We start from the raw sequence: 144,179 nt of genomic DNA, 5'->3' as shown, positions 1-144,179 counted from the left end.
TTCAGTCAACATCCTTAATAATAAAATATTTTTAGCTGAAGAGATAAAATAGAAAAATCTTTATTAGTCATGCCTGAAATAGTGACTGATTTTAAAATAAATGACAGTCTACATTTTCTTTCTGCTATTTTCCATGTTCTGTATATCAAAATCACAAACATGTTTAACGAAACAGCTTCCTTCATGTTATTGCAAAAGTAAATTTTTCATTTGTAAGAAAATTCTTCAGATCCTGTTATACTATGTTGGTGAAAATACCTTGATACACTTGATACACTGAAATGGTTATATTTAAATTTAAATGTACTTCTCTGTGACAATCGACAAGAAGAGAGGAAATCATTTGTCACAAAATATGTTTGTTGTATGAGAAAAATTCTTTCCAAATATAAATTACAACCACACCGGTGTGAGAACTGCTCTCCCACTACGTCTGTACATCTTTATTCCACTGGTAGACTCCGCTCCTTAACGAAGGCAGAACCTCCCACCGCCTTCTTTAATACCGACTTTCCCAGAACCGATTTGCTGCCGGCAGCGCTGAGTGCTCACACCTACTTTATGATAGCTTCGTGGGAGCGGTAGTTCTCGCACAGGAGGATGCGACAGGGAAATTCGGGGGGGTAGTGCTCGTACAGTCGGTCCAGCAGTGACACGTGCAGGTTGCGCTCCCGCGCAAACTCGCTGTACACAAACGGACTGAGCTGCAAGGTAACAGAGAAAAAGGGAAATTTGGTTCATTTCAAAGTGTCACCCAAGGACTTTGATTTCATTAAAGCAAAAATGAAGTCCATCATGTTTTCCGTTTCACCGAAACGTTGAAGCTAAACTGATTTCTTTTACAAGCTCAGCAGCAGAACTGCTGAATAATACTTGCACACCAGACGATTGGTAGCATTTGATTCCTTTCATCTTAAAAGCAATACTAAAAGGGAAAAGATTTGAAAAACAAAGCAAAAATATCACCTGAACCTCAAATTCTATTTCGACTTGGGGTTAAGTATAAAAAATGTTTGACCTTTTCTACTTTGACCACTTTTTAAACAAATCAGATAGGTATTAGATTTGATCTTTATTTAACATATTGGGTTTGATTAAATCATTAAAGGCCACAGTCTTCTATGAATATTAAATTAGCTCATACACTGCAGAATGCAAAACTACTAAATAGACAAAGTAAAATAAAAGGAAACCACTTTTCTTCCACTAGAAATGCAAAGAACCTGTTTTCCAGGTTAGAAAAGCAAATGGAAGGCAGAGATGTAACAAAGTGAATCCTGCGTTTGCATCCCGTTTCTCTGTGTTGACTGAAACGGAATAAAGACGGAGTTTGTAAAAAGTAATTATTTCACGCCAGACTCTCACGGTGTCTTTATCCCGCGCTCCCAGATAATACTGCACACTCCCTGGAAATCACAGGATGAGAAAAGTTAGGTTTTTAATTTCTTTTGCTGGCGCAGGAAGCTTGACTGACAACAGTCTTTGTTTCTGTTATCTGTGGCCCGGAAAACTCAAAGGAGGCAACAAATGTCCCAAATTCTTTTTTTATATACATATATATCAAATTATTAACTTAAAATAAAAACATACAAGCCTTTCATAGTGAGTAATATGTACTTCAAATTGAGTTTGTAAGTAAAACCGAGCATCAAGTCAAACATTTTTTTTATTTTCAGCAATACAAATCCTCCGGTCTCACCTGCATATGGTCCCCAGCCAGCACGATGCGGGTGGTCTTGCTGGCAAGAGGAAAAGGCATGATGGTTTCACACTCCATGGCCTGAGCTGCTTCATCCAACAGGATATGGGAGAACAACCCTTTTGGGGGAGAGAGAAAAAAACACACAAACTATTAGTTTACTCTCTGTTCCTCAAAGTGTTGCATACTAAAAATGGAGACAAATTCTGCAGAGTCAATAGGGTAGAAAGGTTTTTCTCAGCCAAAGTTTACCAAACAGAGACATATAAAGAGTCTAGAGTCAAATGAATCCATTGTGGGTTTAAATTTAAAGCCTAACACCAAAGGACGCAACGCATTCTTTGCAAAGTATTCCTAATTTTTTATTTTTAAAAGGGGCTGTTTTGCTTATTTAAAAATCAAACCTTACGATTAAACAGCTGAAGCTTTTCTTTTATTTATCTAAAGAAAAACTATTGAGAAATAATTTCCGTGGATGTATGTCAATAATGTCTCGACCACCATTTTCAATCAGCGATGAGACCGCAGTAGCTGGCGAGAAGGCGATGATTCCATGGTCAAACTTTGATGTCCAAACCATTTTTATCAATTGTGGCATATAGTGTCAACTGGATAGGGGAATCCGCAACAAACAAATATGCTGACAGATTCCAGAGAAATTGGCCGCCCAAAGGTAAAAATTCAAAATGACTACAACTCTTGAACACTTACGACCCGCCCATAATCCGACATCCTGCCCACGTTCACACAAACCAGTGAGGCACACACCGCCAATGGACCTTACCACAGGGGCCGCGTTTCATTGGCTGATGCCCATTCTACCTGGTCACGTGCGCGTCCGTCTCACAAACACACTTAGCTTCCCGTTAGCTAAGAACAGCATAATGGCAGAACTGATACAACTTCTACACCTTGAAGCCTGTCTGCTACACAGTCTTACTAAAGACTAAACAGATCAATATGCAATGTGTCTGTATCTGACATACACTAAAGATTTTATTTTAGCAGAAAAGGCTTTGGACTGAACTGTTACTCCTGTTAGCCACGTTAGCACCAAGTACAGCTAGTCAATCAACCATCGCTGTGTTCAGGGAAGCGCTGATTAATAATCGAGAAATAAATATGAAGCCTGGAGACTTGATATCCTAACAGACTGAATGTTATGTTTTTAACGTAATCTTTGCTCGTCTTGCGGGGCGCAGGCGGTTGCCACGGTAACAGGTGTGCTTAAACTACAAAGAGAGAGAGAGTAAAAAGGTAGGAGTGGTTCTGAGTTGATCACCTGTTCGGGTTATTTTACCTTTGTTTACCTTTGCTGTGGCGCATTACAGCCACTGTAGTTTCTAAACTAATTACCTCGTTCGTTTGTCTTTCACAACAAACATCAAATAGAACAAATATATTTCATAAAATTTTAACAAATGGCTTCTACCGCGATAATTATGTGAAATTAAATTAATTATATCCCAACTTCAGAAGATTTGCCTTTACCTTTACAGAGCTCTTTGGTTCCTCCTATCAGTCTGTAGCTTCACATACTGACGTCATCAAACTAAATTTCAGATCTACCATAACTGACTGACACCTGCTGGCCTCAGGTTTGCAACCAGCTTGTGACTGAGAAACCAGTAACCTCCTCCCAGATGATGACATGAACTTGTTAGTTCCTCTGTCCATTTAGTAGCTGATATACTGTGAAAATCCGGTAGAAATGACTAATCGAGTCATGTTTACATAGAAACAACGCGCCGCGAGGCTTTGTTTGTGAGACCTGCGGTCACGGGGGTCGGTTGTGGGCGGAGCTTGGTAAGGTCCATGGAAGCACACCCAACTAGGCCAAAACTGAACCAAACAATTACCGGCTAGACAGAGATTTGACAATTGAGAAGAAGCTTAATTAAGATGTCAATTAGTGCAAACACATACATTAGCATTTAAATCTTCACCTTCTGTTTTCGTTGAGGGCTCTAAAATGGTTCTACACCCTCATTTAACCGGTCCTGCAAACCTAAGGCAGGGGTTTTATAGAGAGAAGGGTGGAACCCCGATTTCAAAAGCTCAACTGGTGCTCGGCAGCATGAGTGGGGGAGATAAAACAGCATGGCAAATGAGTGCTGGAACAGGGAGTGGAGGGGCGGAAAAAAAACAAAAAACGAGCGGCTGAATAACAACCAGCGAACAGCCTCTAAAGCTGAACCGGTTTCACAGAGAGGTGCATGCAGACATAAAATGTGACAGCTAAAAAAGTAAAATAAAATTTCTGGGTTGTCAGAAACGTAAACAAGTACCACAAACACGTCTACAATAAAATTTTAAAAAAGAGGGGTGATCTGATATGGAAAGGAGTTTCAGTCTTTAGCAGAACCCTTCGAACAAACGAATGCATGCAAACATGCTTCTGAGCATTCTCAGCTCCACTGTTAAATCTGACAAAACAGTGCCAGTCTGAAGAATCTTTTATCATAGACAAAAAAGCAAACATCTGTGTTTTTGCGCACAAATTTATCGAGCAAAACTGCGGCGACATCTGCCGAGTCTGTCACACGTCTTATTAGTGTTACACGTGGGGACCGTCATCTCCAAACAATTCCTGCCAGAGCTCGCTGTGAGCGCAATTGTTCTAGAACTTGTTTAACTTTCCAATCAAACTCACAGTGCGGAAAAGCTATGCTGTGATTACAGAGTCCAACCGATTTTTGTTAACCCCCGGATCCAAACTGCATTGAACAGGAAGCCCCAATCCACATGAACACAATGCAGTCCAATAAAAGCTTACAAATAATGTAGAGGAGACGTTAGGGATGGGAATGTTTCCCCCCCAGGGAAGGAATGGGAGATCAATCGGAAGACAGGAGGGGAAAAAATATGGTCCTTACGATCAACATGTTGGCAGACAGGCAGCAAAGAAGGAACACGGCGCTTGATGTTTCACCTTGGAAACGGCTACCGGTGTCGGGGGAATGGATCTCTCTATTAGAGGTACAAATTACATTTTCTATACATAGAAATAATACAGCTAATAATGAAATTTGCTTTTGGAGAAAACAATAGCATGACATTGGGGGCGGAGGAGTGAGTTCATAAGCAGATGTGAATAAAATCAGAAAGAAAAGAAAGCTCTCTCAAATTAAATGGCAGCTGCTTCAATCGCACGCCGCCTTGATGCACCTTAAAACCCTTTAACAGCACAGGGGAGGGTTGGAAAGTCTGGGCAGAGATCTGTGAATGAAGCCACACGAGGTCTTGTAAATCCACGCTTGTAAAAAGTTTGTCAGATTGGTCATAAATTATTCTGTATGTGTAAAATTACAGACCCCGTTTGATGTATTGTGGTTTCCGCTGCACGGTCTGACACCCTTTAGGGCCCGACTTAATATCAGATCAGGGAAATACTTTCTATTTTTTGACACAAGCCTACAGCCTCCAACTACAGACCAAGCTGTAAAATCCCAAAGTCTCACATCCTATAAATATATACATGAACTATAGATGTTCTGTACCAGGCTTGTTTACAACCTGAATCATTTATATTATTTATCTTATACTACATGAGTTTGATAAATATGTAGATATACAGTAGACGTAATCTGACAGGAGGAGTTTATATGTTATACCTGTTTCAGAAATAATAGCCTGATTATGAACTGTTTTAGCTGAACTGAAAGGATTCAGCAAGTTTCAGTCTAAATGTAAGACTTTGACGCCCGTATAAGGCCGTTAAGATTTTAACTTTAAACCTACAAAAAAAACAAATAGATTAAAATAACTTTTTTACTCAATAATTTATGCTTAAGTTATACACACCAGGGTTTCTGTCGGTTTCACCAACTAAAATTTAAGGCTTTTAAAATCTTTTTGAAAGACCATTATGAATGAAATTTAAGACCTGTAACATGACATTATTTTAAAGAAAATTGAATATTTTTGCGATGTCTACAGCATAGTGCTGAGTTTTTCTGCACAGAAAGGCACTAGCCTCGGACTGGTTGGCAGCAGAAAATAAGCCAATGGCAAAGAAGAAATGTCGTCCAGGCAACCAGCGATAAATTTACACTTTAGATGATAAGATGCAAAAAAAGCTAGCAAGCTAACTAACGAGAGTATATTAGCATCTAGTCAGCAGTAGCCTCAACCACCTGATAAATGAAGATGTCTGCACCTTTCTTGATGTTTTGTCAGACAGAAACGTAAAAAAAAAAAACTACATAGATCTACAATATATAGCTCTGCCTTACATTTCACAAAAATCTAAGGACAACTTACATTTTCATGAATTTAAGACAATTTATTTTTAGTCTATTTTGTTAGCATAAGTTACTGGTAGCAGGTTATAGCTAACTATTGAAATCTGCCGTGTTAAGCTGTTCAGGATATGGATTATGTCAGCAAGTTTTTTAAAGAATAAAAATGTTGGTGTTCAACCTGTCAGCTCGTCTTTTTAAGTCTTTTTTTTATCTTCTATACATATATTTTGGAAGGGGTTTAATGAAGAAGAAATATCACAAAATTCCTTGCGAACATTTCTGAAGTCGCACCACAAAATCAGAGAGTTTGATTGCAAAACAATTACAAAATCCTTGCTGTCGCCTAATGAAACAAAAGTTGGTGAGTATGACCTGCCAGCTGATTGATGCATATTTCCCACATATCAATAATCATCTTGAAGGCAGACAGAAACAAGAAATTCTCAGTCCTTGAAACAGAAGTTTCTGTATGGCTTTTCTTTTCTTCGTATGAGGTAATTAAACAAGGCGACTCAATTAGAATTGGGCGATATTCCCTGTGCTGCATCCATCATGTCTAGTTAATGACGCCTATAAATTACTGATACCAGTTTATGCACACATTAACTTTTTGTTCGATGCAAATGATACTCGGCTGGCCACAGTCTGAAGACAGCTTGCAAATTACGCAACACGTTCAAAAGTCTGCGCTACAGCCAGAACTTAAATAATTTAAAAGAAAATGCAGGGCAGTACTTCAAAAGGGGGAAAAAAAGCTGCTACAAAGTGGAATATGAATATAAAAAAAAATTAATTAAATATTTGGCCTGAATTCTTGATCACTTCATTTCCAACAAGACAAATCCTGGTGAAACCATGAGGGACACGATTAAAGTCTGTTGTGAAAATGATGAAATGAGAATTCTGGTAGCAACTTTAGGACTTTTTTTTTTTTTTTGCTTTATTAAATGAAACATGGGGGCAATTGGGATTTAAAAACATGAATTAAACACTAAACTGAACAAAGTTTAAGTTGTCTATTGTCACAACCAGAGTGGTTGGCTTCTATCAGGAGGCCTGTGACTAATATACGAGTGACTGTTAACTTGTTTAGACTTAACACAACCACAAGAAAGATTATTTTCAGTTAATTTGAATGAAAAACGGTTGAAAAACAGCGTCTATACTCCAAAAGTACAAGCAGATTTAAATGAAATAGAATAATCAATCTGGACTTCCTGTAAACCAGCAACAGGTCGAGCGTTTCAGTTGAATCGTTACACGGACTAAACAGATTGTGGCCATTCTGCAAATTAAGAAAAGCCAAAAACAGAATAGTCTATTAAAGCTGCTACTTGATTCCAGGAACACGGTGCTGCTTTTACTAAATGGTTTTAACTCACTTTACATCTGCAGGAAAGAAACAAAACTGAATTATTTTTTTTGCCTCACTTTAAGATAATGAGCCAATTGGAACAGTGCAAATTGTTCTATGCATGTCTGACATCCTGCTTAAGAACTGGCATTTAGAAGAACAAGCGTAAATGTCAGCTTATGGCTAAAATATACTGAATTTGGAGTCAAATAGTTCGAAGTAAATTATCCTTCATTTGGATCTGTTTGAAAAAATCTTGATATTATCAACCAAGTCAAGTTTTAAATTAAGACTAGAGTCTACAAATTTAGGTTAAGTTTTTCCAGCTAACATGATGCAAACTTTGAAAAAAAGTCAGTTTTGGTCCTCAATATCCATATGATGCATATTTTCAGTAGCTAAGATTCTAACTAACGCTCATAAAAAAAATGTGAAAACATAGTAATGAACGAAAAGAAACACAAACAGTCAAGAAAAAGCAAGTCAATCACAACTGATATCAGCATCACACCTTTAAGAGGAATGGCATGCTTTCTGATATCCTGCAGCCGTTCTTGAAATGTATTAAACCCCAATCAAATGCCTTATCAAAGATTGAAGAAAAGTAAGAACCGAGTTTCCATTAGAAGATCCGTTATTGCTACTTAGAAGGCTCGCCGTCCCTCCATTGCCTTGTTTCCTGTCGATTTTCATCACCAAACGCTAGCAGAGCAGGAGAGATGCAACATGGGGTGGGAGGCCTAATGATGTGCAATACATTAGAAACAAGCAGATGGCGTACCCAGGCAAGAGACAAAGCCCCCTCCCCTGACACATTAGTGCCAGTTATTAGCTTGCGCCGACAAATCGGTTTGTTTTCCACAACTTTGGCACAACTTAAATGAATTCCACTCCGATCTCCCAATGCCGACTGTCGAAGTGACAAGAATAACCAATAATGCAGGTCTAATGCACAGAGCAGCTTTTTTGCTGATATCGCCAATTAAGACCTTTTAAGACATTTTTCTGAATAAAAATTAAGACCTATATCATGACAGAGATGTCCAAAAGAAATGAGGTGAACCAAAACTGTGAAAGTTCTGGGATCTTTGTGCTTCTCACATGGAATACGGGTCGATAGCTGGGGAGCCTTATGTTAGCTACTAGCTAGCACGCAAGTATAAGCAGCTTGTTACTGGTAGCATTAACTGGCTTGAGCCACAGAAAGCAATGAGTGATTATGTTTGTGCATGGCTCAAACTTCTGCCTAATAAAAAAAGTCCCATGAGAAAAAACCTACCTATACTATTTGACATTAAATAGTTCAGCCATGACAAAATCAAGATCTGCGATTAACGTATTTAAGGCCAACTTACATTTACTTTAATGAATTTAAGACACTTTAAGGCCTTCATTTTAGATGCACGAATTAAAGAATGCGTGAACACCCTCATAAAGGTGTGTTTGAAAATAGCTGCCGGTTTATTAACAAAATGTATGTCTACTAGCTTATAAATAGAAAAACAAGATACATTGCAAAATATGGCGTAGTTTCATGCAGAGTAGGGAATAAAAACCCCAACAAGTTTTATTATTTCTAAGATGAATGACTGAAGGCTGATGGAATGTCACATAAAACCCCCCCAAACATAACCAACTCCTTCAATTCAAAATTATTCTGGACTCACCAGGCTCCAAATCCAGCTGGCAGAGGTACTGGGAGGTGCTGAGGGTGACCACGACAACACGGTGCCTGAGGATGTCCTCCCTTGTCGGCATCTGGAAAGTGACCTGTGTGCTGGAGATGAGACAGTACTGCTGGACCACCGGGTGGACGGTCTTCACCCAGCGGTTCCTGAAATATACCCTGGAAGGACAAAAGAAGGCGGAAAGATGAGGATAATGAGATGCAAAGTTCTAAGCTATGTTCTCTACAAGAGACTCCACGAGAAAAAGTGCATATTTTAACCTGTATAAACTTTAATTTCAGTGTTGTGCAGAATTAAAAAATAAAAATGGTGCTTTTATGCAACGACAGACAAGAAAAAAACCCAACATTTTTCATGGAAAATATGGGCATGTCAAGACAACCAGGGCTTCTCTACCTCTGGAGTTGCAGAAATATTTTGAAGAAGGGTAAGAAATTGTGTTAGTCGCCTTAAGGTGGTTCAAAAAAAGAAATCTTGTGTTCACGTCCCCATGGTCTGAAAATATCTGCCGTAAGGTGAAAACAACAAAGGTACGCAACAATTTGTGTTAATGCTGATGTATTGGTCTGCCTGCAACATTCAATAACTGTAATTCAGATAAAATGGATTGATGGAGTGCCACACTGATTCACTCCATCCGGGGAAGTCTGACAAAGAGGCCACAGCAGAAATAACTTTACTGGATGTCGACATCAAAATGGCAGACAGCGGAAAAGCAAAAACTACATCTTCCCAGCAACTGATCTAAAATCTGTTTATTTTACACTTATTGTTTAAAGTTTACAGCAATATAATCAGACTGTAGATTTTAGCTTCTTCGGTATTGCTAACACAGTTTCCCCTGTGCATTAATTCAAGGTATATTTGCTGTTTGAACTATTAAAATAATTATAAGTTTTTCAGAGGTCTCAAATATTAGTTGCTTTTAGCTGAAAAAAAGGTCTTTAGAGTTGTTGATATGTAAAGTATTTCAAGATTTGAGAGGAACCACCTCTTTGGCGAATTTGCTGGAGAATTACAGAGCTGCTTCACGTTGTTATGTTATGTTTGAATCCCGCTTTGTACAACCTTGTTTGGACCCAACATTTTTCTTTCCAATAACGAAGTAAAGCTTGGAATGCATTATTTGCTCATTTAATTTTTTATTTATTTAATTTTTTGTTTTTAACAAAGTCTACTAAGACTTGCCAAGATGGTTTGACACTCATGCATACCTTGTGATTTTTGTCTGTCCTTGATCCAACTGTGGCTTTTTGTTTTTGAAGTTGGTACATTTGAATCTTCTGTTAGAAAATAATTTTCCAAATGACAGATTTTTCTGTTTTAACTTGATACACCCTTCCAATTAATATCTCAGAAATGTAGTTTAATATTCTTGTTAATAGAAAATTCCTATCATGAAATAGGAATTCCTATTCCATGAATGGAATAGGATGCATTTGGGGCAGAATGAAAAAATTAGCTGGTAGCTCCACTTTCAGACAGTCTTAGCAATGCTAGTTGTATTAGTCACACCAAACAGCCGATAGAAGTTAAAAAATGTCATCTTGGGAAACTGCAGAAAGCACTTCTTTCACAAGAAGAAATATCTTTGGGTTCTGGAGAATGTTTTGCACAGTGGTTGGACTCTCCCATCATCAATACAGGATCTTGGTGAAAAATTAATGCAACACTAGGTGGAAATAAATCTGTATCTTCCTTAAACTAAAATAAGCTTTATATACCTCAAATTAAACAACACATGTCTGAAATAAATGCAAAATTACAACCAAGGTTGTTCAGATTGCATTAGTTGCGACAGTGCAGGCTGGAGAACAAAGTAGAGGGTGATTGGAGATGCTGCTGCAGTACCTGAGAGGTCTGGCGTGCTCGTTGCCTGCTTCGACATATGGATGAAGATAGTCTTTAATGTAAAGGTCAGCTGCGCTGTTGGAATGAGTGCAGATCAGGACCCTGTAGATACAAAAGAGAAACATCAGCAATAATAAACTACAGTGCAGGAGGATATAAGGTATAAAGTGCCATTTGCTTTAATACACTCAAAACTTATTTCTTCAGTTTTAGAAACTTAAAACTAAAGAAAAAAAGACTGGGGAAGACACGTTTCTCATTTAAAGATGGGGGAAAAAAACACAAGCCAAGCAGTACAAGAGCATTCTTGAGATCTTCAAAGCCAGAATTGGTACAAAAGTAAAGACAACAAAGACTTGGGAAAAGTTCTGTGTCAGAAGTTTATGACTGCATCCACCAATACAGGAAAAACAAACTGCACAGCAAACGGGAAAGAAAATCACGGATAAGGAACATAAAAACACAGTTTCTCCAGGTTAAAGTTGATGAAATATTGACCATCAACACCCTGAACCCAAGACAATACACAAGCTTAAAAAATTTGAAGTAACAAATTCCCAAAGAGAATACGCAAGAGGTAAATCTGATTTAATGAGAAAAATTCCCAACCAGTTTCTGCACATCTAAAGAAACGAACTTTACAAGAGAAATGGGACATTATGTCCTTTACAGTTAAGTTATTTTCTGTTTGTCATCATATTAAGTTGGACAGAATTATTTATCGCAGTGATGACACGTTCTACATGTTTACATACCTCATGAAGTAAGAGAGCTGCAACAAAAATTTTAACAAAAAGCTAGCTAGCTACCAAGCTAGCGAGGTATGTTAACAGCTAGTTAGCCGCAACATTCAACATTTTGAGTAACAGAAAGCAACAATATCTGAATGCGACTCAATTCTTGGCCAACAAAAGTGTCCTGTGATTAAAAAAAATACATATAATGTACAGGATTAAATAGCCATGACACGACAAAATTTAAGGCCTGTGATGAATGTATTGAAGACCAACGTAAACCCTCCATACCCAAGTAATGACTATTATATTACTAAACTTTTTAAGGCCATTTTTCTTTTGTACACCCTGCTCTCTTATTAAAAAACAAAGCGTAAGCCACTGTTATGGGGGCGACTGACATATTGCATTCATTTTTCATAAAGACTAGCAAACCATTTACCTGATGGTGCTACATCGGTTTCTTTCCAGCTCAAGAAACTCTAGAATGTCCTGCGGGCAGAGTCACACGGAGAGCCGGCTCCGTAATGAAGAAAAATGCCAGTGAAGAAGCTACATTGTTGTACATCACTGTGGGGCCTGCAGACGTGGCGTAACTTCACTGACTGGCTCACGCTGCACATCAACTTCCATTCAAGGCCAGGGAGCGAACCGTAATAAAAGCCAATCATGTGCATCGAGGACAAATGACACATATTCGGCCAAATGACCAGTGTGCTTTTCTTTAAAGTGACAGAACACGCAACAATGGAAAACAAAGCGAATCACTCAGCACAAACAGGACCTTCGAGACACATATACATACAGCTGAGTGAACAACGCCACATCTCATTTCTTAATTGACCTCACTTAAAATTTGACACATTCATGTGCCAAGTCCCTAATGCTCCAACTGTTGGAAAGCCCAGTAATACAGAAAGACTTTTCAAACTCCTTCTAATAATTTGGTAATATTATAAGGTCTTTGGTATTTTAGCTACCCAGTCAATACGTCGTACAACCATATTTTCTTGTAGTACCAGTAGGGTTATCCATTTAGACACTGAGGTTTTGATCTATTCTCTATAAAACACCCCAAGCTCAGTGAGACTGAATACAATGTCTCTAAATATAAACCTTTCAAGCTGCCATAGATTCTTAATTGGATTTAAGGCTTTCTCATGCAAGGAGTCTTAAAATACAACTTTTACACTTCTGATATCGATATTGCAGCTTTGAGCATTGGCCGATGTCTATATCGACCCAATACGATTTCAATGAGAGTTGATTTTGACACTTCAGATGAAGTATGGGAGAGCCTTAACACTAAACCAATTCTATTGTAGTTCTGGCTGAATGTTTTGGCTCCTGATGGAAGGTGAGTCTAGAACCAGTCTCAAGTATTGAATAGTCTCAGGTTTTCTACTGTAAACAGCTCCATCCTAAAGAAAAACAATGTCGCCATTTGAGCACCTTACGTACGGCAAACCCCAAATAGAACTGTTTTCTTATTAGTTCTATAATACATTGCTTTCAGCAGCAGGTTTTGTTCTGCCACTTTTGCATAAAAGCCAGAATTGTGGAGTGCACAGATTCTCCTATCTTGCTCGGCAACATCTTGATGCTCTTTCCACAGACTGAACAGCGTCTCAGTGGGATTTGCTAATTAATAATGCATGAGAATCTAGATTTTTCTGTGAAATATCAACACTGGTCAAAAGTTTTACATATAAGTGAAGGGATCCCAATGCAAGCCAAAAAGAAAAGAGGCGAGATCTGTACCTGCTGGTGTCCTGGCGAAGAATGTGTTTGACAGCCTGTGCCAGGGTGAAGGTCTTGCCGGTACCATAGGGCCCAATGATGAGGATTGGGGGAAGAGAGATGGAGATGGGTGTGGTAATGGCCAGGATGGCCTCTTTCTGCTTGGCATTCAGACGGGGGTCCAGCTGTTCATCCCACTGCCTGAAATAAGAGACAAACAGAAACTCATTTTAACATTTTGTCTCAAACTAATTGTCCTAAAATATTCAAACAAATTGCAACAAAGAGCAACTTTAAACCCTCGAGGCAGACCTTATTCACCTTTTGACCAAAGGAAAACATATTATTGTTCTGTTTCTACGCTATGTCTGCACCAACAGACATTTAATTTAAGTTGAAAATGGAGCTGCGTTCGATCCACTGATCAACTTATACCAGAATAAAACCAGTTTCAGATTTATGCGTCAGTAGTCAAACATCCCACACTAATTAGCTGCTAATATATCTGCAATCATTATTATCTTCACATCAAACAAAAAGGAGGCGGTCGAAAAACACTGAAGAGAAGCACCACACATTAACAGATAAATAGAGGTATGTGTGTCCGAAACAGCTGTGCGTGCGACAGCAGACAAACTTGTGAGTGATGGGAGTCGCTGTGGATGTAGAGTGTGTGTTTGTGTGTGCCTGTCTCTACACATTAGTGTCCTCATTATGAAGGCTGCATCCTCTGAAGCTGTGAATCCACCAACATCAATTGATTGAACTCCAACTGAGACATAAATGAGGGTCTCTGTGTGTGTTTATACAAGATCAAGGTATAATGTTTGGAGTGGAAAAAGGCCTAACCTTTATTAACATAAACAACTTACTTATTATGGGTTTGATCAATTCTCTTCTGAAATAAAAATGACTCATTTTACAGTAAAATTGTAATAAGATTATATAATTAAAATGGCATGGTGCGCATGGGTTAAGCACAACCCACATAAGGGAGGTCTTAGTTCTCGATGTGGCTGTCACAGGTTCTATTTCCGGCCTGGTGACCTTTGCCGCATGTCTTTCCCCCCTTCTCTCATTACCCAATTTCCTGTCAATTGACTATCAAATAAAGGTCTTTTAAAAAAAGCTTTTAAAAATAAAAAAAATGGCATGACAAAAATGTATACCCCATCTACAAAATCAACCAGAACCTTCTTGCAGTTCCTGAATTCCTTTTTACATGTTTTGATTTGGTGATGAGATCCAAGTCTTACAGGTTACAAGCTCCTCTTGGCATCACACTGACCTCTAGCTTCCTCCAAAAGCTTTAAATCTGATTCTCAATCAGAGAATCAGATTCCTTCTGTGTTGTTCCAACCCATTACTACTTCCAGTAATAGCAGAAAATTGTTGCCAAAATTAAAACCTCTTATGCAAAAGTGATATTTGTAACTACTTGGCTGTAGTCACAGGTTTCATAAAGACTACAGCCAAGGGGAGGCAATGAGTTTGATACATATGCCTCTCACGCTATGGATGCTACTAGAAGTGCTTTCATTCCATCTAGTGGTCAGAGTGTGAACTACATGTGGATTATGAAAATGGAAGTGGGATTGTCTGATAAACTAAACAAATAATCTTAACTTTGTGATAGATTGTGCAATAATATATATAGGCCTACTAAACTCTTCTATAACTGATGCATTGTAATGGACTAGATGTGGCCAAAATTCTAAAGTTTCTAACTTGGGTTTGATGCATTTCAACGATATTAGGCAACAAAGGAGTGCAAATGGGCAATACTAGTATTAATAAGCAATATGCAAAATGTAGGTATAATTGTAGAAATGTTATGTCATGTTAAGTTCTGTGCATGTATTTCAGTGATGCACCTTTAAATCAAAGGATTACATTAAACTACAGGAAGAATTAGGGACAACACAATAGTCTGTATTAGAAGGGTCAAATCATTGGCATGCATCAAGAACAACCAGGTTATTCTATCAATGGTGATTTTTTTTCCCACTTTCCCATTGGTATAGAAATTTTCTAAGATGAGAAGGCCAAATTTTATCACAGGGTGAAAATTCATTTTGTGATATTGCAATTGAAGGGTAATTTTATACTTATGATTTCAGTTGTCTTTGGCTTTTTGTTTGTTTGTTTGAATTTTGGATATTTATAATATCTTCCAGTTTCAGTGTTATTTGTTCATTTAGAAGCATACATTTATTCATCTTTGAGAGAACATACTTGCATTACTTAAAAACTGTCTCAAATTGACAACACTATGGTTTATCGCAATAACTTTTGGGAGAATTTATCATCCAGAAAAGTATGCAATTGTGATGGGTGATGACTTTTTTTTTTTGGCCAGACAGTGTGTATATACTGTATTAATTCACTGTTTCCAGTACACATACGTCTAAAGACTTTATATATGTAACTGGCAGTAACTACAGATAACAACCAAACTGTAAAGTAGGACAGATGAAAGAAAGGAATGAGAGACGGACAGATGGTGGGTGAACAAACAAAAGATGCGATGGACGGATGAACAGAAGAAAAAAACTGTCTAAGTTGCTTAAAGAGAATCATTAAAGACCTGATGTGGTAGAGAAAGAGGAAAGGGTGACATCCTGCTGTGAATTTCTTTGTTTTCATACAAACAAAATAAAACTGCTGTGATTGGAGCAACACATATAGGCCGGAATAATTTAGGTTTGGAAACTTTTAAGAGTGTTTCAGAACTCTGATCATGAAAAAACAACAAACTTGTTTTTAGTGAGGTGAATAATTCATAGACAACAAAAACCCTTCAGGCTTTAAAAAGACAACAACAAAAAATTGAACCACAGCTGACAAAACCAAGTCTGTAGTGTAAAATCTTTATCTACATTTAGTGAAATATTCTCAGATCTACAGTGGAATCAACTCAACATGAAAAACCTCTGCAGTGGATAGTGCTAAACATCTTCCAAGTTACAAGGACTAAAAAAAAAAAAACATGATTAATGGACAAAACATTCATTTTAAGCATTCTTACTTTAACTTCTTCTTTATTATTGTGATTGAGGAGATAATCTATGACAAACTGTGCTAAAGTCCAAATTATCCAAAGATTCTTGGATATAACATTATAAAAAGATGAGATTTTTAAAGTGTAATTCAGAGAAGCTTGTGAAGCTACTCTGAATTACTGAATTTTAGTGGCTCTGAATTACAGAGCAGCTTCACAAATTATTATTAAATAATAATTATTTAATAATCCCTTTTTTGTCATTTTAAAAGGCTAACAACCCAGATGTGTGCAAACAATCAAACAAACTGCTTGTATTCAGCCGAAGTTCCTTCAAATCAAGTTCACTCCTCCTTGCTTTAATCAGAATTTCATTTCTAACTCTGACATAAATCCTATTCTAGAGTCCTGAGAAGAAAGGCTGCTGCCAAGAAAAACTCACAGGGATTATATTTGACTTTGTCTCTTGTCAATAAAGATTACTGCGTCTTTTCCCCTCACCTGTCCGACATCAGAGGAAGAAAAACCGTAGAAGGGAGCTGAAAGCTTTTCCGTACGGCCGGCGAGTCAGCAAGGTGACGGATAAGCTCTTATCTCTCAAATTGAGGTGACGTCCCCTCAGTGGAAGTATTTGTCAAAACTTAAATGACGTGACGGTATTACCAGAGTTTCTTTATAATAAGCACTTTTTATGATTGGGTTCATTTACCAAGATAAAAACAGACATTTTCTGAGAGCACATCGTTCTTTCCTGCCGTTTATAATAACATAAATGGCAGATGTTGCGTTTTCAATACAACCGGAATCCTCCTATCAGCTGAACTACAACGTAAAATATTTTTCAGCTTCATCGCTGAACCAATCAGCTGTGCATGTTGACTTTTAGATTCAATATTCTGTTAGCATCAGCAAGAATGCTTTAACATAGAGCACGAAAGCTGTAGTAGTGAAAATTACCAAGTTCTTTTTAACGACAAAAATAAAAACTTGACAGATTTTCATATTTTTTGATACAAAAAAATACTTAATAAGCTTAATTTATAAACTGCAGAGGACCAACTGAATGTACAGCAAACTGAGAAAGGGGGGTAACGACACACAGGGTAATAGTAGTGGCTCTTTGCGCTTTGAACAAATGCTGATATTTTTTTTAAACATTTTACCTTGTCGTTAGGTTGGAAACAATGTGCTTTTTTAAAAAACAATTTTCTACGAATATCAACATCTAATAGAAGAAAATGTATCCCTTTTTTTCAAAAGTTTTATGCTTTTCTTGTTTTAAAGTTTAGAAATAAAAAAATAAAACAACGGTCTTTAAAAACTAACAAACGTCTTATAGCAGATACTTCACAGATCTTTTTTTCCCCCAAGGGGTCATGTAACATTAGTGGCTCTAAATAACTTTATTGCTATGATTTTTCTTAGGCTTATAAAGGTTGCAGACTCCTGAAAAAAGAAGCAGTGGTTTTGGAAAGGGCGTTAATTAAAAACCCAAATTATTTTGTATCTATGTGCTAACAGCTTTGCACTGACCACCCTCTTTGGTGAGGAAGTGGCAACTGAGGTGAAATCATTTAAAATGAACTCAGTTAAATAATTCAGAGAAAGCACAAAGAGAAAAGAAGATATTTAGAAAGTGTTTAAAGAGATTTGGGATTTCTCCACGCATGTGTGACTGTCCACATGTTGGATACGTACCTGTTTGGGCTCCAGGGGATTGTGGGCACAAGGCCAACATCAGGGAAAAGGATGGTGTTGTCTTTGATGCGATCCAGGGCGTAGTGCATCTCACACAGTGGCTGTCTGTTGAGCTGAAACTGGAGCTCCACCTGACACACACACACACACAGGAGAGTGAGGGTTTATTGTCAGGATGTAACTGGATGCCACAAATAAGTTCAAACAATTAAACCTCTGATAATTCAGTGCGACGCAAAAAAGTATTTTGTGTGTCAGGTATGTTGGAGAAGCTCTACTAGAGAAGCTTTTTCCTTTCCATTTTTTATGTTGTCATGGAAAACACTTTGATATTTTAATAAAACTATAGTACAAAAAAAGAGAAAAAAAATTGGAAGTGTTTCACCAAAAAAAACGCCATCAAGCTAAAACTGGCAAAAATATTCCAAGCATCAGCCTGTAATAAAGTGAAACCGTTTTCTGTCATTTTTAAACTCTTACCTGTATTTCTCTGTCAGGCTGCAGCATCAGCTCCTCGCAGCAGCTCTTGCAAATCCTCAGGAAGATGTAATCCTTGGTCTTCTCCTCTATCACAGCCTCATAAACGCGCTCTTTGACCCCAGAAGGAGCGTGACCGCCGAACCCTTCCCTCCCCAACGGCAGCAGCAGAACTGAATTTACCTTGGTCATTACTAGTCTCCCAGCCAGAGTGTCCTGACAAAATGAAAAAAAAAAAAAAAATATATATATATATATACACACACACACACATGAAGTTTGGGGTAGGTGGTGAGCAGATGCTTTTAGGTGACATATATTTTCAAGAAAGCTACATTTGCTATATTTAAGGTGAAAAAACACATTTAATCACCAAAACAAGCTGTGTTTACCTCGGAAAGTGTTTCAGTAAGTTTGAAGCGTGCAAAGAGCTGTCCGTTCTGAGCGTACTTGGCTCCAACAGAAATCCCAGTTAGCATGAAGCTGGTTACCAGCTGGAGGTTGGCCTTGATGTTGAACCTGGTGGACAGCAATGAGCGCCATTAGTTTTATGAGGTTAACCTTTATGTCTATTTCCATGAAAACACATCTGCAAAACAAACATAAAAGGAGAGTAAACAGTGGTCGAATCGTTTTCTATAAGGTGTGTGGTCTCGAATTATGGCAGAAAAAGTCCCCCATAAAACCATAAATATATATTATTTTCATGTAAAGTTTGAAAAAGTGGCCGACAGAATGCAACATCCAGATCTAAAGAAAGTCTCTTTTTGTGAAAATCCATTAAAAGCAATGAAAATAGAGACGATATAAATACAGAACAGAAACACCCTTTTCAGATGCTCATATTTCAGCTCTTACTGTCCTGAATGATTGAACCAGTTACTATGAGCCAAGTTGAAAACATTAACAATGAACAAACCGATACAGAGTTGAAATGAACCAACCTCTGTTAAATCAAAGTGCCTTGTAAGAAGCTGCTGAGACATTAAAACACTAAAAATTTATGAGGGTCAAGCCTGACACCTGCTGGTGGTTTAGCATTTCATCACTTAAGAGGCTGTTGCACAGAAACAAACCCAGAGTTCTATAAACCGAACTCACTTGCTGACTTCCTTGTACTGAGCAATCTCCTCTATGTAGAGCAGGTCGTGTAGCCGCGCCTGGTAGTTGTCTTTCGTCAGCGTCTTGTCCAGGACGGACTGGGTGAAGAGCTGGTCAGCCGACAGAGGGATCTGGTAGCGGGCCAGCAGGCTCCTCTCCAGGTCGGCCACCGTCTCGTTGGGAGTGAATTCCACGATGGTTTTACAGGACGAGTCCCAGCGCTTGGCGGTTATCAGCAGCTGCTGCCTGGCTGCCAGCAGGTGCTCCAAGTCTGAAGAAAGGCAAACGACAGACAGGCGAAACGAGGCAAATCAAGACCAGCTCTTTTTGGGGTGTCTGTGGGTAATCCTGCCGTTGTGATCGTACCTTCGATCGAGGCGGCGTCCACCATGATCCTCTGCATCAGCACCGGCTCGGAGCCGAAGTCGAACACGATGGTCTGTCTGAAGGTGCCAAAGATCTCGGTGCTGAAGCCCACCGCCACTTTGTAGACGCAGTGGTCGAGGCCGTTGTTGGCCGCTGCTGGCAAAAACACGGGTTTTTCTAAGTGGGCTTCAACTCACAGTCCATTAAAGAAAGAAACGGTCATTAGAGAACACAGGCTGTGAAAATAAAGGTTTACATACAGATTTTTTCCCCTCGTTGCCTGAAATTAAATTGCACCAAGCATCTCTTGTTTTATGTCAATTAGGATTACCAAAAGTATTCCTATTTGCTAAATGTCAAAATAATACAAGTACATCTCAGGGATTTATTTATCAATGTGTGATGGAGACCAGGGGTTCCATCCCTAATGAATGATTATTGATATTATTTTGTTTAATTTATTTCCAGATCAAATGCTTTTTGTTTCAGTTCTTTATTTCAGTTACACTGTGACATTTAGTTAAACATCCTTTCAGGCAGAGGGACTGGAAATCCTTCCTGGACAGGGGGAATTTGGGGGAATGTAGATGTCAAACTAAATATCAACAGTTCATCACATTTTTATACAAAGAAAAAAAAAGCTGCATGTCATTTAAATGTTAATTAAAAGTACAAAGATGGACAAAGACGAATTTGACATATTAAGATCATAAAATCCAAAATCCTTTATGCGCAAATGGATACAATTCTTTAAGAGCTTTTCTGTTCTGCAGCTATTAACAAGGATTTGCATCAGAATTTCCTTAAAAGACCCATTTAGGATGTTGATCACTGTAATTGTGACTCTGATTTGCGCTGTGCCGGCCGTCGGACACAGTCACTTGAACTATCAGTATATTTTCACGAAACTGTCAATGAATCAGAATGTCTGTAATAACCGGTTAATATAGCAACACGGCACAGATGGTGGTGATGTGATTTCATCTGTCAGAAGGCGGAGAGGGTCAGTTCTCATTTCCTGAGAAGCAACAAAGAAAAAGTGAAGTTTCTGCTTCTTCATGTGAGGAAGAAGAGGGTAATGGCAAAAAAAAAAAAAGAGAGATTGTCAAACTACAAGATTGTATGCTCACACTTGCATACCGTGTTAACATATCAGCTAATGCCGTAGCTGACGTGCATATTTTTTAAATGCAAAAAATGACAAAAATCTTTTACTTTTTTGTCATCAAGTCACAAACTACATGTTTTTCATAATTTTCCATAAACTTGGGGATTAAGAAAATATTTCTGACTTGTTGGAAAAAGTTTTTTGTTTTTTTCTAAAACCTAGTTTACATTTGATTCTTTAATTAACTGTTAAGCAAATGCAGTTTTTAGGTCAGTCTTTGTAAAATCAATTAGCTTGTTATTTTCAAAGGGTGGTTTAAGTTTTGTGGCTCTAAACTATTGATATTTAGCAGGACTGAAATAAAGAAAGGGCCCTGTGGGCTGAAAAGGTCGCTGACCCCTGGTCTAACAACATGAAGGACAAAGTTGGCTATTTGTTTGTGAAGCTGAAAGAATAAGACTTTAAAATACTGTTGTTAGTTTATAAATCACTAAATGGCTTAGCACCACAATACATTAAAGATCTGCTTTTATTGTATCAACCTTCCAGACCTCTCAGGTCTTCTGGTTCTGGTTCTGCATCCCCAGAACCAGAACCGAACGAGGAGAAGCAGCTTTCAGCATCTATGCACCACAAATTTGGAACAAACTTCCAGAAAACTGTAAAACAGCTGAAACACTGAGTTCTTTTAAATCTCGACTAAAAACCCACCTGTTTAGGATTGTATTTGAAATGTAATCAATTACAAATTTACTGATGGAACTTGACTTAATGCCGTGTTTTGATTATTGATTCTATGTTGCATTGTGTTTCTGTGTTTGTAATGATGTAAAGCACTTTGAAATGCCTTGCTGCTGAAATGTGCTATACAAATAAAATTTGATTGATTGATTGAAGAAAAAAGTGTAAATAGTTTGTTATGCCACATAGCTTTCTTTTTAGGTGTAACATAGGCAAGTTCTCAGGCAGGAAACGTCGTTGTTTACATTTCATCATCAGATTAAAATTCTAGAAGCACAATCCTCATTATGGTGAAAGAACAGACGAACCCGCCGAGTCGTCTCCGGGCGTCCACTCTTGGCATCCTTTGGGAACCGACTGCAGGCGATCCCCGGCTGACACGCCGGTGATGAAGAAGTGTGGTCGATGGGCGTCGTAGAGCAAGGCAATGCGGAACAGCTTTCTGGCCGGCTAGTCCAGAAACAACAATGGGGCATGATAACATTTTTTAAAAAAGGAAATTGACTTTTCGTACAATTTTTAAAAAGCCACGTAAATAAAACCAGTGACTGTGTCATCCTACCTTGCACAACAAGGAAAAGATCCAGGAGTTGGAGGATTTTTTCGAGGTGACCGTAACAGAAAGGCCGGAGCTGGTCTCAACTGTCACGCCTTCTAGACTGTCACTTAACTAGAAAACACAAAGAAACAGGTGATTGGGTTAAAAAAATATATCAGTTTTAATTAAAGATGACCCAAAATTTCAAGAAAATTGAAGAACGCATGTCAACAATTAAAAGTGTCGTCAGCATAGTGTAGACAGTGAAAAATAGAGACTGAAAAGGGTTTTTAAAAAAACAATTAAATAAATAAAAATTCTATTAAAGTTGTACTAAAGTTCCTCTCCATTATTGCTTGACAAAATAGTTGAGGCCATTTATTCGAATCAGTTCACAAACTATCTGAAGACAAGTTTAGAGGTTATTTTTTCCCCTTCCAATACTGGACTTAAATCTTGGGAAAAGTTTGAGGTCTTATGAAAACATGATGAGAAAGTGTCTGGTTAAAAAAAAACAAAAAAAACAGCTGGGTCCACTTTCTATTTGACCGTCACAGACTGCTGACCAGTGTTTTTCCAAATACTGAAAGCAATACACCATTTTTAGCATTAGGAAGTCAAACTGAGAGCTACACTCTTCAGTGTTGACGGTGTTACTGAGGAGGGAGGGTGTAATGTCAGCAACTTTCAGTATCAGTAAAGTCAGAAAAGAAAAAAAGCTGAATGAGAAAAGATTCAAAAAGAGCAAGCACAGCTTTCAGTAGATAAAAGAGTTGATGAACTATAGCAAAGTTTCTCTGTTTTATCAGCCTCTGCTCACTATAACACACTGGATTTGGAAATGTTGATAGTCTTTTAGAAAACTCAGAAGAATCTACAGTTCACATACAACATTAACATCCACCCTAAATATTGCACGCATTTCTTTCATGGTGAGAAAAAAAAAGTTTTCGGTTGCTACGCTGGTATTTTCACAAGCAGAAAAACAAATTCAAACGAAGAAGCAACTTCACTTCCGAAACACCGGAGGCGTTCAGCCACCTTAACTTTTGTCTCACTCACCACTTTCTCCGGGGAAAGGGAGTTCATCCACTTTTCGATTAGAGTTTCCATGTAGTTCTCAGTGAAGTGTTTGCTTTCCTGCTGCTGTTTGAGGCGAATGAGTCGGGAGGCGTAACGTTTCTGCCACTCCATCAGCTCCTCTTGCGAGTGGGCCGACGTACACTGCGCCCCGTACCGACACAGGCCTTGCTCCAAGTACCTACGGCGACATTAAGCAGCTCCATCAGACGATTCTGGAGAAATCTGGCTGGTCGTTTCAGATCATTTATTTGCAAAGTCGGGACATGCATCAAGATATAGGATGTATCACATGAAATTCTGGATGTAGATAAATACACCCTTTATATAAAGTGGGGGTGTCTAAATGAACTGACAGAAAAAGTTGCATGAGTTTGTTTTTCAAGTTGCTGATAAAAAGTTGGACAGATTGTCTGGCTGACACATTTTTCTCTGAACAAAAAAAAACTATTATAAATATTTCAACTAGAATCTGTATCGTAAACCCAGTTGATGAACACTAGGGGATATTTATATTTCAAGCATTCAGTTTGCTTTCATTTTCAATCAATATTATTTTTATGTTTTATTTATATAAAAAAATAAAAACTGTTGAAAACATTCGTTTTGTTTTTTTCTATTTGTTTTGTTTTTAAATCCATGACAAAAATAAAACAAGTTTAAAAAGCATTCAGTTCGTTTTATTTTACTCCATTTTACTTTACTGTTTAAATATTGTTACAAAAAGAACTAATAAAAAATAATTTTCAAAAAATGCGTTAATTGTTCTTTAAGTTTAAAGCACCTTATACCTGATGGACAGTGCCATTATCTTAATAAATAACATTTAAACCAGCCAAAAACTAAAATACAACTGATGTGTGTGTAATGTGGAAATGGCACGATCAATACTGTTTCATTGTAGTAATTTTTTTTAATGACTTCATAAAACCCATTGTACTTATGACTGAAATGTGGTTTATTTTTGTTCATTTCCTGTTCAGAACATCGTCATATTTCATATTCTTAACATAATAAAGGTCCAGAATAGCCAATAAATACATAAGAGCTAGGCTTTTTATTCCTAAAAAGATATATGGATATATTTTTGTCGTTCTATAGCTTGTGTGTTAATTGTTGAAATTTTAAAGATTTATATTTAGCATTAGATGCTAAATATAAAAAGAAAACAATAACCCCCTAAAAAATAAAAATAAAAACATTTGATATTTGGAGGAAAATAAATCTGATTATTTTGGGGGAAGGAAACATTTTTCATTCATTGCTCACAACTAAAACATACATTTATTTGAAATTATGAGAAGAAATCTGCTGATTACCTTTTGCAGAGTGTGTACTCCTCGCTGCTAGTGACCCCTCTGGGAGGAGGCCGGAACTGCCAGCCATCTTGGACTTCTGTCGATATAAAAGCTACATGAACACTAAAGCTCAGAGCACAATGAGCAGACAATTCACTGGACAATAACCTGGTAGAAAAAGACTCAAAGTGACAACTGACTGCCTGCAGAAAAGACACCAAACGGAAAGAAAATGTACAGAAGCTGTTGATACAACAAAGCAAAAGGTTGAAATAAACTCATGATGCGGATGTGCTCACCTTCATCCTGGTCATCTGTGTATTCAGGGGCCATCTCTCTTTTTGTTGCCTAAATGAAACGGAGCAAAACAATTATTTTTAACTCTATTAAACTAAACGTCCACGACCAAAAAGCAAATGCAGTTACCTCAATTTCGGAGAAGAGCATTTTTAATCTGGTCAGGTCTTTTGTAACGATGCCATTCTGGACCGAGAAGGAAATTATTATATTCGTTAAAACATTACTGGAAATAGTATTTATATTCATCACAGTTATACTATTGACTCCTTGCATGTAGGTTTGTTTAACACAGTAAATATTAACATTTAAATCATCTTTGATGGCATATTACACAGTTTCTAACCATTTTACATTTCAAAATTTCACTATATTTCAGACCAAATGTCTGGATTTAAACACATTTAAATTCAAAATGTGTCAAAAGTACAATATAAATTTACTGGTCTGTATTTCTGATGAGTTCAGGCCTTAACAATATGAAATAAAATAGCAACCAACTGACTATGAGCAAATAAAATAAGAATGTATTAAATGAATCCAAACCTACTTTGGGTTTATAAACACATCAACCAACAGCAAGTACGTTGATGCCATTTTTCTTATTTACTGTTGTACTTTTAGTCAAATTTAAAGAACGCAATATATTCATTCCATTGATTCACTGGGAATGATTTGTTATCTTATAATTTTTTTCTGCAGGAAACCAAACACCATATTTTGATATAGACTGTGGAATGGTGAAACATAATTTTCCTGTATATAAATAGTTTGGCTTTCTCCTGTAGCTGATGGACCAACACTTCAAAGTTTTGGTTTTTTAAGATGCAATATTGCTGCTTTGACAGTTAAACTTCTGTTTTAAAATAATCAACCTATTAAGATGGATATTAAAATGAAAAGAGGCTTAAAAATACCTTCCAAACTGATAAACAAATCAGCATGTACAGAGCATAAACAATTCCACCTTTACAACTAGATCAAATCCATCTTACCACTGGCTCTCCATACAGGGCTTTAGATAGGATGCTGACCACCTCTTGCAGGCTGCCATCCAAAAGCATGGAGCGCAAACTAGCCTGTAGAGAGCCGTCACCCCGGGCAACCTCATCTGCCAATACTGCAACACAGTGAAAGCAAACGGGTTAAAGCGCCACAAACAAGGCTGTGTTGTAAAGAGAGAGTAACGATGGAGTAGGTCGAGTGGTTTTAAATGTTATTTGGCCTGCTAAACGTCCTACTTCAACCATTAATGTAAATCCACTCATCATTCACAAATTTCGCAACGAAACATGCTTTGAATTTTCATTTGCAACTTTTACGTAAATGTGACAAGTCACCTTTACGTTTTCTGCAATTCGCTTACAATGTAGGTCTGATCAATCACTGCAACTCGGCTGAATTTTCACCAAACTCCTTCTAATTTAACTTCCCTGTTTCACGTCTTGTCTTTTTCGGGGGTGAAAACCATTTTAAAATATTTTGTAGGATTTGCTTATACTGGTTCTAACAGGAATGGTGCCTTTCTTTATCCCACCCCACAACCAATTAAAATACAGGCAATCTATGGAAATCTCTATATTCCCATCAGAAAATTTTATGTGTCTTATTTTTTAATTCTTGGACGACCCATCCTTTGATGCTGCCCTGAGTAACTGCCCATATCTTCCATGTGGAAAACCACCACTGTAAAAAGTTCATATTAACTTGAATGACCAATATGGAATCCTTGTTTTGCACTTTGACCCCTTCCCAAGACATAATTTTTTATTTGTATTAATGTTGCTAATTCCAGAAGGCCTTTAAAAGTGTTATTTGTAATTTAAATACTGACCATGTTCAAATCCTGTCATTTTTGGGAGGGGAATGTTATGTTTAGGAATTTAAACTTGTTGTAAGACAATGTTATGGCAAAAAATACAACTTTGAATGTTTGACTGCAAATTTTTGAAAAGGGTGCCAAAAAAAAACAAAACTGAAATTTTAGTTTGTTACTAAAAAAAAAAAAAAACATCGCAATATCTTGGAGGAGCTAATTCATGTCCTAATTATTGTCAGAAAAACATAAATGTTCATTATAGTTTGCGTTATGTTCTGTCAATGCACTTGTCATTGATTGTGTCTATCAAAATGTGTACTTGGTCGTCAAGACTCTTTTCTATTTACCCCTGATGCGCTACAAACTAGCATATAGCAACTAACAATAATATACATTAATATAATTTGAGCCAATTTCCAAACAGTGGTCTTCAAATACCTCCTCCACCACAGTAAACAAAAGAAAAACAGGCCATTTTACGCCAGAGTTTCAGAGTGTTTACAAAAGCAGCTGCTGAGAAATCCCAGATCAAACTGAGAAACAAAAACCCCAAGAAAGAAAATAAAACTCTAGCAACGTTTTATAGAACAACAAAACAATTTCTGGTTTGTTTGCGGCATTTAAACAAATATCTGAATCCGCAGCTTCAAACGGAACCAAAGAGTAATTTCACAGTTAGAAGTGCGACCCACCATGTTTGCAGTCTTCATCTGCTCCGTCGTAGTTTTTCTGTTGGTGGAAAGAGAAAAATAAGCCCAGACGTTACAGTTGAAAACGAGTCTTTAAACGACCACAGAGTCGTTTACGCTATAATTAAGGATACGGGAAAGTTTCCATAACTTCAGGGCTCAAGCAAACAACTAGACTCTTAATGCATTGATCAAAGATATTTCTACATTTTTTGTCAGTTAAAATAATAATAATAAAAAAAAAAAGATCAATCAACCAACAACCCGTTGCTCACCAGCTGAAGGAAGGCAGCAATTCGGTAGATAAGGGCGCGGCTGCGGAGGGGTCCGGCGGCGACCGCCGAGGGAGGGCTGGGCAGTACGGGGACGCCGGGCGACGAGGCTTGGGGCGCGAGGACCACCAGGGCGTCCGTGCTGTGGGTGACCGCCGCCTCGTACTCCCGCCTTGCTAACGATTTGCTGGCTTCTTCACATGACTTCTCCGCTCTCCTGTCTGCCATGACTCAGGGACAGAACATCTGCAGGTGAACAAAGACGAACACAGTTACTATTTCCAAAGTTTATCGGATCTACGAACTGAGATGAAACAGCAGAAATTGGAGCCCAGATGAACCGATTGGCCAATAATCGGGCCCCGATTTCCTCAATTTTAGGAGATCGGATATCAGTACTACATCTGCATGTGTCCGGTTAACAATAGTCAATTTAGTAAGTTTTTAGAAAAAAAAAAAAAAAAAGAAATTTGGTATCAGCCAAGAAATCAAAAATCTGATATTTCTAAAGAGTGGCAATCAGCCAGAAAACTGCCATCAGTGCACTACTTCTAGAAAAGCACTTTCCATTCCGTTTTCTTCCAAGTTTTCACTTTGACCTTGAAAATACTTTCATTTAATCTATTTTAGTCATACTCCACATCAATACCAATGGTCATTTTACAAATCCTAAAACAGAGTTGTTTCTTTTCCTGATGTTGGAAAAGAGAACGTTTTTCACAAAAAAGGGGGCTGGGAAATACTGAAAATTATTGCAAAGCACACCCTTTTTATTAGTAGGGTTTTGCTAATCAGAACACAACGAAAATGATATAATCCATATGTTTGTTTTTTTTTTTATTAATTTAATCTAACCTCAGGCAAAAACACTCAGACACTACTGAGTGTCTCAGCTGTGGGGAGCTGAAATCATATCAGCTCCCCACAGCCTGAAGGGGGAGCTAGAGATGCGTCCCTGGAGGGTCACTGAGGTTCATCCTGGAGTTTACAAAGGCAGCCCAAAAGCAGAGCTGCTGTAAGGAGACGAGGCCGAGCCATGTGGAGACGCTTTGTTCATTTTTGCAGCAGGACCAGGCACCCGCCCACATCGCTAAAAGAACCCACACCTGGTTTACTGTCAAAAATAAGAACAAGATGCAGCTGAGTAGAGTAACCTCCTCCTTCTCGGTGAGCACAGCGGCAGCTAACATGTTGTCAGTTTGCTTTCAGCAGCTTCCAGTTCAAACACAAACTCCAGCTCCTTAGTGCTGCGAGGTTTCAGATTTCACTGCTGGTTTCATTGCCCGGCAGCGGTTAGGATTTTAACTGGTGACACAGCAAACTTGGACAATAAAGGGTGTCAAAAAGTAACGAACGCACGGTTTAACGCGTTGGCTTCAAACTCAGCACATTACTAAAAACTAGGGCTGTGACTCACAATTAATTTAGTAATTATTTTTGCTGATTAATCGGATAGATTGGCACATTCTGCAGATTTTTCATTTAACCACACTAGCATTTTTATATACAATATTAGAAATACATAGAAAAACCACAAAATAATTCACTATATTTTTTTAATATGAAAATAAACATTTTATTGCCTAAAATGCAACACCAATTCTTTCGTTTAGTGTACAATGGATCATTTGTAGCAAAGAATGTTACAAATACAGTGTAGGGCTAATCTGTTCATTATTATTTGGATTAGCTGATTAGATATCAAAAGGTGCTTTACAGGAGGTTTTCTTTTTACCCAAATGTAAAACTACATATACACACACACACACACACTTTGTGCACTTTTGGCTTAATTACTGCTAATTGTTCTTTCAGCAAATGCCTTTTTAAAAAAAAATCTGTACTCCAGTGGACCAATCTGTTCAGTAATCAATTAAACCAGTTAGCGATTAATTGATTACTACATTAGCTGACGATTAATTCTATAATCAATTAATCCGATTAATCAATTTCAATAATAATTTATCATTGAAATAATAACAAATTTGAATTACCAAAAAATATTCTGAAATAGATGACTCTCTATGAAATGAATCTAAATGGTATACAGGGTTTCCCCCAGTGTATTGTAGGCCTGGCGGCCCGCCATGCTTTACTAGCCCCACCGCCAGGCTAAGCCATTCTTGTTTATGTTTTTAGGAAAATAATAATAATAAAAATATTTTTTTAAATTACTTTAAAAAAAATGTAAAAAAATAAAATAAATTTTTTTTAAACAGATTGAAGGCATCTCTGTTGCTTTGAGCATTTCACTGGCGGAGCAAATTTATTCCTAAAAGCTAAAAGATATGTTTATAGAAGATGGGTTTATTGTTTATGCATTTAAAGTCGGACCAATCACACCGCTGGCGCCTCTGCGCAGCACTGACTATCTCAATAAACAAATGTTACATTTATGTATCTGTGTTCTGTGTTAAAATATTAGCATTTAATGGGCCACTGAAGCCCTGGGGTCCTTATGGAGCCGCTGACTTAATTTGGATTAAACAAAAGTGCAAATAATTTATATTCATTAATTGTATTTTTTGATTTGTTGTTTTTAAGACCAGTTCAGAGTTTAGATAGCATTTCACTGGCAATGTCTTCCCGTAACATATAATTACCCAGCAATATTTTTTATATTTCCTTTCTACTTAACATCTTTTAATACAAAAACACGATGGACCGCCGGTGGTCCGCCTCGGCACCCCGACCACCGGGCTTAGCAGGTTTTCTGGGGGAAACCCTGGTATATGAATTTAACTTTTTTAAACTGATCTACAGAAATAAATTTAAATTTCTGTAACATCCCAATTTGATTAATGAGTTGAGTGGATTAATCGTGATTAATCTATTAGTGAAAAAATGTATTAATCCAATTAATCATTTCAGCCCTACTGAAGAATAAATAAAAAATTATTAAAACTTATGAAAAAAAGACACCACGCATGTGGCTCTTGGCTTAACTGATGAGGAGCTACTTCACATCAGAACGTAAATAGGCAAAGTTTGGAATTTAATTTAAACTTCTTTTAGAAGTATTTGTTAATGTTTGCCAATAGAAATTGCAGAAAAACTGTTAATTAAAAAAAAACAACCCAGAATGTTAAACTTTACTTTGTTTTTAATTGTTGCACGGTTGGAGATTGAAAGAAAAAAAAAATTTGCCAAATGATAACAGATGCCACTTCTTCTGCAAAGCATTTTGGAATTGGTACATCACTTCCAACCTCTGTTTTGTCTCATCAATATCCAAAAGCACAGGCTTGCAGCCCAAACACAAACCCGAAAAAAAGGAGCACTATTTTATTATTTTTTGGCTTTGTTGTTGGAGCAAGTAGCTAGTCACATCAGGGGCTGAGATGATGAGTTGATGGTGACTCATTAGACCAAACTAGAATGTCGCAACCGCTCTGCTGCATGAAAACAGAACGTTCAAGAAATGCAAGTCGAAGCCACAGAGAGGAATCTAGTGTACGAGGCAACCAAACGGTACGGTTCAGTGAAAAATTGAGTCCTGCAGTAAAATCTCAAAAGACTTTAATAGTAAAGCTCGTTCATCCTGGCACCCACAGTAATGGACGTGCTCCTTTTCCACGGATTGCAACAGATTTCCACAAGAGCGGAACAAAAACAATCATCTCTGGGTGCAACTCACGATGAAGACACCGTCTCTCTGGAGACCTGAGGGTCGCTCAGAGAAGACGAACGGCGGTGTGTGTCATGACTTTTTTTTTTTTTTTTTTTTAAATGGGAACGTGGAGACAGTCGGTAATTAGCTGGCATTTTGGACCTGAACTTCCGCAGTTAAAAAACTGAAACAAGCTGCGACAAATGACTGAGTCTGACTGAACCAGTTGCAAGTCACAACTTTTTGATAGTTACACAGATGATTTTAAGAAGAAAGCCGCAGCCGTTGATTCTATTAGCAACTTTGAAATCTCTCGCCGGTTGAATCCTTGCAAGAAACGGTCAGTCAGACCAACGGGAAAAACTGAGAACAACAAACAGGATTAAGCAAGGGAAGAATTTAGCAAAGCAAACACACGCTAGAGGTTAACATTGTGCTTTTTGATCTGGTTCACTTAAAGCAGGGGTCTCAAACTCCAGTCCTCGAGGGCCGCAGTCCTGCAACTTTTAGATGTGCCTCTGCTGCACCACCTGAACAGAATAATTAGGTCATTAAGGCTCTGGAAAACTGATCTACACAAGGAGGAGGTAATTATGCCATTTCATTCCAGTGTTTTGTACCTGTGGCACATCTAAAAACTGCAGGACTGCGGCCCTCGAGGACTGGAGTTTGAGGCCCCTGACTTAAAGCCACAGACAGACATTCAAACAGTTTGAGATTTTATTTTAAAAATAAATAAAAATCTGTAGTTGATGCAAAAATACATTTCACACCATAAATGGCAGATTATAAGCCCCTCTTATGTCTGGTGGGTTCATCATTTGTCAGGTTCTGAGCTGATGTAGAGCACAAAAGCATTCTGAAAGTAAGAATATGTCAAAAACAACAATGGAGGAATAACTGGGAGATTCACTGTATCAGAAAAAAAAAGAGAGCTGTTAATGGCCAAAACAAGAAAAAGAAAATAAAGTGCGGATGGGAACGGGTTACATAAAGCTGCTACGCATCAGAATATGGAGGGTACACTGTGACCTCCTGGGGAACACCTTATCCTTGGCTGGTAGCCTAATATCTGTCGGCCCCAATGCAAACTTACCGCTTTAAACAACTGGCCCTGCGGCTCACAGGGCGTACAAACTGAACAGCTTTTATCCTAAAAGTGCGGATCAAAAACACTGATGCCACATTTCAAATACCTCAAAGTCAGCACAGTTTATTAATCTATAAAATATGACTTCCTAAAAAGAAAGGGATAAGAAAATTTGGCCATTTTTCAAATATTTTTAGCTCCAAAGCTGAAAAGTAGTCAGTCTTTGAAATTGAATGATTAAAGTGTGTATTTGCCAACAAGGCATCCATGGTAAAAATGTTTTTATTACCACAAAACAAAACCACAAATTTGATATTTCAGGCTTTGAATGAGTAATAAAAATATTGCATGCTTTCCATGCAATAACATGACGAAGAGATGCTGAAAAGCCAGTAACGGGCAACTATTCAGACACGATCAACGATTTGGCTAGTATTTCTTTTTCCACTTCTAATAAAATACTGACACCTGAGGTTTAGTACCGGCAGATACCGATCCGATACACCGCGGAATTGATTTAAAATGTTTCTTTTATTTATCATAAATGTAATGTAATAATTTATTTGATAACTGCACCAGTACGTAACACTTAAATACACCAATAGTTTCACAAACGTGGTCCAACATGTAAAAACAATGCAACTTTAATTTGTTCACTCAGTGCAATTAGGAGTAGAACAGCCAATGTGAAAATATAATAAAGAAATCAAAACTGACAAAAACAACAGGTTGACTACCTTGATCAAATGTGTACAAAATAAACTGCAACAAACCTTCTTTCAGATGAATATTGTTGCTGACCATGTTCACACAACACTGTTGAAAGTATATGGCATATTGGTAAATATTTTTTGAGTCATAAAATAGGGCAACAAAAAAATAGGTTTGTTCCCCACTTGTCAAAATGGAGTAGTTTCTTCACCTACGATTCTTTCCATAAGCACATCACTCTTTAAAGGGACAGTGGTATTTTCCAGGCACATAGTGCCATCTCATAGCCCAGTCAAGTAAGTTGTTGCCATCAGTTGTTATAAAAATGCCGTATGCAAATGTGACTTAAAATCTCCTGCTGTTTCTGAAACTCCGCCCTCAGGAAGTCATCACAACATGGCTCCTCTATTAACACTTTAACGTTTTTACCGGCGTTTCAGGGAGAAGCTGCTCCTATAATGAGCTCAGCAAACGCACAGCTCAATCAGGTGTTTGCTAATTCCTGCTGGCTAGTCTGGAGGAGGCAAGAGGGGGCTTCCAGTTCGGTTTGGAAACTACAATTTAAAAGGAGGAGCTGCGCCTCGAAGGCGGAGCTAGTTTCACCCTGGCACCTTTTAAGTTTACATTAAATGCACGAGGCTTTTATTTATGTACTACATTGTCTTTAATTGTTACTAGTTCACCAAAAAAAAAAAAAAAAAAAACTTCCGGTTTCACTTTGTCTCAGGCCAGCAATTTGTCGTTTTTCCAGATGTGACGGAACAAACTCCTAAAATCCACAAGTTCTTGAACATTTAATTTTAATTACAGGCACATTTTGGACTTTAAAATGCACATCAAGTTCACAAGAACGCTTGGTTGTGTTCCACAAAATAGCTGCGAAACAGAGAAGCCCAAAATATTGATATGCAAAAGAGACTTCAGCGGACACTTTCAGAAACCATTTCCTCCTGTTTGATGCTGCGGAAACAGTGGACTTGCTGCAACTATTATGGCAACTAACAAGCAAAGCTGAGGTGAAGGAGGATTCTTTACTCCAAGTGATATTAATCCACGCCTCGCCTTTAATGCCGACTCGTGTCGCGTTCAAAGGAATATCAACACTTCAGCGGATTCGCAGTAACACCGACGGCTGTAGTCATCCCTCATTTTGCTTCAACCTACAGCTACATGACTGGAATACAGATGGAAAAGTAGCTTATTTTTCCCCCCTTAAAAAAAAATAGGCATTAAAAATATGAAACGGAAATCTCTTGAGAGACAACAGGAAGGAAACACATCTGCCAATCACAGCAGAGTCAGTCTATGAATGAAAGGGATTTACCAGGTGTTAAATCAAAGCAGCTATTGGTCTACTTGACTTGTGATTCTGTTTATTTCTATAACTTGTATTAGAATCAATCATCAGTGACTTCATTTACCGATTTATTTAAATAACAGCGGCAACTGTGCGTTTTGTACATTAATGTAATGCGACCCCTGGCTAGAGTTACAGGTCGTTCTTTAAAACGCATAAGGCCCGCAGCCAGAACTCCATCCTATTCACATCACACTCAGAGTGTGTGTGTGTGTGTGTGTGTGTGTGTGTATTGTTGTTCAGAAGTCTTGATTGAGTAAATGGAAGGAGATATTTTTGTATGCACTTAGTTTACCCAAGTGGTTACTGCATTATAATGTGTCAATGGGAGTAGGCCATTTCACTGCTTCACCGTTTCATTCTTGTGTGGTTGTGATCGTTTTCATACTCGAGGTTTTTGGAGTGTGAACTGCAGATGTCGTGCATCTGTTCTAACCGCCCCCGGCAATGTTTCATTCCATTTTAAAAACCTATGTTTAAACATAATTTTCCATAATTTACAGTTTGCTGTAGTGAAATATGATGATGTGATTACAATGAATAATACCTGCTTGGCAGTGGCTGCTGATAACTACTTTGTTTTGATCAGGGGTCAGAATCGCTCGTGTTTCATAAGAGTCGACTTGTCCGAGTTCGGGATGCACAGATATGAAAATGTCTATTTTCCCTACAATTTGAACACTGTGAAAATTACCACACCACCTACATTTCATCACTTTCACAACAACCAAACTAACTCAACATGGCCAGCCCTTTCCCCACCACATCAGGAAACTGTGGCTTCCTGATGTGGACGTATCGGTACAAACATGGGTATCAGCCGATATTTGTAATTTTTTTTACATATTTGTATCGGCCCAATAATTGAAACTGGGGCGATATTAACTACCAATTTTATTTCCATCTTATTGCCGTTTGTTTCTGGAGGGGGAGCAGAGGAGATTGGTTATGTGGCATTTGTTTGGTCATGTGATGTAGTGTTTGTAATTTCACAGTTAAAGTATGGGTCTACTACCTCAACAGGGAATGCACACTTAAAAGTACGAAAACATATTAGTGCTATTCCTTCAAACGAGATGCTAAGGACACTTTAAAATGACAAATCCAATCATTTATCCTTGCTTTGAGAAAATTGGAAAATATTGAAATGTACAGCTGTGTAACTCGCATCGTGTGGAATAAGCTATCCTGCTGTAATTCGGAGATCTTAAAGAGAACAAGGCATTAGTTGAAATCCGTGTCACATTATTTTTCATTCCTTGCTGATTAAAGTTAGTTTTGCAAGCAGCAGTTTGTTGATGGTATGAAAGTCAAACAGATATGCAATTGTACCAAACGGCAATAAGAAGTTTAGATTAGACAATATTTCAGCTGCTTTAAAATGTACAATGCAAATAAATTATAACAGAACAAAAAAATAAATGGCATAAACTGACTTTTGTTAATGAAGCTCCATGTAACATAGTGTGTCTTAACTACGGTCTCAGGAAAATTTGGTCCAGGAAAAATCCAGAGGCGTATACACAATACCTCAATAGTGTTTGTGACTAAATTGAATTTTTGGGGTAAAGTTGACGTGCCAATAGTGGTTTTAACCAATTCCGAATTGTTTGTAGCTTTCCTGTTGTGACTGATATTGCTTTGACCAGGACTGGACGTGAAGCCTCACAAGACAACAGTCACTATAAAAAAGGGTATTAGACATTTGAGCCAATGACTTCATGGGGTTAGGAGTTTCCAACTCTAGCAAATGTCGCAGTTAGCATCACTAAAAGTAAACATCAATCTGTGTGTATTCTCAAGGGAATACAGGGCTCTGTATAAAATTGTCAAAAGTCTACCAATCTGGCATTAAAGGTCAAACACTGAGACTTCCTCTTAACTGCTGAAATCGGCTCCAGGTACAATTTGCAGAAATGTTCCCAATGGAGCTACCAATTGATGTCTCCTGGCACACAGCTGTATTTTGTACTCATAACAGACAAAACAACAAAATCAGCAAAATTACATCAGCAGCACCTGAAATAGTCTGGCTATCTGCTGTAGGAGTCTGAATGAACAGCCTACATTGCCTCGGAAGGAAATGCAGTTTTGTTTTAGACGGCTTTTCTGTGCTTCCTTTTATTTTAAAACACCTTAATGATACTAAAAATAACCAACTTCAAGTCTTCTTCAGTGCTGCCATCAGTGTGACGCATTAGCTGCTACAAACTATGCAGGTATTCATCAGAAAAAGATCCAGTTTATGAATATATGAATCCGGCCAACTGGTCACCGATCAAGGACGGTAAAATTGAACATTGACCAAATCTGGTCACCAAGAGGAGGCTTTTGTTCTCCATAAATAGACTAATAAGTACAAGGAAATTAAATGATTTGTTAAGGTGTAATGTAGGCAAGTAGATTGGGATGAAATTGTTTTTACACGTACTGTATAACGCAAAATGTGTAAAAGTGAGTTTCCCCCGGAAAACAAGCTAAGCCTGGTGGTAGTGGCGCTAAGGCAGTCCATCAGTTGTCTCACTGTATTTTTGTACTAAAAAATTTTTTTCAAGTTAACCGGAAATTTTGGGAATAAAACATCAACAACAAAGAAAATACAGCAGTGGTCTAAAACATTAGTCTTTCTGTACGTTGTGCATGTCTAGCAGACAAAATAATTGTCTGATAAAGATTTCTGATGTTTTATTCTCCAAAAACAACAGATAGGGTTAGCTGAATGTCATACCAAATTTTATTGTTAAACTGGGTGTGATTATCTCTGCAATACTGGTTTAAAAAAAAATAAAAAATTGTACACACAGTAACCGTTTCAGAAAACTTTTCATTCACATGAACCCGTACAAGTATGCCCTGGAGCGTCATCTTAAACATTCCAAACCATTAGGGGGCAGTGTAGCGCAACGCTAAACTCTATATCAGCCAATCAGATTGCTTCAAAACAACCACAACTTCCTGTTAGGGATTAAACATGGTGCTACGGGATGCATTTGTGTGGACAGATGGGTTGAACTACTCTTAAGCAGAATATAAAGTTGACAAAACACAGGACAATGTCAATTGGGAATTGTGTCAAAGCAAGTATCTGGATCGATTTGTCGCAGACTGCAATGTGCTGGAAACCCAAATCTATTTTGCCATACACACATGCAAACAAAAGTTTTTTGAAATCTCCACATTAGTCTTGAGTCTTTCGAAATAATAACTTCTGGTAATATTTAACCAAGTTTTTGTGTGGATAAAAGGCCAAAACGCATAAAAACAAATTCGTTTCCAGCTTCTTGTGGGCTAGTTCTTGGCTTCAGAAAGGTTTCAGACCTTCACAGTCTTTCCTTGTAGATGCAGTCAATGCTTTCTATAATGTCCAGCACCTATTGACACATTGTACATGTCAAGGTCATGATGCTGATGAGTGTATTTTCATGTGCTGGAAGCATAAAACTAATTTAAATACATGACTCACACAGAGAGTCACAAAGAATCATTATGGCAACATCCTGCTGACATTTTAACAGCAATATGTGCGAGGTGCTGTCAATAAGAGCAAAGCATATCAAAGGTGCTTGAATTACAGCAAAGAATGTTGACGAGATAGAAAATTGTTACAATATATTAAGTTAATATTCGCTCACACTTGAGAGAACTATATAAAAAATCTCGAGAAAAGAAAAAGAAAAAAACTCGCTACCTAAATGTAGCAAAATTTCCCTCACTTCTTAACCACAAGTAGTTTTGTGGGTATCATACTCATTTAATGTAATAAAGTCAAACTAATATATCTGTGTACGGCTCGGTTAGCTTACGAGCTGCCTTATAAAAATCGTGCTTAAGCCCAAACATAGTTATTTAGGCTGACACTACCGTTAGCAACTATGTGCGAGGTAGAAAAAAAAAATACACAAAAATAAAACATGCAAATTCATCAGAAACTATGATGCTTTTACTTAAAAACGGACAACAACGATGAATTATTTCGTTTTCCAGAGGGGAGTTGTAGCTGTTGTTTGTCTGGAAAACTTATCTTGACTGCTGCAAATCTGAACGATGACGGCAGCGTCAAAAAAAAAAAAAAAAAATCGCTTAAAATATGCTCAACAAATCCGCTGTCTGCTTGCGTCGCTTGTAACAGTTTTGCTCCTAAACTGAGGACGTGCAGCTAACATTTAGCACGGCGGCCAAAAAGCACCGTCTTTTCTTGGCAGCAAACTGATGAGCTCCCAGCGAGAATAGCTGGGCTGGCTTGTTAATGGTAGCAGGCTAGCTGGCTCGGCTAGGTTCGCCGAAACAAAACGGACTCGGGCCTGAATTTTTTTTTTTTTTTTTTTTTTTCCTGCCACCGTGTTTAGGCGCATATAATTCATATGACATCTTGTTCCTACCGGTGCACGGAGTCCAAACAATCGTCACCGTGCTACTGATTTGTGGAGGGGATTCGTGTCGGTGGCTTTGCGACGAAAAAGACAAGTAAAGGAGCTAAAAATGGGAAGTCAACACTTACCTAGCTTTACTTTCTACGCCATCTTGGATCCACTTGTCAGACCATCGCAAAGCATATTGGGATGTAGTGATCTGAAGGTTGAGGAGGACTTGCCGTGGAAGTGCCAATGTTTTTCCTCTTTTACGGGTCAAAGTTTTGCTTTGAAAAAAAAAAGACAACACTCATAAGTGTTAGCGCCAGCCTCCCCCAAAATTAATTAATTTAAAGCTGCTTCAGTGTCCTCTGTGTCTCTCCTCATTAAATCATTGATAACCCACCATTAGTATTTTTTTATTCACTGCATATTTGCTTTGGCACTGAGACCAAATTAGTTTAGTTATTTGAAGCACACACACAAAGTCACAAAAAAAATATATCAATAACATTTGCTCCCGTGCAAATGATTCTGTAAGTATTTGAGTATATTTTCTTTTCTCTTTTTTTTTTAAATGTATTTTTAAGTGATTTTTTTTTTTCATTTGAAGTATTGTGGTGTTAGGACAGTTTATGTAATGAAATAAAAAATACCTTAATCTGTTAGACATTATCGTTTTTTACACATATTGCTTATATTATCCATACCAAAGTTGATATATGTAATTTAACCAATACGTTTTCATGGGGGAAAAAAGGTAAGAAAGGTATGTAGCTTATGTTTTCCAACTACTGTCAAATTTTAATAACTCCTCAATAGAGTACATAGAAGAGTTTCAAACAAATTGACCGTTTTGTCTTCATACTTTCTTTATATTTCAAATGACAGAACCACCCGAGTGGGCGTTCCAGTAACTTAGACTGTGGTTCAAATCAGAAAGTGAAAATTGTAAATTTAAAGTGATTTTTTTTCTTTGAATGACAACAACAAAGGCTTACAGCTACAAACAATTCAAATGATCAGAAACAAAATATACCGAAACGTGTTACGCTTACTTGAAAGTCGTCCAGCAGTCATTGACCTCATATAGGAGTGTAAATCACAAAACATAATTACAAACTATGCATAGTCGTACTTACTTTTTTCTAAGCATTTCATAGAAATTTAGGTGGGAGGAAAATGTCAAATATGACCACAATTGGATTATAAACTAGCTGTTTTAGAGGATTTTGACCTCTTTGCCCAGTTGTCGTTAAGCCTGATCTGATGATTCATCGTTGATTCAAAGCTTCGACTTCCTGACTCGCGTGTTGAGTTGCAGCTTCAATGTGACCACATGTTGCACTTTAATACTGCCTCCATCTTCTTTTTTTTTAATGAAGTGCACCAGTCCCTCCTACAGCTAAACACCTACTCAACATAATGCTGCCACCTCTGTGCTTTACAACTGAGGTACTATCCTCAGTTTTCCAAGCGTAAGCCTTTTTCTTCCCAATTTTAGATTAGTCAGTGTAGCCAAAGTTTATTAATTACACCAGGCTGAAGAACATGTTCCCCAAAATTAAGATTATTATCCGCAAGTGTAATCTGGCTCTTTATGTTGCTTTTGCTTATTTCACTGTGGATACTGACACTATCGTACCAGCTTCAGCCAGCATTTTCATAAGGCTGTTTTGCCTTATTTTTGGGGTTAATGCACACATTTCCCACCAATTCAACTTTTTTTTCATAATGTTACATTATGAAGTATTTTTGACATTTTGTCGTAAAAAGCATTCATAGGTTTGGCTCCTTTTAACTTGGATGTTGGGAATTAAACATTTCAGAAGACTATAAAAGTCAGGAAATCATCATCTGGGCTTTCCAAAACGATTTAAATGCAAAGTAATCTTAGTACATGTACTGTAAACTTCTGAAAAGTTCAAACGAAAAACATCTCCATAAATGTTCCTCTCATTTTTCTGGCATTTAGCTGAAAGAATCAAATTTTGGCTTACCTAACTTAAAAAAGATTAGGGGAGAAAACAACAACAACAAAAAAACAGTGGTTATGAGTCATTTTATCTTGTTTGCAAATATTTGGTTGCATTTGAATTTCGGTAATGTTTCCATAAAAAATAAAATGTGAAACTATAATAAAACCACATTAAACAGAGAGGAGGAAATGCAAAGACTGGAGGTACAATATGTTTATTGTCAATGTTTTACTAGACAATAAAAAAAAAAAGAAAAAAGGAACAACTCATAGAGGGCGTGTGTGTCTTGCGGTTGCTTTTTCCAAATCTTACGATACTGCAATCGGGCGCCGCGGCGGTACTCCACTAACGTACTGTACAAACGTTCCCCCTGAACATAAACACAAGTGAACATGAAACAAAAACGTGAAAGTAGAAACTGTTCTCGTGTCACTGCAGGTTGTGGATCATCTCCTCCTTGGCAATAAGGTGCGTGGTCTTGTTGACCAGCGACATGAGGGAGTTGAGTTTCTGCGACCAATCGTTGAGCAGGTCGTTGGGGTCTTTGGGCCGCTGAAAGTTGATGATGCCAGCGAGCCGGTCGACCTTGGCGTAGATGGTCTTGTTTACGACGAGGCTGGAGAGGAACTCCTCCGATTCCTGGCGTAGGATTTCAACAGGTGGATTAGTAACGTGGTTTTTTTGGTGGTACTGTCAGCTTCAGATAGAACGAGCTGCTAAAAGGTTTGCTTACGTCAACAGAGAGGTCCAGCAGGCCAGCCATCCTTTTCATTGTGATTCTGGTGTAATATTTGGCCATTATTCTGATGTTCTGAGAGAAAGAAAAAACAAAAATCTTCAATATAATTACAATCAATAATGGAGACTAACATCCAGAGACATAAAGCTTACTAGAGTGAGGATAAGGAGACTATAAAATACCTCTTCTCATTATTCTCTCTGTCTCACTTCTAATTTAAGATCAATAGATGCATTTATATTGTTTCAGTAAATTATCACATCGTAATTTGTGACTTCAAACAATAAATAAACAAATTGACCCAACATAAATTGTTTTCCAGTGCCTGGCCATGACTTGGCTACATTAACACAGCAGGTGAATGCGACCCAAATCAGATGTTTTTTCCGACTTTTATACGGCGGTCTGAACGGCCCGCTTCCGATCTTTTCACCCAAAAACAAAAATCCGATTGGAGCGACTTCCACTAATTTGGAGACGCATCAGATTGTTTTCAAAGAATCCAGTCAAAACAGTCATCATGTCGCATTTCATCCGACTTCTACGTCCTTCATCTGTGACGCAGGTCATAGGAGAAGCCAGACCGGATGTAAACAACATTTTGTTACAATCTGTAGCCTAGAACTGTCCTATACCAAGAAACACCCATCTGTGCAGCTTCTCAATGACTGCTTTGATTTCCATGTAATATAGTACAAAATTACCATCATATAAAATATAGTATTGCATAACATTATATAAAACATAACAAAGCCAAGGTTTCTGCAGGTTTCATCAACTCAAAGTTAAGACTTTTTAAGACGGTTATGAATGAAGTTTAAGACCTGAATCGCATCAATAATTTAAAAGACAAAGATCGTATATTTTGCGATGCTCTTTATAGCCTTAACTCCCGCAGTGCCAAGCTATTATGCAGATTGCACAAGTTTGCCATAGGTGTGAGCCGATGGCGAAGACGAACATCATCTATCCAACTGGCAATAAATTTGCTCTGATGATGGATGCAAAATAAATAAAAAGCTAGCTAGCTAGCATGGGCATATTAGCATCTAACTAGCGGTAGCCTCAACCGCCTCGAGTCACAGAATGCAACGAAGAAGTCTGTGAGACTCAAGAAGAAAAAAAGACAGAGAAAATACAAGTTAAATATTCCCGCTACGACAACATTTAAGACCTTGTACTTATGTGTATTTAAGGCCCAATTACATTTTTTAATGAACTTAAGACATTTTGAGGCCTTAATTTTAGATACATAAATATAAGACTTTTTAAGGATGCACAGAGAACCGGATAACAAAGCTAGTAAAAGTAATGGTTGGTGCTTCAACGCAAAGGGAATACGTACAGATGGACACTCTGTTAAGGGGGAGGGGAGAGACAAAAAAAACAAACTCAAACTTGTATAGCAACAAAACAAGACAATCTAATTTACATTTGGTGCGACTCCGATCGTTTTGGCCTGCCCTTCCATGAGTGACTTACATGCTCCACCACCCTGTTCTTAAGGTCCTTCCACCTTTTCTCTGCCTCCTCTGAATATGAGAAGACGTCTGTCGCCGGGCTCTCAGACGAGCCTTCTCTCAGCTCCTTCCCATAATCCTCCACCAGCGAGGCCCAGCGCATTAGCTCCATAGTGGTAAACTGCTTCAGAAGGTCCCTGGGAAAAGAGGAAGAACGTCACCCTCGGCATGTCGTAATCGATGTATCAACGGCGGAGTCGAAGCAAATTGAGGCACGGGCGGTCTTACTTGTACTTGGGGATTTCTTCCAATTTCTTGTCGGCGCTGATTCTGTGCACGAGGTCTGACTGTTCGTTGTCGTAAGGAGACAGGATCACGTATAGCACCACACTCTTCAGGGCCTGTAGGGCGAAATGGGCAGAAAATGCTTGTTAGCTGATTGCAGCGCTTTGGTCCTTGCGTTGAATAAAACCGACATGTGCAACCAGGTTTCAGTCAGTGAGAACTACATTTGATGTTTGACAAGAACTTTGCAAGCGCCAGTTTCAGGAAACCTCTTCTAAAACCTTACTAGAAAACAGTCACGCTTGATAAAGGAGTGAAACACTAAACCATTTCTCCTACGCAGCAAAACTCTGCCCAAAACATGTCGACTCTCTACCTGCTGCCACTTGCTGCTGTCCTCCAAGATGCTGGGCGTGTCGTAAATCGCCTTGTAGTGCTTGCATATCGACAGGTAGGAGCCCTCGTGCTGGTCCACCTGAATCATCAGGTTGTAATACTTTAACTTCAGCTCCTGTGTTGGTAAAAGGACAAAATAATAATTAAAACGTTTAAGTACGCAGTTTGGATGAGCAGTAGAAGATGCAACAGCTTCTGAGAGAAGACATGCTAACGAGGACCGCTACCGTCTCTTACCTCGGCCCCTTCCTCCTGAAAGAACTTGGTGTTTATCTTCTTGCTGATGATCTGGGTGCGAATATAATCTTTGACAGCAATGCAGAGCCTCATCTGTTCCAAGATAAACTCCACCTTCTCCTTCTTTTCCATGGAGCCGTACGTCTCCACCTGAGCAACAAAAAAACAACCGGTAAATGAGACGGGTCTTAGCAGCTCGCATATTACTTGCGCATAAAAAGGTTTGGATCTCACCTGTAGCTCCTGCAGGATGGCGGCAGCCTCTTTGACGTCACCGCTCTGCTCCTTGATGTTAGCCAGCGTCTTTGTCAGCCTTGCACGCTCGATCTCTACATAGATCTGTCAGAGAGAACCATTTAGTGCATTGTGGCACGCAGCTAGCGTACCGGCCAGTAAAGGATTTAAAGGGCAAAATCAGAGTGGACATGGGCCAGCACTTCTCTCACTAGTCAGTTGCGTGACTGAAAAATGCAACAATGCTTTTCCCTTTGTTGCAAAAACAAGAAAATTTGGCAGTTTGGAAACCACTATAACTGATCACACTATTAGGGGATTAGCAGAAGTGCTAAAATTCCAATAACACCCTTTGCTAACTTTGAAAACATTTACCGCACTTAGTTCCCCTAAATTTATGCTTGGGGGAATTAATCCGTTAATGGCAGAGCTAATTTTCCACTTAGTGCTTTAGCCGAGTTTGAAAACGTTTAGTGCACTTAGCGTCCTGTAAATTCCACTGAATACATTTTTTCTGATAAATTATTCCACTAATAGCAGAGCATTTTTTTTCCATTTAGTGCTTTAGCATTATTGCTAACTTTGAAAACGTTTAGTGTACTTAACTTTACCTAAACACATTTTTCCAGATGAATTCTAAAGCACTAGTTTACATGGCTGTTTTGAAAGCTTTCAGTTGAATAAAGTTCAACATCTGCATCGACTTCTCCAAGTAGTCAGTCATTTATATTCATGCTTTTATTTTGAAGCGCATTCTTTTTTTTCCGTTTTTAAAGAAACTTTATTGAGCAAGGGGCAAATGTGTCATGGATACTGACTACCTGAGCAGCTAACCTGACTAACTAGCTAACATCAGGTTGTCATACTGCCAGCGTTTCGCTACATAAAGGAATACACACAAAAAACAGCAATAAATGCTTAGTCAGGGAGTTTTAGGGTTAAATCTATGCCTCAAAATCAAAAATATCTGTATTAATACGTTGAATGGTTTTGGCAGAGTAAGGAACAGTTGTTGCTTTTCTGTCTAAAATAAAAACAATAAAGTCTTTTTTTTTTTTGCTTTTCCTTTTAGTATCTATAATGCAGTTATACTGGGTTTACTCAAGGTTACAAATCTGTGAGAATCAAATACAGGCCCCCTCCCCTTTACATCGAAGCCTGTTTCTTAGATTACCGTATTTTCCGCACTATAAGGCGCACCTAAAAACCTTCAATTTTCTCAAAAGCTGAGAGTGCGCCTTATAATCACGGTGCGCCTTATATATGGACCAATATTGAGCCACAGCAGGTCTCGCAACTACGGTAAGCAGCCGCCAACTTCATTTTCCCCCGTAGAAGAAGAAGCGCGCGGTGCACGCTGGGTTTTGTGTAAAAACCCCAAAATGGCTCCTATTAAGAGACACGCTTACGACACAAAGTTTAAACTCAAGGCGATCAGTCACGCAGTAGAACACGGGACTAGAGCAGCAGCAAGAGAATTTAACATGAACGAATCAATGGTGCGGAAGTGGATATATATTGTGATTGCACTAACGTTTGATTTACCGTAACAGCATCAGACTGTTTTTTACGTGTTTATTGAATCCAGGAAAAGTTCCCCTCCACTATATGTTATACCTAGCTGTTGTTAAAAGATAAACTGTGTCACGAAAATAACACGTCACTTACTTTACCTCGGGGAAAATAATAAAACAGCTGTTTATTCATTTTGGGAATGAACGGAGTTTTCAGGACGGTGGTTTGTAATCTATTAATAAAGTTTGACTGACCTATCTGACTGTTTTGTTGACATTCTCTTTAGCGCAGTTCCATCTAATGGATGCATAACGTAACCCCAGCCTCTACTGTAGCGTCTGTTCTATGCGCCTTATAATGCGGTGCACCTTATATATGAAAAAAGTTCTAAAATAGGCCATTCATTGAAGGTGTGCCTTATAATGCAGTGCGCCTTATAGTGCGGAAAATAGGGTAATTTGAATGACAACACAATCAGTACAAGGACATACAAGAACAGGGTGGAAATTGTTTTTACCTTTTTGTTCATCGTTTGTGCATTTATGCTAATGTCTGTTAATATATCTATTTCCCCTAAATAAAAATACAGCTGTTTCACAGATAATGTTATTATGACTAGCGGTGCACCGATTGCAGTTTTCTGGCTGGTCACCGATCTTTAAAAAGCCCAATCTGCCGATTCCATTTTTGGCCCAAAAAAGAAAATAATAAAAATTTTTTTAGCATTTTATTACTCCGAACTGTCCAGTGTTATAACGTCACAATGACTACAGTTAACTGCACCGTTTGGTTCATCCCTAATTATGGCATCAAGGGATTTTATACCTTGCCGGCAGTCACAGTGCGAAGTGTGTCTATAAGCCTCAGCTTGATGTTCAGGTCAGTTACAGCATCCACGTATTTGTAGCATTCCTGCACCATTTTGGCAACAGCCTGAGATGAAGAGCAAAACAAATCACATATTTAGGCCACAGTAAATACAAATGTACCCAAGGAAAGTTACATTTTATATGAGCATATTTCAAAACTCATTGAAATATGAGTTTTCATATTTCAACGAGTTTGAAATATGAAAACTTATATTTTTCATACGAGTTTGAAAAAAACACTCATATGTTCATGAACATATGAGTGCGTTTGCAGATATTGGAATTTCTGCTAATTTTGCAGAAATTACAACATTTGCAGTATATTAATAATTTATATTGCAGTAGAGTAACTCAATTTGATGACCGACAATCTCACAAAATTACTTTAAATAATTTCTATTTAACACTTTAATATATTAAGGACTTCTAATTAAAATATGTTCCTTTTTTTGATTCGACGTCTTAATTGAGGAGGCCACAGGTAAGAGATTGGCAGAGTTATGAAGAAAGCAGCGATCACAGTAAACAGAGCACTGACCTGTTTGAGTTGACTCCTCCTTTTGGTGAGTAACATGATGTTTTCATTCAGAGCATCCCAATCCTTTGCTTCATAACACATCTGGACCACAGCCACCAGGATCCTGGAGGTGGACACCATATCTGATGCCTGTGACAAATTCAAACAGAATCTATTCATTAAATACACGTACGCAGATTAGTAAACTGAAATTTGTAAGTGAAGTGGGTTTTTTTTTTGTTGTTTTAAGAAATAATTTTGGTTAAAGTTTTCTGAGCTATATTCAAGATAAATGCACCAAATTCAACTTTTTCCAGGTAATGTGTTACTTTTTGTTAACTTGTGTAGCTCTGAACACAATTCATGTTCAAGACTTGCTAAGACAACGTTTATTTTTTTTTCCGATTTGTTTTTTTCTTTTAAGGCTTTTAGCTTTTCCCTTGCTAAAGCTGAAAATTTGGCTGGCCGGAAATATTTCTGATTAGTCATAATGTGGGGAACAGAAGGGCGTCACTGCTTGCCACAAGCACGAGACATACTACAGCAGGGGTCTCAAACTCCAGTCCTCAAGGGCCGCTGTCCTGCAACTTTTAGATGTGCCTCTGCTGCACCACCTGAATAGAATAATTAGGTCATTAGCAAGGCTGGGAGAACTGATCTACACAAGGAGGAGGTAATTAAGCCATTTCATTCCAGAGTTTTGTACCTGTGGCACATTTAAAAACTGCAGGACAGCGGCTCTTGAGGACTGGAGTTTGAGACCCCTGTACTAGAGCATCATTTTTGTCATCGCACAAGCATGGCGCCGCATTAGGCGTTTGGGTTTAACGTTGCCTGCCCATTGAGGCTCCAGCTGCAGGTGGAAACGCTCTCCCACACCGGAGCTCCAGTGATGCTAAGCTAATGGGACCAGGGGTGGACTTGGAACCCGTAATAACTGCTTGCAATTCTAGCCAATATTTTGAAACTACAGTTTGCAAGCCACAAACAGAATGTGTTTCAGCGAGTTGACCGCTCCAAATCTGAAAGTTGCGTGTTTGAATCCGACCTCCCCATTTATCTTGGGCAAAGCACTGAAGCCCAATATGCATATCAGTCATAAGTTTGTGTGAAAGTCACTGCTGAGTGAATGAGACTAATAACGGAAAAGCACTTTGAGTGGTTGGCAAGACTACACAAGTTTCATCATTGATCCTGAATCGATGTTAAATCAAGATGAAAAGAAGTTCTGTCTCCCATTATTTTTTCTGAATTTCATTTCATATACGTTTCAGAAAATAATTAAGTAGAACTTAAAACTAAAAGGGAAAAAAATATCAAATGAACTTCATAGTCAAACAGTAAATGACTCATATCATCAGGAGCTGTCAAAAACACAACGCTACCCAACACTATACATGTTCAGTTGTTATATTAACAAGAATTAAAAGCTCTCACATCATTTCTTGGACACAAGGAATTATTTTGTAGTTCTTATGAATGTAGTTCTTTCTTATTTGTAATGTAAATGTATAATGTAAACAATTTGTAGTGCTGCATCAGGTGGGAGGTTCTGGCTTACCGTTCTGGTCTGTTTCTCCAGTGACAACAAACTCTCAATAGCCTCTTGTAACTTCCCCTCCTGTAGAAGAGAACACAAAAACATTAACTTTAACACCTTTTTTAAAAAATTACAAACGTCAGGCTTTTTTTGTCTCTTCTTGCAGAATGCTAACGAGACCGGTTAGCAGGTTGGCTACTTCTCAAGAAGCTAACCTCAGTGCTAAACATAGCTAGCATCTCTTTAACAACAAACTCTGGAGTTTTAGAAAAAACAAAAAACAAAGTGGTATTAAGCGTAGGTTAAAAAAACATATTCGAACTTATAAGTAATATGTGCTCATTATATGTGGTCATGTTAGGATAAAACTGAAGACACCATAGTTGTATGATAGCTTAAGAGCTAGCGCACCGATCGGGATGCACCATGACTCAGCCAGCGCTGGCCTTCTTGTAAAAGCTCACTTACTTTGGCCATTTTTTCGCACTCCGGAAGCCTCTCATCTACAGTGGAACTGTAATCAACCTCCATCTTCACGATCCTTCCATCGGACCTCTCAGATCGTTCCTCAGACATTGTTGCGATTGGAAAAAAGGGACAAACCACGACTCCTTTCCTTCTTTGCGACAAGGCTCAGCCTGACGCTGTTCGTCTTGTCAAATGAACGACGCTAGGAAGTGACCAATCAGAACAGAGAATCGAATGGCTGGTCAGGTGCCTGAAAGACCCCAGGGGGACGGCTCTGAAAAAATGTTTTTTTTTTTGTAATTTCTGTCAGGCGCAACAAAGGCAGCTTTAGTTTTACAGTTAACTGTACTTTCAGAGTCGTAAAACTTCAAACAGTATGAACAGAGTCCGGCCAATAAATGCACAAATAAGACCAAGATATATAAACATATACTGTATATAATTGTATAAAATATGCAAAAACAAGAAATGTTTAATTAAAATATAAAATACTGCGTATCAATAAAAATATATAATTTTTAATGCAGAACCCATGAGGAAAGAGTATTTACGGCTGGTTAAAATACATGAACATTTTATATAATATGTTAAAATCCACAATTTTAAGATTCTATTCAACGTCAATATCAGTTATAATTCTCTGAAATTTAATGAAACACAATTAACTTGAGTACAAGCAAATGAGAAACCCATACTTATATATATATAAAAAAATGGTTTTGTTGTCACCCAGACTAGAGATCATTTTAAAATTCAGACTTTGAATTTTACACTTGTAAAAGTATAGATTTACTAATGTGTTAAACAGAAATAAAACCAGATCAGTGATTACTTTATTTGCAATGACTGATGGAGTGCCAGAAATTTTAGGCCCCCCTTTTAGGCCCTGTTAGTTTCACAGTGAATGCTTTATTAGTTGAGAATAAAATGAATGCAAAATGTTGAACATTTAGCTTCTTAAAGTACATGCAGCATTGAGAAAGAAAGCCTTCTCGTACCCTTCACCACTAACCTAGCATAATCTCCAAAAGAAGCTTAAACATTGGGAAAATGGCAGTAGGTTCATGTTTTTGTTCTTAGCCATAGCTTTAATTAATTATTAACTTGCCCATTTTGACACTGTACCTTAATAGGAACTTGCACTCTTGTTTCATATGGAGCATTTATGGTTTTATGTAATTCTGAGACATGTCTCTCTTGAGAATAGGAATTTATTTTCTAAATGAGATTTAAACTATATAAATAAAGGTCAAACAAAATCGATTTCTGTTCCAGTCGCGTTCCCGTTCCTTCCAAAGCCTCAATTAGTTAAATCACAATGAAAGCAGTTAGGATTAATGGGATTAATTTCCCTCTGGGATTATTAAAGTATTTTTAACTGAACTGAATTGAACTGAAGCAACAACAAAACGCAAGCACAGCTTTGCAATCAACTTGTGAAAGGATGCGAGCACATGAAGTAAAGCACAGTGCCGTGGCAACAGTCCACCAGCAGGTGTCCTTACATTATCTGAATCTTGTCTGTCTTTGCTCAGCAGCACACTGCAGTGAAATGTTTCCTGCTTGTTGGTGAGAAACTGTCCCACACCAGAGCTACAAACCATTTACTCCCCAAAACACATGCAGAAATCATGCCTGATATGCAGAGTGTGACTCAGTTTCAATGAAAGAATGATGAAATATTTAATTTGGCTATTATTTCAAATTACTTAAGCAAGCTTTTTAGTCAAGAAATGCTAAGGGCGCCAGCCATCCAGGGGCGCCATAAAAGGGGAAAGAAAAAAAAGAAACTTTAACTATTCTTTTTAAAACTTATAGGTAATAATATAATTTCCTAATATGAAAGATTCTACAATCATTTTTCTGCATGGCAAAGATGGCTAAATACTACATGATACTGTGCTTAGCTTCACAGTTCCTGCATACGTTGGACTGATCAAATCTGAGTATTTTCAATATTTTCAGTGTATTTATAACTTATGTTTTGGTGAAGACTTTCTTCTAAGCTAAAAAGAAAATAATAAAAGGCTGTATTTAGTGTAGCCATATATAAATTGGTGAAACAATTGGGGGTGAGGGGCAGATAAAATCTCACCTGGGGTGCCAAAGTGTCTAGGGCCGGCCCTGAACAGAATGATCACAAACTCCATCACTTTTAAAGCCAGCAATTTGAGAAAACATATTTTTTAAAACAACAACAACAACAACAACAAAAACACCAATTTCAAAGAGTTTGCTTGCAGAATCAAGAAGCCGCAGCAAACCCTAGAGAAGCAGCGAGTAAAGGGGTGGGGACCAGAACAACATCTATGTTTATTTTTCTGATTTAATCTGTAAAATTAGACTAAAGCACCCTCAGGAATTTTGTAATACTCCAACACAGCAACAGTTTTTTTTTTAACAGCAATTTTGCCTGAGAAGTTAATTAACCTTTCATTTAAGCTTGAGGCACTTATTTATAGCTTAGCATCATTTCATTAAATGCAACTGCAATCCATTGTATCATTACTGTGTAAAGGTAAATGCGTATACAGGTTGACACTGCAGCATCATATAAAGTAATTACAATGTTTTTTTAATTGCGTTGCCTTCATTTACGATGAACTCTCTGAGGATAAGTTGTGTGTAACAGCATTACATTGGGCAGAAATAGCTCGTACATTCGCCTGTTTACTGAAGATGAGAGTTCAAATTGAAATGCCGGTTCAGAGAGTTTGCCATCCAAGGCAGGAATATATTGTGGAGGGAAAATGCGTGCTGACCAGGCAAAAAGGCAGTTTGTCAGCGTCATTACTGCACAGATTTTGCTGAGTGGATCCAAAAATGTCATTTGTGTCGATAAAATCAGCAGCCCAACCTCTCCTTTAATTAAAACAAACTGTGTCATAACGTGGCAACATCGTTTTCTGTTGTTCTCACGGCAAAGCAGGGCTCTGGGCAAGTAAGCGTGACTTACCGCTGAAATTATAGCGTCGTCCCGAACGCTGGGCCGTTGAGCTCAGCTTTCACGAGTTTTTTCACTGTGAAGCACAGACCAAATTCCTTGTTAACTCCAAGGGTAACGAACAATACAATCGGTGTTACTTTAGAGGCCCCAACATGGCAACATTTTCAAAAACAGGTCAGCAGAATTATGTTGGCTTGTACTAAATCTTCTAAAGTGATGCGACATCAGATGTTTGTTCAGAAACGAAAGAGTGAAGGAGTAGCTTTAGGAAATCTGGCTACAATATTTCACAAATGCACATTCAGTGAAGATAAAACAAAGATAAATCTTTTCTGTGTGTGTAAATCTACTGCTGTAGAGGGAATCCTTTGTGAGTGTATGCACGCGCACGCGTGTGTGTGTGTGTGTGTAGTCAATGGTCCTATGGGACAGGTTTTAGTGATTAATAAGCTACAAATTTAACTAACATCTTCAGTCTTACATGTGATTTTGTTTCCATTTCTGTCAGAGTTTGGGGTTGGTGTTGTTGTGTGCTTTTGTGACTGTTGCTGAGCAGCAGGTTTCCACCAGGGGGCGGAGCTGAGTCTGGAGCAGCAGGTTCATACCCGGGAGGGAAGCTCTCGGCAGGACGCTCCTGCACTTTTACTTGTGTCCCCTGGGTCGGAAGCTTAAACCAAAACATGACAGTTTCTGAGTTGGACCACTGATTTAGTTAAATCACAAAATATATCAGTGTATGTAAACCAGGAGCTTACGTTCACCAAAATCGCATACAGAATGATTATTGGGAACTTCGGATTGGTTAATTCACAGATTTGAGTTCACTGGAGGCACACCTGGAACTAGTTTCTGATATGGGCAACCGCCCATGGCGGCATCTCGCCGGGGGCGCCCGGTCTGCCGCTGCCATCCTCCTTGGATAAGAGCCATGACATGTTTACGTTATAGAAAAAATAAGCAAATGCTTTGTGCATTGGCAGTATAGGCCAATGTTAACGCATTTTAAAAAGCAGATCTACTCCAATCAACAAACAGAAATCTCATTAAATTGTCATGTGATATGTTTGCCTAAATATTCAAAGCAGAGAAGCATCTGTTCCACAGCGTATGGAACAATAGACTGTTTGTGGCTTATGCGTATTATAAAGCACCAAAGCAGAGCCTCAGGGTCATAACTGTCAGTGGTTTCTCATTGTAGCAAATTATGTTTCTTTTGCAAAAGGGTTGATATAATATTTAGAGAGGAGACGGTTTCTGCTGTTGCTGCAGCTGGAAGTCGACATTAAAAACTCACTTCTGTATTTCATTGACACACCGTTCACACATATTATTATATATAAACATAACAGGAAACCCAGTTTTAATGTATTAATTAAAGCAGCAAGCTGTAAGATTAAATCCTTTAGACTGAGTAACTTTGGAGGCAAAATAAAACACAAAAATCACATAAGGTAAAGATTACAGAACAAACGGGACGTCAACGGGACAGGTAAGGAACTGTTTCAGGCACATGAAGCAGAAATGACACAGGTAGCCCAAGCCACAGAAAAAGAACATTACGAACGTACGCAAATCATTCTGCTAATGTCGAAAAAACACAATTTTGTGTTTCCTTTGAATAAGAAATAGAAATAAAATACCATGCTAAGCATGTCTAGATGGTAAATCATCAAAAAATAATGGCAGCAAAGGATGTAAACAGTTACTATGGTCATAATTCAGCCATGGCGTTTGCGCTCATCATCTGTCGGCCATCTTATTCAGGCATTGGTGGAACAAACCCATTATGCTGGGGAGTTGCTACATATCCTGCGTTTTAGGGAAATTGCAGTGTGAGATTTTACAGAAGAGTTACAGATTCAACACGTTCGAATGACACGGCAGTTTATGAATTGTGAGAGGCTGTGAGATCTCTGGAACCAACTGCTCTTTATTGTCTGAAAAAACAACAACAAAACAACAACAAACCATCGTCTTCTTTCTACTTCCTGTCCTCTTTGTCGTTTTTTCTCCAGTAGCAACATCCGGCTGTTGATCACGTGACTCGTGTGATGGGGGAAAAACCTGTTCTGCTGCAGATCTATTTCGATATGTCTGAAAAGCCACCTCAGCACTGTTGCCTTGCAGCAAGAAGGTCCTGGGTTCGATTCCCAGCCCGGGGTCTTTCTGCATGGAGTTTGCATGTTCTCCCTGTGCATGGTGGGTTCTCTCCGGGTACTCTGGCTTCCTCCCACAGTCCAAAAACATGACAGTCAGGTTAATTGGTCTCTCTAAATTCTCCCTAGGTGTGAGTGTGTGTGAATGGTTGTCCTGTATGTCTCTGTTGCCCTGTCCAGGGTGACCCCCGCCTCTCGCCCGGAACGTCAGCTGGAGAGGGACCAGCACCTCCAGACTCCACTAGGGACAAGGGTGTTAGAAAATGGATGGATGGATGGATGAAAAGCCACCTCATCCTAGCTGGAAAACTTTTTACCCCAAAAACATAGTTTTGTTTTGTTTTTTTTTCCCGAAAATTGCAAGGTTTCTAATTAGCAAATTTATTTGCTGAATTTCAATTTGCGCATTTCTATGGCCAATAGAAACGCAGCTACAGTGTTTATTGGAACAGTTTTTTTTTTTTTAAATGCAAATAAATTCTGTGCATTTTTCTTCCCTGACACTACTAACCCGCATATTTATTTTTAAACTGAGCAAACTATTATAACTGTATCTGCAATATCAGTATGTTGTGAATTTGCATAGTGTAAAGTCTCCTGTTCTTATTTGTAAGTTTTCGTAGATTTTCCTACCTTAGTTCGATCTTCTATTTCTCTAACTTGCTTATGGGCTCTCCACTGTGGCACAATAAAGGATATTATAAATAATTTCCTCTATTTCATCTCGAATGCCTTCTGACCGTTTTCCCGATGAGTCAGCGTTTGCAAAAGATGTCGGGAAAACAGAAGTAGGCACATTACGAGGCCAAACAACGAACACCTCTGCGGACATTTGAGCTAAACGCCACTGTCCAAACACCGCTCGATTGTCTGCGCAACGGAATTATGCACGTGCAACACATTAAAGGCAGTGAAACCACAGCAATGAGAAAAGGGGTGTGAAAGCGAGGAAGGGGTGCAGCAGCAGCAGCTGCAGCAGCGAGCTGATGCTTCCTGTGCTGTGGTCTACCAGCGTTTCCATCGCTTCGTGTCTTCGCAGGGGAGAGAGAGAGAAAGCGGGGCCGAAGAGGCTTTTAGTTAACGTGGTTTTATTTTCCGACACCAATGAGAGCTGCTTTCAAGTAGAACAAGTAGAGCTGCGGCGAGAAGAACGCAGAAGAACAAAGGGGGGTGTGGAGGTTGTTTGATTTGACTTTGTACGCAGGACAGGGGGTTCAGTTTCGAAACACTGCTGCGTTCAAAACAAACATTTAATAAGCATACTGGACTTTATTCCTAACGGTACCTCAGAAAAAAAAAAAAAAAGAAAAAGAAAAAAGAAGCGGGGCAGAGGCAATTCACATCCGGGATAGACTCTTCAAAATAAAACAACTTCATAATTTTAGAATGTGGGCTACGCATATGTTGTTTTGTTGTTGTTGTTGGTTTTAATCTTTTAATAATAACTTTATTTTAAGTGTTTTTATATTCTTGACTGATGGCCAGTGGTACAGGGGTTTACATATTTGACAGATTATACTTCTGGCTCAGTAATGATCTGTTTAGGTGTGTTTCTCACCAAGATGAAGTTAATAAAGATTAGCGGTGCAACGATTAATCGGATTAGTTGTGATTAATCGATTTACTGAAATAATCATCAATTAACTTTTGATTAATTGTTAACTGGAGTATACATACTTAAAAAAGGGCCATTTGTTAAAGAACAACACATTCAGAACAGTAATTAAGCCAAATATGTACATTTAAGATAAAAAAACAACACGCCTTCTTCGTCTGTAATTATGTTCCCAAAATTCCTGAAGTGTTATAGTTTTAGCTTCACCCTGGTTCAAAACAAATCTAAGCATCTTTTGCTATTCTGCCATTAATCAGTCAATCAAAAAAAAAAAAAAAAAGCAGAGAACAGATTAGCCATGCACTGTAGCTTTTCACGTGTCAACATAAGAAGTACTTTTTTTTAGCTGTACATGCTACAAGTAATCAATCATTTTATTTACAAAAATAAATTGACATTTTTTTAGTTGTATTGTTTAATTTATTTCTAAATACTGTATTTAAAACGTGTAAGTGGTTAAATGAAATATCTGCAATGTGTCGATTTTTTTAAATCTAATTAACCAATTAATTGGCAGAACTCTCGTTACTAAAATGAACCCTGTTAAAGATGACATTTATTTTTGAATTGACGCTTTTAAATAAGTTGAATTGAATTGTTGTTGTTGTTGTTTTTTTACTTCAATAATTCAATATTATACTTGACCGATTTGTATTTCTACATCCTTACATTCGAACATTTGCTTCGACTAATCCACGAATCCAGAAAAAAAAAAAACCCCAAAAAAACGTCTCTACGTCCGTCGAAGACTCTTATTCCGACGGACCGTCATTCTTCACCTCCGTGTGTGCCCCCAGCTTGACCGGGCCGCCCCCCGCTCTCCATCCTCCCGGCACGGTGGGAGGAGACAACCCCTCCAGAAGCAGCCGAAGCTCCGTTCCTCACGTCACACAAGGCAATGCTGGAGACGCACACAATCCGCTGGTTCCGATGAAAGGAAGAAGTCGAGCGTAACTCGGGCTGTCCATGCGCTGACATCAGACATCGTCCAGATAAGCTCGGCGCTCACACACATCCTGCCGGGGCGGCGGGGAGGGGAAACTCTCTGCGGAGCTGCTACTATTGTGAACACATAGCGGGGGTCGCGTAGAGGGAAGAAGAAGAAGAAGAAGATGTTAATGAAGGAGTACAGGATATGCATGCCCCTCACTGTAGAGGAGGTAAGTTTTTTATTTTATTTTATATTTTTTATTGCGCTCTCCCCTCTTCACACCCCCTCCTCCCCCCACACTCTTCTTGGTTTATTGTCTTTATCTATTTTATTTTTTTTCGTGCACGACTCCAGGGGATTTGTGCGCTTCCCCGGGCGACATCGACAGCTATGAGAGCTCGTCGAGGTTGATTGTATTCCAGACATGTGGCTGAGGAAGGAAGGTTTACACGAAGCATGAGAAATGCTTTCAGATCAACTTGAGGCGCTCCGTTGAATAAAAAAACGTCCCCGTCTCCCTCATGCTGCAGAAAGCCCGAGTTTAAAGAGAGCAGCTCAGCTTTGTCACACATTCATAAAATACTACATCACACACACACACACACACACACACACTCTCTGAGGAGTGTCATCGTTTTCTCAACCCCCCAACCCAACCTTCCTCTCTCTAATTCCAGACTCTGCGGACGCTTGCCTGCAGATTGGATTATTCCTCCCTAAAACTGCAGACAAGTCTTCTCCAGACTCAACTCTGCTCTTTCCCTCCAACTAATTCCTCCTGTGCTGCACTGATTGATTCATTTGCGCGAAACAATGAGCCCACTGTTTTGTGTTCAATCTGATTGGTCTGTTTAATCTCAGGGTTAGAGTCTAAACTTAGCAGCTGGAGATGATTGTTTTTCCTGTCCTGGCATGCATGTAACGGTGCGTTTGGTCAATTATCAGCTCTGCTTCTTCTTCTTCTCTTTCTGTCCATGTCTTCGGTGGTTGAGATGTGTGGGTGTGTGTTGGTTTTCCTACAGCCCAAGGCCGCCGTCAAGTGGATTTACAGTCTGCGCTGTGACACCATGTCAGGCCAGATGTTCGGATAAAAAAGCAGTGATGCTTTTTCTCTGGAAGGGGGAAAAAAATCTATAATTTTGCTGATTAAAAGTTTGATAATAATCAAACTTTTGATAATAATCAAACTTTGGATTATTATCAAAAGTTTGATTATAATCAATAATCTACATATATATATGAATTTTTTCCGCCGAGCGATTTTCGCCACAAACCTGCCAGTTTCCATTTTCCTCAATCGAAGCAGCGATGAAGGCATTACAGTGAGAACCCTCCCTCCCCCGTCTCTCATGAGTTCAAAAGGGAAATGTCATGTTTGTAATACAAAGCTTTGCTAACAGGAATGTGTTCTTGAATACTTCTGCAGTGTGTGTGTGTGTGTAAGACATCACACAGATGTGTTACGTGGGCGCTTGCATTTCTAAACGATTGTTACATTCACAGAAGCAGGCGCTCGGCTTCTGCGCCTGACGCCAAAATCACTTTTGACAAAAAGTGACTCAGGCCATTATTTTAGGAAGGTCTGTTTCTTGGTCTGAAGCATCTCAAAAATGCATTGAGGAATATATAAAAAAACAAAAAAAAAAACTGACATTACAAACTGGAACACGATCAACCAAATGGTCTTTTTAGGAATATGCCAAAAGAAACAAACCGTCACATATGCAGATGAACTTTTTCTTATTAGTTACTTTTATGTATGGCAGACATTTTTGATTTTAAAACCTACTTCTCTTGGAGGGTATGAGATTGTGCTTTTATATATATATATAAAAAAGGCTTGAGAATTAATTATGCTAGTACTAGTTTCAGATTTGAAATGCCTTGCAACTGGCGACTGCCTTTCAAGCAAGGACTTTGAATATCTTGAATATCTTCATTGATTTGATGGGTATTGATGAAGAAGATTATTAACACAATCTTTGGTTTTAAGGAGAGGGTGCTCCAAAGATGAGCCGCCTGCAGGACTGCTGAGAGTTTTAGAGGAACCAGTCATCATGTGTTACCGAGAGTGGTTTGTTGCGCCACATTAAGTTGAGAAGAGAAACCAATGTCTTCTGTTGGCTTTCTGTTGGGGAAGATTTATTTAGTCCCGTTACTCACTTGTGCCTTTCACACACTTCTTCTAAACTTCTTCTGTAAGTTCTTTAAAGTAAAATATTTTAGTACGTGAATTAATTCAGTTTGAGCCCCCATACTTTGGCTCAAAGTGGTATGACAGAGATTTCGCTGTTTTTAATGGACACTGATAAACCTTCAAAAGCGGGCTGAAGAATACTGATAGATGTTTTGTTATCAAGATGAAGTGGACAACTGCTGGACCCAAGCTCTCAACCTGGGAGACTTGCACTATACACTAATACTTAAGGGCCCCTTTCTACTTCAGTGGATGTACAAACCAGGAGCCAGTAGTCAGGGCTCGGTTTAACCGTCTGTCCCAAGATGGATTACGTGTAGCAAGTCAACACAAGGCAAGTAAGCCTGTTTTTGTTTTTGACTGGCTCTATAGCAACCTTTCTGGCCTTTAATCCAGCTGGATGGGCTAGCTTTGCTAACTGTCGGTGTTCTGTCTGTTTCCATGTAAGGAGCGAGTGCTTTCAAGATGAAAGCTGAGACATGCTAACAAGTAATTGTATCGCTTGTTAGCTTGTTAGAGACATGCTAACAATGTGAGGTGCATTGTGTTGGAACTGTACAATACAAATTGTGTTCAGATATGTAATGAATGTTCATTTATTGGAGGGAAATAATGACATGTGACCTTAATTTTCATTTGTCTCCTTCTAGTTGGGATGGAATGAGATTTTGGGATACTAAGACGCCACAGTGTTTCTCATAGTGTATGTCTTGTAAAGCCCAAACCATTAAAATTATCTGTTGAAGTTAGTGTAGTCTGATAATATGGCTTAAAAAATGTGAAGGGAAACGCTTTAAAGTTGGGGTTCTGCAATTGAGACTCGTATTTCGAAGTACAAAAGGAGCTATTTCTTGAGTTACTCTGTTGTGTTGACAGCTGGCTCATAACAGCAACGAGTTAGCCTGGCTAAAAACGGCTGGTTTCGAAAACAGTGAAGAGGTACCCATCAACTTTTATTCAGTTGACAACATTATGAATGCTTGACCGGGAAAAACAAGTGTAAGAGACAAAATTTTATTTATTGAGCCTATTTAAGCCTATGTAAGCACCACAACTGGCTAACCATTAGCTAACAATGCTAAAGTTAGCATCTCCTTCAAAACTTCCTCCTTGTGCTAAACCAAATGGCTGTTTCAGTGTTTCTTTGGACTGATGTGACCAGATTGAGGTCAAAATGTAATACTTTCTAAAAAATAATTAAACGTTTATACTGTCCTTAAACACAAATTGAGAGTTTCCATTATTTTTATAGGCCGTAGGCTAAGTAAACAAGCATAAAAACAAGCTAGTCAAACTTGAAATGGCATATTCGAAACTAATTACTGATTTTTCAAAATATATTATTCATAAAACCTTTTCTCTATTTGTGAAATTAAACAAACAGCATGGCTTTTCCTCAAATGCTTAAACCTCATCTTGTTCCGATGAATCCAGTGTCACTTATTATTTTTTCTTGCGAGCTGCATTGTTACACCCGTTCCTTGTACATATTTTATATGAAGAAGAAACTTTTGGGTTTTTTTAATTTTACTTCCACAGTCATGTCTCACGATGCTCCTCATGTGTCCTGAAATGTTTGATCGTGATTTTTTATTTTTTCCCATCACTGTGCCTGTCATACCTGTAACATGCCGATATAACTTCCCGACTCTATAATTGCTAGAGGAAGGAAATAAAAAGAACACTTCCTTTTACAACGCAAGTGAAACTTTGACCCCGCGGAAGCAAACTTCCAGAAATCAGTTTGATTGTTCAGCTGTCAAGAGTTTGATGGTGGTTCTGGGAAATGCCTGTACTGGAGCCAGAAAGTAAGAAGCTCTCCAGCAGATGTATTGGAATTGGGAATGGTGTGTGTTGGTGTCTCCTAGGTGACAAGAAAGCTGAAGGTTTACATATAAATCATCTAATAAATGATACGGCTGGCTTTTATATCTGAAAACCCCCCCAAAACAAAACAAAACAAAAAAAAAAAACGGGAGATAAGTCCAGTTTGGATGAGTCCCAGAAAGCATAGCGTCATTACTTGTTTACAGTTGGTACTCCTCTGGGAAATTTACTGTAGAAGAGGCAGCTATTTTTTTTATATATATTTATTTTTTCCCCCCTTCTGTGCTCTTATCACTGCTGCACACATTGCAGCGAGTTTCATCCCTCCTCTTCTAAAGGGCGAGTCAAAGTTTCCTGCTTGTCCGAAAACAAAAGGAAAGAGCAGTTGATGAAGTTGAAGATGGAGCGCCGGGGCGGATAACCAGGGACGTGCAACGGTGACCTCTTATGTGTAAGGGAAGGTGAAGAGGGGACAAAAAAAAAAAGGACGGCAGAGAGCGGGGAGGGGTAAAGGTCATGCAGGCAGTTCTGGGAGATTTTGTTTTTCTTTGAAGCTCTCCGGGGTTGAGCGTTAGTACAGCGTGTGTGTGTGTGTGTGCACTCAAAGTCGGAGTCACGGGTATATGTGGGGTCACGTCTCTTTTTGTGCATTGTCTTTGGGAGAAGATTAGCGTGTGCTGCTGGGCCGCGTTGCGTCATCGCATCCCTGCTCGGCCGCAGATGTCGGAGTGGCTTTCTGTGCTGTGTTTACACGACGTTTAATAAAGACGGCGCTCGCAGAAGGAGTCCTCAGACGTGCGAGAGCCGTCCCGAGTGTTTCGATGGTCTTGTCCCTCTTAGTCATCTTTGGGCGTGCGGGTGACGTAAAAGAGCTGCCCTTTTGTCGCCGCGCTCCAGAATTTCCTTCATTCCTGCTGGATTATTATGAAAGTTTTTTTTCTTTTCTTTTTTTAAATGGAAATATGCGTGTTTTCCATTACGGGTTATGATCTGTGCCCTGCCTTTTATTGGTTCTGTATGGATTCAAGTTAAGGCAATGAAATGGAAGATGTTTTCCTACACATCAGAGGTCACATTTAAGAACCAGAACATGTAGAAATCTTAAAATCATGAAAAGATAAGTCAATTAAAAATACACAAGAAGAGGCTTTAAAGAGGTTTGCGGGTTTTTGTTTGAATTATAAACTGTCTTGCCTGAACACAACTAACAAGGAAAGCTTGAGAAACGATGACGCATGCCCTTTTAGAGAAATGGTTTTCCACTTTCGGGTTATGTTAAGCCCTGGAGCTGCATTTGAAAGTATTCCCTGTTAAATGTTTACAAGCCGCATTCTGTGCTCCCTAATACGCAAACATTTGCTCGTGTTAACTTTTACAATTCACGGGGTATTAAGAAAAGTAGCCTCATAAGTTTCAGGGATTTCACTCATTGCTCAGTCACTCTTTTTTTTTTTTGAGTATTGGTTTAAAGTTCCACCTCAGAAGATTTAGCGGTAACCGCACCACTTGAACAAGAAATAATCCTTCTGCTTTTCAAGTACTCCGAGAATAACTTTGCTCTGTTCTTTTGCAGGCAGAGTCATTCATCAGAAACAGTCCTTTTTTTCTTTTTTTCTTGGCAAGGATCAGGAGGCGATGCATCACAGGAGAGTAGCAGTCGACGTGCTACTCTCTCGTTTCTGATGTTACGTCTTTCCACCGCTGCACCAATTCTCTCTCGCTCTGCCCTTTCCTTTTGTCCGACACTCTCTTCAAGAAAACCTTGAGAATGCAAGCAGTGTTTTCACAAGCCCGACTCATAAATCGCCCTCATGAGCTGCACCCTCGCTTATAACCGTGGCCTTTGTCGATGAATCAGGGAAGTTTTAGAGCAACCAGAATTTCATGCTCAGTTAGCTTCAGGTCACTAAGGTGATCACAATGGGACAGGATAGAGGCAGTGGAAAAGAAAGAGATCTTGAGTGTTTCATTTTGTCATTCAGCCTTGACGGGGAGGAACGAGGTGTATTCATTCATGAAAGAGTTGAACATCTGTGTGTTTTGAGTGGGCCTATTGAAGTTAATGCCCTTTTTCTTACGTGGTTGGTTTAGTGTCAGCTGTGGCATTAGCTCAGGTTTCTCTAAAACTATGGAGCGTCTAAGTCGCTAAAGTTAAGTCATGTCAACGGTGAGTACCAGAAAATACAAGCGTGCCCATATTTAAACCGTAATAACTAGAGATGCACCAAGCAAAATCTTTCAGGCCGATACAGCTCTTCCTTCCTAAAGGCTGCAGGGTTAAGGAGCATCCCAGGATCTACACAATCAAATTGGCTTAAGTCTGAAACCTTTATCTGATTTTTTTTTAATTAAACTCCAAAGAAGTTGCATCAAATTAAAGTACACGCTTTTGGTCAAAATGTTCATAGGACAGAAACAGTGGGAGTTGTTAGTTTTGGTCCATTTAGTCAATAAGAAAATAAATATATATATATATAAATATTTTTTTAAGCACAGATTAATAAAAGACTATAATTGTAATAATTTCAATCCAGCTTTGAAATCCCGCAGTGATGATTTTCTTTTTAAGTACAAGCGTTTGTTGGAGTGGTATTAGCAGACTGAGATAATGGACAGGTTTATTTGCGGTGGGTTGACTAAGTAAATGGGAGGATGTGTGGCTGGCTGCTTGGATGAATGGCCGGATGGCGGGCTGGAGCGGCACCTGGGTCGCTGGCTCCGGCCAACATTTTTCAACGCATTAGCATCCCTGCGAGTGTCGAGCATCATTTTATGCCTTCGCTGTTGGGTGTTAAGCAGCACACCTGCAGCGCTGTAGCTGGCTTTTCTATTTTTTTTTTTTGTAGAAAAAAAAGAGAAAAAGAAAGCCATTAGTCTACATCAGTTCATCCACAAAGGTGCAGTCAAAGCCCAATTGCCCAGTGGTTGTGGATTTTGAAAAAGAGATGAAAAGAAAAATAATAATGTTTTGCTTTGTATGAATAATTATTTGTCATATAGAAACCTGAAAGTGATCATTGTTGTAGACGTTGTACTGGCTCCTGAGCGTGACGTACGCAGCACTCCCTTTCGTGGGGCAAGGCATTATTGACTGACTTGGGTTAAGTGCAGGCGTCTCTTTCCACTGTGTACTCAGTCATGTGGGAGGGGAAAAAATATCAACAATTGCCGGTTTGTTTAAAACATCCTTTTAACAACGACCTTTCAACTTCGTTGGTTGCCATGTTTCCATTGTAGAGCGCGTTTCCTTGGTGTGGGTTGGTAATTTGAATTATCTATGGGTGCAGAGAGCTGAAACTCTGCGAGGAAAAATATGGTGCAACCCATCATGAAAATCTTGGTGACTAAATTGGACAATAAAAACTGTTGGTCCGGATGAAGATGGAAGCGTGAAGGTTGCAACTTCGCGACTTCTAGAAATTTCTAAATTCTATTTTCCCCCAAATTCAAGGGATCGACATAGCATGATCGACAACACGCAATTCTGTCAGCAAATGTTTGGTCAGTGAGAGTTTATCGGGTCTTGCTGCATCATTGGTTCCACTGGGTTAGCAGAGATGTTTTTTTTACTTGAGTGTATGGAAAGTAGATAAAGCTTCAGTTGTACACTTAGGAAAAGGTAAGGTTACCTGCTGTTGTTTGAACAGGACCCTAGTCTTTGGCTTTGCACTTTGTACTTAGTCTTCTTTGACTGGAAACTTTGTTTTGGGACAAAATTCTGGGCTGCACCCCACGTCCGCAGAAACTGATTGACCATTTTTGACTAGTGCGGCCTTTCTTCTTTTTTTTTTTTGCCATCTGGTATACAAGAAAAAGCCGTGATTTAATCAACATCCCATTTACTGCCATTTACTCTTCTAGAGGAAACCATCATGGGTTGTGACGGGTCATTATCCTCGGAGGAAAACTATTCTCATTTCCTAGATGATGGGTGTGTGTTTTGACTTTGTGCCTGTGTCTATATCTATATTGACCTATTGGGGGTGGGAGGGAATATAGATTGCATAACATAAGAGCTACATAGGATCATCATTCTGTTTTAACTGGCACACTTTCAGTCAGGTTTACCTGTAAAACGTCACGGTACGTTATGTGGAAAACCTTCATTTTTATGTTTTCTCTTTGAATTACGTTTGTTGGTTTCGTTGTTTTTCATTTCACATACACAGTAATTATGTTTTATTTGAAGTAAAGGCATTCATGTGCCGCATCCTCTTTGGATCCATGTGCAGGAATGAAACAGGCTTATGTTTAGCTGCTCCCAACCCCCATTATCTCTTTCCTCCACTAACGAACAGCATGAGGGATAAAAACATTTTTCTACCAGCAGTCACAGTCTGAAGGCGGCTGCTGAATCGGTAAAACATGTGCTGAAAATGGAATCGCAGCAGGTGATTATTTAAACCAAAATGTCTTCTTTTTTTTTTTTCATGTATCTGTTTTGAAACCTCTTACTGTGGGTTCATATTCTGTATCTCCATGCTTGCTGGGAAAAAAACCCTAAAATATCCTTTTTCCATCCTGATGGTACACCATGACTCAAGAGTAGAGGATATATTTTGTATATTTTCACAAAGGAAATTAAATACAGTGGGGAAATGTACATATTTGATTTGCCCCTATTCCCCCCCCCCTTTTTCCTACTTGCATAGAGTAGAGAGGTTTGTAATTTTCATCGCAGGCACACCTCAGCAGGGAGCGACAGAATCTTAAAAAAGAATATTAAAAACCTAATTGCATTATTTCTTATTTTATTATAAAAAATAAGAATTTGAATACCTACAAACTAGCAAGAACTCTGGCTCTCATAGAACTGGCCCATCTGAAATCTGGCGATGACCAACTGGATTATCTAGAACAGGTGTGTGAGGAGGTCAGGAGGTCATCTGAAACCAAAATGAAGCTTTTTGGAATAAACTCCACTTGCCAGGTTTTAAGGAAGAAGAATGATGAGTATAATTCCAAGAACACCATCTCAACCGTGAAGTATAGAAGTGGAAGCATCATGCTTTGGTACTGCTTTTCTGCAAAGAAGACAGGACAACTGTATTGTCTTGTTGACACATGGTTCATGTACCACAGGATTTTGAGCAACAATTAGGAGTGCATCAATTAATAAGTTCCTTAATTTTGGGAGATTGACAATTGGACAATACTTTAAGATAAACCAATCTTTTCCAGTGATCTTATCTACCTTATCACAAGTTGTGAAATGTATCCACTGTCCCTTTTTGCGCCACAAAGAGAGAGAGAGCTGACTGACAGACCCACCACTAGGTCAGGTTTTAGATGGTTCACAATAGTCACCCCACTGTTGCCAATTTAGCAACTTTTCAGACAACAAGAAAAGAGTGTTGACCAAAACTGTAATCGGCAGGTCAGGCTTTTCAAAGATGGGTCATCGGCCAGAAAGCTGCAGCAGGAGAACCCCCAGCAACAACCTCCTTGCCTCTTGTTGCCCCCTCGCTTGGATTGTATTTGTAGAGTCCATCTCATCGTTGAGGTGTACCTACGATGGAAATTACAGACCTCTCCATTCTTCAGAAGTGAGAAAACGTGAAAAATGAGCAGAATGGTTCTTTTTTGGCCCACTGTGTTGTAAAAGTCAGAGATAATTAAGGTTACTTTAAGAATGTAAGTGATGAAGTTTCGTAACCTCTTTGCAGAAGTTGACCACAAGCTTTCTGCTAAGCCCTCACCACCTCCGGCAACTCTCTGTTGTTTATCTGAGGACCCTTTGTAGGCTGCGGTTGAGCAGCTCTGACAGGAAACGTGGCCAGAATGACGCAGAAAACGTTCTTTCCTTCAACAGGGTTTTGAGCATTTACATTATCTTGTGAATCTATCTATGAAGTTATAATGTGGTTGATGGTAATGAATATCTGTAGTTTTATTTATGCAACCCCTTTTGGACATCTATTGTTTCGCTCAAAAAAGTGTCAAAAAACTTTGGACTCACTAGAGTGTATGACTAGGAAAGAAGTCTACAAACTCTTGATAAAATCTCTTGGTCTCTTCCAAGATTTTTCACCTTAGATATGACAAGAAATCTATGAGATTTGCAGGGTAATTCTTGCTCAAATACCTGTTTAGCTCACTTAAGATTTTTTTATTTTTTTATTGTCAAGTTTAGTTCTGATCTCTGGGGAGGTACCAGTGAAGATATTTCATAAAATGCCGGTTCATCTTCAGCTATCAGATACCTGAAGGCTTTTGGGTCAAAACTGGTTCAATCTGAACACAAGTAGACCTAGTATGATACTGCCACTACCATACTTCAATTTAGGAATTTAGTTTTTCTTATAATTTCTCATTTTGTCCCAGGCCTACATTTTGGAAGTATGGCCTAAAGTTTAAATTTATGGTTTTATCAAATCACAACATTCTGCGGTTATTAGCAGATTGTCAGGCAGAACACAACACTTCTGTCTTTTAATTCTACTTTGCGGTCCAGACACATAAGGAGGCTGTTGTTGTGTAGTACTGATACTACCAGTACTAACCAGAAATGTACTCAGTTCCTTCAGTGTTACTCTCAGACTCTGAGCAGCGTCCCTGTCCAGTTTCTATCTAGTCTGGATGGAAATAATGTTTTTTGTGCCCTTTTCCTGACTGATTTCTTTGTACAATATGATTGTTTTGACCCTTTGAAAACTGCCTAGTTAGCTAAATGATGCAGTTGAGGAAGTGTCAATAACATCTTGTCAAGTTTTAGTTTAGTTGTACAGCTAAACGTAAGTTAACGTTAATCAGTCACTAATTGAACACAGACTCGTTTTTATGATTACTGATTGCTGAAACAGATTCACAATATTTTGCTACTAGATTGTTGCACCTTTTTTGTTTTATTATATTTTTAGTTCACCTTCCCTAAGTGTACAGGATACGTTGAAGGAAAAAAAATCAACAATTATCTTAGTGTAATTTTTTTACATCACAAAAACCTTGAATTTAGCATTTTTCAATGACCTGTAGGGCGATGATGTCTCTCGTTCTTTTCCATACTGAATGAATCATAAAGTGATCTTGATGTATTGTGCAAAAATAATTTCAAAATCATCACATTTATAAACACCTGACTGAGACTGAAAATATCAAGGCTGGCATTTTCTTCACTTACAACGTCCGCACTGAAGAGTGTTGGTGTCCGCGTGGCCTAGCCTCATTTACATTTGATGCGTTCACTGATCAGAAAAAGATTAGATCATTGAGTTTACAATTTGCTGGTCACCGTTTTAAGGGCAGTTTTGGTCAACACTTTCCAGTGCATCCCTGGTTTTTATGGTGTCCTGAAAAATATAAAATTGGTTCCTGTTTTACAAGGTCTGAATAAATATTACATTTCCCAAAATATAAAAATATTTATTTAAAAAAAACAAAAAACAAAACTACACTTTGCTTTGTATGGAAATAGTTTTCTTATTGTGTTTTTAACTATACGATTAAGAAATCTTTATACATAAGAAAATATATATATATATATTTTTGTAAACTGGCATACATCTCATGCAAGACTGTTTCAAAACTGGAATGGGAAATGACATTTAGTTTTTCAGCTGTGTCACTGAGTCCACAAGATTTTATAAATAACGGAAATATGTGTTTATTGAAGATGTTTATCCTCATCGCCGGACTGCTAATCATGTTTGTTTTTTGCCCAAAGGCCACAAATGCATTCAATAATCTTTGTAAGCTATGAACTGATTGTTGTTGTTTTTTCTTACAGTTTAGAAAATTAAACATGTGGAAAGGGATTCGTTTCTTTCTGTTTTATCATGTTATTTTTACAGCACACTTGGTGCTATCATAAGAATAATTATGTTTAATATGATGCCATGCCTGGGAGAAGAGTTAACTGCTCTTATGCTGACTGGAAATGTCGCACCAACAATGTGTGTAAATGAATTAGTAAGTACAGCTCACCTCTAGCAGCAATACCTCGAAGGAGTCATTTCCTGCTCGGCTTTATTAGTCCCCCATGTTGACGTGGGCCACTTATTAAAGAGAAGTTCATTACGTCACATCATTATGTTAATGGGTGGATATTATCTGTTTGGCCTGATGTGTTTTTTGATATTTTCTACCTTTGGTTGTACTATTGCTGGCTGGTTAGTTGAATTGTCTGTTTTTTTGGAGATTACATTTTTGGAAAATTAGATTATTTTTTTAAAATTTTATTTCCCAATAATACAGTTCTTGTGTTTCCAGAGTGACGTCATCCAAGAACTGCCATCTTGTTTGATAAGTGTGTTTTACAGCTTCTATTTATTTTGACTTTGAATTCAGGTCAACTCACAGGAGGAATTATTGAAATAATAGCCAATTTTGTAAGACATTTATGTCGTTTGTAATTTTTTTTTAAAGGAAAATAAAAGTGGGGGAAAAATGGGATAAAAATCAGAAACTGAATTTGGTAGTAAGAAATAATATTCAGTAATATTTAAGCCATATCACCCAGCACTATGTTGCACTTACATTTTACCACTTCATTCCCATTTACTGCCATTTTGCACCTTTATCCAATCACTGTGAACCACTTTAGAGTTGAACTCTGTCTATTCACGGCGACGTATTCATGGATTGACCCATTTGGGGATTTTTCTATGTAACATAACTCCAATTTATTGGCGGATAATTTGACTTTTTGCTGATTTTTTTTTTTTTTCTTTTTTTCCGTAGAGCAGATTTAAACTAGTCGAAAGGAAATGCAGCTTGGGAAGCTAAAATACCTAGCCGCAGTACTTGGCATGCTATTGGCTGGTGTCTGGTATATAACTAATCCAGGAGCACCATTTGTTTTCCTTGGTGCTGACTGGGCTTTCCATTGTCTGCTTTGCTAAATTATCATGAGAAGAATTCATAAAAGTGATCAAATCTCATCAACGGTTTCATTTCATTGAACAAGTCTATCATTCAAGTACTGACTGATAGACTTTAAATGCTTTGGAATGGACTATATAAACTTTCCTGCATTGATGGGGCAGCCATACTTGCTCTTCTAATGTCACTACTGTGTTATTTCTTTGTTGGCCTTTTTGCAAACTCACTCTCCACATTAATAAGTGACACATACCAAAGATTTAAGCTGTTTCTATTTAATGGTTGTGATCAATGTAACCCTGTTCCAAATCCTGTCCTCAAAATACGTTTCAGGACGTTTTTAACCCATGAACAGTAGCGATGAACTGATTTTATTTTACTTTTTCAGTCTTGCTGCACCTGCATAAAAGCTGGACTTGATCAGCAAGTGTCATTCCCCGCCTCAGCTCCTCAGAGAGACTGAAAGTGTGCAAATGGATATGGAGGGATACAGGAACGTAGACGAAAAGCAACGCTCCTTCGTAGCTTATGTTCCTGCTTTTTGCTGCAATATGAAGCCAGCTAAAAGCAAGAATTTAATACAAATGTTAATAGGGGTGTGATTGGCGAAGTAGCTGGTGAAAGATCAGATCATTTTACAGCTACAGTACATCTCAGAAGATTAGATACAATAAAGGTATTTTCTTTTTTTTTTCTTTCCGCAAAACTTGTTAAACAAAAACACCTTTTTGGTACGACAAAAAGGGCTAAATAAACGAATCAATACATAACACCTAAAATTGGAAATCTCTGAACCAGAAGTGTCTTTCCTGGCCTGAGAAGAATCAGAACTGGACTGAACTAAAAGCCCGTTTTTATAGATGTATGTTTTTTTTTTTTTTCTCCAAGGCTTAAATGTGGTTAATGGTTTCAAAGCTCTTTTAGAAACTGTCAGGGAAATTGCATCTTGCCCTTGGTTAATTAACATGTTTTACTGGTTGCCACTTTAAGAGCTCTTATGATGTAAATGTGCTCCTGCGAGTACTTTGCTGCCTATTGAATCAAACTCATGTCAGAGCGACGGTGCGCCAGTGCCCGTTTTCTGGATGAGAGAGACTCGCGTTGCCTTACGGGGTTACGCACGGCGAGTCCTCGGAGGCTCGCTTCTGCCGTGTGTCACCCAAGATGGGAATAAACCCTCGCGCTGTGGTCATCACGCTGCTCTGTCACACTTTCATCCCACACACAGGTGCAATACTTTCTTGGAAGAGCCATCTGTGCGGCCCACCCACACACACACACACACACACACACAAGATCCTACATATGTAAACATAGACATTCTATACATAGCTTTACACTAAAACGCTTTATTATCATCTCCTGTTTCTATGGAAACTACCGCCATCTACGGCTGTCATTTACACGGCTGGCGGAGTGGATCGTAGGGATTTTTTTTTTTGGATGGTTCTAAAGATAACCATCAAATAATGAGGTGGTTAGAGGAGTCGACGCCTTCGCTCACGGCTCGGACTCGGCCCGGTGTTTACTTTCGAGTGCGTGAAGCAACGTTACTTTCTACACGGCCGACGGTCTGCGGAGTTACCCGTGTTTCAATTCAGAGCTACCTTCATGTGTTGGAATTTTAAGAGGTTGTTTTCCCTGAATTTATATTTGTATCAGGGGAAATGGAGTACATGTTGCTCGATTTTTAAATGTTATACAGCTTTGCTTTTTTTCTTTTTTTTTTCTGATAATCTTTTTGTTCCACTTGTATGATTGTGGCCGTCCAGCCCAGCAGGAAGTCCAAGTTTCCTGCTGGGTTTTATTAACACTACAAGGCTGATTTATAGTGTATTTTCATCTAAAAAAAACCAGGCTATTAAACACATGTCTGCAGCTCTGCATGGCTCCTTAACCTTTATTCACACAGCATGTTTAGCTTCACTAATTAGCTGTCATTAGCAAGGTGTAGCAAGATGTAATTGGACCTTGCTACTTTGTAAAACACTGCGGTGAAGCCGCTCAGTGGCTCAGAGAGGGTTAGTATTTATTATTATTTGGTCAGTCATCAAGGAAATCTCACCACAGCTAATTTTGTATTGGTGTAGCAAGCCACGCTAACATGCTAGCAAAGCCACACTAACATGCTAGCAAAATGGAGCATACTTATAAATGGTGCGGTAAATGGCCTGTATATCAAGCCCAGAGTATGCCAATATGCTTATTACGACATTCAGTTATTTACCCATTCACACACTGGTGGTGGTGGTAGCATTGCTACAATGTAGCTTGGACCCTCTGACCACCACCAGCAGGCAAGGTGGGTGAAATGTCTTGCCCAATTGCACGACGACTGAAACAGATGAAGCAGCTAATTTGCTCTAAACAGTGCATCACAGTTGAAATTTAAGAAATAGTTGGCATGACCCATTCTGTTCTGTGTGACCTAGAAATGTATTTTATTAAGCTGACTGAAAGAAATTACTAATGTCAGACAATCAGTAATGAAGCCACACATTTTGAGACAGTTCGGCCAACATGCTTCTTAATTCTCAAAATCCCTAGGCTGCGCTGTGATGCAACTGGTACTGCCATCTCCTTGCAGCAATAAGGTTGTGGGTTTAAATCCTGGCCCAGGGTCTTTCTGTTTTGCATGTTCTCCCAGCGCCTGCACAGTTTCTCTCTGTCGAAAGTAATGACTGATGTTTGGTCTTTCTGATTGCGGTGCGTTTATGGTCCAAGGCGTACCCCACCTCTCGCCCAATGACTGTTGAACATGGACACAAACCCCTGCATGCAAATTCTCAAAATAAATTGTTGACCAGCTGGTTGATCCCCAAAGTAGTCTCTTTCTGTCCTACAATTCCTGGAAATGCACATAAATTGTTTTGAAATTCTGCTCTGTTACAGAATTTTACTTTGGTTTCACAAGACAAAATGATTGGCACATTGCAATCCATCTACAGCATACGTGAGTCACTTCACGTATGTAATCTTGAACATTTGAGTTTCTACTATGCTACCTCTTTAGCACAAATAAGACCACTTGCTCTGCAATGTAAGATTTATATATATTTTTTTCTATTTCCAAATGAGGGGACTCTAGAGGAAGAGCCAGATCATCAGCCTTCTGAACGACACTAATAAACTTTGTCTTATCTTAATGGCTCCTTCTCAGTGGAGCTCGATTCTCGCTCATTCCCTCAGTCTGGCAGCGGAGCAACAGAACGAAGGAGACTGAGATGGACTGTGCAGTCATGCAGGGGACGGCGGTCCGGGCAGAGTTACTGTCTGGATGAATCTCTGTTTATCACATGACATTCTCAACCCCTGCTTTAGTTTTCTTTTTTTTCCTCTTCTTTCCACCATTCGTGTATTTTCTTTTAAAGTGTCCTCAATGTCTGAGTCAGCTGCGGCCACGGCTGATTTGTGGTGTGTTTTTGTGGATTAAGGAGGGGAAAAAATACCAGCTTAGATCTATTGACTGAAGGAAGTGTGTGCATGTGGTTTGAGTTCACATGGAAGCGGCGCAGTACGTGGGACAAAATTATAAATCTTTTTCAAGGCTTACAGAATGTCCTTTTCATCAATCGTATTCACAGTTTACATGTATAGAATATTTAGATAACAGATAGGAGTCTTGAGCAAAATCATTTTGCTTTAGTGGCATTATGAATAGGTTTTGTTTTTGTAGAATCACCTGACGGGTCAGTCAGGATAATACGTTGCTAAGACTCCACATGGTAGCATGGCCTGGCCCACCCTAAGTGCTCCCCCACACCAATCTCTGGGATTCCAGAGTAAAAACAGGATTAATCCTTTAGAGGGATTAAATTAAAGGGAGGGTTTTTTTTGTGTTGTTTATGCAACAAGGTTGATTTTTACGTCACAAATCTAAGACGAAATCTAAAGAGAAGTGTTGCTAGAAATCAAGACAACACAGTAAGAGTACGTGGAAACCTATTTAAAGACTCCACAAGACATACAATTTATATGTGTTTCTACCCTCTCTGCCTTGGTAAATGTAAGAGTAGAAGCATGACTACCAGCTGGTGTCTCACCATGCAACGGTTTGACTTGAAACATTTTTGGAAAGAGGTTTTTGTATGGAATAATTACCAGAGGGCATCCCCGTGAAATGGAGCGTTTTCAATTTTTTCATATGACCTTTGAGCTCTGCTGATCATCTAAACAATTTTAGGGAGAGAAATGTAGCTTCATTCTGAAATATGAAATACAAAAAATGTTTTATTTCCTTTAAAAAAATGCTTATTTTAAAATAAAAAATTTAGTTTCTACCTAATGTGTTTAACCAAAATAGTCCTATTTTTTTTTTATTACTCTTTCTTTTTTTAATAGAAAAGTGATAATTATTACATAAGAATAAAAAATAGCTGTACTTGTAGCTTTCCTGGAAGCTCCCTGTGTGTCTCGATAAGAGGTCAGTAATTATTAAGATTAAAAAAAATGGGAAGCAGAGGCGAACTCACACTGTTGCTGAGAGATAAGCGTCATAAGTACAGAGTTTTCTAATTCAAAGACAAAGTCCTAACTGAAATGGCATTTTAATCTGGCGTCAACATTTGCTAGCAATTAGCACGAATACTGCAGCTAGCATTATCAACCGTAAACAGCAGCCTCTGTGTAAGGCTATTCTCTTACACAATCCTTACCTTAGTACAGATTTCCAGAAGGCTAACATAGTTTCCAAGTCCAGAACTTTCCATGACGAATAAAGACTGAAAACTCAGGGGGGGATAAAAAGAGAAAAACAGAGGACTTTGCTGTTTGCGAGTCTCACACCAGTCGACAACTGAAGGAGATGAGGATGTGTGACGCAGACTGAGAGACGGTTGCCTTAGCGATTAGCGTTAGCTTCCGCTGATTGTCTTTTTTATTTATTTATGAGTTTCTTGTTTTTCTTGTTCACTGAATTAGCGGTTATTAAACCTAGCTTTTTAGTTAGCCGCGCCCTCCACTCGCAATAACTACTGCTAATTTTAGTGCAAACACGTATTCTCCATTGCAACCATGGCGACCATATTTTAAAGATGTGCTTCAGAGAAAGAAAACACAGGATGAAAAAAAATTATATGATTTTTATGTTTCAACACATCCACCAAACACATTCATCTAACTGGCGGTTTTAGTTATTTTCCACAACGACCACGGCAACCAGCTTGAGAAACATTTATTTATCACTAAATAGATGTGACTTCTGTGTGTCTGATTATGTATGATTTGACATCAAAAGTTTTCATCTGTGGTAAATATTGGCAAATTCAGTGCCAAGATAAATTTTTTTAAGTAACCCTGGCGTCCATTTTGAAATTTTCTCTGGCTAATGTTTTTAAAAAAAAAGTTAACTCCATGGGAAAATCTATGCCAAGTTAGATTCTTGTATCCAGATGTGAAATCTTTCATACATGAAAAAATTGTTTTGCATGCAATTTAAAAAAAAAGAAGAAAATCACTTTTCCGTGCCTCACACTTCATTCTTCTGTAACAAACTGCAACAAAATCCAAGAAATAGCTCAGTGCATCTTTCATCTGCTCACTTTATGTGCTTATGATTTGTTGGGTCCCCATGACGACAGTGTGATGTTTTTCCACAGCCATCTTTGGTATATCTTGGAAAGGGAAAAACACTTTCTAGAATGTGCCTTTTGAATGTCCTTTGCCTGTTCGTTTGATGCAAACGGCCTTACGTGTTGGTGTCATAAAGATGGTCTTCCCTCTCCTCCGTCACTCAGCTGAGCCTCCTGCCACTTTCCAGGTTTTACAGCCCTGGAAAGGCAAACAGCAGGCAGATGTGCCAGCTCTTTAAATAGACCTAAAGAGGTCTTAACAAGTGGACGGCGCTGCTTAAAGATCGGTCGCTCTCCAACAGAATACATACCCTGTACAGCGTTTATTTATGCTCGAATTCTGTGATAAACCGGTGCTGGACGTCAAACTTATCTGTTGCATAAACTTGCCAGTATTGATCACACACAGGAAGAGAATACATGAGCAGAGTCCTGAGCAAAGGAACAACAAAAATAGGGTGTAGGTAGGTAGGCCCTCATTTGACACAACATAAGCTTATGGTGCATGTGCATTATTTTTGTTCTTGTTGTTGGCGACTGAAGTCTCTGTGGTTTCAGCTCCGAGCTGTTTTCCAAAGCTTCAACAGGCTGGACTGGGTCACCAACCCCTGATGTGATTCAGCCCATATCGATTACCCTGTGCAGATTTCTTCCTCTTTTTATCTCTTTATTTTTTACCATGCCGCTTTTTGCTGTGGGACCCGCAAGTGTACCGTTAGGATCGTGGCAACACGCTACCGATCACTTCCCACACATTTCTTTTCTTGGTGTGCATACGTTTATGTTTCTATGACTCACTCCCCATCCCACATCCCTTCCCTCCCGAAGAGGACCCTTTTCAAAAGCCTCTGCCAGAATTCCTGAATCCACTTGGGGAGAAAGGGTGTGTTAAATTGCTGTCTGTTGTGTGTGGGGATTAACTTATAGTTCTGTGCGGAAAGTCGACATCACCCGGGGCGACAAAGCGAAAATTAACTGACGCCGAAATGTATGATGATGTCATTTTGCGCGTGTCTGTATTTACGGTGTTTTCAAAATATAAAAGAAAAGTCGCATTTGTCTTTTTTGGTTTTTTTTGTGTGTGGCTGCATACAGGTAGTCTATGCTCACGAGATGGAAAAGGAGAAGCTAGTTTCCGCATCCTAAAAAAATCCGTCATTAATGGTTTCAATAGGTTCAACGAGGACATTGCAAGTTAAGTTGTTTCATATCTCTAAACTTGTTCGGTTGTGGGTTGTTGTTCAATAACTCTTAACAACAAGTACAAATTTTGTGCATTTACTTGCAGATGCTGTGGTTTTATAGTCCATTAAGGTGGCAATAAGAATAATTGCAAAAATTATATCATCAATATGACTTTCAAGTATTTGTGCCGGCTTTTCACATTCTTTATTTTCGCGGGCAGGAGACGAGGGGCGGGGGTGGGTGGGTGTTATCATCCATTTATAGACATCAAGATGATCAATTTGTCATGAAATTAATTTTAGGCCATAATCGCCCAGCCCTAATTAAATGTGTAAAAAATTTTATGAAACCAACAAATTTCACTAAATTCAGTCTATATGTAGTCATGTGTTGAATGTGCGTAAACAATCTTTCTATTTTAAAGAAAGGATAATCGTTGTAAAAAAAAGGTTGAAAATTCTGGTACAAAAATCAAAGTTTTGAAAAATTCTCATGCTGGTTGTCGCTTTATTGTTTTTTGTTTGTTTGATTTTGCCTGTCAATTTGATTAATATAAATCACATACAAACGCTCCTAAGCGGGGCAAACTAACAAACACAGAATCTGTAAAACTAGCTAAGTTGTTGGTTTTTGTCTTTTTTTCCATCTGTTGAATAAGGTTAATGTTTCAACATTAACTGGTGTCATTTTATTTGCTGTCCTATCAGTTTGCTGTTAAGCAAAAGTAACTGTTATTGCAGTGCTTGCCAGGCTTTCATTATAACAGAACCACTTCACTGGCTTTTTTTTTTCTTTTATTGTTTTTATTTCCTTCTTTCCTAAAGCGTCCGTCATAAACCATGTTTTACTGTCCCAGTAATGTAATGATGCTGCACGAGGGTTTACTTCAGGGTCATATTTTCCTCTTACAGCTCTTAATGGTAACGCTGAGCTGCTGTGCTATGGCGAAATGTGCGCGCCATCGTAACCGTTACGATGATTGATAACTTCTTCTGGTCGTTAAGCGCGTTGTGGCCTTTTTGCCCGTAAGGACCCTGCCCCTCGCTGCCAGTTGTTTATGATGCATTCTTTCAATTTGATTATACATTTAAAAAATATTTATGTAGTGCGCAATTGCTTTTTCTTTTTCTTTTGCATTATTGTACATTAGGGGTGGGAATTTGTTGCATCAGCTACAGTTTATCATGATAAACCTCTGAAGAATTTTCATTTATTATTGTCATGTTAAATTCCAGCTAATGTTTGGGGGAAAAACCCAAAACTTTTTTATCTTTACTATTTTTCCTTCACTGTTTGTTCAAGAAAGGTATAAATACCAAAACTACTACTAAATACAGTTACTGTGTGCAGATTAGTGACACAAATCACACTGTTTCATCTGACTGGTGTCCTATAGAAGTATATTACAAATAGGAATGTTCTACATTAGTGTTTGTGGAGCTACGACAGTCACAGCCATACAGTTACCTAGAAAGCAAGTCACAAATTGCGGTAGACAAACCAGATGCATAGCGGTAGCACTGAGCCTCAGACGTCTCTCGGAGGCAGGAATGTCTTAAGCGGACCCTTAACTGAACGTGTCTCCGTCTCGCCTCTTTGCCAGACTCCAAACGTTTTGTTTTTTTCCTTCTTCTTCCAACTTCCGTCTCCTGCGGCCCCTCCAGTGATGTCACTGCACAAAGTTGCGCACAACCGAAACCAGACGCCCAGGCCTCGCGCTCATTCGCGTTGGATAAGAATAAACTGTGCAGATTTAGTTGAGTTTGGTCGGAGGCGGAGTGGGCAGAGAGGGGAAGAACAGCAAGGCTGGGCTGGTTTGACCCTAACGGGACTTTGAAGCGGTTGGTTGGGAGGGAGTCTGGACCGGTCTGGACCAGGCATACTTTAAAAAAAAAAATCTGTTCGTTTTGCTCCGGAGGGAAATCAATAGTGCTCCGAGGGCAAACTGTTTGTGATTGACAAATGTTGATGAACTGTGAACCCTCTCGAAGTGATGAAATATCTGACACAAGAATCTATTCTGCAGCACAACTAGAAATGATGTGAGGGCTCTGTTTTTAGGCAGTCAGTCCGCCAGAGCAAGTATTTTTATTCACACGCTGCTGGTTAGGATCTTCGTACCATCTTGGCATCTCTTGCTCATTGATTAATGGCGTTTGTCTCGGTTGGCGTTGTTTTGGGGATGGTTGCAGTTACGGGTGTTGATGAGAAGCACATGAGCCGGAGAGGAGGAGGAGGAGGAGGGGGAGGAGGCGTGACACAAGAAGCGGGATCCCTTCCAGAGGGTGGGACCCTTTCTCCTCAAACTGAACGTCAAGTTCTCCTTAGTTTGTTTTTTTCACGGATATTTCACTGCTTGGAGTGAAGACAAATGGATGAATAAAAAAAGAAAACAGGTAAAATAACAGATGGTTCAAATTAAAGTATCCTTGATGAAATGCAGGGTTTTCCCCACACACGTTTTGGGTTTTGTGTGACCTTAGAAAGTTGTTTTCAATGGGGGAAAACAAAGTCAATCTGATTACAGTTTGATTTTGTGTGTGCAGTGTTTCCCCCAGTGTATTATCAGTCTGGCGGGCCACCAGGATTTATTTGAACCCCCACCAGGCAAAGTACGGTTTATTTATTTTAGGTTTTTTGTATTGTTGACCTTTTTGAAAAAAAATACTTTATGGTTGGTGTTGTGCTGCAGAAAGTATTGTTAATAATGTCTTCCAATGACACATAATTTCCTAGTGACATATCCAAATTTTCTGTAAACTTTTAACTCAAAAAGGTCTCTGGATGAATGCACTAGCGCTCCTACCACTGGGACTAGCAGGTTTTCTGGAGGAAACCCAGAGTATGTTTAAATAATAGTTAAAAAAAACAAGCAAACTCCAACCTGCTACATAGACACACTAGCAAAGATGTGGGCATTCAGCTGTAATTGTTTGTGTGTGTTTGTTTTGTTATCAGGCTGCGGTCACATGGTATCCAACTGAGATGGCGTGCACAGGGTCTAGATGTTCTGTTTCAATTAATGACCAGATTTATGAAGCCACAAATTGGCTCAGCGTCACGGAAAATCAGTTATGGGCGCACACACACATCCACACACGCACACACACATGCACGATGTACATGAAGCTGCCTTTAGGGCGACAAAGCTTTGAGTGGAAGGGAGCGACTGCCATTCAGGTTTGTTGATCTGTCATTTGCATTGGTTGGATTAATAACTAATCGCCAGAGTTGTAAAGAACTGGAAGTATGTTTCAATCTGTTTCAATGCATCACCTTTGACCTCATGAATGCACCTACAGATGATTAAAGGAATTACTTTAGAATCATCAGGGGTACATAAAAGAACGTTTTTCAAAGTTTCTTTTATTTTTCACCAAATGGAAAAGAGAAGCCAAACTGTGCTGTCTTGGCAGACTTCCTCTGTGTGTGTGTGTGTGTGTGTGTGTGTGTGTGTGTGTGTGTGGTCTTGTTTTTCTAACCTCATTAGAACCTTTTAAAAAAAACAAAAACCCACTGACTTTGTCAGGACCAGTTTCCGTACTAAAGTACAGAGCTTGGTGCTTTTGGTTGTACGGCTCACAACACCGCTTTACGACGGATTTACAATTGGCGTACACCTTTAATTGGTAATTAAGCTTCATATCAATAACATAAGCCACTATTTATATGACTGAGCAGGTTCAATAGATACATCAGTCGATTGTCAAGAGACTGTAATGTGCCGAGTTTCCCTTGATCGGCTCTGATTGGTGTGCGCGAGGCTTTGAAGCGTCTGCTGAGAAATCCAGGGAAAATAAAGTGTGTGTCGAGGCGTGCATCGTTTATGGAGGGATCACAAAGAGATTGGGATATTGACAGGATTTCTGAACAAACACCCAACCCAACCCAACCGCTCAGACGTAGCGGATTAGCTCTGGCGAACACAAAGGTGCAGGTTTTCAACCCATGTGGCAAGATTTTGGTTTCTCTCTGAGTAAAGTAATTACACTTTCAGTAATATGTTATATAGTCCGCTTTAGAAGATATCCAAGGTGAAGCGTTTGCTGTTTGATGAAGAAATGCTGCTATTTTGGTTCTGCAGACCAATTTAATAAATTAGACTCATTTCACTAAGTGAAAACTATTATTTTGATTAACTTCGCATTGATGACTTGAAGCTTTTATTTCTGGTAATTCTGATGATTTTCTGCTCGCAGCTAATGGAAACAAAGAACTAACCCACAAAGAGCCTCCAGCATATCTTCTTTTTTGTGTGTTATAAGTCCTGAAAATTAAAAACAGAAAATGAGTCAAACTTACTATTGGTAAGTCAGACCTCTAAGAAAACCAGGTCAGAGAAAATCTAATAGTTTATTATTTTGTTTTATTGCTTCATAACTATTACACTGCAACTGATTGTTGTTGTCTTTATAAAGTTTTTACAGCATGTGCCGAATATGATTTATGTTTTTCTTATGGGTAAGGTTAAAGTTCATATGGGGTGACTTGGCCTTGTTTTCACATTTTTCAACATTAAAGCAAAGTTTTGCTCTTTCAGAAGTGATTAAAATGCAGAATAATGTGGCTGCAAAGTGAATAAAATCCTATCTGAGGTCCTTGTACGGATAGCATCAGAAGCTTTGAACCAGTCTGGCTTACCTGAGCGTGTTTTATTTGTTTCTTTTAGCGGTTTGTGCTTTCTGGGACAAAACGCACACATTTAGCGGTAACAAGGCCGGCTGGCCTTTTTTTTTTTAAAAGCTGTTTACTTCGGTAACTCTTGCCGTGTGTGTCTGTGTTTGTATCCGTCTGACCTTGGATCAATAGTCCATGTTGGCAACAGTGTTATGGAAACGTAGTCAGTGTTTTTCTTTTCTTTTTTTCCACCTCTAGCAACAGATACAGAGATAGCCAGAAGGTCAAGGGAAGCCAGTCACAATACTGCAGCAGCACCTGCTGGAGCCCTGAGACCTGATGAGTCGGCTTCTTTTCTCCTATTGACCAAACAGAAGAAGGCAGGCTCACTGTCCTTAAATAGTAGCTAATGTCAATAAGGGATGCAGGTGTTTTTTGTTGGCACTTTTACTTTTTATTTTTCCAGTAAAATTTGACTATGATGGACTTTAAACATGGCCTACAGTGCACTTTAATGCTTTTTTTTTTTTTTTACTTGAATAAAATGAATCTGTGGCACCATTTAAGGGCAAAATAACATTACCCACACATTTCCTCACCTTTTGGGCCAAAACGTGAGGAAATGACGCTGAATGATAAAGATTCGAAGAAATGATTGCGGTAAACGATAAAATTGTTGTTTTGATAGCATTTTTAATTAATATAATAATAATAATGATGATAATAATGGGATAATAATGTGAGTACATCCACTGAGAGAACAAGTTTTAATTTCTAAAGAGCATTTAACACTGGAACCGGAAAACATTTTATACAACCAAAATATAAACGAACAAACGAAACAACAATAATTTAAATGCGACTATGAAGTCTCTGTAACCAAAATTGCATTTCAAAAACAAAAACAGAAAACAGGCAAAAGTGACAGGTAGTGCAGACAAACTACCATAGCAGTGGTTTGAAATCTCCAATTGCTCTTTGATCAGGTTTTATTTATTTTTGGCTCCAGAACAGTTGAGGGGAAAAAAAACCCACGCAAACCATTTTTCTCCGTCTCTTTCTTGCTGGCACGTGATCGCCTCCCCTGAGGGGTCTGCTGCAACGGACATTCAATATGCAGAGCTCTATTGATCTCCTGCAGGTGGGGAGGCAAAGGGGACACCGTCACAGCTCCAATAACACCCAGAGTCTGTGTCAGCTTGCCACACAGACTCCACCGCACATATTAGTTGGCCAGCACAATGCTGCATGCGACTGATTTTGTGGTTAAAGCTGTGATCTGCTCCATCCGTCAATCAAAAGTCTCTTGCAAGTTTTTTTTCTTGCCGTGGAAAATGTTGCACGAGTGTGATGCTCGTCTTTAGTTATTTTAAGCATTGAAGCTCAGTTTCAAGTCAAAGAAAAGGATTTTGTCTTCAGTTGTATTTGGGTCATTAGTGATGCAGCGATCCACTGTTTTAACTTTCATTACCGATACCGATAGCTGAGGTTTAGCATCGGCCGATACTGAAAACCATCTGTACTGACTAAAAAAAGTTTATTTTCTTTTTTTCAACACGGTCATAAATTTGCTGAATTACAAATGAATTTGATAACTCGACACAGCACCGATAGCTTCACAAGCTTGGTGAAACATGAAAAAATATATATTTGACTTTATTCAGTCAGTGCAATTAGGAGTGAAACAGCCAATGTAAAAGAATTAAAGAAACTGAAACTGGCAAAACCGATGGATGGACTATCTCGGTCAAACGTTTAAAGAAAAGAAAAGTGCAACAAACCTTCCTTCACACGGTTCAGAAAGTCCATTTAGGACTTTTGAATATAATGTTTAATATAATGTTTAAAAAAAAAAAAAGCACGATGTCACTTAGAGACTAATTAGATCTGCCCCTACAGATCAGGCACGTTGTCACGATACCTGATATAGAATGTTTTTTTTCAATATCAGGGCCGATACTGATACCAATATCCAATCGGTGCATCTCCAGTCCCTCTTTCATGTGCATTAACAAGACCACTGCCCTAAGCAGCCCTGGTTAAAAAAAAACAAAAACACTCTTGATTTTCTTTCCTGGAAAAACTCTGTGCTCTTTCAAAAGAAAGAAAGAAAGAGAGGGAGAGAAAGCGGGGCTATTTTGGCACTCTTTGGTTCCCCCGTGTTGAGAAAGTGCCAACTGAGCTCATTTCTATGCTCAGAACAGTTTGGGGCTTTTTCTTCATTCCCCGTTTACAGCATCGTGTTACCCAGGCAGTAGGACTGGAGGTCTGTGACTCAAAAAGATGGAGCAGCGAAGGTGGCTGCCTCTGAAAATGTACTTTATGATGAGAAAAGTTGATCTGACTCAGCCTCCTCTTTTCCTATGGGAGCTGCATCTGTTACATATAATGAAAAGTAATCAGATCGAGTATATTCACATCATATTCACATCCAGAGATCTTCTTGAGGAATACAGCTGCTTTCTAAGTAATTCTGCCCTTGTTTTGTATAAAAATCGCCCTGTTAGGTTAATTTCAGACGTATTGTGGACATTGAACAGTTGAACCTGTTGATATGGACAAAGAGTCTTTTTAGAGTTGAACTGGTGAAGTTTTTATCAGTTGCGCCTCAAACCGAAGAATTATCAGACTGTTATTGGCTTTTTTGAGCGCATTAAAAAATCCGATAAAGATTAGGAGCAACATCCTCTGATGCATAAACGTTTTCTTGTAATTCCTACATTTACTGTTGCATCCAAAACCACCATCACTGTCAAAGAAGCTGCAGCACTTTTAATTTTTCATGTTAATTTTGTGCATCTCCAACAAACGATGGTTAAATTGTTGAACAATTCATTCTGGTTTTTTTGTTTTGTTTCGTTTTATCCCTCTACACACGTTCTAGTAAAAATGTAGATGTTAGGGGAGAAATGATGGAACTGGTCACGGTTGGAACTGCGAGCTCAAGGTGATGCATATTGAGCCTTTAAAAGGCTTTTAATGTTTCAAAAATAAAGAATATAAAAAATGATAAATATAAAGGAATATAAAGGCTTTACAAGAAAGTGGCCATTCAAGGTTTTCATGACCATCAAGCATCCCAAACCTTTATCTGATTATCATTTTTACCAGTTTGACAAAAAAATATGCTTAATAAAATATTCTAAGGCAGCATATTAGGGCCAATGTAGACAAAAAGGAAAAGGGAGTAAATCTCCACCAAAAAACTCAGAAATTTTAAGATTAATTTCAGAATTTTTTTAAGAAATAAGCTTGGAAATTTTTGAGTTTCGAAAGTATATTTCCTAGAAAATTTCAGAGATTAATCTCAAAATTTCTGTGTTTTTTGGGAAAACGTCATTTTTTTCCCCTCTTTTATCTACAACTGCCCTAATAAGCTTTCCTAAAACTGTGTTTGAAATTTCTGAATTGTTTGTAAAATCATTCCTTTGGAAACTCACGTGTAACTGTAAAATAAGAAAGTGTAACACATTAAGTAAGAAATACATCTAACCCTAACCCTCTGAATTTAAAAATGCAGAGTAGAAAATCACCTGCAGCCTCTCATACAGATTTTTTTCCATAAGTACATTTTATAAAGCGCCTATATCTGCATTTCCCTGGCAGCAGTTCAGCTGCCTCATCCAGTCATGTCACGCTGAGACGCAACTCTAATTTAAATGGGATTAAACGCAGTCATTTTTAATTATTAGTGCTTGAGCCTCAGTCATAATCCACTATGCATCTGGTTTTGTCTAATCTGCTGAAAACTTTCCACTGAATCCTGGCATACTGCACATATTTGAAGTGCTATTTGAATAGTGGTGTAAGTGCAGGTGAGTTAATGTCACAGCAAGTGACGCATGACTGCATTCACTTTCGTCGTAACCGTTCAAGGCGTTGAAAGGTATTTACTTCCTGTAGATTTAGTTGTCAAGACATTTGCCGTTAAATCTGCATTAGCCCCATTTTGCTGGGCTTTGTGAAACACATTATTACTTTTCCTTTGGTTCCAGGTTATTTATGTTTGCCTTACAAATCTGAGTGCGTGCATTTTACAGAGCCTTATTACGTTTTTTACCCAACCTTTTTTTTTGTTGCCTTTTAATTAAAAGCATTTCGTCAGCCTAATTTTCTCTGCCTAATGCGAAGGGGGAAATTCGCGATGAGGAAATTCAGAGAGACGTGTCAGCGAAGGCAAATCGAGGTTATTTCTGTTGTGCTAATTTAAATAACTGTACAAAGAAAAGGAAGGACCTTAAAAGAAAACTGACATGAATAGACAAGAAGTACACTAAACATTTAATTACGGTAAATGTTTGACGTTGCATTTAAAAAAAAAAAAAAGCACAATTAAAGCAAAGCTGAAAAGAACTTACAATGTAGCCTTGTAAGCTACAATACACGTTTATTTTGAGAAAAAAAAAAGAAGTGGCAATGTATGAGCTTAATGGTCGACGGAGGCCAGTCTTGCATCCTGGCACCAATCTGATTCGCTCACCAGTCTTTGAAGAGTAAATTATGTTAAAATTGCGCCATTGTAGTCCCGTTATACAAATGGCTTGTTGATTATGAGCTGATTTACATCATTTTTTTGGATTTAGCCACATTTCTGCTTTCATATCAGTTTAATATCGTGACCTAACTAAACTGTCCCACTCAAAACACCCCATAAAGCCACTGCTAGTCGTCATTATCATTTAAAAAAAAACAACTGAATAATGTATCCACAATATTAGTGTCACTGCGTTTTAATAAATCAAAGAGTAGCTTTTAAACATAAAATTATAAAATGTTACATTTTTAATTTAGCTTTTTTGTTTTCAAAGAACGTTAAATGAGGTTCTGTTCTTTGAGAATGTGGCAAAAAATCTCAATTTAGGCAAACAGTTTTTGCCCTGTTGACCTTAAAAATGCCTTCAAGTATAAATTGATCAAAATTGTTTGTGTACTACATATATATATATATATATATATATATATATATATATATATATATATATAATATATATATATATATAATATATATACATACATACTTTTTTTTTAACGATGCACACAAGGGTCACTGTTAATTAAATTCGGACAACTTAAATACTATTTTGTGTGATGTGTTGCGACATCAGAAAGATAGATTTGATTTGAAACAAAAAAATGTGAACGGACAAAGTTCCTCTATTTGATCCTTTTTAACGCTGAACCACTTTTTGTCATGGATCATGCTAGATTTGGAAATGTGGGCAAATTTGTTAAAATCTTGGATCTAAAGCTGCAGTAAGTGGCTTTTTTCTAAAAAAAAAAAATAGTTTTTTAAAATTTTGTTTTGATTACCAAATTTGTTAAAAATGTATAACACTAGAAAAAAATCTGTAAATGAAATTAAGTACATGTGACTAGTAAACAGGCAAGTAAAAAATAGGTGGACACAGCTCTTGTATTTAAATATTAAGTATTTTTTTATAGGGGCCATGGTCCCCCTCTGGCCCCCTTTTGGGGGTGCCACTGACCAAAACCAGCTTGGAGCGATCTACATCATGATATCAGTTAAAATTCCCAGTGCATGTCCTGTTACTTTGTTTTCCTCTGTTTTGTGACACAGTTTAGCCACACAAATCTCATTATTTCTCGGTTTCCCTGCGAACAGATGCCGGAATATTAACACTTTGATTTGTTGAGGCTGTTTTTTACAGATTCGGCTTGTGAATTCTCGACAACCTCAATCGACTCGTCTCTGATGGTCACAGGCACTGCGGGAAAATAGGATTTAAACACATTTACAGCAGGATTTATTTACACCACTTGATCGCATTAAAAGGCTGACTGTGTTTCAGAACTGATGTGAAAAAATGGTGTTTATGAATTCGCCTGTGAATAACAGCCGTGTTCGCAGCTCTGTGACCTGCTTGGACTCTGTGACGGGTGATATCAAAACAAACGATCAGAGCTTGTGTTGTTCTGATGCTTATTGCACATTTTTATCAATGTTCATTAATGCTTTTCTGTTCTCTATTAGGCCTTTAAAAACAAACTTCTCTCCTGAATTTTACAAATGGCCCTCACAATGTTTTGATTGGTTCCTGGTCTCCAAATGTTCTCGCTCTGACCCCATTAGGGCTGGATGACACAGCTGAAAAACCCATCATGTTATGTGTCTCATATAAGTCAATATTGATAGTTATTGATCTGTTTTTGAATATCTGAAATGCATATAACCAGTGATGTGACCTTTCTTGTTACATCCACATTTAGTTCTCCACGCCGTTGTTGTTTATTTAAGCAGTTATGAGGCACAGTGGCGAAACCTTAAACTGCAGCTGCACAAGTTACTCAGCAGGGTGTTGCTAGGTAACCACAAGTTACTCAACAGGGTGTTGCTAGGTAACCAAAGAGTGAGTGAGTGAGATGATAAAACCCAACTTGCTTAGGGCTGTGAGGGGTTAGGCGACTAAAATATGTATTTTCTTTCACAATTTAACGTGGTTTGGGGCTGTTTAACAAGCCTGGAAAGAATTAAAGTTATTTCAGTTATTTTAAATGCAGAAAATTAGCTTGAAATACAAGTAGACTGGCTTAGGAGCTTGGGCACGGAACAAATTAAACCTTTCTCTGGAGGTTCTGTTGTATTCAGTTTTGCATTTATGTCTTGATTGAAGATGATTCTGTGCCAACGGGGTAGCCAGCATTTTTCAAAGGGGCCATGGCCCCTACCTGCCCACCCTTTGGGGGCACCACTGCTAATTGCTAATATAACACTTTAGTCTTTTTTTTTATATTGGCTAAATGCTATTTTTTTAAAATATGATATTTGTTATATCTAAATCATAATCGGCAAAAACTGGCAGGTCCCGATTTACAAAAACCGTAAATCGGAAATTAGCCAAACAGTTCTTATTCATACGCCTCTAGTTTTTATTCACGTAAAAAATAAATGTTTGTCCCAGCAACATCTTTGCTTCATATGTTTTTAGATTTCACACTCTACCAGGAGACAGTCAGGATTTCTTTAACATTAAAAACCTGCATGCGCGTGATTCGTGACAAGAAAATATTTACATAAATAAGCAGTGTAACGAGCAGAGCCAGCGAGCATATGGCTTACTTCCACTCGTTAAACTACCGTCCGGCTCTCACAAGGGCTCACCTCTTCATCAGAGTGAGCAGCTTTCTCAATCTGTCCCTCAGTCCACACGGCACCTTTATGGACCCGGATTATACACAGCTGCTCACGGCGATTGTTTATGTGAATGTGCCCAAGAATGAGTTTGTATCCAAGAGTCTACAGCTACAACTATAATTAGCCCTTGTGTTTTGGTTGCTGTGGTAACGCCACAAAAGTCCCAGTGACTGTGAGTTGTATGTGTATGCGTGTGTGTGTGTGTGTGAATTTGTCTTAACGAGTGTTCAGCAGCAATTTGACGGCACGGCCGCATCTAGTTGACAGCGGAGACACTTTGGGTAAACACGACTCTGAGAAGCGCTGTTGGTGGATCAGCACACCGAAATCAGTTAAACACTCCTGACTTACGCGAGTCTTTTAAGTGAACCACTTTGCTTTCGTACAGAATAAACACCTAATCCAAACACAGGATTTTGTAGGGCTTAGTTGACCTTTTAAGATGCGTGGTGCTCGGGCCAGATTTTCAGCAAGCTTTTACAAATAAGGGCAATTTGCACTTTGCTGTTTCTCTGTTGTCCATGACTGGTGTTAACGTAACACACATGACAGAGCGCAGGCTTGACAGTTCAGTGTGGTTGGGTTGTACTTGGAGGCAGACTTGTTCCTCCAGGGGTCACTGCAGAGTACGCCGCTATTTACAAATGCTATCGAAGCTCTAAAGTTTCTAAAGCTGAAATTAGGCATGAACAAAAACATTTGTAAAAGTACAACATTGGAAGTTTAAGGGTGTATTCAGACCAATTTAATCTAACCCTAGTCCGTTTGCCCGTTAAGTCTGGTTTGCTTGGGGAGGTGTGAATGTGCAAACGAACTCTGATGGGGACCAAAAGACAAAAAAATAGAGAGAGAGAACCCTGGTCCGCCTAAAATCCTTGGTCCTCGGTTGGCGTGAACTCTAGTGCGGTTTGAATGCCAAGTGGGCCAGAAACCGTTCCAATAGCAGGACGTGGGCTGTAGCGCATTGCATTCTGGGTAAATACAACCTAAACAAACGTATGAGTTTAGTGCTAGCGGCACAAATGACTCCTGGTCTTTTGGAAAATACAACAGAGAAATCCTGCCACCGCTAAAATCTGATGCCGCTCTTTTTTTGTCAGTGGCACTTTAAGTTTGTCACAACCAAAGCCAATTTGGTTTCTTTTTAGCTGGAACAAATGTGTGTGTGTGTCATTCTTCATTAATAACCATTAATGTGTGTAGAATCGCTTCATGTTGAACAGTAACATGATGATTGGTACTATTCATCAGCATATGCATCGAACTCACAAGTGCTGTTAGTCTGTAATGTAAAATTCATATGAGGGGGGAATATGTGCATATTAATGTGCTTTTCAAGGTCATGTGTATGCTTCAAAAGCTCTTCTCGTACGGGTTAATTTTGAAAAATGCCAAATACAGAAAAAAAAATTACAATTTAATTACAGTTAGGTTATGTAGGGTGTTTAAAAAAAACAAATTCAGGTGTTGAGACTGACAGAGAAGATGGAAATAAAGAGTTGGAGAGAGGCGGGGAGGGACGTCATCCTTAGCCTGCATTGATGAAGTGAAAGTTCACCTAGCCTGGCTAAAAATAGTTCTGTAAGTGGCCCTCCTGTTATCACGCTCACACGCACCAATAGGGACTCACATCAAAGCCGCATTCACGCGTCCTGACCTTTGCCCACTCTCTGGTTGCACGTGCAGTGTGAGCCGCGGACCTGAATGCGCGTAATTTCCATCTGCAATATTATGTTCAGAACCATTAAGTACACACAAACCCCGGGATTTTGCACACTGACAAACCCCACTCGATGTAGCGTGTCGTAAACCGAGCCATTCGAAGATTTCGCATCAGTTCCCTCAGCACGCCTTGCTCTGCAACAACTGGGTGCAAAATTGTTGAAAACGCACACAGAGAGAGAGAGAAAGAGAGAGGGAGAGAGAAAAGGACACATGAAAAGCCTTTAAGCCTCACAGCCCAATGTTGAATGTGTCAGCCATGGAAATTACTGAGCAAAATGGAGGCATAAAGGGATTTGTTTACTTTTGAAGTCTAAATGATGTTCCTGAGAAAGCAGCGGAAAATCAAACCATTTAAAGTCATCAGAATTTCAAATGGACTTTCCTTATATTTAAAGTGAAATTCAAATTCTAAAATACTTTATTGGTCTCAAAGAGGAAATTAATGTTGATCCCAAAATATTTTGCTCTGCGTTTTTTTTTTTAAAAGTGGTTCCACAGCACAGACTCTTTTTCTGTTTGTGAAAAAGTAGATTACCTTTCACAATCTGCGACGTCAACCTAATTTACGTCATGCGTCATTTAGTGAGGAGCTTTTTATTAAAGTGACCCTTCAGCCTGAGCATTGTTTTTGTTATTCCAAATCTGAACATTTTCTTTAGGGATGCACCAATATGAAAATATGGGCTGATATCAATATCTGATATTAATATTGCTGTTATGCTGCCAATATTTACTGATGTTTTATATAGCGATGTCCTGATCTCAGATTGCTATTGGAAATAAATCCAATACAAGCTTGAAAATCAAGTATCAAATTAAAATCTGCATTTAAAATCTCTTATGTAAATATGATGCTAAAAGCTCTCCACTCCAGGATTTAGTCCTCACCAGCATTTCTACCACACTACAAAATAAGTAATAAAACTATGTTTGGTTTTTTGGAGCAAATCACCAAGGCAACGCTAAGCGTAATTTAATCAGATGTTTACATTAGGCATGGTTGTAATAAAAAGGAAGTAGAGGTTGCAAACTAGCATGAACTATAAGTGTTAGAAGGTTTTGCTATCGGACAATTTCTTTTGTATTTACATGCTGTCGACATACATAGAGAACAAAAGTGCAATTCTAATTACTTTAACAGCGGAAACGGCTATTGGTCTTGTGAGGTAAATGTTTGCTACATTAAAACGTACTTGGCAAATGTTTGTATCAACCTTTTAGCCTGTAAACTGTTTTTAAGAAAAGCCAAAAGCCACCTCAAGTGAGCGCAAAAATCTTTTTGTGAAGATGAGAAGGTTTGCCATCTCAGAGGGACAAAAAGTTACCAATAAAGATTTTAACTCTGAAGCCAGTAGCCCTGAAGACCAACTGGTTAAGAAGCTACAGCTGATTGTAAACTTGTTTGTATTGACACAGGACTGGCGCTCGCTAGCCATTGTTTAGCTAATTGTCTTGGACTACCACTTCTTAAAACTTTTGGCCTTTAAAAATGATAAAACAAGGAAGTTTGCTGTTCTGAGAGATTGAGCAACTGAGTTTTGTGAGCTGTATGCATAGATGAAGGTAATACAAATACTTTCTAATAGAAGACAAAATAAAGTAGGCTTTTTTAAAACGACTGTCGTAACGATGCTAGCTGTTAGCATTTTGTCAGCGCAGACAAGTGTCTGCTGGAGATGGAAAGGCTTGTGACGATTGACACACACAAGAACCTGGTGCAGTTATGTACATTGACTTTTAGACAAACTAGTCAGAAGGCAAAAAGAAATGTGTCAAAATAGCTGACAGGGTTTTTTTGTGCGTGTAATAATAACTCAGAGAAACCTGGTCTTGTTCAGTCACTCTGACCCGTGGTCAGCTTAAATTCAGGGTGTCAAAATGAGTTTCCAGAAAATGCCAGACTGCTGATACAAAAATGACACGACAAGAAAAGGTTGTGATGAAGGATGTAAGTGAAATGACAGGAGACGGATAAAACAATAATAAGCTGGAGAGGAAACAGATTTTATGTTTGTTGTGACATGTCGTGTGCGAATAAATGAAAGCACAATATAACCCTGAGTGCTCAAGAAGTCCCTGGGAGACGTTGGTTTTTCACCTCTTGTTGCTGCTCAACAATTTAACAGGATTTCTGGATGTGAACTGGAATAATTATAAATTTATCTGTCATTTCCTTTGTTACCTCTACAGATGATGTGCATACTACATTTGCAGATTTAAAATCATGCTTCCCACACACGTTTTGTATAATAAAAACCAAAACGAGTCGAGATATAATTTTTCTTACCACCTGTTGCCGAGTTCTTCCAACTGCAATATGCCACAGTAGCGTTACCATAACATTTGACTGAAATGCTTTTTATATTTCACTATGTTAAGCCAGCTGAACAGACACACAGCCCTGCAATGCTCTGCTGAGGTTATGAACAGCGACTGCATGAATATTACTGAAAACATTGATTCCTTGCTTCTAACTTCAGGTTGAATTTCAGTAATTAAAAATGTCTCCCACTCCATGCATGAAGCAGAACTGGAGACTTCCTTCAGTGACATCCGTTGTGCACAAAAACTGTGATCACAGATCCTTCCTCCCAGCAGGTGTCAGAATTGCAGGCGTTTAATATTTACATCCCTACTGTTATTTGCACATTTCCATTTCTTAGTGTTTGTTAAAATATACTGCAAATGCATATTTGTAATAATAATAAAAAAATTCTACTTAGTGTCACATTTCTTTGAATCTATTTTTAGCAACTACTCAGTATTGTTTTTCTTAGGCTCTAAATGTACTCTTGTAGTGTCTTTTCTTTTTTTATATGTATATTTACCTTTGTTTGAATCTACATGCTTCGGCTTTGATGGACAAAGGTTATTTCTATTCTGGCCAATTCTAGTGTGACGTGTGAACAGTGACCCAAATGAAAACTGAACAGTGAAGATGCTTCATAAAGCACTTCTGTTACCCTGTTGCTTAAACATGACCTGAAGCAACATGCGGGTTCGTCTCACTAGGTACATGTTGAACCTTTTTTTTGTCCATGTTTGCTTCATTTTAAGATGAGTGTTTGGTTGGCATTTCTGCACATTTACACAGTTTGTGCCGGTGCGTTATAGTTCCCTATGTGTGTGTGTGTGTGTGTAAAGGGCTTTCTCTCTGGTGGAACCGGCTAATGGCTTGTTTACATCCTCTCAAGTTTCGCGGGGATTTACAGTCCCTGTGTTGGCCAAAGAGGAAAAGGAGAGAACAACCCTCTTTTTTAGTCTTCCTACCTCTTTCTGGGTTTAGTTTTTTTTTTCTTTTGTACATCTTGAACATCCTTTCTTACATCGTGGCACATTAACTCCTTTACATGATTTCTCCTTTTTGTTTTACATCTTGTGTTTCTGGTCATTACTTTCATTGTGCTTGTGATTTTCCTGTTCCCCATCTTTTCTTGTCTCTGTGCTGGCTCTTTTATGTTTCTAAAGAGAAAAAAAAACCCTGCCTGTTTTCTATCCAGTTTGCTCTTCAGTGTGCTCAAGGCATTGTTGTCATTCCTCATTTTGTATTTTTTTTTTTTATATGCGTCATGTTTCCCTGTGATATTAAAGATCAAGCACCATTACAAATTGGTATTAGTGGAGCCCTGACGAAAGTGTTTTTACTCTACTTTGCACTTTTATAATCCACAAAGTCAACAAAGCTTAAACTATAACCGGGCGTAATTATCGCTACTCCCTTACGTAAGGTTTTAATTAAAAATGCCACTAAAAATAGAGGTGGTGTCCCTTTGAGGATCTGGTTTTGAGCCGTTTTCAGTGCCTCGGGTGATAAATTGAAGCAGTTTGCTGGAGCTGACGATCTGAAAGCAAAGCCACTGTTGTCCTTTACAGACAAAAAATTGTTCCCCCTGTTAGGAGAAGACCGTTTTTGTGACGCGTTTGTAGCAAAACATTTCTGTGACTTTATCTGAAATGAACACTGCTGAGTGTATTACATTTAAACTTTAGAAGTTTATTATTATTCTGATACAGATACTGTGTATGGACAGAGAAAGTCTGGTGTTTCATAAACTTGTCAGAATGATTTATGAAAACATAAGCAATTAAATTCTACTTCATCCACGAGTGGTGAGATAGTTAAAACAGTAACTTATTGTAAAGTGTTTATTAGTTGTAAAATGAATATTTTAGTAATCGAGTACTCTAAAGAATATTTTTATGATTACCCGAGGAATCTCTCTCTCTCTCTCTCTCTGCCGTTCCTAACATTCGCTCCAAAACCGTCATGACGTGATTCCAACGGCAGAAAAGCTGTCATAGTCCAACCATCACACCGCAAACTTCAACAGTCCTTATTTCCTGGCAAAACGTTGCACAATTCAACACCATGCTGCCAGCACTTCACAACAACTCAGGCGGAAGTAAGGGCGCTGCCCTCCATAAATGATATCCGGGCAGAACACGGTGCGCTACATAATAAAAGATAATTTAATGAAGCTTCGAGGCAGATACATTTTCCTAGAGGAATTTTAATAATCGAGGTTCTCGAATCATTCGAGGAATCGTTTCTGCCCTAGTGTTTATTATTATTATTTACTGTTTTCAACAAATGTGGTATTGTAAGACTAAAGTAAAAATATGTAATAAACCCTTGTTGAATTTGGCAGCTAATTTAAGTAGACATGCTAACTATATATGCAGACTATCATGCCTGTTTTTTAGTGATTTAGCTAGCTACCAGGACTATTAGCTTCTTTTGCTAGCTTGCACTCTGCTTCTTTACATAGATACCTGTCTGTCCAGCTGTAGTCTCAGAGTATAACAATAGTATCGGCAGTAGGTGGCGCTCTGTTCATTTCCGCATCATGAGGGTCCACTTATGTTATTGTAAACAACTGGAAGAGAGAAGAAGAGAGATGGGTAGTAGAAAGGAGAGAGAACAACGTACAAAACATCGGTCACTATTGAGCTTTCTTTTGAGTGTCTCTCTTGAATGTTTTTAAGGGAATTTGAAACTACAGAACCTTTAATTTTATTTTATTTTATTTTAGCAATTTTGAAACCGTAATCTTGGTTTACATGCTGATTTATTTTGACCTTCCCATTTTGAACATTATCTTTTTATTTTTTTAGAAGTAGTTTGATGGAGTAATTTTAATCAAGTGCTTTTTGAAGTAAAACTTTGCCGACCAGTTGATCAATATAGCGTTTGCTCGTAAAAAGACTACAACCCGGCAGCCCTTGCTGAGGTACTTTGTTTCTTACTGGATGTTCATTTCTTTAAGACTTTTTGAATCTGTCCAGAAGCTTAATTTCAAATTTTAATTTCAAAATGGACCTATAAGTACTGTAGAGTTGTTGCACAATGTTAATAATAAAAACAACTTCGACCTACCGCTCAGCTCCACTCATGTACCTTCTGAATGCATACACACAAGAGAATGACACCAATTAAATACATATTTTCCAAGCCTAAATCCATTTTATGATACTACATAAAGAATGGGGCTTTGTTTTTTCCATGTGTGGGCAAAAATCATTGAAACTGTCGCTACACCCATCCTGTGGCTCACACACTCAGACGACACACAGCATGAATCAACCCTCACGGAAAAGACATCAGCAGTAACGGGACACATTAACCATATGTTCCTCTGATCCCTTTCACCGCAAACGCTACAGCCACATACACAGCTACATCCCCACACACACACCTGCAACCCCCCCACACACACTGCAGTGTCATGTAAAAAGGCTGCGAATTGCGTTGCTCTTTTGTGACATGCACGCGCTGCTGCAGCTCTTTGCTTCAATCTGCAATTCATATGAGCTTCACCTCAGAGCAAACATCTAGCAGGATTTAAGGCTTTTTGACTCTCCCTCATGCGCTGCACCAAAAGCTCTTCTCAAGCCAGGAACGCGTGGCATCGTTATGGCAAATGGAAACACCGACCAAATTGTCTGTTGCTTGATTCAGTGCCTTTTTGTCTTCTGCTCCAGTGTCCAGTAATTGGCTACCTTTTTGGATTGTTCAGATTTCCACTGACGACACGGAAGCGGTGGAAGCACAGCGTCTCATTGGCTGCTTCGAGACGAAAACCGTGCCCTAAGCACATTACATTATGACAATTTGCTTTGGAAGCCGTGATGATAACCGGGGGTCTTAGTTAGATTAGAACCGTAAAAATAGCCATTTTCCAATCAGATGACACATTGGCCAGTCCGACACTACCTGGCTCGGCGTTTTCCACAACTTGTCATGCTTGTCTTACTAGAACTAAAAATAGCCCTTCGTTCCCAGATTGTAACCTTATTTGCTGGTATAAAAGTGTCTGTGTGTTCCCAGAGCCTGTTTGTGTTGTGCGTTATGATGTGATGAGTAATAATAGGCAGGCGTGGCGTGTGACGCGAAACGTGCATCGGGGTTGTATGCCTCAGCTGGCAGGAACTGATCAAGATATTTGTGTGACAGAAGGACAAATCTTTAATTTGTTTCGTTTAATGGTCGAGGCGGCAAACAAAGCAACAACTGAAACGGGTTTGAATAACATAATTTATTAAGTAGCTTATTCAAATATAGGACCTTAGTTTTGGGTTCAGTGTTACTGGAAAGTTAGCGGTGACCTTTGTTTTTCACTCAGTTCTTATTTCGTAATTGGTTACAGTAATTGTTTATATGTTTAATTATGGTAATAATAAACAGAATAAGAAAAGTTTTGAACTTGATGAAGGTTGGCATCTCATGTAGACTAATATACCTGTTTTTTGTCCTTTTATTAGATTATTATTATTTTTTTATTCAAGAAATTAATCCTACTAGACAACTTGTCAGGCTTGTCAGAGTGGAACAGGAAGCTTGAGAACACAAGCAAAATGCACAGATCGGTGCAAATTTCATTTTCACACACAAAACTGCAGAGTGTGTTTATGGTATTCCTATACGGGAATACAGGAATATAAAAACGCTCAGATTTTGACCTTAAGATGCGTAGAAAATGTTGGACCGCCAGAAACTACAGGAAGCACCGAAACCGCTGGGACCTTTCCTTTTCCCGGTCCGTCACTATCATTGCCATCTTGCTCGTTTGGCTGTTTTGTCTCCATCAGCACATGTGCTCTAATCACACCTGAAGTCCACCTATTGACTGCGAGGCCCACAAAGAAAACCTATTCTTATCTGTGGTGAGCAGCCTGCGTACCGGCTCCTACTCCATCAAATAGGGCAAGGCAAGGAGATGTATGTGCATGGCGGTGTGTTAGCATTGCCCGTGATGGGTAATGAAGACGAAGTAATAGACCCATATCTGTGCCAGTGTTATGAATTACACTGGATGTTGTATACAGATAATAGAAAGTATCCAACGTATTCTTGCAAGTATCTTTGCTGTATACAGAGGCAAATTGTTTCACGTATTTCCAATGTATGTATATCTCTGCTGACTACAAGAAAAACTAACTGTTGGGATGAAAAAGGGTGATTTGTCAAGAGAAAAACTGCTCTTAGTCCTCTGTTCCCTGTTCATTCAACTAACACTGCACATCCATTCACAGTTGCACTCCCGCTCTCCATTTCTCAGGCAGCTGTAACCTGTCTAATGATCTAATGTAGTCTTCTATCATTGCTAAAGGGCTGAACGTCCGCGAGGGTGAAAAGAAGAAGCGATGAGCTGTAAAAACTAATAATAATCAAGCACTTGTTCTTTACATATTTATTTTACTCATGTGGAAGTGCCAACATATGACAGTTTAGCTCCACGAGCTATTTAGAAACAAATGCTTTACTTTTTTAACGTAGCTACTGGTTTACTTTTGACAGAATGTTCAAATTGCATAACATAACCCTGAATAGCATAGCACAACACCATGGCACTAGCATGTCACAACATAACACAAAACTAGCATAGCACAGTATAACCCTACTAGCATAACATAACACCATTAGCATAGCACAACACCACTAGCATAGCACAGCATAACAAAACTAGCATAGCACATCTCTAGCATAGCACAACACCATGACACTAGCATGTCACAACATAACACAAAACTAGCATAGCACACCACTAGCATAGCACAACAAAACACCACTAGCATAGCACAGTATAACCCTACTAGCATAACATAACACCATTAGCATAGCACAACACCACTAGCATAGCACAGCATAACCCTACTAGCATAGCACAGCATAACACAACAACACATTACTTGCGATTTCAGTATATGGCCACAAAGAAACTATGTAAATGTTCATGTACATAAATTAAGCTTTTTGCCTTGTCACTCTCAAAACCCATCACTTCACCCCTGCTTTCCAACTTGTCTTTGCAGTTACGTTTTTTCTTTTGGTAGCTTAGACGTATAATGACAGCAGCTACTTTTCTCTTTGGACAGAAAGAAGGAATCTTTCACCAAGTTGAGCCCACACTCACATTTTCTCAAAATATGAACCCGTTTATGGTTTTGACCTCGGCGCCGTCAGCAGCTATTACAGCCTTTCAACCAGAAATTAATCAGCGAGGATCAAATGCGTCCCGTTAGTTGGAAAGGTTTTTCTTCTAAGTTGTTCTTAGAAGTTCTCAGACCCAGCCAAGCAGGAAATAGGCTCTCTGTTTTGGCTGCAGTGGAGCTCCCAGTGGGCTTTAATGTAGCTCTCTTTAAGTGGAACACAGTGATTATCAGAGCTGTTAGCACAGCTATTACCTCACACAGATATTTAAATAACAGAGGTTTGCTGACGAGACAGCCCAGGGAGAAAAGTCTGGGTGCCCTGGAGGTCAGCTGTGTGACAGGCAGCTATGTCTGATGGTTGACCGTCAGAAGATTCCCTCCCTGACGTTGGCGGCCGTTTGGTTTTGAGCAATGGAAAAACTGTTAATGAAATCATTTAAACTAATAATGCACGCTTTATAGAAATGAGCCGTCTCATACTAATATATCATTTGCCTAGAAGATTAGATTCTTTAATGAACCATTTCTTAGAGAACATCCATCTAGAAAGGCGAACCGGTCCATCATACTTGATTAATATAGACCACCATCTGTGTGGTTAAAGAGCGTGATTTTAGTTTTTCTTTTGTTTTACTTTGGCAGAAACTATGAACTCTTCAACAACCGGATGAAAGGACCAGCTTTATGACCTGGCATGATGATTGGCTGTAAAATACAGAGAGGGACAATGTACTGATCAAGTCGAGGCTAATTTAATCGAACTTACTGATTACTGAGGTGAGAACTTCACCGCAAGATTTACATTCGGTTCACAATCTTTATATTCAGTGAAGTATTTGCAATTGAAACTAGATGTTTACATACAGTAAACACCTTTTCTTTCTTAGTGTCTGAAAGGGAAAGTCAAAATAACTCAGCCAAGATATCAGTAAGATATGAAACAATTATGCACAGGTAGGCTAATAAGTACTGCTAAATACCAGTTGTATCCGTCATAATTGCTGGTAACCGTAAAGGAGATTCGTAATGTCGCTTGAGTCTTTATTTGTGATTTGACAGAAAGTCAAATGATGAATCGTTAAACCCAAATCAAATTCTGTTCCTTAATATATCGCACTCATTATTTTACCAATTGAAAATAAGATTAAGTTTGAAAGTCCAGTTAGTTCTACATGGCTATGGTTTCCATTTTATTTCACTCAGCCCCCGAAAATATTGTTTTTGTGGATTTTCATAACTCTACGCTTAAACATAAATGTCGCAGGTTTAATTAATTAATCCTGAGCGACTTATCAACTCTTTCTTTGCTCCCTTTTTGCTAAAAGCTTTACTGGCAGCTGGTCTCGGTCTTGTAAAGTTGGAAAAACTTTCTGGAGTTCTTGACTCAAAGGGCAAGTAAAGCTGTTATTTCTTCCATGAGCAATCTTGTCTTCAAAAAAAAAACAAGGGAGATAATCTGTTATTGGAAAGAAATTTGTTCCCCGCCCTCCTCGATCCGTTCTTGCCTGTTTTCTTAATTTATTGCTTTCATTCACTTCAGCTCCCTCTCTACTCTGGGAACAGTGATGTGCATCTCTCTAATCACACCGTTTCTCCCCCTTTCTCCGTTTCTCTCAGTTTCTCCTGCCTGATGGTCTGTTTTCTGCTTAAGAAAGCTTCAAGCCCCCCTACTCTGTTTTTTTTTCTTGATTTTCCTTTCCTATCCGATTAGTAACGCTTTAAAAATGTAAACAGTCTTACAGGGTCGTTGGGTTTTCTTTTTTTATTTCTACTTTTTTTTGTACTACTTGAACTTATCCACCCAAGACCAATGGAAAGTCTCTTGGCACTTTTACCAACATGTATCTGATGTCATTTTGATGGCTTTAGTGGAAAACAAAATGCTTTTTCAAGGTTGAGCCAAAATAAGCTGAATATAGATGCTGTTTGATATCGGTTAAATCAATCCCAATGACTGGTATTTGAATTCTAGGGGACTTTTACTAAGCTCTAATCTTAAAAAAAAAAAAGGGCAGGTCATGATGATGTTGTCAACATTATTTCTTTGCTTTGTGGGGAAAAATCTTTTCAGCTAAGAAGGAAAATAAATATAAAAATGTTATGTTACCCATTAGTGGCTGCTGTGTGTGTTTATCAAACTCCTAGCAGATAATTTTAACACCTGTGGGGAAAAAAAAGACTGTTAATATGAACACCTGGTTGTTTTTTCTCCCTGGAATCACACATCATATATAATATAAAGTCAGAAGAAGGAAATATAGTTGTTTGGCTTATTATCTGTAGCATAATTCATAACAAATTAAGGTATAAAAATAAAATGTATACTTTGGGGTCACAAGTTAGCACATGCTACCATAGGGAAAAAAAATCGGTTTGTAAGAGGAACTAACAAAACAATGTTGTGCATTAATTAAAGGCAGTGAAAGCCTTTGAATACATCTTATAATCTGCCTCTTTAAACTGGTTTTCTCTGATAAAATATCCTAAAATCATACCAATGTACCATACAGATGGAGATGCACATGAATTTAGCTGTACTATAATTAAAATCATTTTCAAAAATTAAAAAAAGAGTATTATTTTTAGTCAAATGTTTTCATCACACAATATTCTGCATATAAAACGATGTTTAGCCGAAACAAATCAATGATTTGTTGTTGTGGAATTTGTTAAAAAAATAAACAAAACTCCTCTGCTCTGTAGCAAATATGCTATAGGTGTATTCTTGGATGTTTACAGGAAGCAAATAATCCCATATTCATAAAATATTATAGACGAAACTGTAGCTTAAGAAGGGATAATACTGATTCACAACTATTAAGTGTTTCAAATGGGGTTCCCCAAGGCGATGTACTTGGACTACTGTTGTTTTTTTTGTGTGATTAAATCTAAACTGACTGTATAGTTTTGTCTTGGGTGTTTTGCTCCAATTTAATTTAAAAAAAGGCTTATTTTGATTATTTCTTTCTTTAAAAAATCTAAATAATTGTCAGTAGGGCAGATATGTGTCAGCCGATGCTTTAGCCTTCACCATTTCTCAGAATGTGTAAATCGTTTCTATTGGCTTCATTTAGCAAATGATAAAACTACTGCAAAAATACTGCTTTGTAAATGTGTGACCAAGGCCAAACTTGATCATTTGATGTGATGATCGCTGCACTTCCTATCTGACCGACATAGACTGACCGTCAACAACAAATCAGAGCAAATGAATCAAAAAAAAAAAAAAAGCAGCTGATCTCCTGCAGCTGGCTGTGCATGCAGCAGAATGATCTGTCCTGGTGTGAAGATTCGTCCGTTTTGCTTCAATGAAGGCGATTAACAAGACTTACTCGGTGATGCGGAATAATGCATGTCGCGTGCCTGTTCTGCAACGAACCCTTTCAGAACAGGTAGGCGCCTGTTCTGCATTTCAGAACAAATTGGTGGCATTTATGACGCTCTTCAATATTTCAAATCATCAAAATGGCCCTCTGCAGGGGTGTCGACGATGTTTGTGGGTCCTTGATATTTTTAGCTGGTGCTGCAGCTCGTCATCAACAAAACGTAGAAGAGCATCCGCTGTGCAAAATGGATGAGATCAGTGAACCTGTGTCCCGAGCCTGAGCTTCTGTCTGAAGGGACGGCAGACTTACTCCCGTCACCGCGGCTCAGCGTTGTGCTCTGTCTTGGGTGTGTGTGTGTGTGTGTCTGTGTGTGTGTGTGTGTGTGTGTGTGTGTGTGTGTGTGTGTGTGTGTTGTGTGAGGAAACGAGATGAGGAGCATTTGCATTATTTACAGTAGCTCAATACCTGGCAGTCTCTGCATCCCCTGAGCTGTTTTTAGACTCGCTTGATTTGCTTTGCAGACCTCGAGTGAAAAGGTGAGCCTTGATTAATGGAGCAGATGAAGTTGTTAAGGAAACACAGGAATATTGTGACGGGGCGGGAGAGAAAAAGATGAATCTGGCTCTGACAGTTTGCTTGTCGAAAGATCAAGGAGGATACATAAAAGCTTCAGTTAATAATTTAGTGTTATTTAGTGCTGGATATGGCATAATAAGAGAAATAAGATTCCATAGATTCCAAACACTTGAAGACGGGTTTTGTTTTGAATAGCTGCAGTACTAGTTATGCTGCACAGAACTTTCCAGATGGAACGGGTTGTTTTCAATTCACCACGTGCTCAAAGTGGCCAAACATTTGTTACATTTTCAGCTGGTGTGGTTTAATTTCACCAAACCTTTAGAAAAACCCGTTCCCCTCCTCGCCTGTGGTGGCGCTGCACCAAAAACCACGGAAGGAAATTACACGAAAAAGACTCTGAACGCAACTTCCTCCTTCACAAAACGTAAACAAAAAGGGCATGGCGTCAGACTTTTAGCGCAAGTAGGCCACAATCCATTTGTCTCGCTAACGCTAGATTAGCGTGTTTGTTTTGGTCGTGTTGACCCACAATGCCCTGCGCCAGAGCGTGCTTCCGGCTTGCAACTTTGGTCCCCAGTCGAACCGAGTCTGCCGCACTATTAGGTGCGAAAACGCCCCAAGTTTCACCAACTGTTCACAAAGTTATTTATGCTGCTCAAGGCCGTCTGCTCATCCTATTTTAAAAGCAGGAAGAAGCCATTTGTAATTACGGTAAAAATCTGATCTTCTTTTCTACCTTTTTATTAAAACATCTACCATTCAATTCACATAGGAAATAAGTGAGACAAACAGAGGTTGTTATTCATAAAGAGAGGGTTCTGCTCGTCCTCCCCTCCAGCCCCATGCCTCTATATTTAATCAAAATTTTATCAAAAGCTACTTGATTTCATCACCATTATATTACAGGGTTAAAGCCTCATTATTCTGATTGCAGTGTCTATTTGTCAGATGATTACACTTTTGTCGCTAAAGCAGACTTGACCATTGGATGGTACGTTAGGCATAACGATGATCACTTGCGCCTCTGTGAGGCAAAAATGTGTCGGGTTCAGAACATTTTATCTTGGCATTAACAGGTTGTTCATTATTCAGATTCCAGTTAATTATGTTTTTGTCATTCTCTGCTTTTAAAATAGGTTACTATTTCTCTTTTTTGCTCGTGACTTATTTGATTTTAAGAAGAAAGTATTCTTCGAGGGGAATCGATTTGTTTGATTCCAAAATGTCTGAACAAATCTCCTCCTCCGTTTCCGTCCAGCAGGCCTCCGTCCCCAAAGACCTTAAAATTATTATTATTTTTTTTTTACGTAATTGTTCGATTTACTCTCCCACATGCCTTTAGATAGTTGTATCCATCAGAGATTTTTTCCAGCGAGGTGATGACATCATCTCTGAATGCCTGTGGGTGAGCGCCTCACGTTTTTTCCCCCCGGCAGCATTTTACAACTGAGCCAGCAGCCCTGACAGGAAAAGGTCAGGGAGAGAAGCAGCGTTGAGATTCAGGAGGAAATGTGTGGGACTCCGCGCTCTGTTCATTACCAGGTCCCAGCTCTCGCCTCCAAGATTTTAGTCGTGTTTTATTTTTTGTTTGTTTTCCCAGCTATTTGAAGCCAATCTTTGAGACAGAAAACGCATCAGGGAGAGATTTCACAGTTTTTACCTGATGAAAGTATTGGGAAGAAAATAGCGGGTGGACAGGGTTACAAATTTTTATGGAGCTAATTGCAGAGTCGAATTAGTCGTGATTATTTGAATTTTAATCAAAAACCGTGTATTGACACAATTTTTTTTCCCCTCACTGAAGTGCCGCCCTGAGCTTATTGACTTGATGAGTGCAGAAGCTAGTTTTTGCATTTAGTTTTCATTTAATGTGTTAATCAAACCCAACGAGCAGGCAATTCAAATCTCAATGTTGACCTTTTCTTGAAAACACATCGTCACGCCAGGAACAAACTTGAGTTCATGTCATGTGCGCTGACATGGGTTTTTATGAGCAAAGACCTGAATTGTTTCTCAAGTTATGAACACATTGCAGTATTTATCAGCAACTCTGCAAACTTTTTTCTGTTTTCTTTGAGGTCTAAATTACATAGAAGACGAAAAATGCCGCAGGTTTCCTGCTTGAACACAAAAATAGCTATTTTTTAAGTAAAAAAAAAAAACGTTGAATAAAAATCTGTTGCTTTGTTGCAGACCTCTTGGGGGGTTCACACTCACCCAGGCTGCGGGATGTAAAGATTTACAGATGTGTGTTAGTGGTACTCTGACAGAAAACTGACTCATCTTTTGCATGTTTGCAGTTAAAGTATCCCTAATTTTTTTTTATGTACATTGCAACCTGTAAACTCATGATCCTTCCTCTCTCTCTGTCTTTCCCCCTCAGTACCGGATCGGGCAGCTGTACATGATTAGCAAACACAGCCATGAGCAGAGCGACCGAGGGGAAGGAGTGGAGGTGGTCCAGAACGAACCCTTTGAAGACCCAGTTCACGGCCAAGGACAGTTCACAGAGAAACGAGTCTACCTCAACAGGTCGGTGCTGCTAGAGTCTACCTACCGGGAAGAACTCGATGTGTTTGGAGTATTTTGGGACTTTCTGGGCGGATTTCGTAAAAGCTAGACCTTTTAGGAAAAGTCCAAAGAAACACCATAAGCCATCTGGACTTGAATTGCTGAATGTGAGGAGACTGAAACTATAGCAACAGTGAAGTCAAAAAACAATTACCCACACTATTAGTGTGTTTAAGAGTTTCAGAGAGATCATTAAAAAGGCCAATTAGCCAAATGTTTGCTTCATTTTTTTTTTTTAATTATAATGCCTAACATATCATCTGTGATTAAGCCCCAGTTTATAAACACATCCAAAATTGAAATTAGCTCAAACTTCTTATTTTTTCTCTCCCTTTTAAATTGGAAAATGTTGGATTATTTTCTCATGCTACCCGTCAGTAAATTGCAACATGTGCTTTAAGTTTTGATGCCTGCAAATGTCTGAACATTGACTAGTAAAAGGTTTATTACAGAGTAGTTTGTTACAAACCTCTATGTTAGGTGTTTGTTTTGCACAGTTAAGCCCAGCTTGAAGGATTGTCATCCCGGACGTCCTCTGCAGCTTTGAAATCTTTGGAAAATCGTGGAATTTGCTTTTGTATGATTTGCATATTTTAATTATGAACGTGCGTAGAAACTCCAAAGTCATCCAGCACGTGAGAGTCATTTGGACCTACAATAACGTTGGAAAAATTTAAATAAAATGACATCCAGTTGCTAAAGAAAGAGAGTGCAAAAACAACAAATATGAAAAATATATTTACCAATACTGTTGCTGAAATTTCACTGGTTAAAGAAGGAATTGGTCCAATTAAATGATCTCTACATATTTATTATTTAAAGAAGCTACAGTAAATATGAGCCATAAATTAAATTGTTTCCCTTCAGAGGAGTTTTGATTTGGTCTTTGAAATCTTATGATTTATATTAAAAAATAGACTTTTTTTGTGGCATAAATAATTCTGGTTTAAAAACAACTTAAAGACTTTGCAGAGGGAATAAATGAGATGCCTTTAAACAAAACCTTTTTCTTTTTTTTAAAACCATTTTTACCATTCAAGACGCTGCAAATAACAATAAATAGTGCATTTCTTATTACATTTCTCCTTACCAGCATACATTTCACCGAGCAGTATCTTAATCATCCCATCATATCCTCCTTAGAGTTTTCTCTGCATGGTTCATGTCAGCAGACTGAGTAAATATCAAGCAAAGTATTTACATTGCTTGAGGTATAAGAATGATAAAATGTGTAAGAAGAGGAGAAAACGGGCAGAAGGAAAACTCAAAGAGTGAAAATGGAGGGGTGGAAAAGATTCAGTCGGCCATTTGTCTCTTGGCACAGTTTCCTGCGTCAGCGTTCACTGAGCTGGGAAGCCAGTTATGCTGAGTCAGCAAACCTCAGGAGAAAGCAATTAAAGTCGCTCGGCCCCTTACAGCTGTTTGAGTAGAAACATATCAAGTGTTTTTGGTTAAAAATATGGACAAACGAGTCCAACTTTGATAAGTTTTGTTTTCAAGTATGATCAGTTCCAGTGTGAGAAATGGATACGTGTTCAGAAATAGTTGATTGTCGTACAGATGACGTGGAAAGACGTTGTTTCGACGACCCTGAAGGTGAACGCACTTCATTTTCCCTGAGTGTTTGCATCAGAGATGGTTTATGGTGGCGGTAATGAGCACATCTGTGCGGTAAAATTGAAAACGCCCCAACTCCACCGCCTTCATCTGGAGACGGTCCAAGTGCTGGACCGTCTCCAGATGAGATTGGAATCCGCACGCGATCTTTGCTAATCGAGTGCTAAACATTAAGCAAATGGAAAAAGAGAAAAAAAAAAAAAAAAAAAACAAAAAAAAAAAACGCCGTTATCAGCAGAATTAATAACACAACTATTGTTGCAGTTACTCAAAATCAGTCCTTCGTCCATCTGGCTCTGCGGCAAACAAACATTAAGCTGAGATTCACCAGCAGGGAAGTCAATCTGGACTTCATTTGTCACACTTAAAACACTCTTACCCCTACGTCGTCACACGCTTTTACTTAATCTCACCAATTGCGACTCGATGAACTGTTATCTTTATTTAAATGGGCTTTTTTTGTTTTTTTTGTTCCCACTCTCCTCCTTTAAAACGCAAACGTCTTTGCTTGGCAGCACGGGCAAGAAATCGCCCGTAGTCTGTGAAATGAACAAGGAGGGAATGGGAGCAATCAACAGATGGAGGTGTGGGAGGAGTGTCAGTCTCTTTTGTTGGGGGGGGGAGAGAGAGAGTAAAAGAGAGGGAGACAGAAAGAGGGAAAGGGCAATTGAGCCTGCCAACGCTCAAAAAATATCACAATGCAGCGGGAGCCGTTTTTTTCTTTTTTTGACTAAATCACTGAGGTGTTTATGATGGATTCTATAGGAAGCCGTCCGTGTGAGAACAGTTAAGTTTAGTTCCTCGTGTCTCTGTGTCGGCTCTCTTAAAGCCGGGGAATGCCAAACACGCGCCCGTTCTTACGTGAAGTTCCTGAGAGCTCATGTTGGCAGAGAGCACAGAGCACATGTTGTCGATAACAGAGAGGGTCGGGTTGCCACCGCAGACTCACAGGCTTACAGGTTTCCCAAGGTGTTTGGGCTGTGATCGAGGAAATAGCTTTGGACAAAGTTAATTGTTTTTTTTCTTACATATATATACATATATATATATATATATATATATATATATATATATAGTATAAAACGTAATCAATCTGGTGGAGTGAGTACTAAATATGCTAATATATTGGTGAAAATATCCCAACTCTGGTCAGGTTAATGATGTTGATATAAGTTATAGTAAGTTAGTCTGATAGTCTTACAGTTAACGGGAACTGTTTGTATTTTCAACCACTGGATTTAAATGTTGCGTCTTGTTGGGGGATTTAAATTTTTTAAAGTATTATTTTACTTATTGGTTCTGTTTTAGTCATACCAGCAAATTTATGTTTTGATCGACGTGTTTTTAGCTTCCATTGGTTGAAGGAGTGCAATTCGGTGCCTGTAGCTAAATATTAACCGTTCATGTGTTGTTGTTTTTATTGTTTTTATTGTGACTGCGAAATTAATAAAAACGTGAAAATCTGACGCCAGCTGCATTGCTGATTTGGACAAGCGTTCCCTCTGGGTATGGATGGAATATTTTTTCCTACTTTTTCTTTTCTTGTTTTTTAAATTTTCAGACAGTTATGATGCACAGCCTGTGGAAACAATGGGGTATTTGTTGTTTTTTTTTACTTATTTATTTCACAATTAGAAGCTAAGTGGCATCTCAAAAGCTCAATAAGATATCTGAACTACAAACCTAAAATACCGGAGGGGTTGAAAAGAGAGCAAAGAGCAGAGCAACAACAGGGAAGTTTAAACCATCGCTCCCATTGATCTTAAAGGACAGTTATCATATCCCGCTCTGACTTTGCTCCTGCATGTTTAGAGTGCAGACTGTTTTGTGAATCGATTATAGAGATAGAGCAAACAGCAGGAGCAGAGGCGTCGGGAAAATAATGGAGACCTAACAACTATAATTCCCCCCACTTTCATTTAATGAAAACTCATATCTACCCGTCTCATTTGAGCTTTTTAGCACTTGAATAATTGCGATCCGGAGTGGTTTGTACAGTAGAGTTAAAAATCTTTGGCCTGACCCAAAATTCCTGCCAGGCTGGTCCAGAGTGATGTTGCTTGATGCTGGGGTCGGGCTCAGGCTTCTGCGGAGTGTTTAATAAGCTAATAATACATGCAGCACAGAGAAAACCAAAAGAGAATGTACGATTTAAAGTTGCGCTAATCTACTGGTTGTAGTCTAAATAGAGGAGTAGATATTTTAACCTGTTGAGGTGGAAGGTAAGACTGTAACAAGCACAGCGCACTGCATCAATCAGTCAATTAAGTTCTTTTGTGCAGCACATTTCAGCGACAAGGCAGTTCAAAGTGTCCTACACAAAGTCCTAAAAGACACGCCACACAGTGAACAACCGAGAAAACCAGTAAACATTTTACATTTCGTTACCCATCATGTCGGTCAGCGTTTCATTTATCATGTTTCAAAAGCGGCTCTGAACATGTGGGTTTTTTAGTCTGGATTTAAAGGAACTCAGTGTTTCGGCTGTTTTGCAGTTTTTCTGGAAATTTGTTCCAGATTTGTGGTGCACAGAGGCAGAACGCTGCGTCTTCAAGTTTGGTTGACCTGAGGGGTCTGGAAGGTTGATACAACAGCAGCAGATCTTAAACGTGTTCTGGCGCTAAACCGTTCAGTGATTTATAAACTAACCGCAGTATTTTAAAGTCTGTCCTCTGAGCCACAGGGAGCCAGTGGAGGGACGTTAGTACCGACGTGATGGGCTCTAAGTTTTTGGTTTTCGTGAGAACGCTAGCAGCAGATCTGCTCCTATCCATCACTCATCTCAGAAGATTTGCATCTGACTCACCCTGCGGTTACAACAAGCAACAAGATGGAGCTGGAAGACGTTAAGCAAAAGTCAATTACAGAAGAAGCTACACAGCTCACTTAAATGGCAGTCTGAAAACAAAATGAGTAAAATCTTACTTAAAATAATATATCAGGTCTACTTTGGGCTTGTAATTAAAGTCAATCAATCGGGTGGAATTGGGCTCAGGGCAGGTTGGACTTTGTTTTGGGCCCGATCTAAACACTATTGTAGAGTAAAGCAGGGATCAAAGTTAATCGATCAGGTAGATGTTCTGATGTTAGTGAACGTCTGTGTCCTGACTGTGCCTCGGTCAATGTCTCCGTTTCTGCCTCACTTCCGCAGTAAACTACCCACCTGGGCCCGAGCAGTGGTTCCTAAAATCTTCTACGTCACAGAGAAAGCCTGGAACTACTACCCTTACACCATAACGGGTAAGTGTGCAGTGCAGATGTGCTGCTCAGCCGTTTCTCTAAAAGCCCCGCTGTGACACTCTGCCAGGTAAAGGAAACAGAATCGCTCCTCACTGCAGCCCGCCGCAGCTTTCTAAGGTCACCTTCTCAAACAGTTTTCCCTTTATTTTTTTAGCCACAACACATTTTACTCACCACTTATCACTTTGCAGAGACACTTCACTGGATGTTAGTAGCGCATTGGAGCAGTGTGAAGAGACAAGGGAAGGAACGTGATCCAAACTGCTAATCTGCGCGGCGCATTTCTAACACGTTTTGATAAAACCTCGTGGAATTGGATTGTCCAACAACAACAACACAAAAAAGAACTGTGAAACTTCTGACATATGCTATGTAATTCGGCAATCTTGTTTGCAATTTTGGAGCAATGTTTGCAGCCTGGCAGCACATGTACTTTTATCTTTTTTTCTTTTGGAGTACAATGTGTTGTTTATTAGAAACTAGAGTACACGTTTAACCCCCAAACCCCGCTTTTAGGTGGATCTCAATATTCTTAGAATGCAATCGAAAGTTAATTTCTTTCAATAATGTGAAATAAAACTCTTTTTTTTTTTTAATCTGTAATCTGCGGTTGCCATGGCAGCGCTTCAGTGCCCTTTTCTTGTCATTTTCCTCTGCTTTTTGCTCCACCTTTAACGCTACTGAACATGTGCACAGTGATGGACAACAGTACATTCCAATTTGCTGACTTTTTAAGATCAGTTTTAATGTCTGTCTGTTACGACTTCTTACTTGTTGAGCTCTTTTTGACGCATTTAATCCAAGACAAAGGCCGTAGGAATAAGCTCAACTTAAATTCCACGTTTTTGTCGTTTTCAGCATAAATAGATTCATGGCTGTTGGCTAACTGTCTTTTCTGTGCTTCTCCTCTGCGCCGACCTGACGCCTGTCTGCCTCGTCGCGCTTCGGTCTGAAGAGTATACAGTAAGTATCAGTTTACACCTTCAGGAAATAAGGCTGAATGCAAACAGACTTGATACTACTATTCGTCAATGTTTGATCATTTGTTCCTGTAAAACGATTAATTGGATACATTTTTGACAGATCTTACAGCTGCTAAATGTACAGTTGGAAAAAACCTGCGTAGATAAAACTTGTGGGGGTGAAAATCCTCCCACACTTATCAAAACGGCTTGCAGAGCACGCAGAGTACCCAGCATGCCTCAGTCTGTGTGGTCTGTCTTTAACCCACAGGATACGTCGGGCCTTGGTTTTAAAAACGGCTCACATCAAAAACACATCAGCATATTGTGAGGCTGAGCTGTGGGGGCTGCAGTAATTCAGAGTTAAAGATGCGGACTCCGTCACTTGGTAACTTCTGTTGAGTTAGCAACAGAAGTTACCCTTACTAACTTCACTCACTTCATTCTTATTTTTTTTTTTCATATGAAAAAACTAAATACTTTGACCACAACAGAATGCTTGCCATTTTTTTGCCATGCAGGCCTATTCGGAAGTTGCCGCACTGCAAACAAATCCACAGAGGATTGTTTCTTTTAAGTCGGTTTGCTAAACCGCAGCAGACAGTTCTAGCACCGGCTTTCTCGTTTCGGCGTATTTCAAAAGCGCTCGCATGAAAGCATTTTGAAATGGCTGCCCTTATATAGATGTGATAAATAAATGGTGTGACTTCAAGTATTTTTACCCCTTGAAGTCGCAAAAACACAAAATCTTACAAAGTACTTTTTGTCTAATTTCTAGTGCAAATATCTTAGTACATATGAAATAAGACTAAACTAACTTCAAGGTAACTTTTCAAGAATATATAAGAGCTTGTTTTAAGCCTAAATCTTCTTGACATTGATTTAAAAAAAAAAATACTGGTGGATTATTTCACCCATAACACAGGAAAAATACCTTATAAGTGAAATAATCTGCCTTTTTTCATAAATATTAAGGAATTACTTACTTAAAACACGCTGCTGTATTGTGCTGAAAAGTTACTTGTAAGTTAGTTTTCTCTTATTTCAACTATAACAAAATATTTGCACTAGAAACTGGACAAAAAAAAAAAAACGTGGTAAGATTTTTGTTTTTTTGCAGCGTGTAGAGCGGCTGACCATATATCTGCCTGTACGATTGGATTGAACGGGCAAATTGTCAGAGAAATTGTCGAGAATTTATCTGATACGAATGAGGAGAATTGAGTTGAACACATGAAAAAAGCTCAAGGGGTATGAATAAGATAGTAGGCCTGCTATGATATTGCAGGGACAGTAATTTCCCTCAAGAGAGATTGAATGACAGAAATATTTCTTTTTTTTCCCTTCTTCTTTCACCTCGTTCGCAGTGCTCATTCCTGCCCAAGTTCTCCATCCACATAGAGACAAAATATGAGGACAACAAAGGAAGCAACGACAATGTAAGTACAGCGGGTGTCACCTGCTCACTGGAACAAATGGCGGTGCCCAGATAGTTTTGTTTTCGTCGTCGTATTTACAGCTTCACGTTTCAGGAACAGGCGTCCGTCCTGTTTTCCACTGTAGATGGCCCGAAGGCTGATAGGGCCCTGATACTGCTGACGCTGCACAGGCTGTATTTGTCCATTTAGGCAAATTTGTGATGTTGTGTTTGGTCTCAAATCGACTTAACCTCTTCTGTCATTAGTGACTCAAATGTGCTCCGTTAATCTCGCACCTTTTGGCATTTTTAGCAATTGGATGTACCCACGTTTTCAAAACCGACGAGATTCCTCTTTACTGGCTAAAGTGAAACATTTTCAGGGTGTTTTTACACCTGATGGTTTGGTAGACTTGGTTCGATTGGGGACAAAAATTGGAATATTTGTAACATTTTTCAGCTGGTTAGGCTCTGTGTTACGCTGCACTGTGTCAAACGAACCAAAGTCTTTGAAAAACCTGTTCCCCTCCTCACATGTGGTGGCGCTGCACCAAGAACCACTGAAGGAAATGACACAAAAACCTGCGAAAAAGACATGAGCTCAACTTCCTTCTTCGCAAAATGTAAACAGAAATGGCGCGGCGTTGGACTTTAGCGGTTGTAGGATTTTTCTTTTGACCTAAGCTTTTAGGTGGACGAGTGTTTGCGCATTCTCACCTCTAGACAAACAAAGTAGCATTTCATTGAAGCAGACCAAACAGAACTGCTGGGAATGCACCTTTAGATTGAAACGTCTTCTACGTCTTCTACCTCAACATCGCCTGAATCATAACATATCGTCATCTCTGTGCCTCGACTCAAACTCCACTGCATCCGACATCAGCCTCTAGACCCAGTCGGTTAATTAACCGAGCTCCCCTCGCGCTCAATACTTTCATCTTAAAGCAGCGCGTTTCGCCTGTTCTCTGTTCCCTTCCTGCAGAAAAAGCGTCCAATAAAACGAAGCGAGGCAGTAGATAGGAACAGCGTATAAGACGCACCTCCGCATTGCTGCAGGAGGGAAATTCTCCCAGGCTGCAGTGATGATTTACAGGCCACCTTATTAAAATGCCCAGTACACATGAAGCTTTGAGTTTGGCCAGGTAATGCTCCACTTGTTGGAAAGTTAATTTAATTTGGTGCTGTTGAACCGCTCGCTCTGTGCGCTCCGGTTCAGAGGGGCATTAGTCATCAGGACAGGGTGCCAGCGTCTGGACGCCGAGGAATGAAAGGCCACCGTGTAGCAAACAAATCGGCTTAAAGTGCGTTGGCCTATTCAAAATTCTCCTTGTGAGTTATTTCAACAGTCCGGGGTTTGGCGGGCGTCCCGCTAACATGTCTGAGTAGCTCACACGTCGTCGGAGGGGACAGAAACCGGCGCGGAGCTTCAAATCTGTCGAGATGTTTTAGATCGACGTGTTTTTCCTTCGACGTGACAGAGTGACGGATCAAAAGCCGTCGAAATCAAATTCTGAAACCGGAAGCTGCCGTGGGCGGATGCGATTTCCAGATTTTTTTTTTAAAAAAAGAGAAAAGAATAGAAGAAAAGCAGGGAGAAGAAAAAAACGCACTCAATTGGGGACGCCGGGCTGATTCAGATCTTTGTGAATGTGAGCCGAGACGCAGGAATCCATGTTGTTTACTGTCACTGAGGCACTCCCGGTGATTCTGTAATGTTAATAATGCAGTCGCCGTTCTCTTTGTTTGATGTTGTTTGGGTAAATGAGCCGCTACGTAGACTAGGACATGAATTTTAATGTCAAAAACGAGAGTCTAGACAATAACTAAGTGTTATTCATTCTGTCCTTCTGGCTCATTTGTTGATGGGAGCGAAAGCAAAAAGCAGGGACTGTTGCATCTATGAAAAGTCATGTATGTCTGGGTAGGAACGGATTAATTAATGTTGAACTTTTTAATAGAAGAATTTGCTTTCAATAGCCACGGGACTCGCTATTTTTTTACGAAGGTTTAGTTTTTAATAACCTGGTAAAATCTGGTCCACTGTTCTACGATTCGCTTCGTACAGAGTGTCTGGATCCTTGGAGAAACGATTGCTTCCAGAAGGCCTGGACTCTGTTGAAGTTGTAAATTTTATCGCTAAAGTTTGCCTGTGATGGACGTAATGCGCTAGTTTGGCGCTATGAAACCTTACTGGACGTTGCCTGCGAGCGAGGCGGCTGCTAACGACCATAAAATATTTGGAACCTCGGGCCAACAAGGACAGAACGGCTTCGTTCACTTCCTCCGCTAACGTTGCTAAAACTACAGGCAGGCGGAAAATGGACGTCTACTGGAGAAATTGAGCTCAATGGGAGAACGACCAGGCAGAGCAGAGAGAGATGAGAATCGAGTGGGGGAAAAATTCATTGAAGGAAACGACATGAAAACCTCTGAAGAAGACATTCTTCACAAAATGTAAATAAAAATGGAGAGGCGTGACATTTGAGAAGTTGGAGGATTTTGTTTGTTTCTCTGGTAGCCGAACCGCATCGGAGTTGCGTATTCACATCTCAAATGAAGTGGATGTTCTAGGCAAACAAAATGGAGTTTGAATAAGACAGATTGAAAAGACACACTCAAAAAGCACTGCTACTGGAAACCTTTAGCCCATGTGCTATTCAGCTTCCTCCACATAATTCATATGATTTTGATTAAGTGCCACTTTGAGTCCCAGGTCGTCAAATTCAGTGTTCAAAAACGGCTTCATATCTCATTTATGTTTGTTTTCCCTAAATCTCTTTCATGCGTCCCCTCTCCCCCCCCTGCATCAGATCTTATTCACAATGTTAAAATTAGAAAGTCAGGTTTTACTTACTTGTGTGTAGAACAATTATTTTGAGCCCTTTGATAATTGTAGAAGCACAGAGGTTCGTTTATCCTTTAATGTTTAACTTTAAAGCTCGTGACACAAAATGTTATGCTGTAATTTAAATTTGGGTAATTACACATGTGCAAAACACTCAAGAGTTGGAATTACAAACACTGCGAAGGCAAAAAAACCCCCAAAAAACAGAAAGCTTTCACCTTTTGTGGCATCAGCTGACTAAACATATGACAGTAACTGAAGTCAGCGCTGTGTTATTTAGTGCAATAAGCAGCTGAAGAGGTGAGCTTAGAGCGACCCCTAGTGGATGGACACACCATGTGCTTGCTCTGAGGCTCGGCGTAACACTGAGAGTTTGCTCCTGTGTTTGATTCGGTTGTTTCTATGATGAGAGGCGAGTCCGACTGGAAAATAAATGCTGAATTTAGCATCAAACAACAAAAAAAACCCCACAACATTTTTGTTGTTTTCAGATCTTTGAAATTGAGCTGAAGGACCAGGAGAGGGAGGTTTGCTTCGTCGACATCGCCTACGACGAAATCCCTGAGCGCTACTACAAAGAGTCCGAGGTGAGCGTGTGTGTGTATGTGTGGGAGTGTGTGTAGAGCCTTACGAGTACAAAGATGGAACACAATCAGTCGTACGAAACGGTGTTTTGTACGGATTGATGTCGTAATAGTCAGGTGAAAAGATTCGTGACCCTTTTCGTAGTTAAACAATCACTTTTAAAGGTTTAGATTAGACAAACTCAGCTTTACACTAAAAAAACCCACCAAATCTTACCTAGTATTTTAGTCTAGTTTCTAGTGCAAATATCTTAGTAGACTTGAAATAAGACAAAACTAACTCACAAGTATCTTTTCAGCAAGATAAGAGCCTGATTGAAGTAAATAATTCCTTAATGTTGATGAAAAAGTATTACTTCAATTGGCAGATTATTTGACGTATAACAAGACAATTTCCCCATGTTGTAAGTGAAGCAATCTGCCATTGAAACTAGAACTTTTCATCAATATCAAGGAATTATTTACTTAAAACCAACTTCCCTATCTTGCTGATACGTTACTTTTAGGTTAGTTTTGTCTTAATTCATGTGTACTAAAATATTTGTACTAGGAACTGGACAAAAATGCTTGGTAAGGTTTTGTGTTTTTGCCTCTCTTAGGATTTCTTTTTCCCCTTGAGGCTGTTATTTACACGTCACTATTTACTTTCTAGGATTAAGTGGCGCAACTATTTTTGCTTGAGCTGTTGCATAAAACAGAAAATGTTACCTCTCCAACCTCCAGGATTTGCGATATTTCCAGTCGGAAAAGACAAAGCGAGGCATACTGCAGGAAGGCTGGAGGGACACACAGGAGCCCATCATGTGCTCCTACAAACTGGTCACAGTCAAGTTTGAGGTGTGGGGCCTGCAGACACGAGTGGAGCAGTTTGTGCACAAGGTGAGAGGTCAGCAGTGGGGTGAGGAGAGAGGGACAGTAAAACAATAACAAACCAACACACAAATTTCAATTATTAATCTATCAGCTTTTCCCCTGCAAATCACATCTTTTTAAGAACTCGGTCGGGGTGTTTTATCATTATTATTATTATTATTATTATTATTATTTCTTTTTTGTAAGTTGTTAATTCAAACAATTTTCTAGAGAACCTCCCCCAACATCAAGTTTCTGCTTCTAAGATGAATTCACATTCATTTATGATTATGAATTTAATGTATGACATTAAATCTAAGCAAATCAATGCCTCTTTATAAAATCAGCAAAGTTATTAAGATTAATGTTGTCCCACCCCATATGCAAATTTGGGATATTTGTAGGAGCCGAGAGCAGTAAAAACTACCCAAGCGTAGTAAAAAAAATAATAATACAATTGAAATATGTATTGAAATATGAATTTATCTTGAAATGAAAACAAAAAACAAAATAAAAGTGTTTTTCAGAAAATGATTCATGAATAGGAGCCATATTCTATGACTCCTTAAAAAGTAAAAAAAAAAAAATTACATTTTTAAATAAAAAATTTTAAGTTTTTTTTTTTTTTTAGTTTTCAATTAAAAGAATTTTTTAAAACCCCAAAATGTTCAAATTAAAAAAAGTGTAATAAAGAAAAATTAAAGAAATACAACTTAACCTGAAAAATATAACTTAAATATAACTTGTTATAGAAATATAACAAGTTATATTTTTGTTATCCCATTTAAATGATCACAGCTAAAGTTAACCTGAGGTAACCGGACAAAAGACAAGTCCAGGAGTCCATGAGAGTAAAAGTGCTTCAGTTGTTACTCACTAATCGAATCTGTATTGATTGAGTTGCGTTAAAGTAGCTATAGATCCAGGATCCTGGAGTTTAACATTTAGTTCCAAAAACAAAGTTTTTGCAAGACTTATAAACCTGCTCTGACGCGTAACAGGTTAGAAAAGCTCTAACAATGTTCAACAACATTCAGATAAACTTAAAACCTCCTGTTCTCATGCAAGGCTGTTTGCTAAAGTGCCAGGCTAGCGCTAGCATGTTAGCATGTTGCTCAGTAAGGTTGTGGTTGATCACGTCCGCACAAAACTGACAGAAAAAGTTATTCTTTTATGATAATTATGCTGATATGTAAGAGCACATCTATCAAATGGAATAGTTTTTTTTCTGTTTTGCTTTAGCTGTAGCGACTTCTTTAACTACAGTGTACTAAGGGGAACACGGCCTGTTTAGATTTATGTTTAAAAACAAGCAAAACGTCCATCTGTTTTCACAAAAAACATTGGCTTACTCAGAATAGAAATTTTAAATAGAAAGTTACAACCACAAATAGAATATTTAAGAAAAAAAGAAAAAGAAATCGAGCCGTATTTGTTCCAAACAGCAACTTTTCCATTATTCTGCTTGGTGTAGAAAACCATAAATGTTACTTTTTACACTACTTTTCTTTTTGGTGAACTTCAGATCTCTGATGTGGCGTTGTTAGGCTATGTTACAGTAAAAATAGCTGATTGTAAGAATAATCCTGAAACTTTGTTCCAATAAAAAAAAAAAAAAAATCATGCAAACACAAAAAACGGATTAAAATGTTGCTTTACTTGCAGTGTGTAGATAAAAGCAGTTTGACCGTTTCTGTGTTTTGTGTTTTAGGTGGTCAGAGATGTGCTGCTGCTGGGACACAGGCAGGCGTTTGCTTGGGTTGACGAGTGGATAGGTACAGCTACAAGGATTTAATTTGTTTCAACCCGTTTTGTATTTGTCAGCTTTTTTTAAAATTAGATTATTGTACTTGGCGATGCATCATTCATGCCACCTGCATTTAACAAGTTTGTGTACGAACAGCATGGATCCTCTGCTCACTACTAACCCACCAACGCCAAACACGGCTACCACCATCAGCTCGCTTCAGTTAAATAATAATAATAATAAAAAAAAACCAAGATTCTTTCATGTTTCGGGAGAGAAATTCAAACCAATCTGATTTGATAAAACATCTGTAAAACGAGCGTCGGATCTTATATTTTCTGTTTTCGAGGAACAATTTGTCATATTGTTACATGAGCGTCATTGAAAAGCTGAAACTGGTGCAGTTGGTGTTGGCTCTGTCCGTTTCCTCAGGGCCTTGTGTGCCCCTCTCAAGTAGCTGCAGCACATTTACTCCTCCTCAGCTCTTCAGCTATTTTTTTTCTCATAGCTGTGGGGCACACACACACACACACCCACACACACACACACACACACACACATACAAAATAAGGCTGTTATCTTTACCCAGAAACATTCACCAGTCCTCTCCACAAAAACCACTAACCTCAGTACTCCCTCTTCTCTGAAACCTGGATGCCTCTTAATGCTCCTAAAGTGTTTTTCCCTTAAATTACTTTCTTTTTTTTCCCCCCTGTGGAAAAAAAAATTGAACCTTTTTCATTTTTCTTTCCAATGATTCCACCTCCTCTTGCTTATCCCTTAATCTTGAAACATCCCCAAAGCTTCTCCATCTCTCCCCTCTCTCCCTCCTCCTCTCTCGCTCCCTCTTGGCTCGGACGTGTCCTTCACTCTCTTTGGGTTGTGGGGCAGCTAACACTTTACCCGCTACATCGCTAACCTCGCCGCAGCTTATCAGTGCCAGCGAATCCTTTCCTTCTCTTAACCGCCTGTGAGCCGGAAAGCCATGATGGAACGGTACCAACGTTTTGACCTTCATTGCACCCCTGCTTCCCTCACCTTTTGCAGATATGACTTTGGATGACGTTCGGGATTACGAGAGAAATATGCATGAGAAAACCAACATTAAAGTTTGCAATGAGCAGCAAGAGCATTCCACAACAAACCCATCTTCCCTGGATGACATAGAGATCCATGACAAAGCAAGTGTATGTGGCTTTTTTTCTTTTTGCTCCATTTTTCCGTTCTCTGTCTCGTATTTTTAGGTGGTAAAAGCTTCATAAGGCATTGCATTTGGAGCTAAAAAAGAAGGAACATTTGACTGGCATTTTTAAAAAAAAAACTAACAGTTGGTTAAAAAAATAAAAACATCATGGTAATATAATAATAATACAAAAATAGTAAACCTATCCTTTGGTTTTTAAGCAGTGTTTTGTTTTTCTTTTGTTTGGTTAACAATTATTATTTTCAGTTCCTGATTTCATTTTTAGACAAATATTTCCTCTAAAGGGGGAAGAAAGACTAAACACATTTACCTATTCAGGAATTTATTCCTACTTATACATAAAGTCCATTCAGACTGGAACTGTTCACCTTAGTAAGCTCCTGTAAACACTCACTTTGCAGCCTGCAATTTGTATTTGCAAACACCAGAGGGCACTCCTCTTCTAAAGAAGGCATGTTAAAGTAGCAAGCAGGCTTCTGAGTCTCCAAAGGATCCTTCAATTAAAGTTTAATGATAAAATTGAAAAATGCTTCTTAGTAAAAATAAGACTTGGTAACTGCACTAGTTTTCAATTCTGTTTGCAAGAGATGTTTGCTTGAATTTGCAATCAAGCTTTTTAAAAACAACATCCTGTTTAGTGAGGTCATCACCAGCTGACAAATTGTAATTAAAAAATTATATATAAAAAAACATTGCGTTGATTAAATCACTCTTCTGAATCCCTCTTTTGGCTTATTAAACCAAAATGGCTCTGAATAGCTTTCTACTGATGTATATCATTTATTATAGTCATATGTCCATATATTTAGGTCACAAGTGGATGATAGAAATAATTTTAAGTAGGTTTGAGTCGTCTGTAAGGCGAGATGGATTTGACTCCTGATCCCACGGCTGGCCGCGCCTTTTCTGGGTACAAAAAGGCCATACATGCAAAAGAGCAATATAATCAGCAGCTCCTTCCAAAACATGAACAAAATAGATCATTTGTAGTAAGATCCACATGCCAAGACAATGTCAACACATGAACACATGAAAACACTAACCTGTGTATTGTCTCTTGTAAAATCTCTTTCCAGACATGACAATGGATGAGGTGAGAGAGTTTGAGCGTACCATCCAGGAGGCCACCAACCAGAAGATTGGGGTGTTTCCCCCATCAATCTCCATAAGCGAGACCCCCTTGTCCTCCTGCGCCCTAACCGGCCCTGCCAGTGCCCCGTCAACACCGATGTGCACGGATGCACCCGAATCTCTCTCTGTCCCCAAAGACCGGCCCCGTAAAAAGTCCGCCCCTGAAACACTGACCCTACCTGAGCCCGTCCCCAGCGAAGCCGCAGAGGGCTCTACCCTGAACCAGTTACCCGTTTCCAACCATCTCCAGTCATCCACATCTCCTTCCGACTGCGACCCTGCTGAAATGGGCGAGCAGTAGAACAGCCTCCATTGTATACTTCTTCTTTACCCGTTGTCTTATGAGCCCAATGAGGGTACCCTTGCCTCCAAGCACCAGTGCCCTGACTTTCAACTTGTTTAGCCATATCCAACGATAAAACATAATCGTTATACCAATCCCTCTATAGGTCTTCATTAGCGTCATTGATGCCATCCAGGCAGCTGTAGGCCCGGTCACTTTGGTGTGGCCGAGCGTAAAGTCAAGCGAGCCAGATGTCAGATCTTTTCTAATTAATGCATTTAATGTTTATCGAAAGCAAAGATTATTTTTGTTGAGTGGCAGTTCTTTTTGTAAATAAATCCTTTTCATTGTTTCCGTAGTTACGTTTTCTTCAATCAGACTATCTGGCCACGAATTATTGCATTTTGAAGTAGTTGCCTTGACACCACAGAGCCAGTGGAGATTCAGCTTCGATAGTGTTCAGAGTAATCTTACCCGTTACTAATCTGCATAGTTGATAGCATGATGATGATCGACTTGATGACTCAAACTGGAACAGCACAGTAGAAGTAGAACAGAACGCCGGAGAGGCAATCAAGTACATTGACTGTAGATCCGTTGAAGTGTTTCTGTAGCCAGTCGGCCTGGCATGTGGATCGCGCTGTACTCGTCGTTTCCTCTCTTAACTCAAAAAGAATGCAAAATCTGTACAATCATGAAGAGAATGCACCTCAGGTCTCCCCAAACTCTACCTGGTTCGCACTCCAAAGGCAGGGACGCTGTTATACGTAACTCTGCCCGCTTATTTGCCAAACCATTTTATACTTCCAGAGATGTTATAACACAAAAATATATGTAAAAAAAAAAAACCCACAAAAAAAACAGCCTACTTAAACCTGGGAATGTTTACACATCTTAGACCTTTTAAATGAAACCGTCACTATGTCTGCAGTTGCAGTTTGAAGTAGGTGGTTTAACGCTTGCAAAATTTTATTTGTTCATCCTCTGTATCTGAAGACGATTAAGAGGTCGGTATCAGCAGGAGTACGTTGATTGCATTTTCAAAGTCAGATGTTGCCTGAAACTAACGACGGATAGCTTGTGTGACATAAATGTGATTCAGGAAAATCAAATCAGTCAAATCACTTTCGTCACATGTTGGGGGAACAAAACGCCTTTTTAGGACAGCTGTTAGTCACCGACTGACCCTCGCGCACAGTGAAGGTGATGAAAAGTCGGTGCTAAATTTGAAAAGACGGGCACATGTGTCAAGCTGACTTGTGTATGTGCTTCATTAGGCGCACAGTGTGTGAAGATTGAACTTGCCAGCCCAGATTGGTGAAAGAAAAGCAGAGCTTTTAGGCGAAACGAAAACATCCTTTGCAGACACCAGTCATTTATTTTATTTGTGTATTGATGGTCGTCTGTCAAAGAACCAGTAGATTTTAGTACACCGATCAATATACTCTTTTTGTTTTCCAAACAATATTATTCAACGAAGGGGTTTTTATAATGCTGCATGGAATGTGTTCACAACTTGTATACAAAATATATGATGTGTGATTATACTGTGTATGAATGGATTGTTACAGTATAAGTAATGTAACTCATGATGAAAAAAAAAATGCTTCCATTGGAAGTCTGAAGTAATTTTGTACAGTAGAAAATCAGATTTCGACTGAAATGTAAGCATGTTCAGAGTATTTACTGTAGGCCTATGAACTCTTTGAACTCAGTGCCTCTGCATGCTACAATTTTATCATCGCCTACCTGCGTGTACATCCAAATTTTATTATGAGTTCAGCTACAGAAATCCAAAATTTCATGACTTTTTATTACATGTACAACTCTGATGACTTACAAAGACACTTTGTGGGCATGGATGCCTTTCATTATGAGGCTCTAACCATGGATTTAATTTTTCTTAAGTACATGGTTAGAATCCCATTGTTTGAAGTGGAAAGTACCATTACGTCATGCTCAAAAATGCAGCGTTGGCACATTTCACCAGCAAGTAAAAGGACAGGTCTCAACTGGGTCTATAAACCTTGATTATAAGACCAGAAATTTGGCATTATTGTCTACATTATCCAACATTCAAGAATATTAAAACTTGCTTATCAGATTTGATTTTTTGCTGTTCAGACTGAAAACTTTCCCTACGAGATCACTTGGGTTTTGGTTTGTCACTTCTACCATCTTCAGTTTTTCTTACAAAGGTTTACCTTTTGAGTTTGCTCTCGTTTCACCTTTACATTGACGTATGAGTTTGTCACCTGCAAAAATGTTTAAACACTTTGAAAAGTTTTTAGGCAACAATAATTTTCCTACGATATCAGACAGCGGAGAAGTTATCCCCATTCTATCAATGGTTGCATATCAGCATGGCTGTATGTCTATATTTTAGCTTTATAAATCCACAGTTGGGCCATCCTTGTTTTTAAAAATCACTGAAGTCGTTCCTTGTGTCCTAATTTCAACGAGGTAAAAAGTTTTGGGTAAACAAGAACAAGTCCTGAATTGTAAAGACATTCATGTGTATGAGGAGTCTGTCTGAAGTCACCAGAGTTTTTGCATTGCATTCCCTACACTGTAGTCTGGTAATCATTTGCAGTTCAACCTTATATTACAAATTATTTTTTAAGGTCTTTTTTTGTTGTTTTTTTTACAATCCTTTTTCTTTTTTTCCAATAGACCCTCCTTCAGTTTTCTTCTGAGATTTTAAGTAAGACCGTTCCAACAAACTTCTAGTATTGCCACTGCAGGAAGATGCAGAACTCGGACATATCAAACTATACCACCAGATTCTCAAGCGACAGGGCTAACTTGCTGTGTTTTTCATTCAATCGCTGACGCTGGCGTAGATTTCTCAGTCATCCAGGTCAGGACGATCCTTAGTGCTTGAGTAGAAGGCAACTGGACTTCTTCCGTCGCTTCTTGTCCCAGTTCACACCATGGGACATGTGACCAAAACACGTGTCTTAACCTTCAATTGTCCGGTTAGTGTGGTTCCATGATCCGTAAACAACTCCAACCATGTTCAGAATTGAAGAAGCCCCTCTGAATGAGCGACGAAACGTCTTCACGAAACGAGAGAAGTCCAGTTCTGCTTAAGCACGTAGGATTCGATTGCTGACATTACTCAGATGCATCCTGCACTTTCCAGTCTTTGACACCTCAATTGACAATGAAGGAATGTGTTTATTACCGGTGTTGTGGGTTCGGTGGACCAAAAATCCGCTCATACGGCACAGTAACTTTGAAGAGACAGCCTTGAAGAGAAGATATTCAGCGGTCTTACCATAGTATTTCGTCGATAATTTGTATAGATTTTCATTTAGATGGAAAGAGAGAAAAAAATAGATAAAACTGTAGCTATTTATTTGTAACCGTAGCTTTTGTTGTTGCCTTTTAAGGATAAACAAATCTACATACCAGTCATTGGCCGTCTGTTTAGATCTATTTTGTATAGATGATAGATGCTTACTAGTCTGGTATCGACCACCTCTCGTCAGGAAAACATCGATCCAGGGACATGTTTGATCCACCATGGGCTATTAAAATAATGCAAAGTGTATGTGGAACGTTAATCTCTGCTCTGTTTAAAAGAGTAACCCAATAGCTCTTGTAAATACAGCTGTTGATTAATATTGTAGATTTCTTATGTGGAGCCTGCTCTGGGTTTCATTACTGATGTGCCATGAATGTGCTGATGGACTGAAAATGGACAAGGTAAATCTTGGTGTGTGTGTGTGTGTGTGTGTGATGAGGGTTTGGGAAGCTTTCACAGACGTGATTTAAATGCTTTGATTTGAGTCGGGCTTAATGTGTTTTTATCAATGAAGTTGCTATTCTGATCTTAGTTCAGTTTAATTCTTTTCATTTAAATATCGAGATTCTTTGTAGTGCTGCACTTTTTTTTTTTTTTTGCTGTCCAGTTGCTTCTAATAAACCCCCCACAAGGGGGCGTATTATTTCCTAAGTTGTAAAGCAAATGGATGCTTTGCATTTTAGTGGCGTGGCTGCTTTGACGTTTACCCGCCTTGTTAATCTCCAGGCAGATAATGTCTCCTTTTTCCTTTTAAATAGTAAACTTTGCTGTTATTTGATTTTAGTGATTGCTGTAACCCATTTCATTCCTCTTCACCTCCCGATGCGGTTTGCGCTCAGACAAGCCGTTTTGCTGTCTTCTGCTCTCTGGGATCTGTCTCATGAACTTCGAACTCATCTGACGAGAAGCTCATCTCAGAGTCTGCTTGAATATTCAGGCGCACTTCGAGTCGATCCAGCTTCGTGAAACAGACCCCAGGAGTGCCATTCCTGTTTACCTGCTGAAAGTTGCTCTTTGTTCTTCCACTTGGAATATTGTGTTGTACTTGGTATATTTTTACTGCCCTTTGAGGTTTATTTGGTTCTTTGTTGTAATTATTGTTTAACAGTTTTCTTAAAACGGATGAATAAACTTTATTAGCTATTGTCACTGTGTTATTGTTGACTTTATTTGTCATGCATCCCTTACATAACACTATGGAAGCATTTTTATATTTGAAGTACACATCTGCAGTCAGAATTGGAAGACAAACGTCTTATATTCAAAATTTAACCACATAGCTTTCACTATATAGCCATCCTCTACCAGTGTTAAAAAAAAAACCTTTCAGCATTGTGCTAAAGATATTATGCCCAGAAGATTTGTATTTACAGGCAACAAAAAATGTACATGCAACTTAAATCATTTGGACAATAAACAAATACTGAGTGCCCACAGGCACCATAGATCAACTTTATGATCTTTAGAAAAGTTGAGAGAGAAACCAAGAAAGAAAAACTCGATTGAAATGAAATCAGACCAGTTGTCAGGAAAGGAATTTGTTTTGGTGCAAAATGTCTGCAGACACCACAGATTAAAAGCAAAAGGCCTTGTAAAAATGTTGGCTGAAGTTATTAAAATGTGTCTCTAATCACAGTGAAACTAGGCCATAACTGGCATGGTCTGAATGACACTCTGAGGAAAAGTCAAAGTAAAGCCTTTACTTTTACTGCAGGCAAAGCAAAGGCAGCGAAGCCACATCAAGTAATAAAGGAAACATTCATTCAAAGTCAAATGCAGGTTGCATCAAAATAAACAATCCAGAGTTACTAAAGCAAAACTTCCTGATAGCACGGCGAGCTGATTAATGCTGGTTCTGATTGGTTCTTTCTGACCGAGCTGAGTAATTCTGCAGAACACAGGGAGGAGGCAGAGGAGATCCATTATTTTCCCCAGAGATTATCTTATGTTAGGACAGCGAAAGTTTTAATGTATATCTAACATCGTTTTGTTTAAGATATGCTGCAGCTGTTCACTGCTTGGTTGAGGTTGAGCCGCGGCGCTCCGTCTGTGAAATATTACTACCAGTAGCGAATAGCGGCGGTCCAACAGCGAGAGCAGAACCAGCGTCTTTCACCGCTACCTCGAAAACTTAAATTATTTTGTCGGTTTATTTGTTTAGCTTTCTGACCGTGATGCTAATCCAGGTGAGTGTTGGTAGTTGTGTCCTGCTTTACCTGCTGTCTAGCCGCTCCGGATGTCCTTTAGTTCCTCCTCTGAGCCTCGATGTAGCCAAACTCCGTCAAGTGTTTGTTTTTTAAATGCCATATTAGATTCATTGTTTTGATGCATTTTGACGAGGTAATTTTCCGCCGCAACACGCAAACGTCCCCACGGACCTTACCGCAGGGGCCGCTTCTCATTGGCTGATGCCCATTCTACGTGGTCACGTGTGAGGCCGTCTCACAAACACCGTTAGCTTCCCGTTAGCTAACTACAGCAAAATGGCGGAACTGATACAACTTCTACACCTTGAAGCCTGTCTGCTACACAGTCTTACGTTAGCTAAACAGATCAATTTGCAATGTGTCTGTATCTGACAAACACTAAAGATTTTATTTTAGCAGAAAAGGCTTTGGACTAAACTGTTACTCGTGTTAGCCACGTTAGCACCAAGTACAGCTAGTCAATCAACCATCGCTGTGTTCAGGGAAGCGCTGATTAATAATCGAGAAATAAATATGAAGCCTGGAAACTTGATATCGTAACGGACTGAATGTTATGTTTTTAACGTAATCTTTGCTCGTCTTTAGGAGCGCAGGCGGTTGCCACGGTAACAGGTGTGCTTAAACTACAAAGAGAGAGAGAGAGTGTAAAAAGGTAGGAGTGGTTTTGAGATGATCATCTGTTCGGGTTATTTTACCTTTGTTTACCTTTGCTGTGGCAATACGATATATGACATGACAATACATACATGACACTATATTCAAGACCATGCATTTATTCACACCACTATTATTCTATTGTCATGAATGGCCTCACACACATAAATAGATTATTTCTGTGTGTTAACAGTATTTCTGCAGAGCAACAAGAGTTTGTAGTCAACATCCCACTTCCTGCTTCTCATAAGACCCCTGCAGACCACTTCCTGTGGAGCTCAGACATTCAAAACCACAAATTGATAAACTAAAACTTAATAAAGATTCTGTGCAAAGAAACAGCTCAACCACCAACTAGAAGTTAAAATCAACCCTAGAATTAAACAAAAATTAATCATTTAAAGACATTTTGGACTTGAAGTTACCATTTTTCATCTGTGTTATGGCTCTTTTAATTTGGCTTACAAACTTAGTACAACTAGGACTTTGCTTTATTTTATTTGGTCAGGTGAATTCACAAAATTACCAATGTACAGATGCAGAACAAAGATATTCATTTAGGACAAATAATCACCATTTTGTAGTTAATTATTTTGGAAAATACTTTTAAAGAAAATGTCTTTTGGAATATTTGAATGTCCTACAAGTGTTTATAATATAAATTAAGACTGCAGTTAAATAAGCAATAACATGAAAACCATCAGGACGATCACAGCACCCAACACAACAGCCACGTAGCTTTTCTGTTTGCGTTTCACGAGAATGAAAGAGTTTATCATTAGCAGCGCAGCGCATGCTGACATGGTCACAGTGTTGCCTCCACCCCAGTTTAAAAATCCTCCACCCAAAAGGGATTTTGTCAGCTCCTGACTCAGTTTGCAGTTTTGGTCTGCTTTTGGTTTCTTGGTGCTCTGAAGCTTGTAGACCACGCCGCACCACGGGTCGCCCGTAACAACGTCCGTGACCCGGAAAACCTCATAGGTTGGAATGAGCACCTGTCCCCTCTGGTTTACGCTGGAGTAATGCGTGATGTCAGCACCGAAACACGTTTGGATCTCAAAACAGGAGACGTTGCCTTTGACCTTAGATGACTGCTTGCTTGAGATTGCCCAGGTGAATCCCCCAAAGCGGACGTTTGTGTTGACGATATCCCGCTCGAACCGTTTCCAAGTTCTGAGGTAAACGGTTCGGCACTCTGAGTGGTTCGGATTCAGGGCTTGAATGGCATCGGTCAAGTAGAAATACAGAAAATGAAACATGAAGCCGTCCGTGCTGTACTTGTGTTTTCCCGTTTTCACGGCCGTGTTGAAATCCTTTCGGATGTTGGCCAGTTTTGTGAAAATGTACAAGGACGTGGCGTGATCGTCTTGCAGGTGCTTGTGCAGAGGTTTCTTGGCATTTCTCTCGACTACAGCCCAGGCGTAGCTAAAGTTCATGTTGACTTGCCACTCAAACACACCATACAGGTTGATGAGAGACATGGATTTAGAACGACAGCCATCATACATGTCGTCAATGGAATCTGGAGCCATATCCAGGGGTAAGACTGCAGCATTCTGGAATGAGAGATGGTTGATCATGTGAAACACTTTCAGGAAATAATTAAAAATAATTGTATTCTTCAATTGCCTGGAATTTTTCTACTGTGGAAAATATGAGTATTAAGGCAACACTAAGACAATAAAAAATCAAATTACAAGAACAGAGTCATAACAAGTACTACTAGCATCATACTGCTAGCATCATACTGCTTGTATCATAATTCTTTTCTTCAGGGGTGACATGGCAAAAAAAAATATGTTTTTACATATCTGTTAAAACTATCACTATGTCGTGACAGTGTGGTATCAGATAATATGTGAAATAATATTTGCTACACCACAACAGAGGTCACCATGAATGCTAAAGCTAGTTAGCATGACCACCAAAGACGGAGGTAACAGGAAGTTGTTTCTCCGCCACTAGAATACATGAGCCAACTAGTCACAACATGGAGAGTTTAAACAAATATGTAAAAAAAAAAAACACAACCACCAGAGGGAGCTCTAAACTGTTAGTGTAACTTGCATGGGGCAGAACAGACAGTAGTGGAAGAAAACCTGTTGCAGGCTGCGAAAGACTTGAGTCAGGACACCAACATTAAACATCCACAACTCATAGCTGGTATCCTTCCAATCTCACTGAGTTTAGTCACCATATTTTATAATAAAAAAACATATCCATAATGTAATGCTGCTCCCCCGCCCGAAAAGTTTTACTCTAATTTCATCCAATTAATGATGCTTTCTTTGTCTTGGCACATTAAAACCCAAATAAAATATAAGGAAATTTGTAATTGTGACATGATAAAATGTGAAAAGGTTTGATGTGTCTAAATACTTTTGCAAGGAACTGTAGTAAACTGCTTCTTAGCTTTTGGTTTATTTAAGGAAAACAAAATAATCTCACCTCGGCAGACCTCTGGTGCCACCACAGGATTAGAAACGGGCCATTATACAACAGGACCAGGACCAGGAGCAGCAACAGTCCGCAAAGAGAAACCAGGTTTCTCAAGAGTTTAATCCCACGCGTTGATTCCCACCAAAATGTCATATCTGGTTTAAAGAAATGACCAAGGAATGTTGTTGACTTTTTAAAAAAAACTTGAATGTTTTTGAAGATCGGCAATTTACTGTTGTCAAGGGAAAACACAGGGCTTTTTAAAATCTTGTAATCCACCTTTAGCAACAAAATGAAAACATTTAGGCTTACCTTTTTACTGCAACTGGCTTCATAATCCATGGAGCACAAAAAAAGACAGAGGCTAGGACAGGAAATGGTTTTTTATCTCCACCTAGACATTGCTGCAGGACAGGATTTACAGGTGCAACTACTCAGCCCACACCTTCATTAAACCGGTGCGCAAAATAACCAAGAGTTTGCATGCTGTGTTTGCACAGAAGTTATTGCTAGATAAGAAACAACTGATCAAGTTCACCTTTCATCTTACTCATTTTTTGAAACTTCTGGCTTTAGTTTGCAGTTTGCTATGCTGCGCCATGTAGATTTTTTTTTTTATAATCATCATTTGTATGCATTTATATGTAATATACACTCCACTTTCTGCCTGTGTTTGCACGGCTAGAGGAAGATCCTCCAGGTGGTAAAACTGGCGAATCCGGTTTAGCTACCAGCTCTGGCTAACGCAAACAAAGGTGAGTCATTCAAGCTCAGAAAACACAGAAACACGCAACATTTACATGTAGCCTTCATCACAGCGGTGAACAGCATGTGGTAAGTTATCAAACTTATTTTCCCATTTATTTCACCCTCCTCTGTATGTGAGCTGCCTGTGGTTAGTTTGAATATTTGGAAAAATCTTTGATAGATTCATGAAATCCATGGCAGGGTTGGAGCTTTGCAAAATAGGTCACTAATTCCCCATTTTACCAGATTTTCTTAAATCATGTACATTACTTGGAAGTAGGTCAAGTTATGCCAAAAGATTTTAGATTTCGGGGTGCCGTCTCAACTTACTCTGATTATGTTGAGTTACATGGTGTGTTTTCTTTCTTCCCCCAGATGAATGATGCCATCTCTGAAAAGGCAACAGAAGGTGTCTGCATGTGTGACTGCTTCTTTGTTGTTTTTAGAAGGACTGCTTGTAGCTTTTGTCATATATATGTGTCTCAGTTGGAGGGACACTGTTGGAGAGGTAAGTCACAGTTACCCAATCATACTTTAAACTGCAAATTATCATAAATATCAAATGACCGACGTGGAATTTAAAATTCAAGAGCCTGACGTGTGTTTTTAAGCTATCACACAAGCCTTTGTCTGATTGTTTTTGACCATTTTTAAAATGAAAATGTGCAACAGTTCTCCACATGTGTGAGCACTCTCGAAGCATTTTTCTCCTGTGCTTTTTAAGAGTTCTCGACATCTGACCTCTGACCTCGATGACGACAAGTTTGCTGGCTGCAGAACCGAAGTCGAGGTTCTGAATGATGAGGCCATGGAACAGAAATGGCACACCTGCAGTGCAAATTTCAGCAAAGCCTGGAGCAAAGCAGAGCAAAACCTGAAAGAACCAGCAGAAAAGTACATGGAGAAAAGCCATTCTCTGGCTTTATACATGTTCACTGATGTGGTGCTGAAACAGGGGAACAAGAACTCTGAACCTGCAGAAAGAACTCCGAAGCAAAGGGCCGCTTTCGAACCCATCTCCCTTTATTCCTCTCTAAGTGAGGCGATTCTAATTTTAAAACAAAATCAGGTGATGTGTTTGAGTACAAACTACAGAACCGAAACCGTTTTGGAGCTCAACATCTCCACTGGCCAGGTTCGGTTCAGCACCTTCATTTTAGGCTCTGATGAGTGGGATTTTAATGGAAATGTTTCATGTTTTGAGATATACTCTTGCTTTGGAGCAAACATAACTAAATACTCCGTCCTTAAAGGGAATAATCAAGTGGTGATTCCTCCGTATGAAGTTTTTACAGTCACTGACATCCAGAAACAAACCAGTTCATGTGAAATCACTTATAAACTCACAAGTAATTTGAACTGTGTTTATGACAAAGAGCGCAACCAGTTGCAGTCCATATCTGCATTACCTGTGGAGGGATTTTGGCTCATTTTCACCATAATTTATTTTGTCCTTCTGTCGCTTTTACTGCTCTGTGTTATTGTGAAGCTTTATCGTAGAATCAGATCAGCTGGCAGAGTTTCAAATTCGCACAGCACTATCCAATCCCATTACAGCCTGTAATGTTGCTAGTACACAATACCGTTACATATAAATAAAAAGAGAAACTAGAAACAATGTTTACCTCATGTTATTATTTCTTTTTGTAAGTCAAGTGATGCAGCATTTCCCTTACCGTCACCCCCAGCTCACAGTTTAACTGCCATGTCATTAATTTTATTAACCAATCTAAATGCACCCTGATCATTTTGGGAGTTATTTCTGTTCCTACGTGGAACGTGGCCCATTTTTAAAATTTGACATCTGTTTGGGAAATTAACAGTAAAGCTGCTAAAATATGTCCACACTTCAACTTTCACTCTATATGAACAAAAGTATTCACATTAATTAATACATCAAGTTTCACAGTTTCCTCCCTGGCAAATGTTTGGCTACCAGTGTGCATCGTCACTCGATGCATTCAGGTGTCACTTGGAGTTCAAAGAACTCGTTTCCTCTCTGCACCACCATGTTGATGGCGTCGCTGCTCCTGACCGCCTTGTAGATCTCCTCAGGGGTTTTTCACCGTGACCTTTGATCTCCAACACGATGTCTCCCAGCAGCTGAAATAAATGCAGCAGAAAAACCTTTATTTACTATAATAAACTTTTATTGATTACACACAACTTTAACTTGGTTTCATTACATAGAAAACATTTAGAGGATTTTCCTCACACTCTGAGGAAGAAGTAAAGCCTCATATTTTTAGTTCTGGGTTGATTTATTCAAACTTTTTGTACAGTGTTAAAGATTTCTGATCTACGACACTAAAAAAAATAAAATTATGACAATAAAGTCACACAAGAAGTTGAAATAATAAAGAATAAAGTAGTATAAGAATAAAGTCATAATATGACTTTTTTCTGATAATATGGCTTATTTTTTTCTTAGTATGACGCTAATACTCTGTATTGGTCACACTTTTTTCTCTAATTTAAAAATTAATCTGAATCAATACCAACTCCTGTTAAATGAGAATATAAGCATACAAAATATGTTCATCACATTTTAAGCACAAAATTGGCCTGTTTTAGGGTCTCTGTCACTTTAAATCCAAATAAGCTGCTGCTGGCCACGCCCCCAACTCAACGTTAACACTCGCGCCAAAATGGCTGCCACCAGGTGCGCAGTTAGACAACCGTACATCTTCGACCCTAAATCAGACCCAAAAGCATAGTAAGTGGAGCCTCCTGCACAGCTAACAAGAACGCAGCTAGTGGTTTCTAAATTGTAAGTCAACAACAAAACACTTTACAGCACACATAGTGGGAAAAGTGTTATAGCTGGATTCGATTTAGAGCCAAAATTGCAAAATCTTTTACATTTTCAGCCGTGTTGTTCACTTTAACACTGCACTGTGTCAAACAAACTAAAGAGCAGACGAGTAATTCAAGTGTAGAAATATTGCTTACAACATATTGTGACTATATTATGTAGAAATATTTAATACATAGGCTCTAGTAGAGATTAAAATGGTACAAACCGTGTAAAATATGCAGCCTTCATTAGAAGTAATAACTAGAACAGGCCCAATAAGTAATGTGAGGTTGACCATTACTTGCTTTAGATCAGTCTTTCTCTAACAGCAAATACTGAAGGCTGTTGAACATGTCTTCACTGCAGACAGCCGCTGCAGTGAAGACATGTTCAGAAGGGGCTTCATTTACCTGTATGAGAAGGAAAGGAAGAAGACAAAGACCGGGCAAACGGATCCAATGCGACGGTTCCTCCAGCCCCTCCTCTCGAAAGCGATTAAGGTATTTTTGGAGAGGAGCTAGAAATTTCTAATTTGGTTGAGAAAAATATCCCTGATGAAAAAATAACCGATCATTTTGAGGCTGGAGAAGTTTCAGTAACTGGGACACAACATGTGTTGATGAGTTCAGTTACTAAAACATTCATGACAAGAGACACAAAATCTTCTGGGATCAAAGGGTAAAAAGATTAGACAGGTTTCCTGTTTGCAGGTTTCTCTCCGGGCGCTCCGGCTTCCTGCCACAGTCTAAAATCATGACTGTTTGGTTAATTGGCCTCTAAATTCTCCTTAGATGTGAGTAAAACATTCATTTTGTGAATAAAACGGTTGGACAGTGGCTCAGTTGGGAGCACTGTTGCCTTGCAGCAACAAAGTCCTGGGTTTGAATCCCCTCTCTCATAACCCACTTTCCTGTCTACTACTATTAAATAAAGGCCACTAGAGCCTTTATTTCAGAATAAAGGCTCAGAAATAATTAAATGTATTTCTGACATTTAATTACAAAATGTCAGAAATACATTTTGTAATTACATTTCATAAATAAAATATAGAAAAGACATTTGCAGGTTTTTTTCCGGGGGCTCCGGCTTCCTGCTACAGTCTAAAATAATGGCCATATATATATATATATATATATATATATATATATATATATATATATATATATATATAAACACACACACAGACACACACGCCTGTTTGCGCAGCTATCTTTGCGGGGACTTTCCTTTGACATCCATTCATTTCTACAGCTTAAACCTTACCCTTATCCTAACCATTACATACCTAACCCTAACCAAAACTCAATTCACACCTTAGTCCTAAATCTGACCCCTGACCCAAAATAAACTTCTGCCTTAAGAAGTTTAAAAAGCTCAGGTCATTTTGTGCTTTGAGGAACATTTTCACGTCAACAGAAGGAAGAAGCAGCAGAGAAAATAGGTTTGAAGTGTCTTTCATGGCTTCAAACCTGAACTGAAAATGATTCCCATGTTTCCATTCTCAGACCATTTCTGGTTCCAGGATGAAAATGAATCGGAGAGAAAAAAGATCAACTTTCCAGTTGAATCCAGTTCAGATCAAAACTCAATGAAGCCTCTAAATGGAGTCCAGTTGGAATTGGATCTTTATTGATCCAAAGAGACAAACAATTTCAGACACTAAATGACAGACATGAGAAAATAAACAGGAGGAAAGTCTGCAGAGGTCAGAGGTCATCATCATGATCCAGTCAGTCTCTTTAGACTCAAACTGCTGCAGCTTCAACCTCTGAGGATCAGCAGGACACAGAGACCATTCTCTACTTTACAGAGATCAGTCCCACCTGCAGAGAGAAGGAAGGAGAGAGCAGATCAGTGAGTGTTTCCAGCCTCTCTCCAGCAGCAGTCAGTGACGCAGCACATCCAGTAGATGGTTTCCAGGCTGCAGTCAGACTGATCTCAGAGCTGTGATCAAGATGAACCTGATCGGTTGTTTCCTGTTGAATGAGGACCACTGTCTCTAAACATGTTGGATGGCTGGACGCTGGAGTCCAGCTGGACTTCCTGGAGACATGGACACAGCAACAACACTCATCTTCACACCAACACGGGAACACAGCAAGCTGCTGCTCCTCTGATTGGCTGATTGCTGTCTCTGTGTCCAACCAGGAAGCCTGAACCATTCTCCTCCCACTGAGAAGCTGCAGCTTTACTGGGAACACTGGAGCGTTGCTGTGAGGCTAACTGGGTTTAGTTCAATATGCTGACAGCAGCTGGACTCTTTACAAACATTTACTTACCATACAGTCTTTACAAGCTCTTTCAGCTGTTGAACATCTGACTCCTTCAGGTTGTTTCCTCTCAGGTTCAGTTCTGTCAGCTGGAGGCTGTTGGACTTCAGAGCTGAGGCCAAATAATCACAGCTGATCTTTGACAACCTGCACCAGTTCAATCTGAATAAAGAATAAAAGATGTGAGCTGAAGCCAACAGGACGCAGGTTAACCAGTCCAACAGAACCAGTTAAAGATTCTCATGAATATTAATGCCAACAAGCTGCTGCTTCAATAAAGACCTGCTGACTTCAGAACCAGAACCTGATACTGGGTCATGTTGTGTTGGAGGATTTTAGTCAGTAAAATCATTTCAGGTTCTGATCAAAGTGTTGAAGCATCAATCATTGATTATAGATTTGTTCCTGTTGGATTCCAGGAGCTGGAATTCACTTTTCTAGACTGGGTTGAATGACCTTTGACCTGCTTCACATGAGGGGGATTTCTACACACTGGGGGTCCGAATGCTGTCCTGTTCTGACCTCAGATCAGCAGGTCCAACTCAGTTACACAGAGGGACTAAATTAAACTCTGGATTCAAGTCCAAGAACAAACTCAGAAAATATTTATTAGAACAGAAGATTTAAACTTTCATTTATGATCAGTTATATCTAATTATTCACAGAAATATCAACAATTATATAATTACATACATCAATGTCTCCAGTTTGCAGCCTTCAGTCTGTAGAAAACCACAGAGCTCCTTCATTCCAGAACCTTCCAGGTTGGTTCTGTACAGGTCCAGTTCTGTCAGATGAGTCGGGTTGGACTTCAGAGCTGAGAACAGAGAAGTCCAGCTGGTCTCTGACAAACTGCAGTCATCCAATCTGAATAAAGAATGAAAGATGTGAGCTGAAGCCAACAGGATGCAGGTTAAAACTGAAATATAAACAAATAAATAATAAAAATGTAGAATATTAATTTCCCTGAATGTAAAAGAAACATGATGAACTGATTCTAACATCTGATCCAGTCAAACTGGTTTAAAGAGACCAAACCAGCAGAATCAGAACATTTGATCAAAAAAGAAACTCAAAGTTTTTCTAAAAGTTTCTCAGGATCTTAAACTCAGTCGGATGTTTTTTTTTCTCTCTCCATGTTTCCTTACAGGCTGACTGCTCTGTACCATCATTTATCAACAGAGATATTTTATGTCTCCAGTTTTTGTTAATTAATCTATTAATTAGGTTTTCTTGCTGGTTGTATTTTAACTGCAGCTCATTGCTATGTATGACAGATGTAAACAGGTTTATTTCAATCTGTCTAATTCAGCGTTTTACAATATCCATTACAGCTCACATTCTGAAAGTTGATCATTTTCTCATTTTGTGCTGATTCAGTTACCGAACTATCAACTAGAAAATATTTAGCCTTTTCTGTGTGAGATTGATGTGGGTCATTTAGTTCAAGTTCTGAATCCTTCAGCAGAGACGGCTGCATAAATGGGAACATTATCATAAAGGAAAAACAGGAAGGTGCAGATGAGTCATTTTTATATCTATTTTCCAGGTAAACCACACGAGAATGATTTCAGTGAACCGCTGAACCCTGTTGCATACAAAGCATTACAAAGGTAAGATCTCATTTCCTGTCCTACAAAATAAGAGCTGAATCAAGATGTTTGAACAAAATGACTTTAACACCATAACCTTCACAAAGTCAGTATTTACCGCAGGACTGTTAATTAATTATCTTTATATTATTTATGTCTCCTTAATGTCCTGGAACTCTGCCAGAAGACTGTGGTCAACCTGATAGAGTCTGACTGTCAGAACAAACTCAGATTTTCCTCTGGAAGCTGCTCTCAGTGGTTTGGAGGATGACTGACTTGGAGTTTGCTCCATTAGTGGAATTGACACTAAAATGGAAACTCATCACTTGCTTCCATTTTGTTTTGCCAGCATAAAACTCCTTCATGTGCTGCAGCTCCATATGAGCAGGCAGCCAAGTCCCCAGAAAGCTTCCCTGTTTCTAGGAACCATTTCATCCAGAGTTAGTCTACTTTCTCTGTCCATCTCTGTCAGACTGTGAACCTTTAGTCTGAGCATGTGGAGAACCTCTCCTAGCACACCTGCTTCAGATTCATGTGCTGCAGTGTTTGCTGGTTCTGATGTCTGGGAGCAGAATACTCATGTCCTGAAGAACCTGCAGCCTGTTGAGCTCAGAGAAAAACTCAGTTATCTGGAATTTTTCAGACAAAGCTGAAGTTGGTTTCTGATTGCAGCTTCTGATTCAGGAAATGGATAAAGGGCGATTCCACCCAATGTTTCATTACTATCAGCATCTTTAATCTACTCTAGTTAAAATGAAAACACCTAGACTCTTTAAACCTGGACTGGATGATTATGAACAAATAGCAGAATATTTAAAACTAAGTGTGGGATTTGTGCAACTTCAATAAAGGGAGATTTCATTCTCTCTCTTTTTGCATCTTGACCTTTGACCTGCTATACATGAGGGGGATTTCTACACACTGGGGGTCCGAATGCTGTCCTGTTCTGACCTCAGATCAGCAGGTCCAACTCAGTTACACAGAGGGACTAAATTAAACTCTGGATTCAAGTCCAAGAACAAACTCAGAAAATATTTATTAGAACAGAAGATTTAAACTTTCATTTATGATCAATTATATCTAATTATTCACAGAAATATCAACAATTATATAATTACATACGCCAATGTCTTCAGTCTGCAGCCTTCAGTCTGTAGAAAACCACAGAGCTCCTTCATTCCAGAACCTTCCAGGTTGGTTTTGCTCAGCTCCAGTTCTGTCAGATGAGTCGGGTTGGACTTCAGAGCTGAGTACAGAGAAGTCCAGCTGATCTTTGACAAACTGCAGTCCCTCAATCTGAATAAAGAATAAAAGATGTGAGCTGAAGCCAACAGGATGCAGGTTAAAACCGAAAGATGAACAAATAAATAATAATAATAATGTAGAATATTAATTTCCCTGAATGTAAAAGAAACATGATGAACTGATTCTAACATCTGATCCAGTCAAACTGGTTTAAAGAGACCAAACCAGCAGAACCAGAACATTTGATCAAAAAAAGAAACTCAAAGTTTTCTATGAGCGGCAGCCTGGATGAGTTGAGCTATTTCTGCTCGTTCCTGATAACCAGCTGGAGACCCGACTTGGTAACTGGATCAGAACCACTCAGTTTCTTCATTAATGGCCTTGGGCTCTTATTAAAGCTGCTGAAAGCCAATGGAGGCCATTATTTCCTAAGGAGACGTGACCTGATGAAGCATCATCACAGACAAGGCTCCAACCGACCGACAGCTGTCAGACTGAAGAGGACGGTTCCTCTCTGACCCGGCCCAACAGAACCACAGCTTCAGGACAAGGCTGAGGAACCTGCTGCTGCTGCAAACCTGATGTTCATTCATTTCATCTAGATTTGCTTTTCTACAATCAGTCATTTCTTAGATTTGGTCATTAATGATGATTTGAACCTGTCAGTGTTTGTGGCTCGACTCTGGAGGAAAAACATTTCATTCTGGATGTAAAGATGAGAATCAGAAATAAGAAATAAAACAATCTGAATCTTTACCAAACCAAACTGAAACATCTCCATCATTAATTTACATCATTTGAATTATTTTACTCATTTTTGTTCATCAGTCAAAAACATTTTAAAATCAGAAAAACTGAAAAACAAAGTTAAATAATTTCAAAGTCAGAAATAAGAAAATAATTCCTTTATAAGGTCAAATGTTTTTGAGATTTTATTCTGACATTTAAACAGATTTTAAAAAAAGAAAATATATTAAATTAACTTATTAATTAAGCTAATGATTGAAGAATCAATGAATGATTTTATTGAATAAATAGAGAAAACAAACCCCAGATTCTTCACTTTACTGACTGAAGTCTCCAGGATCTTAATCAGAGGTTTCATATCAGAGTCTCCAAAGGTTTCATCTCCCAGTATGTAGATCTGACTTATTTCCAGTTCAGTCAGATCTGGGTTGGACTTCAGAGCTGAGGCCACAACTTTAACATCATCGTTTTGGAGTGAAAATTCACCAAGTCTGTGATTAGAGAAGAAATAAAGTCAGTTCTAATGAAATCAATCTGGACTAAATACTGTATGATAACAGTGATGTCATCATCTGATCTTCAATTTACTGAGTTTGACCCCACAGAGAATCTGTGCAGTTCCTGATTAAAGTCCAGGTTCTGGTATACTGGATGAAACTTCTCAACATATTAATCCAATTAAATTAAAAAACATTACAGCAGTCCTTTTCTTTGACTGGTTTAGGTCCAAACTCTTAAAGCTCAATTTCACACTTATTCTTTCAGACTAAACACAACATGAGGTCGTGCATATTTGCTTTTAATACAGATGATATTACAATGGGCCAACACTGGAAGAGGGGTTGATATATATGAGGTAGTTACCAAAAACATCTACCTCCAAGGAAACCAGTGGTAAACATCTGCTCTAAAGACTTTATATGATCCGTTTCCAGCTGAGTGGCTGCACACAGCCTGACACATAGTAAAATGAATGCCAGCAGAATGAGAAAAGAAGAAGAAGAAACAGGAGGACAATAGTTCTGAATCAGCATTCACACAATGAAAACATCTGGACTCACTGAGCCTTTCTGCAGTTCCTCACAGCTGGAAGCAGTCTCCGTCGTCCTGCTTCTGATGTGTTGTACTTCTCCAGGTCCAACTCATCCAGAACCTCTGACATCTGCAGCATGAAAGCCAGAGCTGAACAGTCAGTCACTGAGAGCTTCTTCCCTGAATCCAGCAGCCGTTGGATCTCCTGATAAAATGAGACGTCTTTCATCTCCACCAGACAGTAGAAGATGTTGATGCTTCTTTCAGGAGACATTCTATCAGTTGACATTATATACTGGTCAGGAGAGATTCTATTAGTGTTCATCTCCTTCAGGTTGGTGATGATTCTCTGGATGGTTTCTGGACTGTTCTCTGTCTGACCCAGCGGGCTTCCTAAGAGGCTCTGGTTGGACTCCACAGTGAGACCATGAAGGAAGCAGACAAACAGGTCCAGGTGGCCATTTTTACTGCTGAGGGATTTCTCCATGACTTTCTTCATGAACTCATCTAGAGATGTTTCATTGTATTCTTCTCCCAGGAACGTCTTGATCACCTCTGACTTCCTGCTGGTGAAACAGTGGAGCATGTAGACTGCAGCCAGAAACTCCTGGATGCTCAGATGAATAAAGGAGTAGACTGAGATGTCACACGTCCCTTTCTCTCTTTTAAACATCTCAGTGAACACTCCTGAGAACAACGCAGCATCTTTGATGTCAACGCCACACTTTTCAAGCTCTTTGTCATAGAAGATCAGGTTTCCCTTCAGAAGCTGATCAAAAGCCAGTCTTCCTAGAGACTCAATCAGCCTCCTGTTCTCTGGATCTTCTTCAGCTTTTCCAAAATATTTGTCCTCCTTGATTTTGAGGTGAACCTCCAGGAAGTCTATGTACATCTCAGTCAGGGTCTTGGGCAGCTCTCCTCCCTCTCTGGTCTTCATCACATCCTCCATAACATTAGCAGTGATCCAGCAGAAAACTGGGATGTGACACATGACGTGGAGACTTTTTGATTTCTGGATGTGAGAGATGATCCTGTTGGCCTTCTCTTCATCATTTATGAATCTCTTCCTGAAGTACTCCTCCTTCTGGGGGTCGGTGAACCCTATGACCTCTGTTACCATGTCGGTGAACTCAGCAGGGATCTGATTGGCTGCTGAAGGTCGTGTAGTTATCCACAGGAGAGCAGAGGGAAGTAGTGTCCCCCTGATGAGGTTTGTCAGCAGAACATCCAATGAGCTGGACTCTGTAACATCATTCAGGATCAGATTGTTCTTGAAATTCAGACAAAGTCGACTCTCATCCAGACCATCAAAGATGAACAGAACCTGTAAAGTTTCAAAGCTGCTGATTTCTTTGGTTTTAGTGAAGAATTTATGAATCAGTCCTAATAAGCTGAACTTTTCTTCTTTCAACATATTCAGCTCTCTGAAAGTGAATGGAAATATAAAATCAATGTTCTGGTTGGTTTTGCCTTCAGCCCAGTCCAGAGTGAACTTCTGTGTTAACAGTGTTTTCCCAATGCCAGCCACTCCCATGGTCATCACTGTTCTGATTGGTTGGTCTCTTCCAGGTGGGACTTTAAAGATGTCTTCTCGTCTGATTGTTTCTTGTTTCCTGGATGCTGTTTCAATTTGTCTGACCTCATGTTCCTGGTTGACCTCTCTAGTTAATCCCTCTGTGATGTGGAGCTCTGTGTAGATCTGGTTCAGAACGGTTTGATTTCCAGGTTCAGCGACGCCTTCAGAGAGATTCTGGAACTTCATCTTCAGAGACTCTTTAAGGTCAGGCTGATACTGACCAACAATATCTGAAAAAAGAAAGAAAAACAAACAAAATAAAAACAATTTGCAATATTCTAACACGTAACTGGACTAATAAAGTGGCCAGTTTGGTTCTTCTTCATAAACTTCTATGAAGGAAAGATAATTCAACAATTAGAGAAAATTCAATAAAAGTTATTCCAACATCAGTCTCAGGGCCGGCCCAAGGCATAAGCAAACTAAGCAGCCGCTAAAGGCCCCAGGGCCACCAAGGGGCCCCCACAGTGGAGCTGATTTCTTTTTTAATAACGATTTCTATGTCATCACAATAACAAAAACACACAATTTCATCATGAAGTGATTTGTTTTTACAATATATTTGACAATGTATGTAGAAATCATTATTTTATGGACAAAACGAAAAAAAAAATGCTCTTGGGGACTCGTGGTGGTCGCGGTAGGTACCGCACGCTTTGTCGGTAACATGAGCTGCCGTGCAATGTGCAGAGAGCATCCAGACGTCCAAAGCTTCGGTCAGAAGATAAGTTGGCAAAACAATGTCTCAAAAAAGGACTTATCCTTCAGGGAGAAAGAAAAGAGGAATAATAGAAAAAAGCCAAGATAAAGGTTTGTTTTAATGTAATATTTATAAAAGAGATTTGTGAAGCTGCTAATAGAAAATTAAGAATTAAGAAAGTCAGTGATTTGGCAACAGTGGGGTGAATATTGTTAACTGTAAACATTCAGACCTGACCTGGTGGGCCGGTCTGTCAGTCAAACCTCTGACTGTAGAGCAGACGAGGACAGAGGCTGATTTTTAAGCCTTTGCTGACGAAAATAAGATCAGGGGATAAAATGGGTTCCACTAGTACGTATCGGCCGATCACCGATCCCCCAAAATTAAGGAAATTGGCACTCAGAAATCAACTGGCCGATAAATGTATCTTATATTATACATGCATAGGATATAATGTAAACAGCACCATCAGAGATGCAATAAGTTTATAGCAGGTGTGCGAATGATTTAATATTCTAACTGTTGATTGCAGCCTGTCCACATTGTTAGCAGGAACAAAGGGCCCCAAAACCAAATTTCGCTTAGGGCCCCATTGAGGCTTGGGCCGGCCCTGGTCAGCCTACAAAGTCTGTAGTCTGTAGTATAGTCTGTAATCTTCTTTTGTCAACCACCAAAACCTTCAGGATGCAGCCCCATTGAGTGAACTAGAGACTCAGTCTCTATCTGACTGTGAAGTATCTGCAGTATCAGCAGTACATGATGCTTTGACCAAAGAGCAGAGTGATTTTTGTGTTCAGGTAACAGTTATTTGGCAATCAATTTGAGAACGTGTAGACAAAACATTAAAAGTCTGGCCAACTCCTTAATGTCACTTTCTATTGAAACATAGAAACCCTTAGTTGCACAGTGATTGTTAGGAAAACATAGCTGAGTTTAACTAATGTTGCCTTGTATGTCACTTCTGACCTGTTACTGTTTTGAGAAGTTTAGCAGGGAGTATGTAGCTGAGGTCATTTTATTTCCAGAGTTTCCCCCAGAAATCTTGCTCAGCCCAGCGGTTGGGGCGCCGAGGCGCTCCACTGTGTTTTTATATTAAAAGATGTTAAGTTGACAGGAAATGTAAAAATATTACTGAATAATTATATGTTACAGGAAAACATCGCCAGTGAAATGCTATTTAAAACCACAGCTATCGAGTCTTAAAAACAACAAATGAAAAAAAATTTATTAAAATGAATATCAATTATTTGCACTTCTGTTAAATCCAAATTGAGTCCATAAGACCCCCCAGGCATTCAGGGGCCCCATAAATGGTAACATTTAAAAAATTTAACACAGACCATAGATATAGAAATGTAATATTTGTTTATTGAGATTATCAATGCTCCTCAATTTGATTTAATGGTTTCAGCATACATAAATTCAAAGATTTTAAATTATTTAACATTTAAATGTAAGATTTTAAGAAGCTGGCATGTTTACTTTGAAAAAGTTCAACAAACAATCTTCATAGTTAGATTGTTTGGTTACCATAGCAACAATCTGATGCGTTTTTAATGACCGCCACAAAAACAGTTTTGGTTTCCGAGCTTTATGGAACGAGTTTTTCAGATCTCCACACAGCTGCGGGAAATAACTCCGATTAAGTAATCAAAGCATTTGACATGGTTTGATGGATCATGTAACCGGAAAAATAATATGATAAAATAAAACCAGCGTGATGTGTGGCTATGAGGCGAGAAGGAAAGCTCCTTCACTGATGTTGCACAAGGCATGTTTCAGTGACGTAGCTGCAGCAGCCCAACAGAAGCTGCTGGTAAAATGTGTGCTAATGCTATCTCCCCCTCAGTAATGTTTATAACATATAAATACTTTTTACTGCTTTTGTGTTGCATAAAAATGTAACGTCAACTGTTACTAAGTTGATTTAAAGAGTTTGGGTTTGGTTAGAGTCAAATGTTTTTGCTTTTATGAAGTTTCTCTGAGATTTTCCCTCCAAAACGTCTTTCTAGGACAGTGTACAGGATCTGCCTACGTCATGCCCGCTGGCTGAGTGTGTCCCACACTGCTGTAGATTATAGGTATGTGCTAAAAACACACTGTTACCTGTTGTGGTTTTATATCTTTTTATTTCAGGACTGCATTTTAGAATATGCCTTTTACACATCTTTTAACAAT

General features: G+C 38.9%; 6 protein-coding genes across 12 annotated transcripts in view; 2 read left to right on the top strand and 4 right to left on the bottom strand.

Annotated features, from left to right (window-relative positions):
* Window positions 1-39,119, bottom strand: part of helz (helicase with zinc finger) — a 63,152-nt gene extending 24,033 nt beyond the window's left edge. The window contains exons 1-20 of one of the 3 annotated variants that reach the window (XM_023333727.1): window positions 39,062-39,119; window positions 27,799-28,041; window positions 27,527-27,563; window positions 26,011-26,135; window positions 25,145-25,201; window positions 25,018-25,066; window positions 24,740-24,815; window positions 23,403-23,601; window positions 22,365-22,472; window positions 22,111-22,252; window positions 19,954-20,109; window positions 19,588-19,858; window positions 18,879-19,005; window positions 18,490-18,702; window positions 18,010-18,140; window positions 13,332-13,511; window positions 10,837-10,938; window positions 8,965-9,143; window positions 1,700-1,818; window positions 559-704 (exon numbers count right to left, since the gene is read on the bottom strand). In XM_023333727.1, the coding sequence (XP_023189495.1) occupies window positions 559-704; window positions 1,700-1,818; window positions 8,965-9,143; window positions 10,837-10,938; window positions 13,332-13,511; window positions 18,010-18,140; window positions 18,490-18,702; window positions 18,879-19,005; window positions 19,588-19,858; window positions 19,954-20,109; window positions 22,111-22,252; window positions 22,365-22,472; window positions 23,403-23,601; window positions 24,740-24,815; window positions 25,018-25,066; window positions 25,145-25,201; window positions 26,011-26,135; window positions 27,527-27,563; window positions 27,799-28,023 (2,642 nt within the window). In that variant the 5' untranslated portion in view covers window positions 28,024-28,041; window positions 39,062-39,119. Of the gene's footprint in view, window positions 1-558; window positions 705-1,699; window positions 1,819-8,964; window positions 9,144-10,836; window positions 10,939-13,331; window positions 13,512-18,009; window positions 18,141-18,489; window positions 18,703-18,878; window positions 19,006-19,587; window positions 19,859-19,953; window positions 20,110-22,110; window positions 22,253-22,364; window positions 22,473-23,402; window positions 23,602-24,739; window positions 24,816-25,017; window positions 25,067-25,144; window positions 25,202-26,010; window positions 26,136-27,526; window positions 27,564-27,798; window positions 28,042-38,942; window positions 38,995-39,061 lie in introns of those variants that run through there. The other 2 variants (XM_014472058.2, XM_023333728.1) reach the window with 2 other exon arrangements.
* Window positions 39,120-41,089: 1,970 nt separating this feature from the next.
* Window positions 41,090-49,359, bottom strand: psmd12 (proteasome 26S subunit, non-ATPase 12). Its single transcript, XM_005807877.3, has 11 exons — window positions 49,152-49,359; window positions 48,705-48,764; window positions 47,165-47,293; window positions 46,583-46,690; window positions 44,243-44,347; window positions 44,009-44,158; window positions 43,752-43,886; window positions 43,379-43,491; window positions 43,113-43,287; window positions 41,625-41,702; window positions 41,090-41,530 (listed from the first exon to the last, which is right to left on the bottom strand). Exons 1-11 carry the CDS (start codon window positions 49,257-49,259, stop codon window positions 41,321-41,323), a joined length of 1,371 nt encoding a protein of 456 aa, XP_005807934.1. The 5' UTR covers window positions 49,260-49,359; the 3' UTR covers window positions 41,090-41,320.
* Window positions 49,360-56,711: 7,352 nt separating this feature from the next.
* pitpnc1 (phosphatidylinositol transfer protein, cytoplasmic 1) lies at window positions 56,712-125,144 on the top strand. 2 transcript variants are annotated; one of them, XM_023333862.1, is made up of 10 exons: window positions 56,713-57,029; window positions 104,616-104,764; window positions 109,572-109,660; window positions 110,616-110,623; window positions 111,990-112,061; window positions 115,376-115,471; window positions 116,192-116,347; window positions 118,032-118,095; window positions 119,115-119,254; window positions 120,348-120,437. In XM_023333862.1, exons 1-10 carry the CDS (start codon window positions 56,982-56,984, stop codon window positions 120,351-120,353), a joined length of 828 nt encoding a protein of 275 aa, XP_023189630.1. In that variant the 5' UTR covers window positions 56,713-56,981; the 3' UTR covers window positions 120,354-120,437. The 2 variants fall into 2 exon arrangements, with proteins under 2 accessions (XP_023189629.1, XP_023189630.1); XM_023333861.1 differs by lacking the exon at window positions 119,115-119,254 and having other exon boundaries at window positions 56,712-57,029; window positions 120,348-125,144.
* A 2,193-nt stretch (window positions 125,145-127,337) lies between these two features.
* Window positions 127,338-130,442, bottom strand: LOC102216991 (ecto-ADP-ribosyltransferase 4-like). Of its 3 annotated transcripts, none has more exons than XM_023334533.1 (3): window positions 130,373-130,442; window positions 129,305-129,450; window positions 127,338-128,412 (listed from the first exon to the last, which is right to left on the bottom strand). In XM_023334533.1, exons 2-3 carry the CDS (start codon window positions 129,446-129,448, stop codon window positions 127,531-127,533), a joined length of 1,026 nt encoding a protein of 341 aa, XP_023190301.1. In that variant the 5' UTR covers window positions 129,449-129,450; window positions 130,373-130,442; the 3' UTR covers window positions 127,338-127,530. The 3 variants fall into 3 exon arrangements, with proteins under 3 accessions (XP_023190301.1, XP_005817232.1, XP_023190300.1); XM_005817175.2 differs by lacking the exon at window positions 130,373-130,442 and adding an exon at window positions 129,608-129,694; XM_023334532.1 differs by lacking the exon at window positions 130,373-130,442 and having other exon boundaries at window positions 129,305-129,657.
* On the top strand, window positions 130,058-133,746 carry LOC102217236 (ecto-ADP-ribosyltransferase 4-like). Of its 2 annotated transcripts, XM_023334534.1 has the most exons (3): window positions 130,058-130,129; window positions 130,418-130,550; window positions 130,767-133,746. In XM_023334534.1, the coding sequence occupies exons 2-3, from the start codon at window positions 130,422-130,424 to the stop codon at window positions 131,604-131,606; spliced, it is 969 nt and encodes a 322-aa protein (XP_023190302.1). In that variant the 5' UTR covers window positions 130,058-130,129; window positions 130,418-130,421; the 3' UTR covers window positions 131,607-133,746. The 2 variants fall into 2 exon arrangements, with proteins under 2 accessions (XP_023190302.1, XP_014331212.1); XM_014475726.2 differs by lacking the exon at window positions 130,058-130,129 and having other exon boundaries at window positions 130,405-130,550.
* A 786-nt stretch (window positions 133,747-134,532) lies between these two features.
* Window positions 134,533-144,179, bottom strand: part of LOC102219189 (NLR family CARD domain-containing protein 3-like) — a 15,766-nt gene continuing 6,119 nt past the window's right edge. Inside the window, exons 6-11 of the mRNA XM_023334531.1 lie at window positions 139,755-141,531; window positions 138,996-139,184; window positions 137,824-137,997; window positions 135,803-135,976; window positions 135,119-135,271; window positions 134,533-134,662 (exon numbers count right to left, since the gene is read on the bottom strand). Of these exons, the coding sequence (XP_023190299.1) occupies window positions 134,653-134,662; window positions 135,119-135,271; window positions 135,803-135,976; window positions 137,824-137,997; window positions 138,996-139,184; window positions 139,755-141,531 (2,477 nt within the window). The 3' untranslated portion in view covers window positions 134,533-134,652. The remainder of the gene's footprint in view (window positions 134,663-135,118; window positions 135,272-135,802; window positions 135,977-137,823; window positions 137,998-138,995; window positions 139,185-139,754; window positions 141,532-144,179) is intronic.

The sequence above is a fragment of the Xiphophorus maculatus genome, chromosome 5 (genome assembly GCF_002775205.1).
Source record: "Xiphophorus maculatus strain JP 163 A chromosome 5, X_maculatus-5.0-male, whole genome shotgun sequence".
NCBI lineage: Eukaryota > Metazoa > Chordata > Actinopteri > Cyprinodontiformes > Poeciliidae > Xiphophorus > Xiphophorus maculatus.
Note: the sequence above shows the minus strand (reverse complement) of the source record. Positions and strands in the feature narration are given on the sequence as shown.

Excerpts from the sequence above, each read along its gene's own strand:
- LOC102217236 (XM_023334534.1), top strand. The coding sequence starts at position 130,422 with ATGATGCCATCTCTGAAAAGGCAACAGAAGGTGTCTGCATGTGTGACT. Across the intron at positions 130,551-130,766 it reads GGAGGGACACTGTTGGAGAG|AGTTCTCGACATCTGACCTC; the intron begins GTAAGTCACAGT and ends GTGCTTTTTAAG.
- LOC102216991 (XM_023334532.1), bottom strand. The coding sequence starts at position 129,637 with ATGGATTATGAAGCCAGTTGCAGTAAAAAGGTAAGCCTAAATGTTTTC. Across the intron at positions 128,413-129,304 it reads GGCACCAGAGGTCTGCCGAG|AATGCTGCAGTCTTACCCCT; the intron begins GTGAGATTATTT and ends CTCTCATTCCAG.
- pitpnc1 (XM_023333861.1), top strand. The coding sequence starts at position 56,982 with ATGTTAATGAAGGAGTACAGGATATGCATGCCCCTCACTGTAGAGGAG. Across the intron at positions 115,472-116,191 it reads GCTACTACAAAGAGTCCGAG|GATTTGCGATATTTCCAGTC; the intron begins GTGAGCGTGTGT and ends TCCAACCTCCAG. Across the intron at positions 116,348-118,031 it reads TGGAGCAGTTTGTGCACAAG|GTGGTCAGAGATGTGCTGCT; the intron begins GTGAGAGGTCAG and ends TTTGTGTTTTAG.
- psmd12 (XM_005807877.3), bottom strand. The coding sequence starts at position 49,259 with ATGTCTGAGGAACGATCTGAGAGGTCCGATGGAAGGATCGTGAAGATG. Across the intron at positions 48,765-49,151 it reads AGTGCGAAAAAATGGCCAAA|GAGGGGAAGTTACAAGAGGC; the intron begins GTAAGTGAGCTT and ends TCTCTTCTACAG. Across the intron at positions 41,531-41,624 it reads TGCTGGACCTCTCTGTTGAC|GAATCGGAGGAGTTCCTCTC; the intron begins GTAAGCAAACCT and ends ATCCTACGCCAG.